The following is a 140090-nucleotide window of genomic DNA, read 5'->3' as shown; positions in this document are numbered from 1 at the left end:
TGGCTTTTCATTTAAGGGGATGTATAGAAACTGTGTAATGGAGACTATCATATCCAGATGTGAGGATACGATGCAGTATGCATCTCTACTTCCAGATCAAAGATGGACTCCCAATGAAACTATTAACTGTATCTTGACAATAGAATGCTGGGCTATCTGCCATTGTCCATGCCCACAGTGATGGACATATGACTGTGTATGAAGAACTATACTATAGTAATGATACAGGGAAACTCAATGAGGGGGAAGGCAATCAGGGAGGGGATAAGGGAAATCCCAGGGCCTAAGGATCTGTATCATAAAATAATAATGATAATAAGAAGAAAAGGCAAAAAAATTATTAATAAATAAATCCTTATATAGCGAAAAAAAAGGGGGGGAGGGCATACCCAAGGCCCTGCCCTGCCATTCCTTTCTCCAGCCCAGCCCTTTGTTCAGTGCATGTTTACCTTAATTAGGTTTGCTGTTTGCTCCCTCTGTAACCTAGACGGTACACTTTCCTTTCCCATTCTGAGTGGTTTGAAGTCTACCAATTGCACAGCCATGACATTCTGGAATGCAACCTGGAATTTTTGCCTAAATTCAGACATGGATGCTCAGAGGATCACAGCTGTCCTTAGCTCACTTTATTTATTTATTTATCTATTTATTTATTCATTCATTTATTTATTTTTGGTCATTTCTTGTTGCTTTTGTCCAGTACCAAAGGACCAAATTTTTTTTTGTTTGATTAACTCTATTTCATGATTAAGCATGACAGTCTCCCTTGTTCACTAGACTTTGGCAATACAAAAACAAGCAGTCTTGTATATACACACACACACACACACATCCCTTAGGGGGCTCTCATCTGTCTTTCGTTGAAGGGGCTTTTATGAAGTTCTGGGAGGGATGCCACACCTGGAAAGCCCTCCACCCAGCAGTATCCCAGGAAGGGTGCAGGAGGAAGAAAGTGTCCACACCCCACATCTGTAAAAACCCCAGTATGTGGGCAGACTGACCTCTGTTCACTGAGATGGCCACCTGATCTGTCAGGTATACACTCTTCTTTCTTTATCTACAATAAACGTTGCTGTGTGCTTTCTACTAAACAATCAAAACTAAAGAGACTGAGTATTCTGCTCCAGGAAGCAAGACTGAGGTTTTTACAAGCAAGGAATAGGTTGGAGACTGTGCACTTCAATGCCTCTGAAGATAAGCAAGTTTGAATGAGTCTGGAGGCGGCAAACTGCAAGTCTACATTGATTTATTTTCAGTTTCTTTTTTTTTTCTTTTTTAAGATTTATTTATTTTATTACAAAGTCAGATATACAGAGAGAAGGAGAGACAGAGAGGAAGATCTTCCGTCCGATGATTCACTCCCCAAGTGAGCCGCAACGGCCAGCGCGCGCCAATCCGATGCCAGGAACCAGGAACCTCTTTGGGGTCTCCATCACGGGTGCAGGGTCCCAAGGCTTTGGGCCGTCCTTGACTGCTTTCCCAGGCCACAAGCAGGGAGCTGGATGGGAAGTGGAGCTGCCGGGACTAGAACCGGCGCCCATATGGGATCCCCAGGGCATTCAAGGCGAGGACTTTAGCCGCTAGGCCACGCCGCCGGGCCCATGGTTTTTATTTTAGCCATTGAGAATGTTCTAACAGTCTTACAGAATATTCACCAAATACATGGATGAACATTATACCACAGCAGGTTAAGCCACCCCTGGAATTCCTACCTCCCATACTGAGAGTTCAAGTCTCAGCTTCTCACATACTTGCTAACACAATCCTGGAGGACAGTAGATGACGGTTCAGTTGGCTAAGTTCCTACAGGTCATTTGGAGGCCTGGATGTAGCCTGGCTCAGACCTGGTTGTATGGAGATTTGGGAACTAAACCGGTCCATGGCCAATTTTTTCTCTTTCTTTCTCCTCTCCGTCACTCTGTCTTTCAAACATTTCAAAATAAATAAATGTAAACGCTATCTTTTTTTAAAAGATTTATTTTATTTTCATCAGAAAGTCAGATATACAGAGAGGAGGAGAGAGAGAGGAAGATCTTCCATCCGATGATTCACTCCCCAAGTTGGCCGCAACAGTGCTGCGCCGATCCAAAGCCAGGAGCCAGGAACTTCTTCTAGGTCTCTCACGCGCATGCAGGGTCCCAAGGCTTTGGGCCATCCTTGGCTGCTTTCCCAGGCCACAAGCAGGGATCTGGATGGGAAGTGGAGCTGCCGGGATTAGAACCGGCACCCATATGGGATCCCGGTGCCATATTCAAGGCAAGAACTTTAGCTGCTAGGCCACACTGCCGGGCCCTAAAAGCTATCTTAAAACAAGAAAAATAAGCCGGCCCGTTGCGGCTCACGTGGGGAGTGAAAACATCGGATGGAAGATCTTCCTCTCTGTCTCTCCTCCTCTCTGTATATCCGGCTTTCCAATAATAATAATAAAATCTTTTAAAAAAAAAACAAGAAAAATAAGTACAGGTATTATACTTACTGCTTGAGCTATTAATGACGTACATTTATTTTATGCTTGATCTAGTTTTGTGAGTGTTCAATTATATTCATTTTAAGTGCATCCCTTTGATGGAAGACAGAGCTGACTGAGAAAATTGCTGTTTAGCATTCACAAAGCTAGGTAAGTGTAAGTTTTCTATCTATGCCAGCAGAAGGAAAAAAAAAAAAAAAACCCTGCAGATAAAATGGATTTCATGACAATGGTCCATCTCACAGAAAGTGCTGATTGTCCTGTGGAACACACCTGCCAGAAGGGTTTTTGGAGCTGCCCTGCCCAGAAAGAGGAGTTGCTTGTGTCCCTTGAGCTGGCAGGAGCGGTGGGAGCATAGGCAGCTGGGGGGGGGGGCAGGGGGATGTGCAACTACCTGGCCTTGTGAAATGGCTTTGGAGATGTCTGAATGGGTGGTTCTGCAGAGAAGGCCCCAGGCACAGTGCCTAGCTAGACGCCAATTACCCACTTTGAGTCCCTTTATTGTGGAGTCTGTTCATTACCAACAGAGTGCTGTAAATCTATGCCTGGTGTTGCTAAATAGAGCCAAGTGTCAGGGAAGAATTTTCCAAATGAACTTGCAAAACTTACCATAGAAAATCCACCCAAACAACAAGATGGAATCACTGAGGGTTAAGGAACCAGGGGAGGAAGGGAAGAAAAAGCAAAAGAGGTAGAAGGGGTCAGATAAAGCAAAAAACAAGACAGTACTTTTGTACTTTTGTAAAAGGTGATGAGAGCTAAAATTTCCATAGCAAAGAAGAAATATGTGATAAGAATATGTGGTCTTGCAACTTTTGAAATTAACCTTAAGGAAGTACGACGTTTTTTATTTGCACAAAAATTGTCCAGTGGCACGTCAGTAACAGGGGAGGATGTGCTAACATGCAGGAAGATTTTATAGATAACATTACTGATGTCACTCAGGAAATATGGCCAGAGATGGACGATGACAGTCTCTGTTTAATGATTTCAACTGAGAATTGGACATGACCATTAGGAAAAAGCCTGCTTACATATATACATATATGACTTAGCTACCTTCAGGGAGAGGGCTGGCAGTCAGCCAACCAGGGCATTGAACAACAGCAGGACTTTTGATCTGTCATTGCCAGTTTGCTTCCTTGTTTCATCACTCAGAAATTCCCATTTTTCTTCAGACTTTCAAACACATATGGGCTCATGTCTACCTATCTACCTTCTCTTTCTCACCTCAAGAGAAGTAGTCCATAATCTCATGGTGGTAACATGGATTAAATGTCCACTTCCGTATCTTCTTCAAAGCTGATATATGGGCATGAGCAGCTTATGAGTATTCTTCTCTTCCTCTCTGTCCTTTGGTGTTCAGAAATGATTTTTTTTCCCACTGTCCAGAGGACTGGTCATATCATTGGAAGGGATAGCCTGGAAACCCTGCCTGCCAACCAACCAACTGGAGCCGAATGCTTTTTATTCTATTAGAGGGGAAAAAATGGATCAGAACATCAAAGACATAGGATCCAAAGAGAAGTAGCAAGAACAAGAAAGCTACAGAGACAAGGAGGGAAAAATAGTCAGATTTCCATGACCAGGTATTAGGGGAAAACCTCCAGCTTTGTTCATTCTGGTCGTGGGGATTTCTGACCTCAACCAAGAAATGGTGAACATGGCTTATACATGTTTGATCTGACCAAACTCCACCCTACCCCTGGCCAAAAAATATCCTTTTCTGGAATGTGACATGGATGAGTCCTGTGGAGCTGTTAGCATCTCTAACTGCCTGCCTGTTTTTAAGGGCTGGATTTGCAGCTCCAGTACAGGGGCCCTAGTCATAGCAGCCTGTCACTGCATGAAGGCTGTATTGTGTGTTCTCTGTAAGCAGATGGTTCTACTCTGGCTTGCTGTTGAGACGCTGGCACTGAGCCTGATACAGGACCTTTGCAATTTTCTTGTACCTAAGGATCGGTAACCTATTAGCCAGAACTGTCTTAAGGCTGTAGGAATCTGTTACATGGATTACATTATCTCTGAGGGCTGTTTCTGTTCCCCAGTGAGGCTGAGCCCCAAATCCACTAGTTATGGTCTTTCTTGGATATGCCTAGCAGTAACCATGTTGTGCTAGGCAGTTAAGACTGCTAGTCAGATGCCGAAAACTGGAGTCTCTGGTAATCAGGCTAGCAAACCATCTGCATTTTACATCCACAAAGGGCCTGTCCAAATACATGGAAGCTGCCCATGAGTCCTATCCAGGTGAGCTGTTACTTTATGGAAAGATAAACAGAAACTAACAGCAGAATTTTTTAAGATTTATTTGATTTATTTTAAAGAGTTTTGGAAAGAGAGGGAGAGACAGAGAGTGGAAGAGAGATTTCCCATCTGCTCGCTTGCTCCCCAAATAGCTCCAATGGCCAGAACTCAACCAGGTCAAAGCCAGGAACTTCTTTTGAGTCTCCCACATGAATGCACTTGGGCCATTTTTCAGTTTTCCCAGGCACATTACAGGGAGCTCGATTGGACATGGAGCAGCCAGGACTTCAACTGGCACCCACATGAGACACCAGCTTTGCAGGCAGCAACTTTACCAGCTACGCCACAGTACCACCCTCAGAAGGTAGGATTTAGCCTCAGTAAGAATAAGGTGGGCGTTAAAGCCCTACCAGATGTGTGTGTGAGGCCCAGACTTATCTGTGTCATCCCTTTGGAAGACACCCTATTGATGCCCGTTATCTGGCTGGAAAGGAAGAGAGCTGGCCTGAAAATGTTAGCATAGACTAGGCAGTGTCTAAAAGGACATTTACAATGCTAGCTGCACCACCACTGATTTTGAGCCATCCCCCTCAATAGCAATGGTTGCATGGGTGGCAGGAGCCCAAGCACTTGGGTCATCTTCCACTCTTTTGCATCAGCAGCAAGCTGAACTACAAGGTGACTAGGAAATCAACAGAGGATAGTCCCTGCACTCACATGGGAGACCCAGAAGAAACTCCTGGCTCCTGGCTAACAGTTCTTCCTGTCTCCGTTGGCTTCAGAGCTATGCTGGCAGAAAAATACTGTGTGATAATGTGCTGGGTTATGCGATTCTAGCAAGCCATTAAAGTCTTTTATTTATTTTTTCATGATTTATTTATTTTTACTGGAAAAGCAAATTTACACAAAGAAGGAGAGACAAAGATCTTCTGTCTGCTAGTTCACTCCCCAAGTGACCACAACAGCTGGAGCTGAGCCGATCCGAAGCCAGGAGCCAGGAACTTCTGAGTCTCCCATCTGAGTACAGGATTCAAAGGCTTTGGGCCGTCCTCCACTGCTTTCCCGGGCCACAAGCAGGGAGCCAGGAGAGATGGATGGGAAGCGGAGCAGCCAGAATAAACTGATGCCCCTATGTGTCCCAGAGCATGCAAGGCAAGGACTTTAGCCACTAGGCTACCTGGCCGAGGCCTTCTTTCTTTTTTGCAAAGTACTTTATTTTTGAAGACACACAGCTACATAAGTGTTGTTTACATATTCAGGAGACATAATGTGATTTTTCAATGCAGGTCTATGCTGGGTAATGATCAAACTGGGGACAGTGACATACTCATCAATGTTTGATGAAGGAAGGGAGATGGCAGGATCTGGGTGGATTTTTGTAAGCTATTTGTATACAAAGTTCAATCCAAGGTGGGAGTTGGTGTTAGCTCTTTGTGAAAGTGCCCTTGCAGGACAAGTGTTCTGTAAAGAACATCTTACCTGACTTGCTACAGGCATGAAGAAGGCTTTAGACCCGGGACATCCACATCAGAATGCCTGGGTTTATGAGTGTTGGGTCTACACTTGATTCCAGTTTCCTACCAAGGCCAACTACAGAAAGCAGCACGTGATGGCTCAGACATTTGAATCCCTGCAACCCATAGGGGAGGTTCTTATTGAGTTCCAGACTCCTAGCCTAACCCTGGACGTGGTGGGCATCTGGGGAGTCAATCAACAGTTCTCTCTCTCTCTCTCTCTCTCTCTCTCTCACCTTAACTTTCTTAACTTTCACATACACTTTTTAAAATTAATATTTGAAATAATGTTACCAAAAAAGTGGTTACAAAGAAAGAATCTCAAGAACACAGAAACAGTAAAATGCAGTTTAAAAAAATAGGCAGTTATAGTAGCTATTAATTTTGCAGTATCAATGAGCTTTTTAATATAATGGTAAGTTTCCATAAGCGATAATAACCATGTTTAAGAACTTTCTAGTCACATTCTCAAAATTTTAGCAATCCTTCTCTCACAAGGCCCACAAGCTAGCTCCACTGCACGACTGGCCTGGGCACACGTCCTTTGAAAGAGTAGGTACTAGCAATAGAAAAACTCCATATGTATGCCTTTTAGTGGTCTCAACGATAAGATGAAAGGGGGCTGGGAGCGACTGAGCCTGTACAGGATGTTAACAAATGGTGGAGAAGGCAGACGGTTGGTCTCAGGTGTAACAGCTAAGCTAGGGGTGCATCCTCAAGTATCAGTCAACCACTGCATCCTGCAAATGGTCCTAGGAGTTCTATTTGGAAAAACCCGACTAACGGACTTTTTGCTCGGTTAAGGGCCAAAAGAATCCTCTCTCTAATTCATGGGCACGCATGGGCGCTGAGGCAAACAGGGACAGCGGCCTTTTACTTGGATAAATGCCCTTTGCGCCCAGCAGGCTCTTGCATCAGTCAACACTAGCAAGAAAATCCTTCATCCAACCTATCTGCCCCAGGCACCTTTCTTCGGGAGGAAGATCCACCCCCGAGCGCCGAAGCACCGGATTCGGCCGGCGTCAGGCGGGAACGATGACCGCTAACTCCCAATTCACCAAGATCGAGGGGTAAAGCGAGACCTGACCGGTCCACGGCGGCGACCCAGGGTGTCCCTGTCGCCCTACCCAGCCGGCTTTTCAGCCAGCCAGGGCGCAGAGCCTCCCGGAATTGAGGGGCTGTGAGGCCACAAGGCGAACGGAAGACGCTCGGCGAGGCCCCGCCTGCCGCAAGCCCGGGAGGCCAGGCTCCGCCCTGCGCCCTGGCCGGGCAGACGGTGTGTCCGGCAGCGCCAGGACTTGGCGGTCGCGGGAGCCGGGGGTCGGAGCCATGCTGAGGAGCTGCGCCGCGCGCCTGCGCATCCTGAGCGCCCTGCCGGGAGGCGCCCACTGGCCTGCGAGCCCGCCGGGCCCCGCGCTGGTGAGTGGAGGGAGAGGGCAGCGCGGGCCCGGGGCGCACGGCGGGACTGACCCCCACCAGCCTGGGGTGGCTCCGGCCTGGACAAGCCCAAGTGCCGCTTTCTGAAAGCGAACGGCGGCGCCCGCCACAAGGACTGGGAGAGGCTTGAGGGCGAGGCGGGAGAAATGTGAATGCCAATGGGACTGAGTCTGGAAGCATCTCGCGGGCCGCGGGACGAGGGTCTGTCCGGGTGTGCCGGGGTAGAGAAGGACAGGTCACCCGGGAAAGCCAGGCAGAGCTGGAACCTCGGCCATCCGCATGGCCGGCGGGTCCCGCGTGTCTTGTTTCTGAGGATGATGGCAATCAGCTCGGGAGATGGGTAGAAGGCTTCTGCTTCCCCCGGAATCAAACTCTCTCAGCCATTTTCCTCACCTTTCCTGCTGTGTTATAAGATAGAGATAAGGCAAGGGAAGTGATGATCTTAATGTCTGGAAACCTAGCATTACATGACTATTACCCCTTCTGTCTCTGGTTTGCTTCCTTGATTCATATTAGTTAAGTCCATCGGTACTGGGAGCTATCATGGGCTACTGATGACAGACAGGTGAAAACAACCCCATCCCCCAAGGAGTTCGCAATCCAGTTTGCCAAGACAAGACAGGTTGTAAAATTAAAGTTAGGTGTGGACCACGTGCTGTAATAAAACACTAAGGAAGCAGGCAAAAAAAAAAAAAAAACAGCAGCAACTGGAAAGGGCTTTGTTAGTGTGATGGCTCCAAGCTAGTGCAGCTTTTCTTTGAAAATACTCAACACATGTAATCATGTACCATCTCGCCCATTGGAAAAGAGACCGCCTTAAAGTTAATCTTGTAAACACACAGATGGCTTCATTTCTTTTTAATTACATGATGTGCCTTGTGATCTGTGTTGGCTGCTTAACTGTTAGTATTTACCGTCTTTATAAACCGTGCTGTTTTGCTTAGTAACTTAATTTTTAAAGAGGAGATGTGTGAAAACAAAAATTCATAAAGCTTCTTAATGAGTCCTGCTTTATAAATGTATAAAGATCAAGCAAGAAAAAAAAAAAAGATTAAGCAAGACCTTTCATTTATTCCAAACAACAAAAGATAATGAAGGGTATGCCAACAAGTATCCCTCATGGTATACAGTCTTCGCTTCGAATTCACAAGAGCATTTACTTTTTAAGCATCTCTTAATTCTCACCTCCTTGAAGTGAAACTTTTTTCTTTTTTTCTAATTTTTATTTTTCATGATACAGTTTCTTATTCTCAAAAATTTCCCCTCCTACTCCCCCATTGCTCCCATTTTAACCCTATATTATAATAGTACAGTCCTTCAAGAGCAGTCACAGGTCCATCTTTCTGCTGTTTAAGTATATCATGGAATTGTAGGTATAGACAGTGGTAGAAAGTCCAGCATCCTATCATCAGGAGCTATCGAACAGTTTCATTGGGAGTCCATCTTTTATTCGGGAGTATATCTTGTTGAAGTGAAACTTTCTTAATTTTAATTTTAATCTTAATTTTAATTTTCCACAGTTACCACCTAGGGTAATGAACTCAGTATGCTCCAAATTTTAAAAAACTAGATGTATATATATTTATTGGAAAGGCAGGTCAGATTTACGGACAGAAAGATCTTATATCCTCTGGTTCACTTCCCAAATGGCTGCAACAGCCGGAGCTGAACTGAGCCGATCCAAAGCCAGAAGCTGCTTCCGGGCCTTCCATGTGGGTGCAGGATCCCGAGGCTTTGGGCTGTCCTGCACTACTTTCCCAGGCCACAAGCAGTGAAGTGGAGCAGCCAGGACACTAACCAGAGCCCAAATGGGATCCCAGCACTTGTAAGGTGAGGATTTAGCCATTGAGCCATCACGCTAGGCCGGACCCACTCCAAACTAAAATTAAAGCCTCTCTTCTTCTTCCTCACCCACACACTCCTACAACAAAAATCTTTCCATCTGTCCACTTCAATCTTTGAGGCCACTACTTGACAATCACTCAAGAACCTCTGCTTCCTCTTCCCCCAGAGTCAGTGGCTCTCCACATGCCTTGGTCCTGATGTCTAAAACGTCTCTTAAACCTTGTTGTCTTTTTTTTTTAAAGATTTATTTTATTTTCATCACAAAGTCAGATATACTGAGAGGAGGAGAGATAGAGAGGAAGTGGAGCTGCCGGGACCAGAACCAGCAGCCATATGGGATCAAGGAAAGGACCTTAGCCACTAGGCCACACTGCCGAGCCAAACCTTGTTGTCTTCTCTGTGAGTCTGCTTCACATTCTCAGTGTACCTGACTTGGACCTTTGCAATCATCTTTCAGCTTACTTTACCATCGCTTCTTGCCGCCTTGTTTACACTAGATATTTCTGAATCTTAGGTTCGTGTTACTCCCTTTCTCCAGACTGCTTAAGGCTCCCCACCATGGAAAAAGGCATTTTATCATTCAGTTCCACCTTCGTGATTCTTTTAAGACTCCCTTTCTTCCATTAGCTTCATCCTGAAGAATAACATTTGTAAAATCACAGATATGTATGTGGGACATGTAATATTATGTAAAATATTTCAGATTATGTATGTCTTTGTCCTTCTGCTGTGTTAAACCTAGTCTTTCCTACTGGTCTTTGGAAGCATTGCCATTGAGGAGGAAATCTGAAATCCTGCCTTAGAACCAGAGTCTACTCCAGCGTGCAAACCTTGCTGCTTCTGCTGTTTGCTCCTATAGGTCTGAAAGCTGTGGTCCAGGCAGCTCCCATGTTTCATTCCTCTGGGCATCACCTCCCCCTCAGCATTTTTTGTCCTTAAGTAATCACACTGTCTTTTTGAGGCTTTCCTTAAGTCACTGCTTCTGTATCTGTTTCCATTTCTATTGTGTGTTTTCACATCTGAGACTATGAACACTTAAAGGCAGGAGTAGGTCTTCTGTCTTTGTCTCATCTGTCCCTGGCATAGATCCAAGGCATAGAGTCGAGCTCAAAAGGGTTTATTAGATTTAGCTGAGTTGCACACTTTAAAAGTTAAAATCAGGTAGAAGAGCCCAGAGGTAAAGCAATGATTCTAATTTCTGCAAGTCTCCAATGAGCTGTGTTTTAGTAGTCCATAAAAGGATACTAGAACTAATCGTGTCACTTCCCAGACCAAAATGCCTTAGAGAGCTCTGCTGTTTAAGTTTTCACTTTGTTATAACTTAAACCAGTTAGCTTAGTATTGGGTTTGGCCTGCCTCTCCGCAGTGTGACAGTGCCTAGCTTTAAGACCTCAACTTCATCCTCTGTATCAAATTGTAATAAGGGCCACCCAAACGGTTTCATACTGCTTATACAGAGCAACCCTTTGCCCACAATGTTCTTTGCAGCTAGCTAATTTCTCCCTATCTAATCAGTATTCAAGCAAAGAACCTCTCTCAGAACATCAAGTCTGAAATGAATAGCCCTCCCTTGTCCTCCAGCATCCTGGCATACCCCTCCAGGAGCACTTTTACATTGAGGATAACGTCCATCCTTCCTCTGTCCTGATTGCCAGTGCCTGATGGCACCTGTGCTTGATTCAAACTGGTGAAAAAGCAGAGGGGGGCTTAAGGCTGGCTCTGCTAATAGATGGCTGGGAGAGAGTGGCAAATCATTCACCCTCTATGTCCGGTTTCTCCCTAAAAAGGTAGACCAAGTGATCCCTGAAATTCCCTTCTGTTGAACAATAACTATCTTCTGGAAAGAAGAAAGGCAACAAGATAGCTGTTGGAAACTGGGAGAATACCTTACCAACCGGGACTGCATCTCCCACTGCTCTACCTTTTCTTCTGTCTTGTAGAGGTTATTTTCTTCTGAGAAGGACACTCTGAGGGACTATTCTCTCCCCAACCCCAGCTGGAACAAGGACCTAAGACTCCTCTTTGACCAGTTCATGAAGAAATGTGAAGATGGCTCCTGGAAACGTTTGCCTTCCTATAGATGTAAGTCTACGCCAAGGATTCAAAACTGCAAGAATCTTTTTCTTGGTAGAAACAATCACATTCCATAAAAAATAATGGAATATCAACTGTCAGAGTAGACCGAAGCACTCGCTGCTGCTTTAAGAGGAAAGGAATCCAAACGTGGGACCTCTCTAGTCCCCGGTTTTTAGGCCAGGAGTCTCAGTTAGTTTTAGAGAGTGTGAGAGAACATAAAGCCCATTGTTAAGAATAAGACTGTTTTCACGGGCCAGGCACAATGCAAGTGCCAGGATCCCGTATGGGGGTCAACTTGCAAGTTGACCTCAACTTGCAAGTGCCAGGATCCCGTATGGGGGTCATTTCATGTCCTGGCTGCTCCACTTCCTATACAGCTCCCTGCTTGTGATCTGGGAAAGCAGTAGAGAATGACCCAAGTCCTTGGACCCAGCACCTAGGTGGGAGACCTGGAAGAAGCTCCTAGCTCCTAGATTCAAATCGGCTCAGTTCAGCTGTGGTTGTTATGGCCACTTGGTGAATGAACAAGCAGATAAAAGATTGTTCTTTCTGTCTCTTCTTCTCTCTGTAAATCTACCTTTCCAATAAAAATAAATAAATCTTTTAAAAAAAAGAATGCCAGAATTAGAATGCAGTTTTGTTTTGTTTTGTTTCCTAAAGCTTTGTATTTATTGAAAAGGCAGATTTAGAAAGAAGAAGAGACAGAGAAAGTTCTTCCATCTGCTGATTCACTCCCCAAATGGCTGCAATGGCTGGAGCTAAGCTGATCTGTTCTGGAGCCAGGAGCACCCTCTGGGTCCCCAACACAAGTGCAGGGTCCCAAGGCTTTGGGCTGTCCTCTGCTGCTTTCCCAGGCCACAAGCAGGGATCTGGATGGGAAATGGAGCAACCAGGACGCAAACCAGTGCCCATATGAGATCCTGGCACATGCAAGGCTAGGATTTAGCCACTGAGCCATTGTGTTGGACCACCATGGCATTCTTAACCACCATCAGCAAGAATGAAGAGTTCCCAGAGTGCATCTACCCTCCCACCACCTCATCACCTCCCTGCCTTGCTCATGTCATTCCTAATCTCATTTTTCTTTATCCGATATTTGGGTCAGTCATTGAGAAGCTTAAGACACCTGCACCACCCTCTCGTCTGAGCCCTGAAGGCTACCCTGCTCCACAACACACACATGCAGTACACACATATACACAGTACATACACATGTCAGTCTTAGCTCTCTGGGGATTTTTTTTTTTTAATTTTTGGTCTTAATACACTTTTTGTTTTCAGCAGTTTTAAGTTCATAGAAAAATAAACAAAATACAGAATTCCAGTGTTTATATTAGAATGCACTCTATGGCATATGTACATTTTCCATGGGTTTTAACAAGTATATGATTCCTTGTATCATTTATTATAATATCATACTGTTTCACTACCCTAAAAATCCTATATTGTACCCGCTTTTCCCTCCCTGTTCTCTTTACTATCTCCAACTTTACCTGATCCAGAATGTTATAGGATTATAACTAAAATCGTTCAATATGGAGCCTTTTTAAGTTAGCTTCTTTGACCTGATAATATCCATGTGAGATATATTTAATTTTTCCCATAGCACTTAATCACCCATCTGATACTTCAATGTTTTATCTATGTAATGGCTTATCTCTCATCTTGAGTTCAATGAGGGCAGAGGTTTCTCTGTTTTAGTTTCTCTGTTTCTCTGTTTTGTGAATAGTACCTGCAAATAGTAAACATCTTCCAAAAGCTGAGAGTTAATAATGCCTGCCCTCACCTACCATCCTAGAAGATGCTATAATGCAGGCTAGTGCCATGGTATAGCAGGCTAAGTTTCTGCCTGTGACACTAGCATCCCATATGGGCCCCGGTTCATGTCCCGCTGCTCCACTTCCCATCCAGCTCCCTGCTTGTGGCCTGAGAAAGCAGCAGAGAGCAACTCAAATCCTTGCCCGCTACACCCACATGGGAGACCCAGAAGAAGCTCCTAGCTTTGGATTGGCTCAGCTCCAGCCATTGCAGTCATTTGGGGAGTGAAGCAGAGCTTTCTCTCTCTCTCTCTACCTGTGTCTGCCCTTCCCTGTGTAACTCCGCCTTTCAAATAAAATCTTTAAAAAAAAAAAAGCAAAAGATGTGGTTAATGACTAATTGGGATTCTTGCCAGGAGTTAGGTTCTCCCACATGAGTGGCAGGACACAAATGCTTGTGTTATCCTCAGCTGTTTTCCCAGGCCATTAGCAGGGAGCTGGATTAGTAGTGGAGGAGCTGAGATGTGAACTGGTGCCCATATGGGATGCCAGAATTGCACCTGACACCTTTATCCACTACTCCGCAGTGCCAGCTCAGGACCTACTGATTTAAAGCACTTGATAAGTGTGGGTAATAATTGAAACAAATAGACTAAATAAATCGAATCAGAATAAACAGAAACAGATTCTGAGGATAGCAAGGGACCATCAGAATGAGTCTCACACTCCAATACTTGTTCCTCTTTCTCCTTTGGAATCATCATCAGCCTCTTTTCTAAATGTTTGCCAAGCACATTTTCAGTCAGGGGCATGGTAATATGAGTGCTGATAGGTTCCCTCAGGCCTGGTGGGGCCCATACATCACTTCCGGTCCAGGCAGGGGCTTCTGGGTATTGTATTCTCCTGGCATGATTACATCAACCATTCCCCACACCTTCCATCTGCCTTCCTCCTGTGAGCCACCCTTCCCAACCCTTGGTGGGTCTTACAGACCTGCTAGAACAATATCTTACTGTTGTGAGTTGCAACCCAGTTTCATGAGAGACATTCATCCTTGTTAATGCCCTAGTCACCTGTTAAAGGCTCCATCTTCCAATACCGCCACAACGGTGATCAAATTTGTGTGTGTGTTTGAGGGGAGGAACATCCTAATCAAAGCATAGCAACCATTCATGGAGCTCTGCTGTCCAGGAACACACAGGATAAGCATAACCTTTCTGTTTCCCATTCCTTTTGCGTGGAAAACTCAATATTCACCCCTCTTTCCTCTGCATCTGCCAGCTCTTTTCTTTGCAGGGCCAAACTGCTCTGTTCTTTTTGAGCTTTTCTTCCATGGAGATTTCAGTCTCACGTTCTCAGTTGCTTTTCTCGGGGCATGTGCTAATCTGCTAGAATCCTTCTTAGTGAATATTTCCCAGAATTAAGTTTGGAACTCAAATGAAGATTTGTCCAGGGAGAGTAGGATCCACGTCACACTGTCCACTCAAAATCAGCTAGCATCCTGTGACTCCCACGTGGACTATTTGTCTCAGTGTGGCTGGTTTATTGAGCCTTAAGATGAGTTTTGTATTTATCTAATCCATTCTTCATTTTTAGAGTCAGCCTATAAAAGCGTTTGTGGTTTCCTATACAGCATGTAATATTTATATATTCAACAAACAGCTATAGTTACTTTGTTACTTAGAATCTATTTTTTAATTAACATGAAGCTAATTTATCATACTGATTCCATTCTAAGTGTTACCACATCACACAATTGTCCTCCTCCAGTGCTGTCTGGCTCTCCCTGATGGCTCTATGCTGTACTTACGTCTCATTCTTGAAATCATCTTCTCTTGGCTTTCATAAACCTCTTTAACCCATGTACCTACTCTCCTTCTGCCTGTTCCTTAAACGTCAGTATGTTTCAGAGTTTTCATTCTCATGTCATTTGGCCTTTCCCCCATGTAGCCCCCCACTTCTCTCTTAACTGAAACCCTGTCAGAATCAAGAAGGAGTTTGAATTCCTCTTTGCTACCACTCTCTGCTTTCCAACAATGGCTTCTTCCTCGTCTCAGAAAACCACCTGTTCCTTTAAGGCTTAGTGTTTCAGCAGCTCCCTTCACCATTGTCAGCAACTCCAGCATCCACTTGGTGGCCCCTCCTTGCCTGTGACCTTTCGCCCAGGCCCAGCCACACACTTCTGTAGCGTGTTGAGCCTTATCATCACAAATGGCACAACCTCCACATCTACACATTTAGGTGGCCTGTTTTTCAACCACCTTCTTTTCTTTCCTGCTTACTTGTTTAGAGACCCCCCAAAAACTCTCATCTTTCAGAATTTTCTAGTTCACTTACCTTTCTAGTTCCCGTGGATGGCAGGGACCCAAGCCCTTTGGGCCATCTTCCACTGCTTTCCCAGGTGCATTAGCAGGAAGCTGGATTGGAAATGGAGCAGCAGGGACCCAAGTCAGCACACCCTTACGGTGTGTTCTACTAGCTATGTTTCAAGGCCAGCCCCTCCTGTTTATTTTTAAAGTTTGGTTAAAACCCACTAATTCAATTTCATGAATCCTGATGAATCTCTCTCTGTTTAGGTAACAATCACATGGAATATTGGGCTGAACTGGGCATGTCTCTGATTCAGTGTAATGAATAGGTAAAATTCATGTTTGCCAGGAAAACATTTTCCTTGTTATTATGTTATTCATTTTCTTTAATTCCCTTTATTCCAAGAAGAATTTCTATCACTTTATTATGTCAGCATTATAAATGTGTGGAGAAGGACTTTGTTTTGATTCCGTATGTGTGTATCCCTTACGGGGTTAGTAATTGTCCAAGGGCAAAGCCGCTGCACACTGTTCCTTTGAGGCACCGCCGTTCCATTTCGTGCCTTTGACATTTTCAGCAGTGATCCAGGGATGTGTCATTTGTGCAGAGTGCACGTGTTTCACTCTGTCAACGTGTTTCTCACACCATGCACTTCTCCTCCTCATTTCCCTGCAGATTCAATTTTTGAGAAAGAGAGAGAGCCAAAGGCCCAGAACTTCACAAGAAGCTTTGAGGAGGGCATGGGCTTCGAATATGCATTGTTCCACAATGACGCGGAGAAAAGGACGGTTTGCGTGTTACAAGCAGGTCCTCACCTGCAGGGAAACCATGGGTAAGACTCAGAGCCTGCTGCCATGACCGTCAAACACCCCTACACAGCCATGGACCACAGGGAGGGCACCTGCAAGGTGATAGAGATGGATGTGTGACAGAGAAAAATGCTTCTAATGTTTTCTGAAAGGACATGGGGCAAGGAGGTATAATTTGAAGGAGTATCAATTTTGTATTAGTAGTGGTTTGTCGTTGATGAGGTATAATGGGTCTTTCTGGTTTCTTTCTTTTATATATATATATATAAAAGATTTTTTTATCAGTGAATATGTATGGTTTATTTAATAAAAAACATACTAAGGGTGGGCTCTGTGGCACAGCAAATTAAACTAGTACTTGGAACATCCATAGTCTATTGTGGAATGCTGGTTCAAGTCCCAGCTATACTACTTCCAGTCCGGCTTATGGCTAATGCTCTTGAGAAGGCAACAGATGATGTCACGAGTACTTGGGTCAGAAACCTGGATGGAGTTCTGAGCTCCTGGCTGTGGTGTCCTGCAGCCCTGAGTGCTGTGGGCACTGGGGAGTGAACCAGGGGATGAAGGATGCTCTAATTCTGCTTTCAAATAAATCATTTAATCTTTTTAAAATGACAAACATGATGAACTTTTTCTAGATTTGCATGCTTATGATCTGATGATTAAGTTCAGGTTTTATTATACAAGCTTAAAACAGTACTGTTTTTGCTATGAAGAAAATGAAGTTGGGACTTATGGGTATTATTTGACATGAAATTCTCTGAAAATGAAGTGACCTTCCCATAAGTAAGTCGTGTGAAGCTATTTGAGTAACTTCTCCATCTTAGGCTGGATGGTGTGTGTTTTCAGAACTACTCTGTTTCTCTTGTTATAACCAGGTATGTTCATGGAGGTGCCATTGCCACCATGATCGATTTGACTACCGGCTCATGTGTATTTGTAACCGGAGGATTTGTCATGACTGCCAATATGAACATCGATTTTAGAAGGTAAACTCATTCATTTTGTACTTTTCATTAGGGATCATGTCAGATTCCTCAGTAGCAAATCTAGAAACAACAGATTTGAGGAGTCTTTGCCCTGGAGAATGCAATACATGAAAAAAACATGCTTGGATTTCAGATTTTTTTCTTGCATACCAAAATAAATATATCTTTTGATTTTGATTTTCTGCACACTTTTTTAAGTGCCCTCAGTTCTATGCAGGTGACTATTATGGAAGTAATCCCAAAAGAAACTGGCAAGAGAGTACAAGAACGATGAGGACAGCTTGGAAGCCAGCTTGAGCTTCCAAAGTCCCAGAGTAGCTGGAAAAAAGGGATTCAGGACATTTGGGTAGAGCGTGGACATACACTGGGTAACAAAATGTGCAAGTTTTGTATAACTTGACTCAGAGAAATAAAAGAACAGTAAGATGATTTTGATATTGGGCCCGGCATGATGGCTCAGTGGTTAAATCCTTGCTTTGCAAGCGTCAGGATCTCCTGTGGATGCTGGTTCATGTCCTGGCTACTCTACTTCCTGCTTATTCCAGGTCTCCCATGTGGATGCAGGGTCCCAAGGCTTTGGGCCGTCCTCAACTGCTTTCCCAGGCCTCAGGCAGGGAGTTGGATGGGAAGTGGAGCTGCCAGGAACAGACCAGCACTCATATGGGGTGCTGGCACTGACAAGCAGAGGATTAGTCAGTTGTGCCATCACACCAGCCCCTCCCTACCAGCTTTAATACGGCTGGTTTCATCCTTGGCTTTTGTCTGGAGTCTCTTAACTGAATTCTGGATTTCTCACAAAATTATACAATAAATAAATAAATAAAAATTATACAGTACAGTTTTTTTTAAAGGGTTTATTTATTTTTATTGGAAAGTCAAATATACAGAGAGGAGGAGACACAGAGAGGAAGATCTTCCATCCAATGATTCACTCCCCAAGTGACCGCAATGGCTGGAGCTGACCCGATCCAAAGCCAGGAGCCAGGAGCCTCTTCCAGGTGTCCCATGCAGGTGCAGGGTCCCAAGGCTTTGGGTCATTCTTGACTGCTTTCCCAGGCTACAGCAGGGAGATGGATGGGAAGCAGGGCTGCAGGGATGTGAACTGGCGCCCATATGGGATCCCGGTGCGTAAGGCGACGACTTTAGCCGCTAGGCTATGGCACCAGGCCCAATTATACGCTACAGATGTTTTAAATACTAAAGGACTAACTAAAACCATAACCAAGTTTTACTACTACAATAAATTGGATCAAAAGCCTCAATAAATTACAATAAATAGGATAACTTCCAAGTGCCTCAAATGCAGGATTAGCTCAGTAATTACAGAAGTTATTTTTATCTATACTTTGTCTTTTTAAATCTGGGTTTGATGAATATCTTCAGAATGCCAACATTAATCTTTCCGTGCGGTTGATACACTTACTCTTGCAACTTCCCTAGGATTCCAGGGGTTGTGTCAGACCCAAAAGGAACCATCTCAGTTTGGCCAGATTGGTAGGTTCTGGGCTGTCAAGCTGGGTTAGCCTATTTTTTTTTCCCAAAGGTGTATTTATTTTTATTGGAAAATCAGATTTACAGAGAGAAGGAAGAGAAAGATCTTCCATCCGCTGGTTCACTCCCCAAGTGGCCACAACGGCCAGAGCTGAGCCGATCCACAGCCAGGAGCCAGGAGCCTCTTCCTCTAGGTCTCCCATGTAGGTGCAGGGTCCCAAGGCTGTACTGCTTTCCCAGGCCACAAGCAGGGAGCTGGAAGGGAAGTGGAACAGCCCAGATGCAAACCGGGCCCCCCGGTTTATTCTTGATGAGACACAATTTTGCCTGTGAAGGCGATTTGCTCAAAAGTCTGAATTTATGTAGCTAATCCTCTGCTATGGTCAAGATTTCCTTCCTGTGTCAGAGGGACTTTGTAAGCCACCATCTTTCCTGATAAGCTGGTGTCTCCCTTTGGTTAGCATCAGTCACATGTTTTCTGCTTTAGCTTTCCACTTACCTGTCAGACACGTCTCATTTGATTGTCATGGGCATCTTGAGGTCCCATCTCCCAGAAAAGAAGCCATGTAGTTGTCATTCAGAGAGATCCCGTGAGCGGAGCCATCTGTCTTACCACGTACAATGAAGCTGCTTCCTGTTTTCTGGAATCCTTTCTGTCTAGGGTATAGTGCCTATATTTCTTGGAATTGTTGAATCTCCTGTGAGTTCTCCGGTTGGCTAGTGGAGGTCAAATGGAGATCGTGCAGGACTCTCAATCCCTAGATGGTGTTTTATCCGTGGGTGTAAATCAGGTGAACGCCCACAGATGTGCTTACCCCGACACTCCACCTGCTCCTCAGGCACTTTGGGGTAGTCACAGCAGTAATAGACTTGATTAGGATGCGAAAGGTTGCCCAGGTCTTTGTCTCCTATGAGTTTGTGGAGATTCTCAAGCCCCTTAGATTCAAACATGGAAGACTTCTTGCCGAGTCTACCCGCACCTTACAGCTCAGAGTCCTCGTGCTTTGCTGATGTGTGGCAAGTGCAGCCTCACAACACCTGAGCCCTACACATCCCCAACTCTGTGTCTACCTCGAATGGTTTCCAGAGAGTGAGATACCTGGAGGATAGACACCTAACTTCCTCAGAAACGCTTGCTTGCCAACACTGTTCTGGTATGTTTAAACTGCTTAAAAAGCTAAACTTATTCAAAGCGTGCTTTCTGCTGCTGCCGCTGTTATCGCTGTAGAGCAGTTTCACTTTCTGTGGTGTCAGGTATCAGTAGAAAACTGCACAGTCAGAGGCGAGCCGAGGGCTGCGGGAGAGGACGTCTAGCTCGGATCCCGAACCCAGTCCGCCATGTGCCCATGGCTCATGGCGGGCTGGGCCAGGGCGGCCAGTGCGCCATTTGGCGCCAGGCTGTGCCTACTGGCCGCCCGGCCGGGGAGCTCTGGGGTATTGGACATCTGAATCGCTGCTGAGATAGCTCTAGAGTGACCCCACTGTTTCTGGGATCTGAGTCAATCCTAAAGATTCCCAATGCCAGTAACTCTTCCTTTGAAGAACTTCCAATCCCTTAATAATGCTGAGCTTTGAACACCTATCAAGTAAAAGATAAGCTCCGGCTTGTGTAGCAGGCTGGCACCTAATGGTCCTCGGAGCAACCACGTGCAGGTGCGTGATTTACAGCTAGGAACGGTCCCAATCTGGGATGCCACAGCTGGGATGAGGTTCCCACCAAGGGGTGTATGTGCTGGAATGGGGGCTGCGTTCTATCTAGGAAACAGTTGCAGTCACCCGAGGCACTAGTGTGGGCTGGGATTGGATGCACCAGGCCGGTTCAGATCCCAGCACCATCTGGTGTTATGGAGAAACAGGGTAGATGTGGGACTGACTAGGCTGGGTCTCAATCCCCTTCTGAGCCATGTGTGAGCTGTATGTGGGTATGGATGAGCCATGGCTGGGCTGAAACACCCAACAACAAGAGTCAGAATGGGGTGAAAGCCAGCCAGGAAAAGCCACTGTTCCTGCTAGGACAGGAGGTGAACTGAGTAGGGTTGGCTCAAGAACCCCCTGGCAAGCGCAAAATCTGGCATTGGGAGGGGTTCTGATGGAGGAGCCTGGGCAACTCCTCTGGCAGGACACAGTCCCTGCAGGTAAGCGCGAGAAGCATGATTGGAAACAGCCCAGAATAGGCCATGGAAAGTTTCCCACTGGCATGCATTTGGCATGGGTCAGGAGCAGGCCAGGCTGAATCAGTTCATGTCATCCTCTGGCAAATCCGATCACCAGAACAGAGTGTGGAATGGGCCGGGTTTGGTTGCGACAAAACCAGTACACATTCTGGAACGCCAGGGCGTGGTTGCCTGTACTGGATATGAATGCAGCACCCATCCAGCACACGTGAGATCCAGGAAGGGAGGGGCAGAGCTGGCGGGGGGGTTAAGGGGCTGGTCCCCTCGCTGGACAACCACTCCCACTGGAGAGTGTTGGCTGGGATAGAGACAGACACGACTAAGCAAGGCTACAACACCTGTGCGCTGCATGTGGACAAGATCAGGGCCACAGCATCAGCTGGCAGAAGCTGGCACTGGGGACTAATTCTGTCGAGTCAAATCACAGGACCACCCAAAGAGTGCATAAACCGGGACAGAGAGACCTGGGAGGGAAAAAGTGGGTTCCCCCTTCTTGGGTCACTAGTCCCGTGGGAGGGCATGAAAACTAGGACGGGGGCTGGGATGGCTAGACAGAGGCACTCAACAACATCTGTGAGGGCTGGATGGTTGAGTCGATTAGATAGAACTAAGCTTTAATACCCATTGACAAGTACCAGAGCCAAATGGGATGGGGGACAGACTGGTCTTCTGCTACACAAATTGGCAAACCAGGGTAGGGGGCAGGCTTGGTGGGGGTTATTGTGGGTCGCCCCGACTAGGCTGCAGCTCCCACTGGTTGATGTAAGGGCCGAACCAGACTGGACTGCAACACCCATTGGTTCCAGTGCAACTCGGGACTGAAAACAGAACCAACACAGCAATTGCAACCACCAGCTGATCAGGGTGATGGACTGTGCCGGGCCCTATGCTTGCTAGAACATACAAGAATCTGGTCTGGGAATACCTCAAAGTATCTTTGGAGATCTCCCCACTTGAACTGCTGGACTCAGAATTCTAACCAAGAAAAGACAGAAGACAGAATAGGACAATCATTCATCTCAGCTACATGTTGGCAGCGAAATATGGGACAAATGGAGACTTCATGATGGACCATATCAATCAGTGGACCACCTCATCGAGCGAAACTGGCAGTGACTCATAACTGGAGAACTATTAACTCCACTTGAGCACATATCTCAGAGCATGCCCCACATACGGGACTTGGGGTGGGCGGGAAACCGGGTGGGGCTTCTCCCTCAATATCCCCTTTTACCTCGGATACATGATGGAAACAATATGGACATAGTGACGTTGCCCGCCTCCCTATCCCCCTGAACCTTTTTTTTTTTTTTTTTTCCTTCTCTTTCTTGATTTTCCTTCAACTATAGTTAACTATGTAAGGATTGTCAACAACAATACAATAAAATGGATTATATATAAAAAAAAAAAAAAAAAAAGAAAACTGCACAGTCTAAAAAAAATATTCAGTGGAAATGATGACCGTGTGCTCCGTGGCATGGCATTCTGAGCAACGCAGTGAACTCCAGTGGAGGCCACTCCTTCCCTCCAAAAGCACAGCCATCCCTGCGCCCACATCTCAGTGCGGTGGACATTACTCACCTGTTAGTCATCGGGAGGTCACCTGGGTTCTTGGACCAGCTGTCATGGTGTTACAGTACTGGTGTTCAAGTTACCCTGATTCTACTTTGTAATGACCCCAAAGTACGAGGTAGTGATGTTGGCAATTCGCGAATGTCAGAGAGAAGTCATAAAGTGCTTCCTTTAAGTGAAAAGATGAAAGGATGCCATAGGTATGCCTGCACAAGAGAAAACCGTGACAGTATCGGATCCAGTACCATGCATGGTTTCAGGCGTCCACTCAGAGTCTTGTGAAATACCCCCGAGGGATAAAGGAGAAGAGGGGACTGTAGTTTTGCATTTCTTGTGCTGACTTTTCCTGTTTTGAGAATTATTAGGAATTGGTGGCTTTCCATAAAGTAGTTAACTGTGATCACCACCCTTTGTAAGGCTTATGTCTTCATTCTTTCAATTCTATCCAAGTGTCTTTTAGATGCTTTTGTTTCATACAATTACACAGATAGATTCAGAGCAAGTTGGAATCCGCGCTTGCCACATGCTGTGTGACTTTTGTTTTATTTTAATGTTGATTACTTAGGTGAAGGGGTTGCAGACCCTTGTGGACTTCCAGTGAGCGTGGAGAGAGACAGGATGTGGGGGGAAGGTGGGGAAGACAAATGTCTGCATCTTTTCTCCTTTTGGAGTGGGGCGGGAGTGCAGGGTGAGTGCAATGATGCCTGCTGCCAAACTACATCAGCACCCCAGGCAGAGACTATCATTTGATGTTGCCTTGGAGACCCCAATTTGGGAAGGAATGTTTCGAGGGTGATACTTGAGTGGTGGTGATTGTTCTGAGTTGTTCTTCATTAAACCAGAAATATGAAATCCTTGAAGGTCGGCTCTCTGGTCATGTCTACCTCAGTGCATCCATCCACAGACATAGGAGCTTGCTGCAAGCCTGGCCAGGAGTGTTCAACGTGTCCTGCTTGCCATCTTTTGAGGAGATTCTTGAGCCGTCTGTTGTCAGATGAGCTAGCTATCTTGTCTTTCCTGTGCGTCTGAGTATGCACAGAAGTCAGCAACCAACGTGGCCCAGTCCTGCATCAGGTGCTCAGGGGTCAGACCTCACATACCTGTGACTTTCACTGAGGATGGGGTTCAAGCACAGTGGTCCAGTTGGGGAGACTTCTAAGAAACCCTGTCTAAGGGGTCCTCAAACCTGGCTCCCATGTGCACCAGTCGGTGCAGGGTCAAGTTCGGCCCGTCCCCTACACCAGCCAGTATACATATCGTAGGGTGCAGCTACCAGGCAGTCCCAGCCCCAGCCCTCTCATACTATGCCCCAGTCCGGCACAGCCCATTTCCAGGACCCGCTGTGCTACAGCCTAGTGGAGCAACCCCAAAGAAGCCATACCTTACCAGTGGGCTGACTTTCACCCAGTCCTGACTGTCACGGCTGCCTGTGGATGCTGTGGCTAACCTGGCCTGGCCCACCCCCATCCCAGTTATGCACACCAGCAGGTGCTGTGGTCTGGTTAGGGCTACCCTACAACCTGGATTACTCCCAAGCCCAATTCTCACATATGCTGACGGGTGCTGTGACCCAGCTGGCCCGGCCAGCCCTGGTCTGCCCCCGACTTTCTTAGCTGTGTGATTTTTTTTTTAAATAAGATGTATTTATATTGAAAAGGAAAATCAGATATATAGCCAGAGCTGAGCCAATCCAAAGCCAGGAGCTTTTTTCTAGTCTCTCTCATGAGTGCAGGGTCCCAAGTCTTTGGGCTGTCCTCGACTGCCTTCCCAGGCAACAAGCAGGGAGCTGGATGGGAAGTGGAACAGCTGGGACACTAACCGGAGCCCATTTGGGATCCTGGCACTTGCAAGATGAGGATTTAGCCATTGAGCCATCACTCTGGGCCCAGCTTCTTAAAGAAGTCCGTTACCTCTGTGCTTCAATTGCCTAATCTTGTAAAAGAGGATGGTAGCAATACCTGCACTCAGGGTCCTTGAGAACAGTGAATGAATTAACCCATGGAAAGAACAACAGAATCTGGCCACGTAACAAGGAGTCAATAAGCATTAGCTGCTTGGTGTTGATACACTTGCTTTTGTTGCTAGCACAACTGTGCCCAGACATGAAATAGCTGCTGTACAAAGACCTCTGGTTTGTTGTAATGGAAGATCGTGCTGAGGACCAGAGCGGTGTTAGGATAACGTCACGTGTGTTCTCACGTTGAGCAGCTTGACCTCGCGCCAAGTCATTTCCATGTCAGAGCTGGAAAGTTCCCCATGTTTCCTGAGGTCGTGAGGTCACACTGATGCCTCCTTCTCACATGCCTGTGTCTTGTATTTACACACAGTTACTTCGCACGGGTTGCATCATCCCATCTTTGGTTTTTATAGCTGCTTTATTTCACTTGGATGATGTCCTCAAGGTTTAACCCTGTGCCCAAATTGCCTTCCTTTTTTTTTTTTTTTTTTTAACAGCAGAATAGTGTTCTATTTGTATGGAGGGGAATGCTGTGGAGGTTTTGAATTACCTTGCATCTAGATTGCTTTTTAAGCACTGTGGACCCTTTAACTGTATTATCTTCTAATCCGTCCTCGTGGCATGTCTTGCTATCTTTACCTGCTTCCGTTTTTGACCAGTGCTCAGCGTACCAGACTTTCACATCTTTATTTTTTTATTCTAAGTATCTTATCCTTTCTAATGCTATTGTAAATGGAATTGTTTCCCAAACATCCTTTTTGGATTGTTCTTTATTAGTGTACAGCAGTGAAACTGAGTTTTTGTGTGCTGATTTATATCCCTAACTTGGTTGAGTTCATTTATTCTATTGATTTTTGTGGCCCCATTGCGTTTTCTATATGTAAGCTGTCATCTAGAAACAGAGCGTTTCTTTTCCTTCTTTCCAATCTGGTTACCTTTTGTTTCTTTTTCTTGGGCAATTTCCCTGGCTGTCACTTCCTGTTAAAGACAACAAAGCAGGCATCTTTGTCTTGTTTCTGATCTTTCCGGAGAATTCAGTCTTCCCCCATTGCGGGTGAAGTTAGCTGGAGGACTGTCACAAGTGGTCTCGGTGATGTTGATGTTATTCTCCCAATCTGCACTTGAGCCTTAGGTTTTTAACTTCTTGGACAGACTGTCATTGCACTGATTGTCTCATCAGTCACCTTTATGTATCACTTGAATGAACCAGGTGAATGTTAGAGTCTGAAAGAAAAGTTTGATTTTGATAGCAGTTCAGTTGAGTTTAGGGTTAGTTGGAGTCAGGCTCGGCAGTGTTGCCGTGGGGTGAGCTGCTGCCTGTGGTGCCCTCATCCCGTGTCAGAGCACCAGTTCATAGTCCAGCTACCCTGCTTTCCATGCGGCTGCCTGCCAGTATGCCTGGCAGCAGGCCGTGGCTCGGGCCTTTATTCCTGGGTCTGGCTTTGGCCCGGCCAAACCCCAGCTGTTGTGGCCGTTTGGGAAGTGAACCAGCAGATGAGCAGCTCTCTCTCTTTCTGGCTCTCTCATGTGCTCGCTGTCACTCTTTCACATAAATCCTTTTTTTAAAAAATTAGGCAAACTTGTCATCTTTGCCTATGTCTGATATTTTACTTGGCTTACACTGACGCCTCGCTAGTAGTGCTGAGCCGGCTGAAGGCTCAGGTCTCTGTGACCAGGTGGGAAGCTCTGGAATAGATCTCTCCATGCAGGAAATGCTGCAAGACATGGCTCCTTCCAAGGCAGATCCTACAGCGTGTGCACACACACACACACACACACACACACGAAAATCAGTCATAAGTGAGAGCAGAAACAATGAGATTTAGATCTCTAGGAAATCAATATACTATGATAATCTAATTGAAATTCGCGACGAAACAGTGAAGTATGAAATGTTTAAAGAAGTAAAAGTTTGGATGTGAGGGCGATCTGGCCGCGACATCCGTCTCCCCACGGATCGCCAGGGTCGATTCGGCTGATCTGGCAGGCTAGGCAAGTGTCCCCCTCCTCCCTCACCACTCCGTGTGCTCCCTCCCAAAGCTGCATGCTCAGAGAGGATGACCTTCCCCGCTAGAGGAGGACCAGACTTCAGTCAAGGGTATAGAACCTCCAAACAAACTCTCAAAAAATAAAACATGAAGTCACAAAAGAAAAAGCAACAAGTTTGCCATGGACCCTAATATCATAACTTTTAAAAATCCAAGTGCAATTGTTTAAAAGTAAAAGCATCTCAGTAAGTAAATTCAAGGTCTGTTTAAACAGAAAAATGCAGAACTGAAGAAATTATCCACCTAGGAGCCCCGAACTTTTCCTGGCTGGAAACAAGCAAGCTGCAAAATGAGTGCTTCCTCTCATTTTCCTGCTGCAATTGCGCCATCTTGTGGATGAGGGAAGGTTTTACCACTGCCAGAATGGTGCCGGCCTGAGAGTCAAGTGAGTTCTTGCAGGTAGATGGGGTGGGAAACACAGAAGTTACATTCCAAATGTTACTCTACTGCACAGATTCAAAGCAAAGCTTTAAGAACTACACTCACTAGTTTTCTTCAGGAGAAAAGGATGAATGAGGCAATCCTTAGGCTATTTTTTTGTTTGATTTTGAGAGCTTAGGTTGCTTTTTATTCTGTTTCGCTGTTCTAGAAACGCAATTCACTTAACAGTCCAGTAGCACGGAATCCGCTTGTTAGCCAATGGTTTCCACATTCTGAAAGCTTTCCCACCTAAAATGTGCAATTAAATCCTATCTTGCATTTTTTTTTTACTAAAAGTTCAGTTAGATTCTTCAGAGTTCTCATTATTTTCATCATCTCACAGCAAAATCAATCCTCAAATTGCATCTATAAGATAGTTCCTGGCATTCCATGGTGCCTCCATCCCGTCCGTCTCCTCTATGCCGGTGATGATAGTGAAAACACTTAAATCCGTCCCTGGCGCCCTTGTTGCAGTGTGCATTGAGACCCATCTCCTGGGATTCCACGAGGCCCAACTCACTGAAGTCACTGGGCTGACACAACAAGATCAAATGCAAAATGAGGAGAAGAGCTTCCAGACGGTTTATGTGGATTAGAACCCACCTGTGCAGCACCGCAGAGCCGTGGCCTGGGCGGTGTTTCTCGCCCTCTGTAGGTCTCAGCTTTCTCATTTGCTAATCACGGAAGATAAAACTTTTCTTAGAGATGTGTTGCCAAGGCCATAGTTAATTAACTGTTAAATGGGAATTTTTTTTAATGATTATCTTCAGATCAAGTCTTAACAGTGAAAGGAAGGAGAGGAATAAGTAGCCCTGATCCACTGCACGCAGAAAAGGAAAGGAGAGTGGAGGATGTGTAAAAGAAAGCTCAAGCGACAGAGGACAAGGGAGAGATTCTAACATGCTCTGGTCAAAACCCTAGAAAAGAGGAAAAAAATGAAAGTGATCCAGTATTTGAAGAAGTAATGATTGAGCATCTTCTAGAATTAAAGAAAATCCACAAATGCGTAAACCACAAAATGTCATACAAAGATAAGTGCAAATAAGCCACACCTAGAGAAATTGTGGGGTGCTGACAACAGAGATTTTATTGTATTTATTTTTTAAACATTTTTGATTGGAAAGTCAGATATACAGAAAGGAGGAGAGGCAGAGAGGAAGATCTTCCGTCCGAAGATTCACTCCCCAAGTAACTGCAATGGCTGGGGCTGAGCCGATCCGAAGCCAGGAGCCTCCTCCGGGTCTCCCACGCGGGTGCAGGGTCCCAAACCTTAGGGCCATCCTCAACTACCTTCCCAGGCCACAAGCAGGGAGCTAGAAGGGATGTGGAGCTGCCAGGATATGAACTGGTGCCCAGTTCCTGGCTGGCACGTTCAAGGTGAGGACTTTAACTGCTACGCTATCACGCTGGGCCCAACAAAAAAATTTTAAAGGCAGACAAAGGGCAAGATAGTCCTGCTTTTTTTTTTGTTTTTTGTTTTTTAGCTCTAGGCCTGTGGTCCTGACCTTGCTATTTTATTTATTCACAACCAATTATGGGGGCATCTATTGTGTTGTGGGTATTGTGTTGTTGTTGTTGTTTACATTTTATTATTATTATTATTATTATCATTTTATGATAGAGTTCAATAGGCTCCTGGCATTTCCCTTATCCCCTCCCCAATTCCCTCCCTCCCACCTAGTTCCTCTATATCATTACTAACATATAGTTCTTCATACACAGTCATATGTCCATCATTGCGGGCATGGACAGTGGCAGAGTCCAGCATCCTATTGTCAAGATATAGTGAAAATTACAAATAACATTTCATTGTAAGTCCATCTTTGTCTGGAAGTAGAAATGCATACCACATTGTATTCTCACATCTGAATGTTAGTCTCCATTTCACAGCTACTGTACATCCCCTTAAATAAAAAGTCATAATACAAAATCAACAATAGAAAGAAAAATAGAAATTTATAATGCCATGAAGTTAAATAGCATTACACAGCTACTACACCATTGCACGGCTACTATACATCCTCTTAAATGAAAAGCCACAAAACAAAATCAACATCAGAAAGAAAAAAGAAATTAACAACACCAAGAAGTTAAATAACAGCTACTAAATGCCTAACATGTAGCTGAAGAAATGAAAATCAAGAACCTTCTTGAAGAAAATGATGCTACTGTATGATCTACAAGTCATTGAATGATTTAATCAGAAGAAAGTGTTTTGAAGAGATGAAACTAACAGAAAACAACAAAACCCATGCGATATAGTTTTCGCTGATTTTTGTTAGCTAAGTGTGTCTGTTTTAGACAATAAATAGATAGGTTTTGTTTTTTAATCCAGTCTACTAATCTATGATGTTTGATTGAGCTTAAGCCATTTACATTCAGAGTTTAATATGTATGGGTGGTACTTTGGTCCTGTCATTTTAGGAATGGGTTGTTCATTGGTTTAGTCTTCTGTTGTCACTGGGATGTTCTTCCCATTTGCCTTTGGTTTTGTTTGGTGCTATTCCTCTTCTCTGTCAAGAGAACATCTTTAAGTATCATTTGTAGGGCAGGTTTGGAAGAGGCATATCCTTTTAACTTTTCTTGACTGTGGAAGAATTTTATTTCATTTTCAAAGACAAAGGAAAGCTTTTCTGGGCCAACAATTTTTTTCTTTTAGAATCTGGAATGTGTCGCTCTATTCTCTTCTTGCCTGTAGAGTTTCCTGTGAGAGATCTCCTGTGAGTTTAATTGGCATTTCTTTATATGTCAATTGATTTTTTTCACGTGCACATTTAAGGATCTTTTCCTTATGTTCAACTGAAGAGAGCTTGAAAATCATGTGTCTTGGTGAAGATTGCTTTTGATCAAGCCTGTTGGGAGTTCTGTGCCCCTCCTGGATGTTGTTTCCCAATTCTTTCTCCACATTAGGGAAATTTTCCTTTATTATTTCATTAAATACATTTGCAAACTCAGCTTCTCTTTCTGTACCTTCTGGGATGCCCATAACTCATATTTGGCCTCTTAATAGTGTCTTTCAATTCTTGACTACTTTTCTTGGCCTGATCCAGTTCTGCTTCCAGCTTTTTGTTTGCTTCCCCCTGGTGACAGGAAATATCTTCCAATTTTGAGATTCTTTCTTCTGCTTGCTTCATTCTATTTTGGAGACTCTCCACTGTACTTTTAATTTGCTGCACTGTATTCTTCATTTCTGATATATCAGCCTTGATTTGCTTTATTGCTTCCTTAAATTCTTTGAACTCTTGCATGAGCTTCTCATTTCTGATCAGAAGCTTTAAAATGAGTTTTATGGATTCTGTGTCCCCCATTTTCTCGATGTCTTCCTCAGTTAACTCTGAGGTTGGCATAGGGTTTTGCTCCTTTGCAGGGGAGTTTTCAGTAATATTCATTGTACCTGTCTCTTCTTTTGCTATTGGTCATTGTACTTCTGGTTAGCAGAGTCTTCTCCTTGGGGCAGATTTCTAAGCTTTGTCACCCACAGGTCTACAATGCGATTTTACTTATTGCAGTTGGTACACAACTTTTTGCTTGCGGCCACTTGTGCCACAACCTCCAACGAGTTCCAAGTCTGGGTTCTTATGTTAGATTTCCACCGTGGTCTCCACAGCCCCAACTCTTGGCTCACCACTCTCTACCTCCTGTGATACTGTGCTGAGGCTGCACCTTTGTCTCTGCAACCTTTCTCCCACTTCCGGTTGGAGCAGGTCCCAGGATTAGAGAGGCACTAGGTGTCCTAAATAGTTAGGTTGTTGGTGGCACTGATCTTCTCGGAACCTGTTGGATGTTAGGTCTGGGTGCTACATGGACCTATTTGACCCATACGTTGCCACAGTCGGTATTATTTTCCTGCGAGACCAGTACAATCCACGGACCTCAGTGAGTTCTCATGAGCTCAGCACATGCTCAGTTCACTGTTGTCCCTGCAGTCCTAAAGCTATTGCCACAGTGCGCTAAATGTCACCTGACGTACCACTACTACAGTTCTTGATTTGCTGACCGTCAGATCCGAGGGCTACCCAGACCTGCCCCAGGTGGAACCTGTAGAATGCCACGTCATTGCAGTTCACCAAATCAGAAATGGACTCACTCCCAGCTCAGCGTATGCTCAGTCCTTTCCCTTGCCTTTGCCTCCTTACGCAGAATGGCTCCCAATTCAGCTCTAGGGGGCTGACTGGGCTGTGAAATCCACCCTGTTCTCGCACTGTCCATCTGGGATCTGCTGCTCTGTCTCTGCTCCTGGTCAAATCAAAGGGACCAGCAGGACGGACAGTTCTTTGGGCTCACCTCCCAAGCTCCCAGTGAAAGTCCCTTCCCACCTGGTTGCTGGTGGAGTTCAGATCGCCATTAGCTGAATGCCACTGGAGTATCAGTCACTGCAACACCACACCGTTGTGTCCGCTGCTTTACTGTGTCTGTCAGTCTCCAGGTACCCCTCTGTTGTTGTTGTGTCCTTTCCTATTTCCTGAAATATATCCTCTCTGCTTCATCCTGATTAAGTGTTTTTCTGTCCGTTTAAACGTGTACTTACCCTATGCCGCCATCTTCATTCTCCAGTCCTGCTTCTTAGATGCAAGAGAGCGTCATAGTATTAGCAATAAACCTCATAATAGCAGTAGTGGAATGTAGAAAACAGTAAAATATATTTAGAATACTCAAAGAAACCTGTCATCCTGGGATCTGCTCTCGGTAAAACTAGAGTTCAAAATGTGGGCAAAATACCGTGTTTTATTGTCAATACCATGGAGAAAGTTTACAGGCCAGCACTCAGGGAATTTACTGAAGAGTGTGCTTGGGGGTGGCGGCCCAGTGCCATTGCAGACTAATCCTCTACTTGTGGAACCCCATACATGGTTCAGCTGCTCCGGTTCTGATGGAGCTCTCTGTTGAAGGCCTGAGAGAACAGCAGAGCATGACCCAAGCTGGGCCTCTGCGCCCGCATGGCAGACTTAGAAGGAGCTCCTGGCCCCTGGCTCCTGGCTCAGACCAGCCCCGCTCAGGCTATCATGGCCATTTGGGGAGTAAACTGTAGATGGAATATGTCTCACTCACTCTTTCTCATTCTGTAATTCCAACTTTCAAGTAAAATAAATCTTGGGGAAAAAAATGTACTTCAGCTTGAAGGAAAGTAGGCCCAACGGGAAGGAGGGTGAGAGACGAGATAGTGAGCAAATAAATTGATAAACATGGAGCCCAGCACAAGGGCCTAGCGGCTAAAGTCCTCGCCTTACACGTGCCAGGATCCCATATGTTCTAATCCTGGTGGCCTCACTTCCCATCCAGCTCCCTGCTTGTGGCCTGGGAAAGCAGTTGAGGACGGCCCAAAGCCTTGGGACTCTGCACCCGCGTGGGAGACCTGGAGGAAGCTCCTTGCTCCTGGCTTCAGGTTGGCTCAGCTCCGGCCATTGTGAGGAAGAGCAACAGGACAGCTGACTCACTGACCACAGGAGCATGTTGGGGAAAGGGTGAACAGAGTTAGCCGTCAGTGCTCAAGCAGCCTCACAGCTTCCTGCAGCAAGTGAGTGTGATTAGGAGGCAAGGAAGATATAACTAATGCCCAAAACACTAAAAGATTAAAGACCAAATGAATAAGTAAATGGGAAAAGCACAGATTTTTAACAAGTATGGGAGAGGGGGAGGAGAGTATGGATTGGAAAAAGTGAATGAAATAGCTAAAGCAAGGTAACACGGGCAAGTCTAAGTAAGTCATTAGTAACACTCAGTACAGATGGACCCGATCGGCTGTTCAAAGGAAGATGACAGAAGTACATTTTAACATGTGAAAAATTAGAAATGATTTGTATGAAAGATTTAAAACACAACCACAGAAAAATGTAAAGGGAAAGAAAAGTACTTTAGGCAAAAACTAATTATTAGCTAAAGGGACCAATGTTGTGGCCTAGCAGGTAAAACTGCCATCTGTGAAGTTGGATCCCATATGGGTGCTGGTTCATGTCCCAGCTGCTCCACTTTCCATCCAGCTCCCTATTCCTGGCCTGGAAAAAGCAGTAGCTAATGGCTCCAGTGTTTAGGTCCCTGCCACCCACGTGGAAGACCAGGAGGAAGCTCCTGGCTCCTGCCAGGTGCAGCACTGGCTGTTGTAGCCATCTGAGGAATGAACTAGCACATGGAAGATCTCTGCAATTCTGACTCTCCAAAAAATAAATGCTTTAAAAATGAAAAAGTTGAGATAACAGAATAGTCAAAAAATGATGTTAGTGATAGAGAAACCTTTGTGATAATCGAATGTTCTGTAATCATTTTTTCTTATTTTTTTCTGATTTATTTACTTATTTGCAAGGCAAAGTTACAAGGTTGGTTCACTCCCAAATGGCTGGAACAGCCAGACACTAAACCCACTCCAAGATGTCGGCCCCCTTCACCCTGGATCTGCACAGACTCAGCTGTTCTGTCACAGAGCCAGAGTCCCTGCTGATGTCTTTACAGCAAGCCCGGAAGGGCCTCGGCCGGGGTGCCTGAGAGCACCAAGGCTGGGGGGAGGGGGCCGCGAGAGACCGTGAGACGGAGCACCCGAGGCAGTGACACCAGATAAAGACTTCCACCCCAGTCACGTACATTGTCATTTCTCAACGTTCCGGTAGCCCTGACTAGACCATCGTTTTTTGGTTTTTATTTTTCTTTCTACAGACCCATCCCCCTTTATTCTGTTGTTGTGATAAACTGCCAAATTGATAAAATTGAAGGGAGAAAATATTTCATTTCCTGCGATATTCGGAGTGTTGACAACAAGACCCTCTACTCAGAAGCGACACGTAAGGAGCCGCCACGACCCCTCTTTGGGATTGGGGTTGGGGTTGGTGAGGGCTTTGTTTTTATTTGGTTCAGAGCTTTTTATTTCAGTTTGGTTTGATTTATAACCTACGTGTGCCCAGAAATTGCCAATTCCCTGTCGCACAAATTAAAGCTATTTTTTTGTGCAAGGGTGCTTCAGAAAGTTCATGTTTTTAAAATAAGTTTATTTTCGGGCAAAAAAAATTTTGAAACTATATATAGTTTTTTCATGAACTTTTTGAAGACCTCTCATATATTGCTGACAAATGTTTACTGGACAGTGTCTGATACAATTGCAAAGTTATATACCCATTAGCCCATTTCCAGGACCTTACGCTATAGGACCACTAACAGGTACAGGATTACAGTGTGTTAGATTCCTATAGCATTTCAGTGATATGAATTGCAATATTGTTTGCAATAGCAGAAGATTGACAAAATACAGGTATTCATCAGTAAGAGACTGGTTAAAGAACACCGTCTAGGGATACACTGGGTGGGGTATGATGTCATGAACAATACACTGGGTGGGGTATGATGTCATGAACAATGTTGTGGTGCCATGAGTAAGAACAGGGAACCTTGATGTGGAGGTTTCTCATTAAGATGGGAATGAAATACAGGATGCAAGACTATTATCACTGCTGTAGAAGAAGGTCACCCTGTTCTCTCCCCATTGTCTTCCTCTTTTCCTTTCATCCTTGATTTCTTCCCGCCTAGTTATTTCGAAAGGCCATTATGTGGAAGAACTGAGTGAGCTAGGCCCAGGAATGAGCAGAGTGACTCAGCAGTCAGAGCCTGAGTGGCGTGAGGAAGGTCTTCACACGGAGAAGTGGCCATTCGCAGGGCATCCCACAAAGAGTGGCCCGGGTGTCAGAGCCCTGCTAGATTGAGGGTGAAGTATCCTGGGGCTGGCAGAAATGACAGCCCACCGATTAACACTGTTAGAAGAGGGGAGTCGGGCGTCTTCCAGATTTGCTGGGATTCTTGGTTGACTGCCCTCTTTTGGGCCGGGAGGGTGGGTCCTAGGGTCCTGAGAAGCTGATCTGGATGTCCCCAGCGAGCCACGCGGAGGCAGCTGGAGGAGGAGCCGGGGGGTGGGGCTGAGATCTGAGCTGCCCGGGGGCTTGGGTTCACCCCATCTCCAGCACAGCACACCCAGGTACATGGGCTGAGCGACTCCCGGGCGGCCAGTGCTCCTTTTGGCGCCAGGCTATACCTGCTGGCCGCTCGGCCAGGGAGTTCTGGAGTTTGGATTCTTTGATATACTGCATGAATGGCTCCAGGCTGAACCCACAGTGCTCTGGGGACGTGTATCAATCCTATAGATTCTCAATGGCAGTAAATCTTCCTCTGATGATCCTGTACTCACTTTATAGTGCAGATTGCCAATCACCAGTTCATTTAAAAGCAAAATTACGGGCTTGTCCAGCAGGATGTCCCCATTGCCTAATAGGATGATGTATTAGCAGAGGGGTCACAGTAGGCAAGACCATGACATTGACTGGCATTCGAGAACCATCCCCTGGGTTAGAATGTGTCAGGCTGTGTGGACCAATCCCTGTGGAAATTCTGACCCCACTGGATGGTTTAGGAGGGCCTGTGGAGACAATGCAGGAGGTATGACAGTCTATGGGGCGCGCTGAGCTGATGCAGAGCAACCAGTGGCATACTTAATACTGGCTGGGAACAGGCCTGGTTGGGGAGCTTGGGGGAGGCCTTGGCTGGGTGAAGTCTACCACTAAGGAACGCAGGAACTGGAAGGGGGCTGAGTTCTGGTCGGGTCACAGTTGTAATCCCTTGGCATAAATTTGGATTTGGACTTGACACACCGTGCCAGGTTAGACCGCAGCACAGTTTGGTGCTCCGGAGGACCAGGGTAGACGTGGGACGGACTCGGCTAGGTTTCAACCCCAACTGAGCCATATAAGAGCTATATGTGGGTATGAACGAGCCGTGGCTGGGCTGAAACTTCCAACAGCAGGAACCAGAATGGGTCGAAGAGCGGTGCTGGCCCAAGGAACTGCTGGTATGCGTGAAGCCTGACACCAGGAAGGGGTCTGATGGAGGAATCTGAACAGTTCCTCTGACAGGACACTGACCCTACAAATAAACGCAGGAAGCAAGGAGGTAAACAACCCAGAAGAGGCGTTGGAAAGTAACCCACTTGCATACATTGGCTCAGGTTGGGGGCGGACCAGGCTGAGTTAGCTCGCATTATCCACTGGCAAGTCTGTGCACTGGAGCTGTGCAGGGGTCTGGCCAGGTTCGGTTGCGATAATAAAAAAAAAAAGTATACAATACAAAATGCCAAGGCAAGGCTGCCTGTGCCGGTTAGGAATGCAGCACCCAACCAGCACACCTCCCACTGGTTTAAGTGAAGGATGAGTGTGTGATGGCCAGAACCAGGATGGGCTGCAGTACTCATTGGTTCCAGTGGAGGTCAGGGCTGAGAATAGAACCAATCCAGCAGTTGCAGCCACCAGCTGATGGCGTGATGGATTGTGGCGGGCACTGTGCTTACTAGTACATGTAGGAACCTGGTCTGGGAACACCTCAAAGTTTCTCTGGGAACTCCCTTAATCATAATGGAGGAATCAGAACATTAACCAAGAAAAGACGGAAGATGGAATAGATCAATCAACCACCTCAGTTATATGTTGGCAGCGAAATACTGGACAAGGGGAGACGCTATGATGGTCTAAATCAGTCAGTGGACTCTGCACCAGCCTCATCACACCTGGATTGTTGCTGATGATATGTTGGAGCTTCTGGTTGATCGGGATGACACTCTGCTGGCTCTGCCTTCGGACCTGAGAGGGCCTCCCTAAGAGGTCGTTGAAATTTGGACAATGGGATGCTGGACTCTATGTATGGTATATGCTTGCAATGAAGGAATCCCAGCAGAACTTGAGCTGTGGCTATGTATCAGGATGGAGGAATCCACTGGGGGGGAGGGTTTGGGGTGAAGGGGGGAGAATCCCAGTACCTATGAAATTGTGTCGCGTAATACATTGTAATTAATGGGAAAAAATAATAAAATTAAAAAATAAAAAAAATAAAAGAAGAGGGGAGTCATAGAAGTGGGGAGGGGGAATAGAATGAATTGATATTAAGTGGGAACTGGATACATTGGACATACATGTTTTGTTCAAGGTTTATTCATTTGAAAGCCAAAGTTGAGCCTGGTATCGTAGCCTAGTGGTTAAAGTCCTCACCTTGAATATGCCGGGATTCTATATGGGTGTCAGTTCTAATCCCAGCAGCCCCGCTTCCCATCCAGCTCCTTGCTTGTGGCCTGGGAAAGCAGTCGAGGACGGCCCAAAGATTTGGGACCCTGCACCCGCGTGGGAGACCTGGAAGAGCTCCTGGCTTCTGCTTTCGGGTCAGCATAGCTCTGGCCATTGCAGCAGCTTGAGGAGTGAATCATCGGACGGAAGATCTTCCTCTCTGTCTCTCCTCCTCTCTGTATATCTGACTTTGCAATGAAAATACATAAATCTTTTTTTTGAAAAATTCTTTAAATCATAGTCCTGGATCAGAAGTAGAGATGTGACACAAACCAGGGCCAAGGGGGGTGCAGACTGCAGATTAACCCTGCAAGCCTCAATGCTGGCCCCTACATTAATCATAATCCTAAAATAGTAATATAGTCACTATACATAACTGATAATATGTATTTGTTCACTTATATATATTTTTTTTAAAGATTTATTCATTTTTTTTATTACAGCCAGATATACAGAGAGGAGGAGAGACAGAGAGAAAGATCTTCCGTCCGATGATTCACTCCCCAAGTGAGCCGCAACGGGCCAATGCGCGCCGATCTGAAGCCGGGAACCTGGAACCTCTTCCGGGTCTCCCATGCGGGTGCAGTGTCCCAATGCATTGGGCCGTCCTCAACTGCTTTCCCAGGCCACAAGCAGGGAGCTGGATGGGAAATGGAGCTGCCGGGATTAGAACCAGCGCCCATACGGGATCCCGGGGCCTTCAAGGCGAGGACCTCAGCCGCCAGGCCACACCGCCGGGCCCTATATATTTGTTTTAAGAGGCAGAGAGACAGATGGGGCTTCCATCCGCTGGTTAACTCCCCAAATGCCCACCTTATGTGGGCTGGGCCAGGCTGAAGCCAGGAGCCAGTAACTTAATCCAGGTCCCCCACAAGGGTGAAAGGGATCCAGCTACCTCTTTTTATTGCTTATTTAATTATTTGGAGGTCTGGATTATGAAGAGAGAGGGAAAGCAAGAGAAATCTTCCATCTGCCGGTTCACTCACCAGATAGCTACAGTGGCCAAGACTGGGCTGGCCAAACCCCGGAGCCAGGAGCCTCACCCAGGGTAGCAGAGGCCTAGACATTGGCCCCATTTCTCTGCTTTCCCCAGGCTGTTAGCAGGGAGCTAGATAGGAAGTGGAGCAGCTGGAACACTAACCAGTGCCCGTATGCCAGAATCATAAGCAGCAGCCTTACCCACTACGCCACAACACCAACCCGCCACGACTGAACTACTTGAGCCATTACTTCCACCTGCCAGGATTTGCATGATCAAGAAGTTGGAGTCAAAAGCGAGAGCCAGGAATTGAACCCAGGCACTCTGATGTAAGATGAGGTACCCACCTATCTCACCATTGAATGATGGCTCTAGTATGTTTATCTTTACAATTCTGTAACAAGCAAATGCCCTGGGACCTACCATCGAATTAAAAACTCAAGAATCTTAAGTGTATTTTATCCCTGCCTAATTATGATTTGCATCCAAGCTATCTGCTTATAGGTAACTGTGACCTAGGGTTTTGTGAAGAGAGTTTTTAGATTTATTTATTTGAAAAGCAGAGTGACGGAGGAGACACGGAAATGATTAGTGTATTCCTTGTGAATTTGTCAAGAGAAAAAAATGGAAAGAATGAAAAAATGAAAAACAGGTGCCAGAGTTTTGATGCTGTGAGTTAAGCTGCCACTTGGGACACTGGCATCCCACGCTGAAATGTCGCATCCAGTCCAGCTTCCTGCTAAAACAGCAGAAGGTGTCCCAGCCCTGGGGCCCTGCTGCCCTCATGGGAGACCCAGTGGAGGTTCAGGCTTCCGGTTCTGGCCTGACCCCGCCCTGGCCATTTGGGAAGGGAGGCAGCAAAGACCTGTCTGTGAGTAACTGCCTTTCCAAGAAATCTGTCTTTTTAAATGGATAAGCATAGTAGCATTTATTTAAATTGTTCCCTTTGTGAGGTTTTTGTTTTGTTTTGTTTTGTTTTGTTTGTCTTTGAGAAAATCACTTTCCCCTGGAATAACAGCTGTTTGCAGGAATGAATAAAAGGAACAAGAAGGAGAGTGTGAATGAGTTGAATAAGTTGAGTCCGTAGCCAGTACACTACATTTCTGACTATAGTTGTTTTAATTCCCGTCTCACTAAACATTTCAGTATCACACAGGTACCAGATGGTTCGGGTGTGAGCGTGGAGGTAGTCATGAACCATGACGTAGACAAGTAGTTGAGGATCTAGTTCCCCAGTCCTGGTTCTCCTCCCTTAATGAAGGTAGTACTGTGCTGTGGTAGTCAGACATTAATTCTTAATTTGGCTAAAATTAATTCTTAATTTGGCTAAAAATAAGAGTGGGCAGATAGACGGAAGGTACAAACTGAATGTTTCAAAAACCCATTTTGTGTGTTTGGAATCATCCCACCAGATGGAAGCCAGCTGACTTACACTCATCTCCTGTTTTGTATTTTAGTCTTATTTGTAAAACCTGATCCCAACAAAAGTTCAAAATAAACCTCCTGGCGATATCCACACTGCATCGGACCCTCCCAGTTCCTGATGAAGCAACTGCTGACTTCGGACCACGACACCAGGGGTTCACCTCCCACCTTCTGAACTTTTAACCCAGTCAGACTCCTGAGATGTATGTGGGCTCCTCGCAGTTGTGTCCAGCTGCAGGCAGAAGACAAGATTTGTGTTGAGGGCCCGGCGGCATGGCCTAGCGGCTAAAGTCCTCACCTTGAAAGCCCCAGGATCCCATATGGGCGCCGGTTCTAATCCCGGCAGCTCCACTTCCCATCCAGCTCCCTGCTTGTGGCCTGGGAAAGCAGTCAAAGATGGTCCAAAGCTTTGGGACCCTGCACCCGCGTGGGAGACCCAGAAAAGGTTCCAGGTTCCCAGCTTCGATCGGCGCGCACCAACCGTTGCGCTCACTTGGGGAGTGAATCATTGGATGGAAGATTTTTCTCCTTGTCTCTCCTTCTCTATGTATATCTGACTTTGCAATAAAAATAAATAAATCTTAAAAAAAAGATTTGTGTTGAAACTTTTACTGAAAATTTAGAAATGATAGAAAATGAAGCAAAGGCATGGACACATGGGGTGTGTGGAGATGTGCACACATGCATGGGTGCCCATTGAGAGCTACGAAGCTAGCTGTGCTGAACCTGAACAAACACATCTTTTTTGGCCAGGGTAGGAAACTTGCTGTACTTGTTCCTATAGGGATGAATACCTCAACTCTATCATCTGGGTTTCTAAGAAATAAACACTGCCATTGTTAACAGGCTGTGCCATCGTAGCTTGCCATCCTCATGTTTCATCACCAGAAGAGCTCTGTACGCAGGTCCACACCCGGGATGGCTTCAGCCAGTGAAAACTGATTGTCCACAGTTGTGGAGGTCAGAAGCTTGAAATCAAGATATTAACAAGGTCGTGTTCTGGTTCATTCTCCCCTGTCTCTCACAGCCCCAGGCATGCCTTGGTTTATAGATAATGCCGCTGCAACCTTCTGTCTTCTCTTCGACATTTTGTGCGACTTCACCTTGTCTTTTCCTTGTGTATCTGTCTCTGTGTCCAAATTTCCCCTTCTTACGTTTTAGCTTGATTACCTCTGCAAAGACCCTGTTTCCAGGTAAGGTCCCCTTATGAGATCCTGAGATCAAGGCTTTATCCACAAGGCAGCCTCAAACAAAACTAAAAGTTGGGAGATGAATGTTCTGGAAGGCATTGTACTCACTAATATAAGCCATAGATTCTCTAGGTATTGTTTTCTTGCCTTTCTTTCCCCTGATGAAAAGTTAGGCCGAACCAGTTTTGAAGGGCAGGATAAGTAGACAGTTTTCTGTTTCAGCCTAACCACTTAAGGCCAGCCTCTGACACCTTACCAGACTTCCTTCCACAGGCAAAAGATCAGGAGGATTCCACAGCCAGAACCAAACCTTCCCTACAATGACCAAGTCCTGGAAACGCCCTCTGTAGCGCCCCCTGCAGCTCCCAAGCCACCAGAAAAAGGTGCAGCTGATGGGAGTGGGAGAAATGCCATGGAGGTGAAGCTGGCACATACATCCTTCTCCCTGGGAACTCTGCTAGAGCTTGGGAAAGTTGCCCAGCAGGTTACTGGACTGTCACGTCTGGCATTAACCACCCTTTGATCCCATGGCCCTCCTGGATCACCCTGAAGCTTCAGAGCCAGCAGGTTCAGCCGGCCATGTTAAGAAATAGGAACTGGGCCAGGTGGCGTGGCCTAGCAGCTAAAGTCCTCGCCTTGAATGCCCCGAGATCCCATATGGACGCCGGTTCTAATCCTGGCTGCTCCACTTCCTGTCCAGCTCCCTGCTTGTGGCCTGGGAAAGCAGTCGAGGTCGGCCCAAAGCCTTGGAACCCTGCACCCGCGTGGGAGACCCGGAAGAGGTTCCTGGTTCCCAGCTTCGATTGGTGCAGCACCAATCGTTGCGCTCACTTGGGGAGTGAATCATTGGATGGACGATCTTCCTCTCTGTCTCTCCTCCTCTATGTATATCTGACTTTGTAATAAAATAAATAAATCTTAAAAAAAAAAAGAAATAGGAACTGAAGCAATGAGGCAGCACTGCTGTTTGGTCTAAAGAAAAAGCAGCTCAGGGAGTGAGGGAACTCGCCCCTCCCTGTTTGCCTTGCCCTCCCAGTGGGCTCTAGCACAACGACCTCACCCACTTCAGAGAACCTAACCTGTCAGGAGCCATGTACTATAGCCACACTGAAGCCATTTGAATATAGACCTATGGGACAGTGGAGAACCCCTGGTTGACTAGATGCTTGGGAAAGAGGTTATGAAACTAATCACACGCTTAGCTTCAATTATTTCTAGCAACTGTTTCAGAATGTGATTTATGCTGTACATCTTGTTACTGATTACCTATGCTATTGTTGATATGGTGGTTGCTCAAGAACAACTGATCTTGAGACCATGGCCTGCGTCCCAGTTTCTCCTTCCGTGCCTGAGCCTTAGTTACTGAAGAATATTAAAACCCTCAGTTGAAATCAATAAAATGACAGCTTGATCAGACCTACTGTCTTGCTGTCCATTCTTTGTGTCTCTTGTCCCTTTGTTCTCTCCTAGGTTGGTTGTGACCCCCGTTGACTGTCCTGCTGGACGGGACACTAACCAAAAAAATGCCAAGTGAGGGGCCCAGCGTGATAGCATAGTGTTTAAAGTCCTCGCCTTATACACGCTGGGATCCCATATGGGTGCCGGTTCTAATCCCAGCAGCTCCACTTCCCATCCAACTCCCTGCTTGTGGCCTGGGAAAGCAGTCGAGGATGGCCCAAAGCCTTGTGACCCTGCACCTGCGTGGGAAACCCCAAAGAACTCCTGGTTCCTGGTTCCTGGTTCCTGGCTTCGGATTGGCTCAGCTCCAGCCATTGCAGTCACTTGGGGAGTGAATGATTAGGCAGAAGATCTTCCTCTCTGTCTCTCCTCCTCTCTGTATATCTGACTTTGTAATAAAAATAAAATACATCTTTTAAAAAAAAGGAAAGAAAAAAACGAAAACAGAGTCACTGCACTGGTGCGGAGGAAGCAGGTGGCACCACCGCCCATCTCCTCCCCCTGCAGGGCACTGCTGTCCCGCTGGCCGCTGCCCTCAATCCCCCTGTGCCGCCTCCCACCCCCCAAAAATGAAAGCAATCCATGGGAAAAGTTTGATCTCTTCAACAAATGCAGTTGGGAGAATTGGATAGCAGCCTGTCAGAAGTAAGCAAGACCCCCACCTGTCACCATCTACAAAAATCAACTCTGAATGGATCAAGGACATAAGTCGCACCCAGAAACCCTCAGACTACTAGAGGAAAACAGAAGAAGCACTCGCCAAGACAGAGGAATTTTTAGTTATTTTAGTTATAGTTATTTTTTAATTCAAAAGCTAAATATCTCAGAGACATTGAGAACAAGACTTGAAAAAGACATCTGCACAAATTAGCGCATGTCTGAATCATGAAAGAAATTACTTGATTTGTGGTAAGCAAGAGTCAAATGAAGCTGAATGCCAACCAAGGTAGGCAGCAATTTAAAAGTAAAAATCTCAAAATTTCAGCTTCTGGCTAGAAACGTTATCCTAAGTAAGGCATCAAACGGTGAAAATGTATTGAACTAATCTGTTTTATTCATCTTCTTAAAAAAAATGGCTGTTTCTTGTTGCATTTTGTAGTTTTTGTGTTTTTTTAAGAATTATTTATTTTTATTTCAAAGTCAGAGAGGCTTTGAAATTTTATTTCAAAGATATACAGAGAGAGGAGGAGAGACAGAGAGAAATATCTTCCGTCCAATGATTCACTCCCCAAGTGAGCACAAGGGCCAGTGCTGTGCCGATCCGAAGCCAGGAGTCAGGAACTTCCTCCAGGTCTCCCACACAGGTGCAGGGCCCCAAGGTTTTGGGCCATCCTGGACTGCTTTCCCAGGCCACAAGCAGGGAGCTGGATGGGAAACAGGGCCACCGGGATTAGAACCGGCGCCCATATGGGATCCCGGGGCTTTCAAGGCGAGGACTTTAGCCGCTAGGCCACACCGCCGGGCCTAGTTTTTTTAGTTTTAATTCTATTTGTTTTTGCTATGATTTTTATTATTTCTTGCTTCTTGTTCATTTTTTCTTTTTCAGTAAGCCCTTGAGATGTGTTATTAGGTCATTTAGTTGTTATGAATGTCCCTCTCAATACTGTTTCTGCTAATCTCATAAGTATTGACACTTTTGTTTTTATTTTCATTTCTTCAAAAATGTTTTTTTCTTATTAAATTTTTCATTGACTCATGGATCCTACAGTAGTATCATTTCCTCCAAGAAGGCTTTTTTGCTCTCTTTTTTATTTCTTCATCATCAACACATTGGTTTTTCAGTAGCATGTTGTAAAATTTTTCAAACTCTATTCATGTTATTAATTTTGTTTTGTGATTTTTCATTTAAGAGAATGTATCATAACTGTGTAATAAGAGACTATCATATCCAGATGTGAAGATACAATGCAGAATGCATCTGTACTTCCAAATCAAAGGTGGACTCCCAATGAAACTGTTGGACAATAGGATGCTGGACTCTGTGCCATTGTTCATACCCCATGGAAAATTCTTGAAGTGGGTCCAACCTCCCTTTTAATAACAAAGCGTAAGGAACAGAGCTCAGTCCAAGAGGCTCAGGGAGTACATTTTGCAAACCTGTAACCCCACTGTCTCTGGCTTTCTGCTGCCAAAGCACAGGTAGTCAAAGCCAAAATAAACAAATGGGACTACGTTAAGCTAAAAAGATTCTGTACAGCAAAGAAAATAATCCACAAAGTGAAGAAGTAACCCACAGAATGGGAGAAAATCTTGGCACATCACACGATCAGTAGGGGACTAATATCCAGGATTTATAGAGAGCCTCAGAAACCCAGTGACAGCAAAACCAACAACCCTGTGAAGAAATGTGCGAAGGAAATGAACAGACATTTTTCAAAAGAAGAAATTTGAATGGCTAATTGACATATGAAAAGATGCTCAGGCTCCCTAGCTGTTAGGGAGATGAAAATTTTAAAAAATTTTTAAGATTTATTTACTTTTATTGAAAGGCAGATTCTATAGAGAGGAGGAATAGAGAAGGCCTTCCATCTGCTGATTTACTCCCCAAGAGCTGCGAAAGCCAGAGCTGAGTTGTTCAGAAGCTAAAAACCAGTAGCTTCTTCCAGAATTTTCATGTGGATACAGGGCCCCGAATACCTTGAGCCTTCCTATACTGCATTTCCAAGCTATAAACAGAGCACTGGACCGGAAGTGGAGTAGCGAGGACAGAAATCGGTGCCCATGTGGGACGCTGGTGCCTCAAGGTGAAGGATTAGACTGTTGTTCCACTGCACCAACCCCTAAGATATTTTGATAGTATTCTTAGTTTAGAAATACAGAATTTTCTTATTTCTCATCTTAATTATAGATTTGAAATCAAGTATGGGGTCTGGCATTGCAACCTAGTGGCTAAAGTCCTCACCTTGCACACATCAGGGATCCCATATGGGCACTGATTTGTGTCCCGACAGCCCTGCTTCCCATCCAGCTCCCTGTGGCCTGGGAAAGCAATCAAGGACAGTCTAAAGCCTTGGGAGCCTGCGCCCGTGTGGGAGACGCAAAAGAGGCTCCTGGCTCCTGGCTTTGGATTAGCTCAGCTCCAGCCATTACAGCCACTTAGGAAATGAATCAGCAGATGGAAGATCTTCCTCTCTGTCTCTCCTCCTCTCTGTATATGTGACTTTCCAATAAAAATAAAATAGATCTTTTCTAACAATTAAATATGTTGGGCCCGGTGGCGTGGCATGGCAGCTAAAGTCCTCACCTTGAACACGCCAGGATCCCATATGGGTGCCGGTTCTAATCCCGGCAGCCCCACTTCCCATTTAGCTCCCTGCTTGTGGCCTGGGAAAGCAGTCCAGGATGGCCCAAAGCCTTGGGAGCCTGCACCCACGTGGGAGACCTAGAAGAGCTCCTGGCTTCAGATTGGCACAGCACTGGCCGTTGCGGTCACTTGGGGAGTAAATCATTGGACGGAAGATATTTCTCTCTGTCTTTCCTCCTCTCTCTATATATATCTGACTTTGCAATAAAAATAAATAAATCTTTTTTTAAAAGTAAATGTTTCAGATTTTTTTAAAAAAAAGGATAATGGGTTAGAACAACCACTGGTACATGCAAGAGCTGGGGCTGGGAACAGGTCTGGTTGGGGAGCTAAGGGGATGCCCTGGTTGGTTGTGGTTCCCACTGGTGTTCGCAAGAGCCAGAATGGGGGCGGCAGTCCGGGCTGGACATGGCTGCAGTATCCCTTGATGTGGGTGTGAAATGGGTTTGGGTCATGCCAGACTGGGTTAGACTGCAGCACCCACTGGTGCTCATGAAAGCCAAAGTGGGTAAAAAACGGGTTGGGCTAGGTCTCGCCACCCACTGAACCATGTGAGTGCTATGTCAGAGTGTGGAACAGGTGTGGCTGGGTTGTAACACCCAACAGTAAGAACCAGACTGAATGTGGGCTGGTTGGTCAAGGTCACTGTTCCTGCCTGTACATGAGGTGGACTCAGACAGCCTAGGCCAAGGACCCACTGGTGTGCGTGAGATCTGCCACTGAGAAGAGACCTGATAGAGGAGCTTGGGTAACTCCTTTGTCAGGACTCAGTATCTGAAGATAACCACAAGAACCAAGGCAAGGAGCAGCCCAGACCAGGCCAGGTTACAGTACCCACCAAAATACATGTGGCTCAAGTCTGGGGGCAGGCCAGGATGGGACAGTTCGTAACACCCAGCAACAAATCTGAGAACCAGGATGGGGTGCAGGACAGGCCAGGACAAGCTGCAGCCCCAGCCAGTTCACATTAGGGCTGGGACTGGGGGTTGGCTGGGCCTGGTTGGGAGGCAGCACCCACCAACATGAGCTGGAAATGGGGGCAGACTAGGCCTGGCAAGGCTATAGCATCCACCTGTAGATGCTGAGGTGAGACGAGCCAAGCCAGACTGGAGAGCAGCACCCACCAGCACACACAAGACGGTCCAAGTCCTAGGCACCCTGCACTTACATGGGAGACCCAGAAAAAGCTACTGGCTCCTAGCTTCAGACGAGATCGGGTGTGTTCAGGGTGGCATGGCCGTAGACAGCTCCCAGCTTCAGACTGGTCTAGTTCCAGCCATTGCACATAGCACCCACAGCAGCAGCACTCTGCTATGGTTGGAGATGGTGTGAGTGTGTCTCCCACCCTGTAGGTACGGAAGATTGTTCTCCACAGAGGGCATGGTAGACCCTTTAAGAGGTTGAGCCTGGTGGGAGATAGCCAGGCCATGGGCAGCATCACCCTCCCAAGGATGGAAGCTGATCTCTGGAGTGGTTCCCTGCACACTATTAAAAAGAGCAAGATGCAGGCCCGGCGTGATAGCTCAGTGGTTAAAGTCCTCACCTTGCACGCACCAGGATCCCATATGGGCGCCGGTTCTAACCCCGGCGGCCCCACTTCCCATCCAGCTCCCTGCCTGTGGCCTGGGAAAGCAGTCGAGGATGGCCCAAAGCCTTGGGAGCCTGCACCTGTGTGGGAGACCCAGAAAAGCTCCTGGTTCCTGGCCTCAGATTGGCTCAGCTCCAGCCGTTGCGGTCACTTGGGGAGTGAATCATCGGACGGAAGATCTTCCTCTCTGTCTCTCCTCCTCTCTGTATATCCACCTTTCCCATAAAAATAAATAAATCTTAAAAAAAGAGAGAGAGAGAGATTCTTAGCTCCCAGCTGTGCATGATCTCACTTTGATTTAGGGTTCTACCCACAACAAAGCACTCTGCAAGCCTTTCTTAGATAAGCTATGGAACATTTATTGAGCAGGGATAATAAAATGAGCAAAGATAAAAGAACCCAAAGTAAGAGGAAAAGGGGGAGATTAGGTAAAGGAGGACAATTCATTTGCTTTAGTATTTACTGCCTTGGAGGCCTCCTCCACAACCCAACCCTCAGCACCAGACAGGGAACAGCACCTCACCGGGTATCATGGGCAATTCAACACCAGACCAGCAACCGCATGTCCCTGGGCATCACGGGCAACTCAATAGGGCGTGCTTCTTCTTTTTCTTCTCTGGCTAGTAGCTGTATATATAATCCTTCACACAAAAGTGGCACTGGACCAGCTACTCTGGCCCGGTACCTTCTCTCTGACCCATACATACATTCTTTACCAGCCCCGGGCGAGGGCCTACACAGAACATGTGCAGGTAGGGGAACCTTATCTTGCATAAATAATCTTGCAAGCCTGCACCCCCTTCAGCCCTGAGCAGAAGCGTAAAGGGAATGTGTGCAGCAGATGTTTGCATCTTAAATAAAACAACCTTCCTTGTCCCGGTTCTGCCCAGGGTCGGCCTACACAGGAGCTGAACCTGGAGAGGAAGTTCTTAACTATTTAGCAGCCAAGCCTCACGCAGCACTAATTTTCCCCACACTGAGCTCCAAACGCCCTGCATTGGAGGAAGTAGCTGCAGCTGAAGAACTGAGACCCACTCGTGGGGTACACACAGAGGGAAGCCGAACTTCCTGTTCTCACACCATCCCAAGGCTGTGGCAGTGACCCTCAGCCTGGAAGTAAGGTAGGTCTTGGGCAGCCACAGTGTGGAACAAAGGCTCCATGGTTGGGGGGTGTACCTCCATTAGCACAGGGACAGCGGAGGTGACAATAGCACCTGAGTCCAGCCCGCTCAGACACCCTCCTTTCCATGTTGGGACTGGGGGCTATACCATGGGGTCCCCAGCCGCTTGGACTCCAAACAGGAGCAGCAGCCCTGGGCAGGGTGAGCTGTGACTCCTCTGCCTGCCTGCCTGCCTGAACAGGTTGGGGGCTGTTAAACAAGTCATATATCAAACTTGGGACACCATCCATAGTCCTATCCTGAATAGGGTGTGCACAGTCACAAACCCAGGGGTTGAAAGAGCAAGTACCTGCTGGCACCCCAGAACACAACAAACAAGGACAGAGGGTACAGGCCAAGGAACATCAGCTTCTAGGAGGCAGTCATTGATCCTGCCCTTAAAGAACCTTTCCAAAAACAGACTTTTCCCCAGCTATAGGCAACAGTCTATGTTGCCTTGTACCTAGGCAAGTGTTAACATTGCCAATAGCTGCTGGGCATTCTGAGCCTGGTTTAAGCTATACCAGTGTGCCAGCATAGTTGCCTATTCTTTATTATTATTATTATTATTATTATTACTATTTTTGCTATTACTATTGCTATTATAATTATTATGTCTTAAAGATAAGTGGGGAAGGCAGAGACCACCAGGCCAGGACATACCACATTGGCCCCAGGTTGGGGGGCTGGAGATTGCCCCAGAAAGGGGGTCTGTGAACATGTTGGAGTGAAGTCCATTGAGGACATGTTTGACAGGTATAGAATAACTTCTGGAGGGTTCTATGGACCAGACTACTGCACTCACAGATAGGCACGAAAACTGAGACAGGCTGGTTTACTGGGGGGAAACCAGAGGGCATATCCGAGTCAAGCCAAGGCATTCACCCATATGGGAGACCTGGGCTGAGCTAAGTAGCATTGCCCACTGCACGCTGGCACACTCAAAAACTGGGGCTGAAGGGCATGCCTTGCTATACTGAAACACAGTACCCACCCATGTGTGTCACAGTAGGGGTGGGCCATGTCGGGCCGGGTGGAATTACCCACCAGAATCACCCACCAGCCCTTGAGAAGACCAGATCTGGGGTAGGTTCTATAGGAAACTTGTGGGCTCACCTCTGGAAGTGTAGCACCCACAGGTTGAGAGCTGGGGCTGGTGATGGACCAAGCTTGGTTGGACCACAGAATTCATCGGATACCATGGGAGCTGTGACTGGGAGGAAGCCAGGCAGAGCCAGGCTGCAACACCGGGGGAAGGGCCATCTCAGACTGGGCCACAGCACCCGCTGGCACACGCAAGACCCAGGAGTGGTAGCAGGCCTGGCATGAGAACCTCAGGGACTCCCCTGTTGGGCTACTATTTCCACTATTGAGTGTGAGAACTAGGTCTGGAGGCTGGCTGGTCCAAGCAGGGCTGCAGCACGCATCAGCTGGATCTGGGGCCAGGCTAGGATAAGCTGCTGCACCCACTGGCATAAGAGAGAGCCAGAATGGGTGCAGACCATCTGGATTAGTCTGCAGCACTGGCTGGCAAGTGCCAGAACTGGGTGCAAATCATGCCAGGCTGGACCACAGTTCCCCATAGTAAGCACAAAATCCAGGGCTGAGAATGGACGTGGGAGGGGAATTGTGGGCACTCCACTGCTGTGCCTCCTGTCTGTGAACACGAAAACTAGGGCTGGGGCGAGCCAGAATGTAAATAGGGCAGCACTTGTTAGCATGTGTGTGGGCTGAGTCTGGGGGTGGTTGGGCTAAGCTACACCACAGCACCCATGTGTGTGCATGAGAGCCAGATAGGATGCAGGAGGAGTAGGCTAGGCCACAGCAACGCCAGCACATGCAAAACCCAGGGCTGGGGGCAAGCCAGGTGAATGTTATCAGGGGTGGTCCCAACTAATCTGCAGTACCCACTGGTGAGCGTGAAGGCCGGGTGGCAGACTGGGTTGGGCTAGGTTGCAGAGAGAAGGAGAGGCAAAGAGAAAGATCTTCCATTCGGAAGTTCACTCTGCAGGTGGCCACAACAGCCAGAGCTGAGCCGATCTGAAGCCAGGAGCTTCTTCCAGGTCTCCCACACGGGTGCAGGGTCCCAAGGCTTTGGGCTGTCCTTGACTGCTTTCCCAGGCCACAAGCAGGGAGCTAGAAGGGGGAAGCGGGGTTGCCAGGATTAGAACTGGCGCCCATATGGGATCCCGGCACGTTCAAGGCGAGGACCTTAGCCCACCCTTCTTTACTTCTTAGATTCTGTGTGAGATGTATTTGAAAGACTGAGTTACAGAGGGAGAGAAATCTTCCACCTCCTGCTTCACTCCCCACATGGCTGGAGCCTGGAACTGGAGCCTGGCCTCCCGAGATGGTAGCAGAGATCCAAGCACTTGAGCCCTCACCTGCAACCTCCCGGGAAGTGCATCAGCAGACACTGGATCAGAGGTGGAGGTGGGGTGCACACTCAGGCAACCCGATATGGACGGAGCATCCCAAGCTGCACATTCACTGCTGTGCCAAACACCTGCCCTGTCTAGCTGTACTTTAACCAAGTCATGAATACAAATGAAGTGCATTTTTTAATCTATTTTATTGTATTGTTGTTGACAATCTTTACATAGTTAATTACAGTTAAAGGAAAAAGAAGAAAAAAAGAAAAAAAAGGTTCAGGGGGATAGGGAAGTGGGTAATGCTATTATGTCCATATTGTTTCCATCATGTATCTGAGGTAAAGGGGGATATTGAGGGAGAAGCCCCACCCGGTTTCCCGCCCACCCCAAGTCCCAGATGTGGGGCATGCTCTGAGATATGTGCTCAAGTGGTGTTAATAGTTCTCCAGTTATGAATCGCTGCCAGTTTCGCTCGATGAGGTCGTCCACTGATTGATATGGTCCATCATAAAATCTCCGTTTGCCCCATATTTCGCTGCTAACATGTAGCTGAGATGAATGATTGTCCTGTTCTGTCTTCCGTCTTTTCTTGGTTAGAGTTCTGAGTCCAGCAGTTCGATTGGGGAGATCTCCAAAGATACTTTGAGGTATTCCCAGATTAGTTTCTTGTATGTTCTAGCAAGCACAGGGCCCGGCACAGTCCATCTCCCCGATCAGCTGGTGGTTGCAATTGCTGTGTTGGTTCTGTTTTCGGTCCCGAGTGAAGTGCATTTTTTTTAAATATTTATTTATTTTTATGTGGAAGGCAGAGTTAGAGAGAAGAGATGGAGATGTCTACTGGCTCACTCCCCAAATGGCCACAACAACCAGCGCTAGGCTAATCCTAAACTAGGATTCAGGAACAACTTCTTCCTCCTCCTCTTCTTTTTCTTCTCCTTCTCTTCTTTCTCCTACTCCTCTTTATCCTTCTATATCTCGTTTTTTGTAAAGATTTTTTTCCATTGTGTTGCATTCCCTACTGGCACATTGGAAAGGCAGATTTATAGAAAAAAGGAAGCAGAAAGATCTCCCATCTGCTGGCTCACTCCCCAAGTGACTGCTTCAACAGCCAGAGCTGAAACAATCCAAAGCCAGGAGCCAGGAGCTTCTTCCAGGTCTCCCATGCGGGTGCAGACCATAAGCAGGGAACTGGATCAGAAATGGAGCAGCCAGGACTCGAACTGGTGCCCATACAGGATGCTGGCACCACACGAAGAAGCTCAACCCATGAAATACACCACTGGAAATGTTGATTCCCCCTGAAGTGCCTTATTACTCTTCAGAAAAACAAATGAATCACTCCAAGTGAAGACGAAAAGTGACAAGAGAAAAAGTATGTGACTTGGGACAAGAACCAGCAATAATACCCACCTCATCTGAACTTAACATGCTATGCTGTGCGAGCGAGTTCACGCCAGACATGTCTAAGGTTTATTAAGGAGTGTTTATTAACCAAGCTTGGTGATAATAGAGTATACTAGAAATAGCAAATCAGAAGTCCATATGGCAATCCAACCAATCATAATCCAACCAAACATAATCCAAAGAGGAACAAATGGTCACTACCCTTAAGTCCAGCCATTAAGCTGAAGACCTATGTCCCAGCTTCCCCAACAATGTAAGTTATCCTAAGAGACATGCAACAAATAACAGGTTGAGCACACTTACAAAGCTGCAGACATTCACCGTTCCCTGGATTCTCTGCCCAGATTACACTGCTGCTAGGTCTCACCTCTCCTGGAACTCCTGATAGTACACAAACTAGAAACAACATTACTATATCCATTGTCCCATCTAAACAGTACACAGGGACCATGCTCAGGGGATTAACTGTCCTGGGCCAACTAAGAATCAAGGTGCGGGCCCAGCGGCGTGGCCTAGCGGCTAAAGTCCTTGCCTTGAACGCCCCGGGATCCCAAATGGACACCGGTTCTAATCCCGGCAGCTCCACTTCCCATCCAGCTCCCTGCTTGTGGCCTGGGAAAGCAGTCGAGGACGGCCCAAAGATTTGGGACCCTGCACCTGCGTGGGAGACCCGGAAGAGGTTCCTGGTTCCCGGCGTCGGATCGGCGCGCGCCAGCCCGTTGCGGGGATTCACTTGGGGATTGAATCATCAGACGGAAGATCTTCCTCTCTGTCTCTCCTCCTCTCTGTATATCTGACTTTGTAATAAAAATAAATCTTTAAAAAAAAAAAAAAAAAGAATCAAGGTGCCAGAGTAACAGAAGCTCCTGGCCAGAAAGAGAAAGAGCCCCCGCTTCACAGGTCCTTTAAAGGGGCTTGTGAGGGCAATGGTTACACTACAATGCAATACTGTCCCCTCAATTGATAAGTGAGTCACAGGTGGGCAGGAGCAAATACCTAGGTGGTGGGGGGAGTGGCTGAGGATGGAATTAACATTCCATTGCTGTAAGGACCCCCCTTCAGGGCAGAGGGTGTGTGACACAGCCACATTTCATTTGCCCGCTGTCAATGGGTGCTGGCTATCACTGGCTGCACCCCATAACAAACACCTGGGGCAGATGTTCCTATAAACTCACCCATGTCCTCAGCCCACACACAAAATGCTCCCACAGCCTAGCATCCAAAATCTCTGAAGTAGCTCCAAAATAAGCTTTTGCAAAGTAGGCAACCTTGTTTATATATATATATATATATATATATATATTTTTGGAGAGTCAGATTTACAGAGAGAGGAGAGAAGGAGAGACAAAGAGAAAGATCTTCTATCTGCTGACTCATTCCCCAAGTGGCTACAACAGCCAGAGCTGAGCTGATCTGAATCCATGAGCTTCTTCTAGGTCTGATATATGGGTGCAGGGTCCCAAACTTTGCGCCGTCCTTGACTGCTTTCCCAGGCCAGAAGCAGGGAGCTGAAAGGGAAGTGGAACAGTAGGGATACAAACCGGCGCCCGTATGGGATCCCGGCGCATGCAAGGCAAGGACTTGAGCCACTTAGGTTACCACACTGGGCCCAAGAAGGCAACTTTTAATCCTCTTCCTCTGACTTTGTCTCCATTCTATCTCTTTCCTCCCATAACATAGCCTTCACCCTGGGAGCAGCCTCCATAGCCAGCCCCTCCCGTCTTGACTGGCTCCTCTGTTCGTCCTTTTGTCTCGGGGACAGAAGTAGATATCCGTGTCCTTTCGTCCATCCATCTGCCTGCCCTTCCCAGGCTGCTGATGACAGAGCTATGCTGACTCAGAAAACACTTCCAGCTCTCCTTCCATTCTACCACAGGGAAAGGACTGTCAGCCACACTGCTCCCGCTGGCACAGGCTCCTGACCCACCTTTATCAATCACAGCTCTCTACCCTGGAACATAGGCGTTGATCCAAGGAAAAAGCCCATGCCTGACAGTAGAGTGTTTCCCTGGAATTTCATTTGGGAACGATACAAGAAGGAACTGGGTAGACCTAGACCTGGTGTATGACCAGGCAAGTCACTTGACTTCAACGAACTTGAATTTCCTCCTCCTTGCAATGAGGGTCTTGAACTTGGGACCCTGCACCCGTGCGGGAGACCCTTAAGATGATCTGGGCTCCTGGCTTCATATTGGTGCAACACCAGCCATTGCAGTCACTTAGGGAGTGAATCATTGAACAGAAGATCTTCCTCTCTGCCTCTCTTCCTCTCTGTATATCTTTATTTCCAATAAAAATAAATAAATCTTTTTTATTTTTTTTTAAAGATTTATTTTTTTATTTTTATTACGAAGTCAGATATACTGAGAGGAGGAGAGATAGAGAGGAAGTGGAGCTGCTGGGATTAGAACCAGCGGCCATATGGGATCAAGGAGAGGACCTTAGCCACTAGGCCACACTGCCGAGCCCCTAGATTTTTTTAAAAAAAGAATAACATGCACATGCTATGAGCATGTGCATGTTTCTAAGATGCACTTCACATCTGTATATGTGCCCGTGTGTATGAGTACACGTATTTGTGCATCTATGTGTACATGTGCATGGGTTTGCATAGAACATTTGCATGTGCCCATGTATTTGCATGTACATGCACATATCTTAAAGAGCTGGTAATAGGGCCCAACACGGTAGCCTAGTGGCTAAAGTCCTTGTCTTGCATGAGCCAGGATCCCATATAGGCGACAGTTCATATCCCAGCTGCTCCACTTCCCTTCCAACCCTCTGCTAGTAACCTGGGAAAGGATGGCCCAAAACTTGGGGACCCTGCACCCTCATGGGATATTTGGAAGAAGTTCCTGGCCCCTGTCTTCAGATCAGCTCAGCTCCAGCTGTTACAGTCACTTGGGGAGTGAACAAGCAGATGAAAGATCTTTCTCTCTGTTTCTCCTCTCTATGTAAATCTGACTTTCTAATAAAAATAAATAAATCTCTATATAACAAATAAAAGAGCTTGCAACACCAGAACTGTAGTTGCTGAAGGTGGAGCTGGGATTAGAACCACTGTCAGACCAGTTCAGCCTAACAGGGTTCTAGGGAAGGAGCAAAGTTTCTCTGGCATTCTGGCACCAAGATACCCTATGCCAGAGCAGCTACGGCATTCTCTTTGGCTGACAAGGCCACCAAAGCACAGTAGTGCTGTCCAGTCACCCCCAAGGAATCTACATCTCCCACATTCGCCTGCCCCACTGAAGGCAAGGCGTTACAGCTAAAGGAAGGAAGGGCGCTAGACGCAGGGTAAAGTCCCAGAGCCACACTTTACTCTTATAAACAGCCATGCACATATTTATTTTCCTCTTTATTTGAAAGGCAAACAGAGGCATCCACTGATTCATTCCCCAAATACCTTGCAACAGCCAGGATCCCAGAACTTAATCCAGGGCTTCTCCCACATGAGTGACAGGGATACAAATACTTGAGCCATCATCCTCTGCCTCCCAGCATGCCCATCAGCAGGAAGTTGAATTGGAGGCAGAAGAGCCGAGGCTCAAACCAGGTACTCTGGGAGTGGGGTGCAGGAATCCCAAGGGGTAACTGAACCCAGTACCTGATGCCCATGCTTAAGACCTGGATTTTATGGGCTCTGGGGGCTCTTGTGAAAGATGGAAAGAATCCTGAGAAGAAAGGAAGCCTCTTCACCCTGAATAAAAAGGGCTCTGCAGACTAGCTGGGGAAAAGAGAAGTAGAAAAGGGTGATTTAACAGGAGAAGTTGCCCCAAAAGAGAGAGGCCTCTTTGTTTTGGGAGCACAGAAGTGGGGTAGCAGAGAGGAGCCCTTGATTTGAGTCACCACATCAAGAGGAAGACCTGGGGGCCCAATGCGGTGGCCTAGAGGCTGAAGTCCTCACCTTGAACGCGCCAGAATCCCATATAGCCACCAGTTCTAATCCCGGCAGACCCACTTCCCATCCAGCTCCCTGCTTATGGCCTGAGAAAGCAGTCAAGGATTGTGGGCAATTGCCCCAAGCCCCTGTCCTGCTTCCTGAAGGGAGTGGCTTAAGCTTAACCTTCCGTAAGCTGTGCATAATAAAGCAGACTTTCCTCACCAGCTTGTCTCCAGTGGTTCTTGCAGCCAAAGGCCACCGTCTGCCTCAACTCAGTGACCTCAGGACCTGCTGGCAGGCCTAAATGCCGAGAGAGGATGGCCCAAAGCCTTGGGACCCTGCACGCACTTGGGAGACCCCCAAGAAGCTCCTGGATCTTGGCCTCGGATCGGCGCAGCACCGGCCGTTGCGGCCACTTGGGGAGTGAATCATCAGATGGAAGATCTTCCTCTCTGTCTCTCCTCTTCTCTGTATATCTGAGTTTCCAATACAAATAAATAAATCTTTAAAAAAAAAAAAAAAAGAGGAAGACATGCTGCCTGGACCTCCACCCAGCCCCAATCCCCTATTGGGACTATTAGCAGGGCCAGAGCCTAGCAGGGCCAATGCATGTGGCTCCCTTCTACACACCTGCCAGTCCTTCAGGAGTCTACTCTGTCCCTAGGATGCCCAGACCTTGAGGGAAGGAGGCGGGCCCTGATCATGAATACTTGGAGGGCTTAGCAGCTTGACACAAAAGCTGGTCTCCCAGGAAGTAACAGGAGCTCCAGCTATCCTAGGGTACAAGGTGTCTCCTATTTCATCAGGAAGATGACTATTTTCCCCCAAATTGCAGGTGTGCCAACGGTACTGTGTGGCCATCCCATTAGCTGGAAGGCAGCCCCTCACACATTATAGTCTGTATTCAAGAAGGAGGTGATCTCAGGTATACACAGTTGGCCAGGGCCTGTGCGCCTCACCCTGAGTGTGCACACACACCCCTTCAGGAACTGTCCCTGCAGCTGTTTGAGCTCAGTGCACTTGCCCAGTAAGCTTCACTAGCAGAGAGGCAGTCCCAGCTGAGCAGCACTTGGAGCTCGTACTAATGCAATGGCCACGGGAGCCTGGGTCTCACCGGTAATTTTTTTATTTTAGTTTTAGTTTAGTTTAGATTAGTTTTGATGATGTTTACATAATTAATTAGAGTGAGAAGTGTTGAAGATTAGGGAAAAGTGGGTGAGACCACTGTTTTCCAAATTTTCTTTTTCTTCTTTCAGTAGCTGGGGGAAGAGAGGAGACAAGGGTAGAAGCCACACCCAGCCTCCCAGCCACCTCAGTACCCAAGGGAACAGCCAGGGTCCCCAAAGTGGAGCATGTTCCAAGGGTTCTGCTCAAGTGGTTTCAATAGTTCTGACATGCTATTGATATCACTGCTTCAAGGATGAGGAAATCCTTCTGAGGTCCATTGGCTGACACAGTTCACCTTAGAGTCTCCATTTGCCAGAAATTTGCCGTCAAGCTTCGCTGGGAAAATTGACCAATTTGTTCTGCCATCCTTCCTCTGCAGTGGGACCAGATGTTCTCTGCAGGCCTCAATGGATTGCCATATTCTCCTTGTGCATCTGGTCATGCCATCCACTGCTCTGTCTTAGCCACTGAGGAAGCCCAGTTCTGACATATGTATAACACAGTCAGACACAGATCCTGCAATTCTCCCCATGACTGGAGTTCTGAGTCGAAGTGGTTCATTTGGGGGATACCCAAAGAAACCTCAACTGATGTGTTCCCAGAACTGACTCTTCTGTGTGCTTGCCAGTACAGGATCCAGATCAGTCCATCACCCACGTCAACCTATACACACGCTGATAGTAGCAATTGCTGGGTCAGTTCTCAAGCCCCATCTCATATAAACTGATGGATGCTGCAGTCCAGCCCAATCCTGCCCACCACACACTCAGCCCTCATATATACAGTGGGAACTGCAGCTTAGTCGGAGTGCCCCCTAGTAACTCCCACCAGGCCCACCCCCAGCCCTGGTCCCTGTGCCTGCCAGAATATGCAGCAGACTAGTCCAATCTGTCCCACATCCCATTCAGCTCTCATACACATCATTGGGCATTGAAGCCTAGCTCAACCCAACTGACCCCACTACTTGGTCCATACTCATGCTGGCAGGTGCCACCACCTGTCTAGCCAGGTCCACCTCCAGTCCTGGTTCTCATGCTCACCAGTGGGAGCTGCAGCCCATCAGAGAGGTGCCCACAGTTTGCCTACTGGGCCCACTCCCAATCCCAGATCTTGCACTCTCTACATGGTTCTACAGTCTAGCTTGACAGGGCTTGCCCTCCCAATCCCAGCACTTGCCAGCTAATACTGTGGCAAAGCCCAACCAGCCTGCACTTATCCTGGCCTGTACATATACCAGCAGATACAATCGGCTAGCCCAGCCTGGCTCTCCCCCAACCTAGTTAACATTCCCAACATCTGCCAGGAGCTCATACAGGCTCCTCCACTGTCCCGGCCGCGCTGTGCCCAGCCCTGGGGGAGTGTCAAAGGCTGCCCACGCCACAGCTTGCAGAAACTATTTTTGCCAGTTCCCAATCCAGTTTTTTTGCCCCTGGTCTTCTACCAGTCCTGGACTGCCTGAACCTCAGCTGCCACCCATGGCAAAGGCAAAAACTTAGAAGACGGCATCAAGCAAAACCCCCATGGTGGCACAGAGCCCTCTACCAGACAGATCCCAACAGGTGAGGACTAAGTTCTTGCCAAAGAGCCCACAGTGGGTGGCTGGGAAGGAAGGTCGGCAAGGTCTCTGTAAGAACAAGAGAAGACAGCTCAGTGGGGAGACCGGATGGAGGCAGGCAGGCAGCCTGTTTCTGGAAAGATAAAGTTGTTGGGAGGGTATCCTGAGGGGAAGGGCTCAGGAAGCAGCTCAGAACCAGGTGGCATGACCGGCAGCCCACAGAACAAGAACCAATCAGAAACTTGGGTTTGGCACATGCAGTAGTTCTATCAGTCAGTTGCAACATCCAAAGGTTACCAGGTACACAAGAAAGTTTAGATGTGCAGCTAGTTTTGTTTGAATGATGAAAGAACTAGGGTATAGGCCCACACTCCATCACAGCAGCTGCCTCCCAAGTAGAACAGGGCCAGGGTCGCCCCACTAAGCACACCTGGGGTTTTTTTTGTTGTTTTTGTTGTTTTTTTTTTTTTTTTTGCTCTACTCCTGTCCAGCTGACCTCTGCTCCAGGCTCAAAATCATAAAGAGTCCAGCCTCCCAGCAGGTGCACACTGAAAGGGACCCGAGCACTCTGGGAGCCCCCTGGAAACTTCCCAGGATAAACCCACTGGGCCGGGTCTTCAGTAGAACGGACAGAGGGAGGAGGTTTACCAACAGCATTCACGGACATCCCATCCTCACCCCAAAAGGCCACCTGGGCCAGCTCAGCAGAGCTGCTCCAAAGCACCGGGGACCCCACGGTCACTGCAGGGGAGCTAGGGAGGACCTGGGTGGGGGGGCACTTCCAGGACCACCAAGACGTGGAGTTCTCTGCCATTCGTGATGAAGAGTAAAATACTTCTCAAAAAACTTATCCTGGGGGGTTGGCACAGTGGCTCAGCAAACTATCCCTTCACTTGCAGCGCCAGCATCTGAAATGGGTGCCAGTTTGAGTTCAGGCTGCTCCACTCCCTGCTTATGGCTTATGAAGGCAACAGAGGATGGCCCCTGGACCCATGTGGAAGACATGGAAGAAGCTCCTGTCTCCTGGCTACAGATCAGCTCAGCTCTGGCTGCTGCAGTCATTTAGAGAATAAACCGGCAGATAGAAGATATTCTCTGTGTTTCTCTCTCTCTCTCTCTCTGTGTGTGTGTGTGTGTGTGTGTGTTTTCTCTCTGTAAATCTACCTCTCAAATAAAAATAAATCCTTTTACAAAGCTGTTGTCCTTGGAACTTGGAGAGCAGCCAGGAAGTCTGCTCCATGGTCAGCCTTCCAAGGGAACTCCAAACAGAGAAGTGAGTCAAGGTCTGGGATTGATCTGCCAAGCCTCCCTTGGCCCTGATCTCCTTCAGGAAGCAGCCAGTGAGGTTCCGGTGCAGGGTGTGCTGGCTTGCAAAAGCTGATTGTGCGCATGTCTTCCGGACTTCACATCAGGGTCAGGGGCCTCCTATGGGTAGCTCAAAGTCAGCCACAGTGGAGATGTTTATGCCACAGACACTGGCAAATGCTGCCAATCAGAACTCCCCCCAGCTTATCTCCCCACCCTACCACTGCCGCCCCCAAACTGCCTACCCCAGCACCTCATTGCTGCTCCTCCTATATACCATCCATGCCAAGACCAGAGCTCTCTTAGCAAGAGAATCCTCCAGATTCGACAGTCACCCATGAGTTCCAAGTTAGCTGGTAACAGACCCAGCCAGAATCCAACAGGAGGGATGGGCATTGGGCACAGCAGTTAAGACACCCACTTGAGAAGCCCATACCCCATTCCTCGGGGCTAGGATCAAGTCCCAGCTCCTTCCAGTTCCACCTTCTTACTGATGTGAGTCATGAAAAGCATCAGGTATTGGCTCAAGTGCTGGGTTGCTACCATCTACCTGGGGACCAGAATTGAGTGTCAGGCTCCTGCCTTTTGCCTAACCCAGTTTCAACCTTGCAGGCAGTTGAGGGGAGTAAACCAGCAGATTCTGTATGTGTGTGTTAAATAAATTTAAAAATTTAAAAAAAAAGATTTTAAGAGGCATTTTTCTGCTCCCTTCCCCATTTTTCCTAATTATGCTTCCAGAGAGTCCAGATCTGGGAGACGTGTGCTTTCTCTGAGCTAATGTTTTCTCCGAAACATTCTAGTTCAATAGAAGAAGCAACAGCACCACCAAAATAAGGCCCATGGCTTCACAGAAGTGGGCTGAGTGACCCCTGCAGGCCCACCCAGAGCGTTCAGGTTTTCCTCCCTCCCAGCACCATCTGTCCTTCCCAAGGCTCCCAAAGCTTCAAGTTCCCCTTGCCAGCTGCTTCCTCCCAGACCACTTTCTGTTTCACCTTGCAAGCCCTTCGTCGCCTTTAATTCCCCTGCACAACCAAGGACCTACTGGCTGAGACCGCCCAGTGCTGTTCCTTGTCTAGGACACAAGAACAAGTTGTCTGGGGCCTGCACTGCACTGTGGCTTAACAAGTAATGCCACTGCTTGTGGTGCTGGCACCCCATTGGGGTACCAGTTTGAGTCCTGGCTGCTCCTCTTCCAATCCAGCTCCCTGCTAATGTTCTTGAGAAAACAGCAGAGGATGCCTCAAGTTCCATGGTGATCACCTAGAGAGAGTGAGCCAGGAGATGGAGGATTTCTTTCATTTTGTGCTTCTCCCTCTCCCTTGGTCATTCTGTCTTTCAAATAAAGCAAGATGAATCTCTAGACCAGAATGGTATGTCTAAGGTCTGTTAGCTGGTTTGCTGAGCCCCCCAAATCACATTCCAGCTTACAAAGCCTTCCCTTCAACTTCCTGCCACCCTCCAATCCATGGGGGAAAGATCATCTTTCTGAAAATGTTCTGGGGTTATCCCTTACCCCCACTATCACACCTGGCAGAAATCCAGGGGAAGGGACAGCTTTCTCAGGCTCCAAGTACCTCATTCATTCCCCAGCAGTGTCAGCCTCTCCCAGAGCCAACATGTGCTGGGTGGAGCTCTGGCCCCAAGCACCTGGGAGTGCCAACCCAGGCTGACTCCACCCAGGCAGCCTTCAGCAGCGGGAGACCAGAACGCCTGCATCTGACAGAGAGGAGAGGCTTGGAGAAGGCGGCAGCAGGCACAGCCCGGAGGTGCAGTCCAGCATCGTCCACTTCCCTTGCTGCCGCCTCCCACACACCTGTGATCCAGGCAGGGGCAGGAGACTAGCCCTCAGCCATGATCAGGAGAGGTTTGCAAGTGATCGCAAGGCTTGGCCACACCAGTGCCCTCCCAGGGCCCTCCTGTGTCCCGCCCAGACTTGATGTCGCCTCTGCGTACAGCTCCTCCACAGATGCCTTGGTAAGTGGTCCCCACCTCAGCCAGGTGGAAGATCAGCTTTTCCCCAAGGAGACATGGCCTTGAGGAGCACCCAGGATCTCAGACGCATCTCATGGCGGGGCAGGTGGAAGTGCTTGGGGGCAGTGCTGGTGGGAGGAGGTGGTATTTGGTCGGCCGCAAGTAAGTGCTCTAGGACACCAAGTAGCCCAGATCTCAAAAGTAAACTCCTAGGACATCTGCATCCTGGTCTGAATCTGCACAGCCACAAGGCTGATCAACAAAGCCCTGTCCTCCCGTAGGACTCCACCTGGGGCATGTACCTGGGGGAGAGGTCCGGACAGACAGCTCCTTTACTGGCCATGACTGAGCTGGATGTGCAAGCAGCCAGTCCCTGTGTCCCCATGCAATCACTGCTACTCCATGAGCAGAGCTGGAGCAGCAGCCCAGCAGAGGCAGATGTTTAAGCAGCCCTCAGCTATGGTAGCCGAACTCCCACACTTCCCAACCTGTCAGCCTTAGCCATGCTTCCTCAGTTTCCTCACCCATAGGTAGAGGCTAAATCTAGCAGTTCTCAGCCTCACGAAGCTGCTTGAACAGCCGACACAATGGCTTACTAGGCGAATCTCTCACCTTGCAACGCTGGCATGCTGTATGCGTGCCGGTTTGGGGCCTAGATGCTCTGCTTCCCATCCAGTTTCCTGCTTGTGGTCTGGCAAAGCAGCAGAGGATGGGTCAAAGCCTTGGGACTTTGTGCCCACATGGGAAACCTGGAAGAGGCTCCTGGCTCCTGGTTCTGGATCGACTCAGCTCTAGCTGTTGTGGCCATTTGGGGAATGAAACAGTGGATGGAAAAATCTTTCTGTCTGTCTCTCCTTCTCTCTGTGGATCTGCCTTTCAAACAAAAATAAACGAATCTTTAAAAAGAAAAGAGAGCAGCAGGACCCAGACAGTCTGCCCCCAACTCCTCAGGCCTCCCTTCCTGAGTCCCTAGTTCTGATACCCACGGGATCCTCAAGCCCTCTGCCAGGAAGAGTGGTCCTTTCTCACACATTCACTCTCTGGCAGAAGGGCTGGCAGGGCCCACAAGCCCAGGAACGCCCGGTCTGGAGCTCCCGCAGCAGCTCCCCCCCAAGCTTCCCCCTGCAGCAGTCCCCGCCCTCCAGCGTACCAGCTACTCCCCCTGATTTTACCTGCCTAGGTCTCCCGATTCTGTCTGGAAAAGGAAGGCCTGAAGGACTACGCCCTGCCCAATGCCAGCTGGTGTCCGGACATGCTGAGCCTGTACCATGAGTTTCTGGAGAAGACCAAGTCAGACGGCTGGTTCAAACTGCCCTCCTTCAAGTCCAACCAAGAACACATCCTGGGATTCAAGCTCCCGTCTGCATTCAAAGGGACCTCAGGTAAAGTCCCAGACCCCAGGCCCCTACTCCCACCCTCTCGGTGAGGGGTTGCTTTTGCCTGTGTTCAGAGACTTCGGGAAGGAATTCCACAGGCTCTCCTCCTGGGCTCAGTCCAGCCTGCTGTCCAACCACACCCCTGGTGCTACAGCTCCAGGCAGGTGGATGTAAGGAAAGCACACCCTAGCAGACGGCCTCTGCCCCCAGTCCAGGGTATCCCTGCTGCAGAATGCCCAGCTCAACATCCACCTTTCTGACTTTGGAGCAGCTCCTTCCTTACTGTTAAGCCTTCTCATCCTCAACCCCATAAAAACCCTTGGGCTCCCCTCGCCCATGGCTCATTTCAGTACCTACCCCCTCGGGGCCAGAGACAGCCTCTAGATCCAACTGAGGAAGCCATCCCCTTCATTTTCGTGTGTGTGTGTGTGTGCATGTGCGTGTCTGTCCGTGGGTGTTTCCTTGTCTCTGTCACTCACACGGGGGGGTGGGGTTCCCACCCAGTGGTGGGCAGGTGGTACAATAAACAGACCACCTTGAGTTACACAGCATAAACAAGGCACTGGCTCCAAAACAGATTTACTTTGAAGAACTTGGTATTTCCAAAAAAGGCATGTAGTTATTAGAGTTGTCCTGGGACAAAAAAGAAAAAAGAAGACGAAGAAGAAGAATGTAGGTGGACTTTACTGTGCAGAACTACTTTGAGTCATGTAGGAACTGCACATTGAATTTTCAGTGCTACAATCCTCCTGAACTCCTGAGCTGGCCCGGATCCCAGCTCCACCCACCCTCAGCTGGGTGTTTCCTCCCTGCCCTCTCCTCTGCACCTCCAACAGAGGCCCTCTGAGAACAGGGGCTGTGTCTGCTGTGCCCCGACTGGCTCCTGTTCCTCCACACTTCTGCTCCCACTGCAACATTACTTCTCTCTCCCCAGACAAAAAGGACGGGCGCATCTGCACCAGGAGCATCCCAGCGGAAGGTCAAGGTTACGAGTATGTCATCTTCTTCCACCCCACTGAGAAGAAGTCTGTTTGTCTTTTCCAACCAGGCCCCTTCCTGCAGGGGCCCCCAGGGTAAGACCGCAGACAAAGAGGGAGTGGACATCCCAGCTGCCTGCTGGACTTGGCTCAATATGTCCTGGAGCTGGACTGGGGCTGCAAGGCACTGGATTTCAGCTTATCAAGGCCAAGCCAGCCAGACCAGAACAAGGTTATCCAGTCAGTTCTCATTGTACAGATAAGGCCTTGGCGGTTTCTTTCTTTTCTTTCTTTTTAATTATTATTTTATTTTGATAATCTTTACATAGTTGATCTGGGCACAGAGGGTCAAGGGCTACAAGAAAGTGGGTAAGACTATTGTTTCCACATTTTTTTTTTTGTATCTGGAGTAAGGAGGGAGATAAAGGGAGAAGCCCTACCCAGCCTCCTACCCATCCCAGGGTCCCCGATTTGGGGCATGCACCAAGGGCACTGCTCAAATGCTTTTGATAGTTCAACAGTTCTGAATTGCTGCCAATCTCGCCATTCCAAGCACGATGAAATCTCTCCAGAATTCACTTCCTGACACAGTCTATCTTAGAGTCTCCGTTTGCCCAGATTTTCACTACCAACACATGGCTGAGGTAGACATTGATTTGTTCTGTCCTCCGTCCTGTTGTGAAACCAAGTGTCCTCTGCAGGTGCCAATGGACTGCCATATCCTCCATGTGCACCTGGATATGCTGTTCACTGCTCCGTCTGAGCCTCTGAGGAGGCTCAGCTTTGACACATGCGCTCCATGGTCAGACCATGGAACCTGCACTTCTCTTCATGGTTGGGGTTCTGAGATCAGCAATTCATTTGGGGGGAATCCTCAAAGAAACTTCATCTGAGGTGATCTCAGACCTGATTCTTGTGTGTGCTTGCCAGTAAAAGGTCCAGCAGTCCGTCACCCCAATCTGCTTATGCATATGCTGGTGGTTGCAATTGTTGTGTCAATTCTGTTTCCAGCCCTGTCTTCCACACAAACCAATGGGTGTTGCAGTCCAGCCTGATTCTGCCCGCCACACACTCGGCCCTCACACAAACCAGTGGGACCTGCAGCCTAGTCAGGGCAACTCCCCATAATCCCCACCAGGCCTGCCCCTGCCCTGGTTCCCATGCTTGCCAGTATGTACAGCAGACGTGTCCAGTCTGTCCCACAACCCATTCAGCTCTCCTACATGTCAATGGGCATTGAAGACTAGTTCAACCCAACCAGCCCCACTATCCAGTCCACACACATGCTGGTGGGTGCCATCTGTCCAGCAGTGTCTACCCCAGTCCTGGTTTTCATGCTCTCTTGTGGGACTGGTAACTCTAGAGGGAGTTGCCCACTATTTCCCTACTGGGCCCACTCCCACACCCAAATCATGCACTCTCCAGGTAATTCTGCAGTTTAAAGCGACCAAATTAGCCCCCAGTGCCAGCATCTGCTGGCTGATGCTGCAGCAAAACCCAACCAACCCTCACTCACTCTGATTTATGCTTGCACTAGTAGGAACAGTCAGCCCAGCCTGGCTCTTCCCTGATCTAGCTCACATGAGGCCCACAGGTGTTGTACTCTTGCCTGGTCTGGTCTGCCCCACCCCAACTCATGCTCTCCAGTGGGAGTGGCAGTTCAGCCATTTCCCCTACCAGCTTTGTCCCCTCCCCTGCTGGTTCTCACATGTGCTGGTTGGGTGCTGTGGCCCTGTCTGGCATGGCCCACCTCGCCTCGGCATTTGCCAGTGGGTGCTATAGCCTGGCTCTGCCCTGCCTGGCCCACCCCCAGTTCCAGCTGACACTGGTGGGGGTTATAGCCTAGCCCAGCCCAGCAGACACTCAGTCCCAGCCGTAATGTGTACTGGTATGTGTTGTGACCGAGCCTGGCATGACCGACACTCTGTCCTGGCACCTAGATGCGCCAGAGAGTGAGGTGATCTGGTTCAGCTTGGTCTGCCCCCAACCTATGCTAAATGTATGCCAGTAGCTACCTTTCCCTGGCCTGGTCTGGGCTGCTCCCTATCGTGGTTCTTGCACTCACCTGCATGCACTATGTGCCGACAGAGGAATTTCTCAAGCTCCTCCAGCAGAACCTCTCCCAATGCCAGATCTCACGTATACCGGCGGGTCCATGGGCGTTTCCTTCTTTCTTTTTCTTTAACTGTGGGCTTTTGGGGGGAAGGGGCGGGGCCGTGACCTAGTGGCTAAACCTTGCCTTTAATACATATGGGTGCCAGTTCTAAACCCGGCAGCCCTGCTTCCCATCCAGCTCCCTGTTTGTGGCCTGGGAAGGCAGTCGAGGACGGCCCAAACCCGTGGGAGGAAGTTCCTGGCTCCTGGCTTTAGATCGGCACAGCACTGGCCGTTGCAGTCATTTGGGGAGTAAACCATTGGACGCATCTTCCTCTCTGTCTCTCCTCCTATCTGTATATCTGACTTTGCAATAAAATATTAGACATATATATATAGATATATAATAGATATATAGGATCCCAGCGCGTTCAAGGTGAGGACTTCAGCCACTAGGCCATGGCGCCGGGCCCAGTAGTATCTCTCTTCCAGGGTGTCTGAGGTGTGTATTATAGCCCCATGTGTGTGCTTTTGAATCACACCTCACCAATAATCATCAGACACCATCTACTCCATTACCTGTGGGGAAACAGACACCCAAAGAGGTCAGACAACTTGCCTAAAGCAACACAAGCAATCAAAATCAGCTGGAGTACTCTCAGGTAGAAGTCAGAACTCCAAGCCCTCCACTATACTTTTCTCTAAACTTAGAATAGGCCAAAGAAGGAAATCCACTGGCTAACACATCCATGAGGAAATAAGCCTGCATCTCTCTGCCTAAGGTCCCTGAGCCACCAAATCCATGGTTGTCTATCTCTGCCCTATTCTTCTTCTATGGCCCAGGGTTGGTAGAGCTGAAGTTCCTTCAAGGGTAAAAGAGACTGGGAAAGGGCTGGAGCAGCTTTAGGGTCCCAGCGCCAGGGAGAAGCAGGGTTAGGGTTAGCAGAATGCAGACTTGATGTCAGCGCCCCCAGAGACCATGAATGCAGGTGCACCTTAGCCAGGGCAGTGCAAACACTTCAAACCAGTACTTGCGCACACCATAGCAGGGATCAGACACACCCTCCACTCTGAAGAGGAAAAGCTCAGGGCGGTAGAGGCGGGGCTGAGGGTGCTCAACTGTGACTTGATGTAGCAGCTCTAGGAGCTGAGGCCCAAGAGCCAGGAGGACGAGCCTCCACCGTGGACAGGCAGGCAGTGAACGGGGAAAGGGCATGGTCCGAGCGCAGAGAGCGCTAGCTCCCTCCACCAGAGGTCCACTGTGGCACAGCGAGGACAGCTGAGCTGGGTAGGGACCTAGAGCGGCGGGGCTGTGCTTTTGAGAACCAGGAATTCGAATCGGTTAGGTGTGATTTGCAGTTTCAAACGGAGTGCCTCTTGGTGTGTCCCAAGCCGAGGGACAATGAGGCTACTAGGACGTGAAGGTCAGACTCCGAGGATTCAACAAACGTGGTCAGCACCTCGCTGACGCAGCTCCTCTTTTCCGTGGTCAGCGGCGTGGAGCGCCCCTTTGGGCAGCACTCTCACCGGATCCTCAGGTTTCACGCCTAGACCTGAGCTCAAGCCTCAGGCTTCCCGCTTCCCAAGGGTGGCAGCCACTGCCACCAGCAAGGTGACCAACCCGAAGCATGTCTGCCGGTGACTCCAAGGTTGTTGTTTTTTAAGATGTATGTATTTTTATTTAAAAGGCAGAGTTACAAAGAGAGAGAGACAGAAAGATTTTCCGTCGAAAGAGAGAGAAAAAGAAAGAGAGAAAGAAAAAAAGAAAGGAAGGAAGGAAGGAAGGAAGGAAGGAAGGAAGGAAGAAAGGAAGGAAGGAAGGAAGGAAGGAAGGAAGGAAGGAAGGAAGGAAGGAAGGAAGGAAGGAAGAAAGAAAGAAAGAAAGAAAGAAAGAAAGAAAGAAAGAAAGAAAGAAAGAAAGAAAGGAAGGAAGGGAAGGGAAGGGAAGGGAAGGAAAGGAAGGAAGAATTTCCGTCTGCCTAAATAGCTGCAACAGTTGAACCAATTCAAAGTCAGGAGCCAAGAATTTCTTCTGGGTTTCCCACATGCGTGCAGAGGCCCAGGCACTTGGGCCATCTTCTGCTGCTTTCCCAGGCCACATGCAAGGAGCTAGATTAGAAGTGGAGCCACCAGGACTTGAACCGGTGCCCATATGGAATGCTGCCCTGCTGGTGGAGGCTTAGTGTGCTACTCTGTGACACTGGCCCCCAAAACAATTTTTCTTGATAAAAAGCAAGAATTGTTATTGGTGGTTACCAACACCTGCAGACTGGCTTGTTCTGGCAGCATACTTACCTTGCTGACTGACCCATCTGCCTCTGAAGGGCCCCGGGAAAAGGGCACAGTGGGAGGGGCAGAAGAGGGTGGAGGAAAAGCCACAGAAGGAGGTCTGCCTGACAGCTCCTGCTCCCTACCCTCAACCCCCAGGTTTGCTCATGGAGGGTCCCTGGCAGCCATGATGGACGAGACCTATTCCAAAACGGCCTACCTGGCTGGGGAGGGGCTGTTCACACTGACCCTCAACATCAGGTTCAAGAAGTAAGTACAGAGTCTGGAGGCGTGGGCCCAAGTCACTGCCCTTTCCACCCCTGGGGGCTCGACAACTGAACCACTGTCCTTCTCCAGCCCTCTCCCAAGCAATGCCCGCATCCTTGGACAGAACACAAGCTATGGTGTCCCACAAGCAGGCCCTGAGCCCAAATCTCTCCCAGGGCCACCAGGGAGTCCTTGAGGCAAGGTGTGATGATAAGAATGAGGGGGCGCACGGACATGAGGAGAGGGGGCCAGAGTTCACGTGATGGCTGGACTCAGCTGCCTCCTCTTCCAGCTTGATCCCCGTGGGCTCCCTGGCTGTTCTGAATGTGAAAGTGGACAAGATCGAGGACCAGAAGCTTTACATGTCCTGTGTCACCCAGAGCCGAGACCAGCAGACACTCTACGCCAAGTCCTCGGGTAAGGAAGTCCTCGGCCTCCATCCTCTCCATGAGCAAAAGCCAGGGAGCGCCTGGTTAGGCTCAGCCTTGCCAAGGGTGGAGCAGCACCTGCTGGAGATGCGGGTGAAGCAGGGGGAGCCTCCAACATTTGTTTCTGCTAGGTAAGAGTTACACGATGGCACTAAGGTGGGCCCAGGTAAGCAGAAATTCAGAGCAACATGCTTAGAGCGGCTCATCTGACTCCCATCACCTCAGGCCTGATACCTGCCACTCACTTCACCTTCTCCTGCAGGTGTTTTCTTTCGACTGCCACTGGAGGAAGAGTCACCCCAGTGAGGGTCACTGTACCATCAGGAGAGCCTTCCGCAAGCCTGCCAGGACCCAATCACCAAGCAGGGAACTCGTGCTAGGAAGGGGCTGGTAACTTGGAGGGGAGGCACTTTCCTGGGAGTCAAATAAAGTCTTGCAACCCCACTTGCTGGTGCTGGAATGGAAATCCTTCCTGGGCCTCCCACATCCCCTACCTCTCCTTCAGCCGAGCCAAAAGACACTTGTCAAGCACCTGCCAGGCAGAGAACCAGAGGCACTAGACACATGCAGGTGATGGAGACGCAGCTCCTGGCTCCAGGATGCACACCTGAGAGACCTGTATTGGTGCCATCACCAGTGCAGCAAGGGCCCACTTTCACTCTCTGAAAGTCATCAGAGAAAGCTTAGCTAGAGGAAGCTGCTCCTGAACCGAGTGCCTGAGAGCTGAGTAGTACTCCCCAGGCAGGCAGGGTGGGAAAGACAGGCCAGGCAGAAGGAAGGAGTAGAACAGGCATATGGGAATGAAGAAACAGAGGACTTTAGAGTCCAGCAGGTCAAAGAGGCTTCAAAAACCCTCCTGTGCACGGAGCTTGTTGGCAGGTGCGAGTTTGTAGAGTGCACTGAAAAGTAGCAAAGGTTTATTTTTTTATTTTGGCTTAAGATTTTATTTATTTATTTAAGAGGCAGAGTTACAGAGGAAAGAGGAAGGAAGAGGAAGGGAGGGAGAGAAAGAAGGAAGAAAAAAAGAAGAAACAAAAGTGTTTCATCCACTGGTTCACTCCCCAAATGGATACAGCAACCTGAGTTACGGAATTCTGAAGCCTGGAGCTTCTTCCGGGTCTCCCACATGGGTACAGGGGCCAAGGACTTGGACCATCCTCTGCTGCCTTCCTAGGCACATTAGCAGAGAGCTGGTTTAGAAGTGGCATATGGGGGCCCGGCGGCATGGCCTAGCGGCTAAAGTCCTCGCCTTGAATGTACCGGGATCCCATATGGGCGCCGGCTCTAATCCCGGCAGCTCCACTTCCCAGCCAGCTCCCTGCTTGTGGCCTGGGAAATCAGTTGAGGATGGCTCAAGGCTTTTAGACCCTGTACCCATGTGGGAGACCCCAAAGAGGTTCCTGGTTCCCGGCTTCGGATCGGCACAGAACCGGCTGTTGCAGTCACTTGGGGAGTGAGTCATTGGACGGAAGATCTTCCTCTCTGTCTCTCCTCCTCTCTGTATATCTGACTTTCCAACAAAAATAAATAAATCTTAAAAAAAAAAAAAAAGGAAGAAAGTTACAGAGGGAGGAGAAGGGACCCAGAGATCTTTTTATCTGCTGGTTCACTCTCCAAGTGGTAGCAATGGCCAGGAATGGGCCAGTCTGAAGCTGGGAGCCAGGATCCTCTTCCAGGTCTCCCTTATGGGTACAAGAGCCCAAGGCTTGGGCCATGCTCTGCTGTTTTCTTAGGCCACAAGCAGGGAGCTGGATCAGAAGTGGAGCAGCCAGGACTTGAATCAGGGCCCATAGGAAATACCAGCACTGCAAACAGAGGATTAGCCTATTACACCACCACATCAGCCCACACTACACACACCCTTGGAGGAGCTCCACCTTCCCAGGACATGCCCCCACTGACCTAAGGACCTCCCACTAGAGTCATCTCCTAAATGATCAAACCAAAGATCCACCCTCTCGTTAACAATATCACCTCAGAGCCAAGCCCTTAACACGTGGCCTGCGGGGAGATCAAAATTAGTAACTACCCAAACTGTGGCAATGGCTATTGTCTGTTTCTACCCTTGGAAAGTTCCCCATGGTATGAACACACACACACACATACCCCTAGCATGGTGCCTGAAACACTGTAGACACTGGGTGAATGGATGAACAAGTTGATTCAAGTGTAATCCTGCTTAGTAACATTAATTCACTCAGGAGGTCTTGACTCAGTGCTAAGCCCTATCCTCAAGACACTTATAGTTTTATGAGGGAGACATGAATAATAATCACACAAACAGGGGAAAATTACAAGTTTGGATACATGTTGCAAATGCAAGTGTGGGGTGCTGAGAGGGGTGCAACCCTTACTGTATGTAGGAGGGCTTCCTGGAGCAGGGGAGGGAAGAACAGCAGGGAGAGGAGAGCCCACGGCAAGGTTGTTGTTTTTTTTTTTTAAGTTTTATTCATTTATTTTTATTGGAAAGGCAGCTTTACAGAGAGAAGGAGAGTCAGAGAGAAGATCTTCTTTCCACTGGTTCACTCCCCAAATGCCTACAACGGTCCGAGTTGAGCTGGTCCAAAGCCAGGAGCCTTTCCCGGGTCTTCTACGCAGGTACAGGGTCCAAAAGCTCTGGGCCGTCCTCTACTGCTTTCCCAGGCCACAAGCAAGGAGTTGGATGGCAAGAGGAGCAGCCGGGACACGAACCAGCACCCATAGGGGATGCCAGCACTTGCAGGTGGATTAGCTAGCTGGGCCATTGTGCTAACCATGGCAAGGAGGCAATGAGAACCTGAAGGGCAGTGGGTGTGCCTGGGGTGCAGCTGACATGGCCTGCACTTTCCCAGGATCTTCCAGGCTGGAGGGCATGGCCCTGTCAGCCTCACAATACTGGACACCAGCTCTGCCCCGGTTGTCTTCACTCCCACAAATCCCCAGACAGGACACTTTCAATTCAGAGAGCTGATCATTGCTTGTCTAGAAGCTACTGTGGATGGTTCCAGAATAGGGCAACTGGGGCAGGATTCCAACAAAGGGGCCTTGTGTACATGCTGACACTCATCAGGCCCAGCTAGGGGCTTCACCTGGGAGTATGTGAGGCTCAGTGGAGGGGTGGCCACTGCCCACCGACTGACCTCTCTCTTCCCAGAAATCCTCCTTAACCCCCAAATAGGTCCCACAGGCTGCAGCTAGAAATTTGGCTCAGGATGGAGGAAAAGTCTAGAAGGCCAGTTGATGTTCAGAGACATAGAGCTGTGTTTATCCAGGAAAAGAAGTCAGACGTAAGCAGCCCAGGGCAGCTCCTCCCAGAAAGACAAGACTCGGGGAGCCAGCTGGAGAGGAAGCGGCTCCCCTAGGGCGCCAACTGCCTCGTGGCCAGGGGCCAGATTCCACCAGCCGCCCACAGGTAAGGCCTGCACCAGGGGCTGGCCACCTGGAGCCCAGCGTGGGCCCCGAGTGAGCACCAGGGCGCAACACATCACACTCTTAGTGGCCTGGCGCTGGGGTCCAGCGGGCACGCTGCGGGGGAGCCTTCCGGAGCCGGCTCTGGGGTTGGCGGGGTATCAATGCGGCCTTTGTGCCCTGCGGTTTCCATGGGCGAAAAAGGAGTGGACGAAAGGAGGGGCGGACCAGCCCCGCCCTCCAGACCCAAGATGCGGCAGGGCCGTAGGGCGCTGGCGGCTCCCGGCTCCCGGGGGCCTGGAGGGGTGGGATCTGTGTCCCTGAAAGGTGCGCCCCCTTGAACTGGCCCTGGGCGTCCTCCAATCCGCAGCCAGGTTGGCTACCAGGAACAGAAAGTGAGTGCCCTTCTGGCCCAGAAAGAGGAGGGAGGAGCCGGAGGAGCCAGAGGTGCCAAATGGGGTTTGTGGGGCACAGAAGCCCTGGCAGGGGAGAGACTGGCCACGAGTGGTGGGGTCCCATGCTGAGGCGGTGTAGAGGAGGGCAGATGCCCCATTTCAGGGGAGCATGCATGCCAGTGGGGTTCGGATTCTGGGTCTGCGTTGGTAACTACAAACCTTTTGTTCTGGTCCTCCCAAACAGTATTCCAGGACGTGCTGGCTCTTTTAACTGTGACGGGTGCCAGAGGTGGAGTCTGAGACAAGCATCCGTGACCACCTGGCCCTGGATCCCTGCCACCTCCCACCACCCCTAGTCCCATGGACTGGGCCGTCCTTTCTGCTGCTCACACAGCGGCCCCTGGGTGTGGGCACTAGGCCTAGGGCGTGCAACAGCATTGCCCACAGCTGGCTTCTCCCCTAGCAGCACTTCCACCTGACTCGCTAGGAGTGGGGCCCTCTGTGCGCTGCGGAGTACGGAGTTTCTAAATCCACCCACCCGGTCAGTCCCATCACATCCTCTCCGTGTCTCTCACCCCACTCCCAGCATGTGGCTCTTGGAGAAAGCCGGCTACAAGGCGGGGACCGCAGAGCCACGTACCCGGTGGGCGCCTTCCAGCCTGCTCTGCAACCGCCACGGTGCAGCCCCGGCGATGCGCGCCTGTCCCAATGTCCTCACACCTGATCGTATCCCGCAGTTCTTCATCCCGCCTCGACTTCCAGACCCCAGTGACGCAGAGCCCCCAGCAGGGCGCGACGCATGCGTCCGTGGCTTCCTCGCAGCCTGCTCGCTGCCGCACTTGGCTGGCCGCGAAGGCCTCGCCTTTCTACCCGAGAGCCCGCACACACGACGGCGCGAGTCCCTGTTCCACTCGCCGCCGCCACCGCCGGCCGCGGGGCTGTCCCCGGTACAGGCCCGGCTGCACGCGTCCGCCCCGGACCTGCGCCTCTGCCAGACCCCGGAAGACAGCGATACACCCTCGTCACCCGACTCGTCGCCCTTGGGCTCCCCACGGCCCGAGACCGGCCGACGGCGGCGGCAGCAGCAGCGGAGGACCGCGCGCTCCCCGGGGCCGAGCTCGGCCGCCCGCAGCCCGCCCGCACCGCGCCGCGCCGGGCCGCCCACCCCGCCGCTTTTCCACCTGGACTTCCTGTGCTGCCAGCTGCGGCCCACCAAGGAGAGCGTGCTGCGCCTGGCACCGCGCGGCGGCCAGCTGCGCCTCTCAGCCGAGTACCTGGCCGGGCCCGCGCGCCTGCGCCTGCGCCTGGTCAGCGCCGAGGGCCTGTCGCGGCCTCGGGCCGGCCCCGGGAGCGGCGGCGGCGGCTGCTGTGTGGTGCTCAGGTTGTGCCCCCAAGTCCGGCCGAGGGCCCAGCGGAGCCGCGTGGTCAAGTGCAGCGCCAACCCCATCTTCAATGAGGACTTTTTCTTCGACGGGCTGGGCCCGCCGGACCTGGCCACCCGCACTCTGCGGGCCAAGGTGCTGGACAGGGGCGCGGGGCTGCGCAGGGATGTGCTGCTAGGGGAATGTGAGATGCCCCTGATGGTCCTGCTGCCCCCTATGGGTGGGGGACTGGGGCCGGGGTCTTCGCTGGCGCCCACCCATCTTAGCCTGTAGACTGGGGGCGATGTGGGAGTAGTGGGGGCAGGGGCGCTGGAGGAGGAGGCTTCTTCCGAAGGCCTCCATAAGCGCCCACAACTCTTACTCCATGCCCTCGGCATCCATGTGTATTTATTTTTGCTAATAAAATGCCCGTTTGTCGCCAGCCGCATCTCGGATCTCACTGAACAGTGCTTCACGTCTCAAGAGCATGTTGAGTAGACACAATCCTGGCTGGGCAGGGCCTGGTAAGGTCCCTGTCACACCCTATGGAAGCCCTACTTCCACTCCTAGAAAGAGCCCGTCCATCCCTGAGTCACTCCCGCCCCCCAAACATACAGCCCGGGGCCTTCTCAGGCTGTGCAGATGAAATTAGACCCCCCACACACACACACACATACACACACACACACACACATACACACACACATATATTTTCTGAAGATACACACACGTTTCTAGAAGAGAGGAAATTTCTGGGTCAGGGGGTATGTCAGGGGAGGTCTCCCAGCCTCCCTCTCGCCTTGCCAACTCACACCTGTGCAACCCTGGAGGGGAGGGAGGGCAAGGATGGAATAGCACCAGGAAGACCCTGCAAGAGCTGCCCTCAGGGATGCCAGCAAAGGCTACCTCAAACAGGAGGAGGAGCTGGCGCGTAGAAGGGGGGGGGGGGGAAATGTAGGTCAGATTCTATTTACCTCCTACCTGAACGTCCCTGACGTCAGCAGTGACCTTCTTGTCCCTCCCTCCACCTTCCCTGGCTGTTCTTGGCTCAGGTCCGGTTTGGAGGAGGGAGGGAGGACGGGCTGCTGGCACTGGGCCGGTCCTGCCTCTTTCTCCCTCCCTTTCAGGGCCCTCTTGTGTCCTGTGGTGTCAGCTCCTCCCCCCCAGCCACACCTGCCCTCAGGCAAAGCCTTCTGGTTGCCCACGGACCCATGGTACTGTGGCACAGAAACCTCCAACCACGGGCCAACTCACATCCTTCCATGCACAAGGTTCCCCACTTTCCTTCCTTGCCTGATAAAGCTCCCTCCCACCTAGCTCTATGCACGGGGTGCATGGTATTACTCTAGGTGTCCACCAGATGGTAGCATTAGCCAAGTAATTCAAAGTGCCACCTGCCACACACAGGTTGGTTATCTTCACAGGAGGAACTCAAATCATTTATTCCTCCAAGGGACTCCCATAGGACTGATACAATGTGATCTTGGGCCTTGGGGAGGGCCTGTACCCTGAGAAGAATCTGGCTCCAGAGTGTGGGCTTTTAATCACCTCCTCCTAATATGTCCAGCTCCCCACCGAGTCCTCCCCCAACCCCCAACCCCTTACACTCCCTTCACCTGCGCCTTCAAAAGTAAACCTTCCTAGAACAATGGCTTCACTCACCTCACACCCTGCAGGTTTGAATTCACACCTTTGGCTTCCAGAAAACCCACCCATAAGCCTAGTTTGCCCTTAGTCCTGGGCTGTGTTTCTTCAGCTTCCAAGTCCTCCCCTAACAGCCCTCAGTGGGCAACGGGATCTGAAGCTCTCTGGAAAGACACTTCTTGCTAGTGGAAGTCCACAGAGAGGATCCTGGCTTTGCCAGCCTCTGGGTGACAGTGGGGGGCTGAAGCAGTGATGGGGATCAAACTGGATTCAAAATGAGCAGGTGAAATGTAGACACTGCTGGGTAGTGATAGGTCAGTGAGAAATGAAGCAGAAAAGGAAGTGAAGCTAGGAGACTAAGGGACGCCCTTCAGGTTTCAGCCGCAGTGCTTTGTACCCGGTCTCGTGCCTTACCTGTTATTAGTGTTAATCATCACTAATGCCTGCTCAGTTGCTGGCTGAGGGGCATGATACCATTTCAATTTTACGAAGGAGGCACTGGGACAGAAAAATTGAGTGGAATGTGCCTGTGGAGCAGCCCTCACTGCAAACCTGAAGATGTGTGGGAGGCTCAGGCTGCGGAGGAGTAAGTCCCTGGAACCCCTCTTGCAGGGGTCCCAAGACATACACACAAGCCAGAAGAGTTCTCACTGCCCACCCCCTTATTATCCCTTTATTCCACTGACATGCCAACTGAGAACTGGGATTTGCACAGAGACCCCCGCCCCTAGCTCATAAAAAAGCCCCAAACTTGAAGTTCTTGCTGAGTGAGCTCAAGTGACCATAAATGTAAAAGTACGAGCCCAGCCAGCTCCTGAGGAGAGTCAAAGGCCAGAAGCCAGGGTCAAACTCCCTCTGTTCCCTCCACCCACTACACGGCCTTTGAGACAGGAAGGGGGAGGGGTAGAAGCTGGGCCACAGGGAGGCTACAGCCAAGGTTGTCCTCTTTCTGCTTCTACCATGGCAGCACAGCACCCCTATGATTCATGCCAGTGCCTCCTCGGTGCCCCTGAGGCATATAGCATCCCCTCACCCCCTCACCCTCCCACCCCTCCCTACCCAGAACCCAGGGTGAGGTTTGCATCAGGGACGCCTCCCAGGGACAACGGCACTGGGGCCCAGCAGGGCTCTGCAGTGGGGGGCCCAGGCCCTCCGGGAGTTTCCCCTTTGCCCCCCATGCCCTCCTTGGAAGAGCAGGTTTGAGCTAAGCTTTATGTGGTTTCTGTGGTTTAGGGGTGGGGAGGAAGGGAAAGAGAAGTTGGTGGCTGCTCTTCAGGTCCAAACCACCTCCCCTGCCTCCCACCTCTCCCCCCAGCAAGTTGTTTGCCCCCTGCTTTGAGATCCTCCTGCCTGATAAGGGTACTGGGCACGTGGTGAGGGGGGGTGATTCTCTGATCCCTATCAGCCGCCTGCTTGCACAAGAATGTATTAGAAGAGGAAATCGCCACTGCCCTGCTCTGAGAAGACACATTCTCCCAGAGAGGAGGCTGTGATTGGAGCAGGAGGGAGGGAGGTTAGGCAAGAGGGAGGACTTCCCAAAAGCATTATCCAGGTGCCTTCCTCCCGCTCTGGGGAGAAAGAAGCCAAGCCAGCCCTGCTCAGGGCAGGCGAATGCCCTGGAGTGTGTGACTCCCGCCAATCTCCAGGCCTGCCCTCCTTCACTGTGTCCTCCCCACTCCACACTTCCGGGGTGCAAGCACCCTACATCAGCTCCATGCCAAGCCAGCAGGAGACTCAGGAGAGGAAGGGGGACAGAGGACAGAGGACAGAGCAGTCCCTGACAGGTGGGGGGACCAGCAGGGAAGAGGCAAAGAACAGGTGCCCAAGCTCTGGCGGACACTGCTCTGCACTCCCTGCTGCTACTTGCCAGAGGAGCCTGCACATGGGGTCAAGGGGTCAAAGGCAGCTGACAGGCAGAGCCCCCACACCATACAGAGCCACAGAGAAGGGCTCCTGTATGCCTGACTCCCCAGGATAAGAAGGTCCCTCAAAGCTTCCCCTCTCTCTTCCTCACTCCTCAGCCCCTTCCCAATCACCTCAGGGGCTGGAAAGTCCCTCTCCACTTCTAACCTTTGTCCCCCAGGCTGCAGCTGTGGGGAAACTCTGGGAGCTACCCAGGAACAGGGGGTGGCCTCCAGGGTGGGTGGGAGCGGGGCCTGGAGAGCTGGGAAGGCACAGCGTCCTGCCTTCTCCACGCCTGCTGCCACGTGCACCAGCTCAGGGGGAGTGGGCGAGTCACGAGGCAGTGGCGTGGCTGGCTCTGCTGCCTGTTCCACTGTTTACCAGCTGGGCGCAGAGCAGGAGGAGGTGCCAGGGAGCGTCCTGCTGCAGCCTGGCACCTGGCCAGCCTCTTGTTGGGTAACCGGGAGAGCCAGGCGCAGCTAATCAAACCCTGGGCTGAGGCCTTGCAGGAGAAACAGGGGCCCCCAGAATGCGCCGAAGCCTGCTCTCAGGGCTTCCCTGTAGAACCCCTCAGTGCAGGCCATACTCCCCTCCTCCATGCCAGTTCCGAGTGACTCCCTCCCCACCTGGGTAAATGCACCCTTCCCCCCAGTAGAGCAGGAGCCCGTGGGAGCATCAGGGGTATCAGGGAGGGTCAGGGAGGGGAGCATGAAGTTGGCCCAAGAACCCAAGTAGCTCCTGCAATGAGCAACTCCCCAAACCTGTCCTCCTTCCCCATTTCTTCCCTTCCCACTTCCCCTGGCCCTGTAATCTATCCCAGCTCAATTAACACCACAAGGTTCTCAAGTTCTCAAGACATGGGTTCGACAAAAAGCACAGCTGCCTTCTGTCCCCAGCGCAGGGCACTAGCAGGGTACTAGCTAGTAAATCTCTAAGCAGTAAATGTGGGACAACCACGTGGCAGCCCCATGGTGGGTGCTGTGAGAATGTATGTAATGCTAATTCGTGGATTTACACATGCAGTGCTGGTACACAGCAGTGATCAGGTGCGAGCTGCCTTCTTTGCACTACCTGGTTTCTCCTCCAGGCTCCAAGATCCTACACTGCTCTCTTTCCATGTCCCTCCCTTGTGCCAGGACGCTCTGCCAGCCACTCCTTTCCCCTGCCTGCTGACGGGCCAGGTGCTTCCTCCCTCCCCCACCACCCTCCCCTGGGCCCTGCTCCCTGCCCTCCTGGGCAGCCAGGGCAGCAAGGACAGCACAAGGGAGCTGCCCATGGACAGGGCCCCACAGAGACACCTCCAAGCCTCGCGGGGGAAGAGACCCCACGGCCCTGCAGGCAGGTGCAAGGGACTTCCCTGGGGGGCAGGCGGGCTCAGAAGAGGGGAGATGGGAAAAGAAGAGACTGGGCAAGAAGAGGGGGTGGGGGAGAGGGAGACATGGGTTGACAGGAGCAGAAGAGAGGACCACCTGGATGGAAAGGAGGAGGGGCTGCAGAACTGACAGAGAAATGGGAAATGCATCAGGAGCAGAGAAGGGGAGAAGGGGTGAATAAGGAGACTGTAGGCTTACAGGCTCAGGGATCTGAGCGATGTCAGATCCAGGAAGGCACCTGGACGCAGGCAGCCCCCTGCAGAACCGAGCCAGCCTCTGAGACAAGTTGGGAACCCTGCTCCGGGGCCCTGGGCTTGGCCAAGAACCTTGGGCAGCAGTGGCTGGGGGTGCCTGGCCACTGCACCTGCTCATCCACCGTGGAGGAACCTGTCCTGCCTTTAGGGAAGCTTTGGGGAGGAAGGGGGATTAGCACTCTGACAGCTGCCCATGCCTACCAGCTTGGCACCTTCCTTCCCGCTGGCCTGGGGTGTGGAGTTTCACTTCCGCAGAAAATGTAGGGCACCGGGCCAGAGGCAGGGAGGCAGAGGGCCAGGTACTCCTAGGCCTCCCTGATGGTCCAAACTCAGGAATCCCTCAAAGCAGGCGCCCACCGCTACAGGCATGCTCGGGTGTGAGCGCCAGAACTGCCAAGTTCCAGGGCCACCTAGTGGAGGAAGAGCTCAGCAACCTGGGTCAGCGACCTGAACACCTCCAGGACAGCACTGCTGTGAGGTGCAGGGCGGTCGGCAGGAGGCAGGGGTGCCACGTCAGAGAGGAAACTGGGCCGGACTAGGCAGGATCAGCAGGGGAGGTGGGCGGGCTGAGTGGAGCCACACCCCTCCGGACAGCCATTCCCCTCTTCCACCGAAGCACAGCCCACACCCACCCTGCCATCCAGTGGGCTGTGTGGCAAGGGACAGGGGCGGAGGATAGTGTGCCGTAGCCTCAGACAATAGCAGGAAAAAAGTGGCAGGAGAACTGAGTCCGAGGCTAAGAAAGCTAGAGGGGGAGAAGGCAGGTCCCTGTGTTCTGGGAGAAGCTGCGGATGTAGGAATTGGCCTGAAGTTTGGCAGGGGAAGTGTCCCATGCCCTGGGACTTCCCGATGGTGCACCCCTAAGCACGCTCTGACTCCGGGTCTGCCCTCAGCAGGTGCTCCTGCAGAGTTCCAGGCACACTCGCCACCCTGCCAGCCAACCCCTCTGGTGCGTTCGAGGCAGAAATGAGCACCCAAGAGCTTTCTCTCTACGGGGACTTAGCTCTGGCTGCAAGATGCTTCCTGAGCCCCTGTCAGGCGCTGGAGGGCTCTGTGAGTGGAAAGACTCACCAGACAGACAAGGCCCTGCCCCCACGGGGTGTGCAATCCCACAGGAAAACCCCCTCTGGTAGCTGACTACACAGTTGTGACAGTTCCATGATGTCGTGAGGGCCAGGAAATCAAGTGCAAGGTGCTAGGCATGGAAACACAAGGACAAAGGATGAGCCGTGGACAGCAGGTGTCCCCAAGGACCTGGGGGAATGGGGAGGTGCTGCCTCATGAAGGGGTGTGGCCAAGCCGGGCATTCCAGGCAGAGGGAGGGGCTTGGGGAAGTCCCAGAGGTGATTGAGGCGCCTGGCACTGTGAGGACCTGGCTGAGGGCCAGCGAGGGTGAAGGAACGAGTTTGGCCCTCTTCTCCTCAAATGCCAGCCAGCCAGGCACTGCTGGGAAGGAAGGAAAGAATGGGGTGGGAGGGCGGGACCCTGTAAATGGGAGGAGGAGACACCCCGGCCCCCAAGATCTGCCACATCTGCCCCTGACCTCTCTTCTCTTTGCAGAACTGCTGGTGGCGAAGAAGACCCACACCTGTGAGTATGGGGTTGGGGGCAAGAACTGGTGCCTGAACGTGGCGTGACGGAGAAGCATTCAGCAAAGACTCTGGGAGGTTTGCATAAAAGAAAGGCGCAGGGCTTGGCAGAGCTGGGGGAAGGCAGGCAGAGAGGCAGGGGCCTGCGAGAGTGGCACAGCCTGGGGAGAGAGGGGAGAAACCGTGGGTGACAGTAATAGAGAAGATAACGGAGGAAAGGGACGGGAACCTTGTGGAAAAACTGGGAAAGAACAAGTGAAAAAGGAACCAAGAAAGGAGAGCAGGTACTGGACAGAGGCACAGGAGCCGGGAGGGGACCCAGGACAGAAACAGGAGGAGATGGAGAGTATAGGAGGCAGTGGTGGTAGCTGTGGGAGGCCCGGGAGTCTGCCCACGGCTTTGTGACAACAACTCTAGGTTTGGTGTGGTTAACACATCCTGATGTGTGAATGAACCAGGAGCCAGGCTGCACAGGATCGGAGAATAGGAAAGCCTTGGTCTTTCATAGCAAATCCCACACCCTGGAGCCCTGCATGATGGAGACTACATGAGAAGGGGGCTAGAGCTAGGGAGGGACTTCCTTATGGATACTAATGAGCTAGCACCCTCTTGAGGAACTCCCCAGCACCCGGCTGGTGGGAGAAGCTGATCCTGTTAGGAGAAGCTGGAACCTGTTAGGTTCCCAAACTGTTGCCCTTTTGGGGGTCATGTCTGCCCTCAACAGCCTCTAGCCCCCTGTGAGCATGTATGAGTGGGGATCGCTGTGGGGTCTCTGTCCTCCATGACCTCCAGTCTAAGGAGAGAGCTCACCACTTCCTCCCGGTTGCTTACCACCTATCCCTGCCCAGTCCAGAGTCACCTGGAACCTCTCCCGCTCCCAGAGAGGCACCTCAGCAGTCAAGCACTGCCCACTGCCCAAGCACCACCCATTTGCTCAAGTTGCACACTCTGGGGCTGGGGGCCATCAAGGATGCTGCACCTTCCTGGCAGGGGGTGGGGGGTTGCTTTACTCAGCACAATCCTGACTGTGCCTCACCTACCCCAGCCACAGGGCCCCACGGAAATGCTGAGCAGGGCCCTGGGAGGAAAACGGGTCAGGGAGTGACGTGGCTGAACTTGGGTCGGGAGGGACGGTCAAGGAGCATATGTGGGTGGGGGGATTAGGGGGACTTTTGGAGCAATGGGAACAAGGAGAGGCCAAACCCCAATCCTACCCTTAATGCCTCACCACAGGAACTTGGCCCAAGACCTACCTTCCTCATGCCATTCCTAGCCCTTCATTAGTCCTTGGTCAGCTACTGGCCCCAGGACATAAATGTCCTCCATCATACCGCCCAGCTCCTACAATCCCAGCAAGGAAAGGTCTGGACCCAGCCTTGGATGGAGCTGTTAGAAACCTCATAGGGACCACAACTGTCTTAAGAGGCCTGGCCCAGAGGACCGAGAAGATGTTAAGGCCACTCCCAGACCAGGTCCCAAAGCTGAGACAACCCCAAGAAGGATCCAAGACAAGGAGGCCAGAGAGAACCCCCAAACTAAGAGGGGGCCCAAGGACTGAGGGGCCTTAAAGGGGGACCCCCAAGGCTGAGGGATCCCAGGAAATACATAGCAGAAATCAAGTGACCTCAGAACGACCCTGAGACTAAAAAACTCAGAGTCACAAGCAAAAAGGGCTCCTAAGCTGTGACACCCCCCAAAGCACTTAAACCAAGAGAAACCTTGCCATCCCCCAAGTGGGATCCTCAGCCAGTCTGCCCAGGTTTGAATCCTGACTCTACCATGTCATGGCTGTGTGGCACTGGGTGCATTACTTAACTTCTCTGTGCCTCACTGCCCTCATCTTTTTTTCTTTTTTTCTTCTTTTTTTTAAACATATACTTATTTGAAAGGAAGAGTTAGAAAGAGGGAGAGAGACATGTTCTGTTCACTCATTCACATCCCAGATAGTCACAAGCAGGATTGGTCCAGGCCAAAGCCAGGAGCCTGGATTTCCATTCAGGTGTCCCACAGGAGGAACAGGAACCCAAGTGCTTAGATCATCTTCTTTTCCCAGGAAAATCAGTAGGGAGCTGGATCGGAAGCGAGGCAGCCAGGACCTGAACCGGTGCCCATGTGACACACAGCTATACCATCGATACCAGTCCCTGGCTTTCTTCGCCTTGAAGAGGGGTCCCTCATGAAGTGTTTTGTGAGGATTAGCTAATCCACATGAACCATTCATAACTACAGCCAGGCACTTTTATTAGTGAGAATGATGATGTTTCTTTCCCTCCTGCACTCCAGTTCTAGCAGCTCTGATCCTGAGGCAGTCTGTTCTGCAGGCTGAAGGCACCTGCCTGGTGACTATTGTTGCTACTACTGATGTCCTGGTCCTCCACCATGGGGGCACATTGTGTCTGTAGGGAGAACGTAGGCATGGTGGGGCTTCCTGGACTACGCTACGTGGGGCATGGCTGTGCACTGTCTACAGGGTCTCAGGCAGCAGGTGCCACCACCCTTGGGCAACTGTCCTGCAGCTCTCCTTCCTGTCCCTGGAGTCCCCTGTGAGGATAAGGAGAAAGGCTCCTCAGTGGGAGGGGAGCAGGGGTATGGTCCCGGGCGTGTGTGAGCTCCATCCCAGCTCCGCAGCCAGAGCTACTGTGGTGGGTGGAAACAGCTTTTACCGCGTGTGGCTGTCACATGTGGTTTTGGAATTTTCCAACGCCCCCTATGATTGGCTGCCCCGCCCCTTGCACCCTGCCCCAGGCCCAGATTGGCCACATGGGGCGCCTGTCATCTTACCCACGGCACCCCTGGGGGGGGCGGGGTAGGGGGGTTGTCACTTGGCCACCTGTGTGGTGCGGAGCATAAACCCTTGGCCCAGAAGCACTGGGGAGACCTGGGTGCAGGGCTGCGGGCTGAGGCACCACAGCAGCGAGGGCCTCACCCCCACCTCCACTGCCAGCTGTGTGTGCCCTGTCCCTGGAGCACCCCAGCTGAGGAAGACAGGGAGCCCAGGCCGGGGAAGCTCCGGCTCAGTCATGAGAAGTAAGTGAAGGGGGCGGGCCACCTGGGAGCTGGGAAGGATGGATCCGTCACCATCCCTGAGCCCGTGGGGAAAGTTGGGTGGCTGGGACACAGTGTGAGGAAGCTGAGGCCTCCCTGGAGAGGTGGTGTGTTCATGTCAAGGTCAAGGCCGCGGCTGGGCGCTTGAGAAGCTGTTAGTCAATCACGGAGTCTTGGGGTGCTTCAGTGGGGGAAAATCTTCAAGAAGGTTAGAAGTATCCAGCCCCATCCCTGACCTGGACTGGGGCACAGGGAGGTGGGGCGCTTTGCTAGGGATTCCATACTGGCAGCTGATGGACTACCAGTAGCTCCCAGGGCTGAAGGAAAAGACGGGAAAGTCTTACTGCGGCCTATTGCTCCAGGCCTCCACCCTGCTTGTAAGGGGAGAAACCAGGGCCCGCGGAGGTGCTATGCTCTGCAGCAGCAAGACGATCCTGCCTACACCAAGGTCAGCACAGCAGGCCGCAGGACTCAGACCCCAGCAGCCAGCACTCGGAGCCACCACACTTTGCCTTGCCAGGGACATGAGGACCGAGCGGAGGGCAGCCAGAGAGATGTGTGAGAGAGAGACAGAAAAAGAGAAAGACCGATTCTAGTCTTTTTGGTGATGGGGACCAAAGCAGAGGAGATGGCAGCAGAAGACCCCTTGTGCTCACCTTCATGGTCCCTGGGCCATCCGCTGGGGCAAGGGTGGGCAAATCCCACAGTACCCCAAGGCTCCGGTGAGAGCAGCTCTCAGAACGTGGGGTATAGAAGGAAAAGGGAAGCTCCATGCCCCGAGCCAGCCGCAGCTTCACCCCAGGGTCTTCCCGCACTAGGGAAGGAAGGTCAGCCCTGCTAAGTTCTGGAAAGACCCCTCTGGCCCCAGGCGAGTTACTGGGCACTGGTGTCCCCTGCCTCCCCGACACACACACTGTGTCAAGCAAGGGAGTTGGTCTCAACATCAGCTCCCTCTGGAGAGCCTCCCAAAGCCCGGATCCCTAGGGAAGGTACCCCTACAGGGAGGAGAGAGCCTCAGTCACCCACCCCTCAAGATCAAAGGCAAGGTTAGGCCAAGGAGTTGATGAGGCTCTGCTTCTGCAGCAGGGGTGTGAAGCTGAACTGGCCAAACACAACGTGGGGGGGTCCCTCGGAGCTGAGGTCCCTTTTACCTTCTGCCCATTAGCATAAAAAAGGTTGCTAGACTGGTCTTCCTAGCATAGCCTCCAAATTGGCAAAGCAACTTCAGGCAGGGATCAGGAGCCCAGCAGGGGGTCGGGGGTAGAGGTGGGGACCAGGGAGGCAGTTAGGCAGCTCCAGGGCATGTTGGGTCTATCCCTGGCTGAAGGACAGGAGAGGAGTCTCCTCCTAGGTGGGGTAAGTGTTTCCCGTCCTTCTCACTTGGACACCAATGTCTATCTCACAGTCCTAAGTCATCGGGCCGTTCACCCAATTGAGTGTCACCTGCCACCCGTCCATCCGGTCACTGCCAGGAGAGTAGAGACCTTGGGCGGAACTGTGACCTAGCGCAAACTCAGGGTCAGGAAGCAAAGGAGTGCAGCGGCCCATCTCAAACAACAGAGTTGTGAATTGTGCTAGTAGTAGGAGGGTGAGGTCCAAACGGTGGACACAGGGGTGGAGAAATACTGAGAAAGACAAAAGCAAGAATGCCCGGAGCCGAGAGGTGTACCCAAGGCACTCAGAGGCTGGGAGAGGTGAGACAGAGAGCAGGAGTGGGAAGACTGGGTGGCCTGAGTGCTAAAGGCCCTCTTCTGGGTTGCTGAAGGCCCCCTTCTGAGGTGACCTGCTGCTCTCCCATAAAGAATAAATGTTCCTTATTCAAACAGATTGCCAGCCAGCTGCAGGGAGAGTGGCCCATCCAGGTCATCCTCAGGAGCCTGGCCACTAGAGGCCTGGCACTGGGTCTGGGGCCAGAGGCCAGGAGTAAGGTCCATGACAGTCTCGACCATGCCCTAATCTTATTATTTCTTAAGTCTGGAGGAGCTGTGGGTCAGGGAGAGCTGTGAGCTCACCCCAGGAGGCCAGGGGCTCCTCCTTCCTTCATGGCGACCCCCTCTTTGTCTTTGCCCCCACCTTCCCTAATTGAACACTCCAACCGTGCCAGCCCAAAGCACTAACATTTGGAGAGTCCCAGCTTGTCCCATCACGGAGAACATGGCCGCCCAGTCCCCTCCCCTGCCCAAGCCAATGACGCAAACTAACTGGGAGCAGGGACTTTCCCTAGCTACAGCTCTCCAGGGAAGCCAGCCCTGGGGTCTTGCTCCCATGCCTGTCTGTAACTGGTCCTTCCTGAAGTCTAGCCTGCAATGCTGCTGCTGCAGGCTGCAGCACAGGGCCCTCCCTGGAACTTAGGAGCTTGGGACGGATGAAGATGTCTGCCTGGGTGGAGGCAGAGAGACAGGGCAGCTACTGGGGACTACAGCCAGGGTATGCCTGGGTCTGCCACCCCCAGCTCTAGGAAGAAGGCGCACCTGTGCCCGAAGGCCAGGATGGCTGCCGGGTGACGTTCGGACTCCCCCTCCTCAGAGCTTCCTCCTGGTGATTCATGCCCTCCCTCCCTTCCCCCCAACCCCGGGCTTTCACCGGTTGTTTTGTTTCCCCTCCTTTCTTGGTGTCCCAGACTGCGGGGGTGGTGGGGGCCGCAGGAGGGTGGGTTTCGGGTGGCTGGCTCTTTTATGGCTTTTCAGAAGCCCAGACACTCCCTCGCCCACCCGGGTTTTAGCTTCACTGTTTTCTCAGCCCTCGGACCCGGGTGTATCAGCAGAAAATTCTCACCAGGGGCTCTTGGGGTGAGGTGGGGCGGAGTGGGGTTGGGGCGATCTGGCCTGGGCTGGGGGTAGTGCTGGCTAGGTAGAACCGCTTCCCTCACCCCAGACCCCTCCTCTCCTGCTCAGCTGTGGGGGTACCCACCACCTTGGTTTCCAGCTTTGCAGAAGCTGAGGGAACTGAGAGCTGAGAAAGAGGGAGTCTGGTGATGGGTTAGGGGTGCACATGGGACCCTCGGCCAAAGCTGTGGTTTCAGTGGGGAGAGGGACTGGGAGTTTCGGCTGTGGGGAGAGGAGGGAGCCAAGCTAAGAAAAGAGATGTGTTCCCCTTTCTTATTCATTCATTCATTCATTTCTGCAAGAGAGATCCAGCAAGATGCAGGAATGCAGTCCGCACATTAACGTGACTGTGTCTTCTGCAGCAGTCCTGAGTCAGGACAGGCACAAATGGTCCCACCTGAGCCTTGGCAAAGTGGCTAAGGCAGGCGGAGGCTGGGGCCAGCCAGCGAGGGTTGAGACAGCAGGAACCCTGTTCTCGTGGGTCTTTATTCTAGATGTGAGTCCCCCTTTTGCCTTCTGTGGGTTCACCCCTGCAAGATCCCACGCCTGGCCCAGCCCCTCCACTCCACATTCTTCCTCCTGCCAGTCACCTGCTCCATTCCGCATGCTCCTTGGTGCTCATTCACCCTCCTAAGTCATCAGTGCACTGGTACCAGAGTCGCAGGATCCCGGTCTCACACGCCAGGTGTGCCCCCTGAGTCTCTCAGTTCCACCATTTGCACAATGAAAAGGCGACTAGCAGTATTGGCCTCCTAGCATCATTGGGATCAGTCAGCTTGCATGTCAATTGACACAGAGAGTCCTGTCCGGCTTTTCCACCCCTTCATCAGCAGCCACTGGTGAGAAGGGAAGGAGAAGAGAGGATCCAACTCTGAGCTGACAGGTGTCAGGAGGAGAAGAGAAAGACTGGGCTTCTCCATCTGACTGCATCCTCCATCATGGCTGAGAGAGGTTCTGGAGTTCCAGGGGAGAGATCCCCCGAGCTGCACCCCTTCTCTGCCTCATACTACTTCCTCTCTGTGGCACAGGGCACCTGGACAGGACCCAGGGTTGGCACAGGACCAGGCTTTTGGATGCACTCAAAGAGCACTATCAATGAATCTCACAGCTGTGAGAAGAGTGAGATTAGAGGAGCTTTGAGGCAAAGGAAGATGACTTTGCTGTACCGTATTCCTCCTCATAGGGGGAAGAAATACACCGTTGGAGCAATCCAGGGAGATGCGTTCACTTTTCCTAGTGCTGTATCAAAATGAAACTTTACAAGTCATGCTGGGATCTGGCGTTGTGACATGGTGAGCAAAAACGCCACCACTTATAACACCAGTATCCCATATGGCCACCAGTTTGAGTCCCCGCTGCTCCACTTCTGATCCAGCTTCCTGCTCGTGTACCTGGGAAAGCAGCAGAAGATGGCCCAAGTACTTGGATCTCTGCTACCCAGGAGGGAGCTCTGGATGGAGCACAGACCTGGTCATTGAAGCCATCCAGAGAGAGAACCAGTCTCTCTCCTCTTTCTGTATAACTCTCTGTAACTTCAAATAAATAAGGGGAAAAAAATTCAAAACAAGGTCATACTGGAGGGCAGAGTAGGTACAAAAAGGTACTCAGAGAGGGATCACAACTGCCTAGCTGAGCTTGGGACACAGCAGGAAGCAGGACTCAATTTTTGCCTCTGAAAACATAGGCTGGAGACCGCCACACCTGGGCACCAGCTGGGAGCTTACTAAAATGCACTCTTTTTAAAAAGTATTTATTTACTTTTGTATTTGGAACAATGGAGTTACAAAGAGGAGAGATAGGTATCTTCCACTGCTCCCCGCATGGTCCCAAAAGCCAGAACTGGACCATGCTGAAGCCAAGAGCTTTATTAACATCTCCTACATGCGTAACAGCGGCCCAAACCTTTGGGTCATCTTCTGCTGCTTTTCCCTGGGTACATTGGCAGAGGGCTAGAACAGAATTGGAGCAGCCAGGATGCAAACTGGTCATGGAATTCTGCTGTCACAGACGTGAGTTTTTACCCATCACACCACAGCACCAGCCCCTATAATACAAAAATCTGAAACCTCACTGTAGCTCTCTTGAATAGGGGACTACAGATGAATTAGATCTTCAGGTGAGCTTGTGTAAGAGACAAAAGGCTGGAGTGATTCATCTATAGATAATATCCTTTAAAGCAGTATTTGACATTTTTCTCTCCTTTTCTTTTTAAAATATTTTTATTTTATTTATTTGAAAGAGTGACAGAGAGAGAGAGAGAGAGAGAGGGAAAAAGGGATCTTCCATCCGCTATTTCACTGACCAAATGATTAAAGGACTAAGACTGGGCCAGACAGAAACCAAGGAGCTAGAAGGTTCTTCCAGGTCTCACACATGGGTCGCAGGAACCCAAGCACTTGGACCATACTCCACTTCTTTCCTAGGCACATTAGCAGAGAGCTGGATCAGAGACAGAGCAACTAAAACCGATACTCCAGTATGGGATATTGATGTTGCAGGAAGGGGTTTAACGCCAGCCCCTATAGGGGATTAAAGAGGCTGTTTGGGGTGTGGGGAAGAGGGCATTTCTCTGTCCTCTGGGAGCAAGTGGAATTGGGAGCTTTTCTTTTGGCAAGTCTCAGAAAAGAGCAGCCGGTTAGACACAGAACTGTTGCCAAGGCTCAGGCTAGGGTGCGGATACAGTTCCGCTGCAGTGGGAGCCCAGTGAGGCAGAGGCTGGTCCGGAGGTTCCTGACCTTTGCTTGGCTCGAGTTCCTGGCACCATAGGCCCTTAGATGGTAAGTTCCTGGCAGACCCGACTCCCGGGCAACAGTTTGAGTAATCCTGCGATTACTCAGCTCCCTCTCCCCAGTCTGGGTTCCCACCACCTGCGTCTTCAGGAGTGTGGCTCACAGGGGTAGGTCTCGAAGGTGACTTTCCAGAGGTGTTTTTCAGCGACTCTCCCTCCCCCCAGTCTACTTCCCTTCTCTTCTTTCTCTCTCTCTCTTTTACACACACACACACACACACACACACACACACACACGTACTTTATCTTTGAGGTCCAAGGTACATGACATTGAAGGAGGTACAGGTGGCAGTGGAAGAAGGGAGGTGGGAGGAGTAGACAAGAGAGATGATGGGGCTGAAGGAGCTGCAGGTCAGGCACAGGACCAGAACACCAGGATGGAATTCTCTGAGTTTCATTGGCTGTCTCCCTCCATCCCTACATCTCTAACTTTCTTCAGCACAGAGAGGCCAGGGTTCTGCCTCCATGTCTCCATCTTCCTACATACCTGTGTCTTGGCCTGTGGTTGCAAGGATGGGGAAGGGGATCGCCTAGTGGTTGGGACCCAAGGCTCCAACCTACTCCAAACATAGGGCATCTGTGATGGGGGTCCTTGGCCAGCTTCCCCTCCCAGGGCAGGGTCTCAGTGATATGGTTGTAATGTCCCTGGGGCCATAGCAAGCAGTGGGTCAGGCGTGGGTCAAGGAGATGTGTCTGGGGTCACCTGTGTGGTCAGCGTACACACGCACGCGGATGTGGTTCTTGGAGAAGGGAAGAGGCAGGGAGGCCTGTGGTTGCCTGCTGGCCCGGAGCCTGAGTTCCCACTGTGGCTTGGCCTAATCTCCCTCCCGCTTACTTTTTTGGGTGACCCATGTTGGTTTCCCCCCCAACTCTGGTCTGAGAGCCACCAAGGAAAGAGATACCACAGGGCTGGAGGGGGAGGGGCCGGAGCAAGCTCTTGGGGGGCCCCAGACCGGCACACACTGGGGCTCTTCATTGATGACATTCAGTAATTGCCACTCTGTCCTACCTCCCGCCTGCTTTCAACATCGTCTTCTTACCGGCAAGGGAACTGAGGCCCAGAGAGAGGATCTAAGTGACTAGAAGTGCAAGTGCCCCCACATTTTTTCCACTCCTCTTCCAGGCACTCAATCCCCCCTTATTCGCTCCTCCCCTCCAGGCATTAAAAAAAAATCTACTGTACTTCCTGGAAAGAATCTGAGACGCTCACTTGTGCTTTGGTCCCGAGGTGACCACAGCTTAGTGTGGGGGAGTCAGACAGGCTGGGGGAAAGGGCAGGAATGCAGCACCAAGGGAGGAACCTCAGGTGTCCTAGCTCCCTGGGGCTCAGGAGGAGGGGCCAGCCATGCTCTCCCTCCCCACCTCTCAGCAGGCATCACCCTAGGTGGTCAGAGACAGGCCTAGAGCTGGAAGTGAACTCAATAGGAATATGACTTTGTCTTCTGGAAAGGCTGCCACCTCCCTTGTCCCTTGGGTGGGAGATATGGCACAGATGGGAAGGGGCTCTGCACCACCTAGGCCTCCAAGCTCGGAGGGGAACCAGCAGGTCAGAGATGGTGAAAGAGACTAAAGCTCCCTCACCAACAGTAGCCAGAGACCCCAAGTTCTGTGCATGTGCCTTGCAAGGACCAGGCTGGGATAAGGTCTCCTGCTTGTTCCTACAGACACAGTGAGGAGAGCCGAAAGCAATGAATGCTATTGGGCAGCGAGGAACCTGGACCAGCAGCAGGCAGCAAGAAGGGAACCAGCACACACACACACACACACACACCTTTAAACGTGTCCACTGACATGTGTATCCCCAAAGCCATGCCCACAGAATAGCACAGGGAGAGGTAGGACACGAGACAACACCCAATCTAGCTGGCTCGTAGGTTGAAGAAGTCAAATGAAATGGCTTTATCAAAGCTTGTGCATGTGTCCACACAGTTGACACAGGTGCCCTAGTATAACACTGGTACATCTAAGGTCTCCCTGCCTCCACTGGGGGCCGAAAACCCAGAGCTCTTGTGCATCTCCCCCTGAGCTCTCTGGCCTCTTATCTTCCCACCTCCCTGCACTCCCAGTCTGTGAACACTGTTCCCCTGGGTCCTGGTCTTTTTCCTTGTTCGGCTGAGAATGGCCGGCTTTCTGGTTGCCTCTTGCCTGGGGCACCCCATCTTCCTACTGTGCCCCACATTCTGCCCCAGGGTGGGGGTGGGGTGGGGGAGAGGAGCCCCAGTGGGGGAGGGAGACACAAAGGAAGCCCCTTGGGCGGGAAGCAGGTGTCATGAGGCAATGCAGGCTCCCTAGTCCTGAGACCAGAGTGAGGCAACGGGAACTTGTCAACTTGAAGGGCAGAGCAGGTGGCCTCTGCAGCTGTCTCCTCCCCTCCGTACCCCCTCCTCCAGAAAACACAAAGCAGCCTGGGGAAAAGCATTTGGCACTTCACTTCCCCTCCACTTTGCAGGGAGGGAGGCAGCAATGGGGGGGGGGTACAGGACACCTGTGTCTGCAGCCCAGGTAACGTGATGGTAGAAGGCACAAATGGCTCTCAGGCTGAGCTCCTCCTCCTCTCTCTTCCAGCGCAAATTGAAGTGATCCCCTGCAAAATCTGTGGGGACAAGTCGTCTGGGATCCATTACGGGGTTATCACCTGTGAAGGTTGCAAGGTGAGTTGCGTGTGCGGACACACATGCACACTTGACACACAGCTCTTTTCTCCCAGAATGAGGTCTTTGCTCTTCTTCCAGAAGATTCCCTCGGAAGCCAGTGGGGAGTTGCCTGGATGGTGACCTTCCTGGAGGGATTGAGCACAGAAAAGGTGTTTATTTAGGCTGAGGAAGAACTGCTTGTGGGACAATCTACAAAGAAATGGAGGGAGGAGATCTCACAAGGCATAGGAAGGCAGGTGCTGAGTGTTCTCAAATGTGAAAGTTTGAAAAAGTTCTCATAGAAGCACAGAGCCCAGTAGTGGTCACTAGAGGGAAGGCAGGGTAAGGAGACAGGGCATAGAGGGAGATCAGAGGACCCTGAGATAGGAGGAGCAAGTTCCAGTGTTGCAGCCCCATAGGTGACTGTAGTTGACAAACACTTCCATATTTCAAAAAGGACAAGAGCTGGTAAGTTTAGGAGCTCTACATATCCAGTGGCAAGTGTTTAAGGAGTTGGACATGGTAACCACCTTGATTTGATCAAAATTGTATGCAAGCATCAAGGTATCCCACAGTAGGTACAATTCTCAGGTGTCAGTTAAGAGTAAACACAGATTGAGAGAGGAAGGCCCTCCAGATGGAGCCCGGACTGGCTGGAGCTGGCAGCCCTGCTATCCACCTGCCTTCCCCAGGGTTTCTTCCGCCGGAGCCAGCAATGCCACGTGGCCTACGCCTGCACCCGTCAGCAAAACTGCCCCATCGACCGCACGAGCCGCAATCGATGCCAGCACTGCCGCCTGCAGAAATGCCTGGCACTGGGCATGTCCCGCGACGGTGAGGCGGAGGGTGCGGCCCCTTTGGGGTTTGGGGTTTCCCTGCTGTCCTCGGAGGGGCAGCCTGACCTGCGTCTCCAGTGGGACTTAACGGGCAGGCACGCCTTCTCTCCATTCCTCCTCCGGCAGCTTGGCGTCCTCCACGTCCTCCACGTGGGAGATGGGCAGATCGCCTCCCTCCCTCCTTCCTCCCCTACCTTCTTCCCTCAGAGATTATTCAGCTCCCTGCTTGTAGGTCCCACTAGAACCAAGTCCCAGACTTCCCCAGCTCTCCTTTCTGGGGCCCAACTCCATCGAGTTTCCACAAACATCCCTCCTGCCTCATGCATCTAATCCTAGAGCTATCTCCCTTCCTGTCCAGCCTCTACCCCTCACCCCTGCACCACCATTCCCATCCAGGGACACATGACAGAACCAGAGCCAGCCTAAGAGCAAGTGCAAGCGCGCGTAGGGGCGGGCCTGGCCGGTGTTTCGGCTGCCTGATCCACCCTCCTCCGCACCTCCCCAACCCTGACCAGCATTCCCCCCACACCACCTCCCCTGCTGCCTCCGATAAAGGAGTCAAGGGCGGGGCTAGGGGGAGGCACGGCCGGGTAAGGAGCCAGAAGGAGCCTGTCAGCACTTTTCAATGCCCAAAATAACAAAGCGAAAGGAAACACGCAGGGGTGCATGGGGGGCAGGCGGGGCGAGGGGCTGTGCCCCCACACCTGGGAGGGGTGGGGGGATTGGGAGGGGTGGGGAGTGGCAAGGCAGGAAAGAGAGAGCAGAAGAGGATGTTCAGAAACAACCCGCGGAGGCCGGGTTGGGCTGTGGTGAGTATCTAGGTCACCAGGCAGCAGGAGGCCTGACCACAGGGAGACCTGTGTTCTCAGCTCTCCTCTTCCTCCGACCCTCCCAGAAGGCGAGGTGACCCCAATACCGCTTGATGCACCCCCACCCATCCAGCCATCCCCCGCCCAGCTTCACTCTCCGAGGCCAGAATTCCCAAGTCGGTCTTCTTGCTTGTGTCCTGCCACTGTTAGCAGCTGGCTTAGAACTCAGACGGGCTCGCTCACTCCGCGGGGCAGAGAGGGCAAGCTGGACAGAGCCCCAGAGGCAGCCAGTGGTCCTAGTGGTAGCAGGAAGTGTGAGTCCGTGTTCTGCAAAATGAGGCTCTTGGGCCTACTGGAGAAGCCGGGAGTTCAGGGAGCAGCAGGTTAACCCTGTCCCTACCCACGTGCCCTTTGGCCCTGATCCTTACCGTGTCCTCTTGCCTCCTCAACTCGCGATCCTTGCACCTTCAGCTGTCAAGTTCGGCCGCATGTCCAAGAAGCAGAGGGACAGCCTGCATGCGGAAGTGCAGAAACAATTGCAGCAGCAGCAGCAGCAGCAACAAGAACAAGCAGCCAAGACCCCGCCCGAAGGGGGCCAAGGAGCCGACGGCCTCCCCTACACCTTAGGGCTCCCAGATGGGCAGCTGCCCCTGGGAGCTTCGCCTGACCTGCCTGAGGCTTCTGCCTGCCCCCCAGGTCTCCTGAGGGCCTCCGGCACCAGGCCCTCGTATGCCAATCACCTGGTCAAGCCAGAGGTGGGCGAGGCCTCCTACCACCTTGAATACAGCCCCGAGCGGGGCAAGGATGAGGGCAGAGAGAGCTTCTTTGGCCCAGGCAGCCAGCTGACCCCTGCCAGATGTGGACTGCACTTTGAGCAACCCAGGCATCCTGGGCTTGGGGAACCAGGCCAGGGCTCGGACAACTACGGCAGCCCCACTTTCCGCAGCACCCCAGAGGCACCTTATGCTTCCCTGACGGAGATAGGTGAGCTGCAGGGAGGCAAAGAGGGTGATAAGCAGAAGGGAGAGGCTTCTGCCAGCAGTCCCTAAGTAACCCACAGTAACCCTGAGGGAGGGAGGTACAAGCTCCAGGACAAGGGGCGGAAGAAGGAGGCCAAGCCAGGGAGGCAGGTAGAGAGGTGCCCTTGCGCAGGTGGGACAGGAGCTGGCTGCGATCAAGCTGTGCCTTTCTCATTCCGCGCAGAGCACCTGGTACAGAATGTCTGCAAGTCCTACCGAGAGACATGCCAGCTGCGACTGGAGGACCTGCTCCGGCAGCGCTCCAACGTCTTCTCCCGGGAGGAGGTGACTGGCTACCAGAGGCAGGTGAGGCCAAGAATGGTCCAGGGGTGGGACAACACCTCCCAAGGACCAGCAGAGTCCAGAGATGGTTCCAGAGTTGGGTGGGGCATCATCACAAGTGTCTGGTCCACATGTAACATCTTTTTTTCATATATATATTTATTTTTATTAGAAAGGTAGATTTACAGAGAGAAGAAGAGACAGAAAGATCTTCCATCTGCTGGCTCACTCCCCAAATGGCCACAATGGCCAGGGTGAACTGATTGGAAGCCAGGAGCTTTTGCCCAGTCTTCCACACAGGTGCAGCTGTTTTGGGTCATTCTCTGCTGCTTTCCCAAGCCATAAGCAAGGCACTAGATAGGAGTGGAACAGTGGGGACACAAACCATGTTCATATGAGCTGCTGGCACTGCAAGGCAGAGAATTTGCCAGTGGAGCCATTGCACCGGCCCTCTGGTCCATTTTTCAGTGTAGCTGTGTGCCTATCCACATCTTAGCACATGGATGAGACCTCTCCCTTAGGCTCTGCCTGCTGAAATCAAACCCAACCTTCAGCCCAACTTCTCTTCACCCACCCTGCCCCACCCGGTGCAGGGTGGGGGACTGTCATACTCTCTTTCCTCCTACTTGCATACTAAGAACCCTCATCACCACTTGTTAAACACCTTTTCTCTGCCAGTCATTGTGCCACATGCTGGATGGAGATCTGCCACAGCCCTTATAACAGGCAACCTGTGAGGGTGGCCCTTATTCCTATTTTAAAATTTTTATTTGAAGGGCAGAATTACAGAGAGTGAAGAAGAGACAGAATATTGCTTCCATTTGCTCACTCTCAAATAGCTGGAGGCCAAAGCCAGGAGCCAGGAGCTTCTTCTGGGTCTCCCATATGGGTACAGGGGCCCAAGCACTCGGGTTGTCATATGCTACTTTCCCAGGTATATTAACAGAGAGTTAAATCAGAAGTGGAGCAGTTGAAACTCAAACTGGCACCCATCTGGAATGCCAGTTTTGCAGGTGGAAGCTTAGCCTGTTCTGCCACAGAGCCAACCCCCACCTTTATTCCTATTTTTACAGGACTGGGAATTTGAGCTCCCCGGGGTGAAAGGACTTACTCTAGATTGCAGTGTGGTGGGAGCCAAGGCTACCATTCAGTTCCAAGGTTTACACTGTTGCCTCTATGGGATTCTGCCCTGACTGCTTGCTCTGAAAACCTTCATATAGCATTCTGCATTTGTTTCTTTATGTGATTACAACCTTGGGTCTGTCCTCTTGGGGAGCAGGCAAGGGAGGAGGTGGCTCCTTTCCACCTTCACCAGATGCAGGGGACTGGAGGGCAAAGCTGTGTCTCATACCGCGGCGGCTCCCTCAGTGTCGGCAGCCGGGGGGCACAGGCACGCAACGCAGTGGACTGACAGGAAGTGTGACCCTGTGCACATCTGTGCTGAGACTAGGCTTCCTCACATGCCAATGTAGAGACTGTGGCAGTTCGTTAGGTGGGGCTGAGGGGAGGGGCTCAGAGAGGCTGCGGGGTCCTGACGGAGGGCACAGCAGACTTCCCCTCTGCACCCCCTGCAGTCCGTGTGGGAGATGTGGGAGCGCTGTGCCCACCACCTCACTGAAGCCATCCAGTACGTGGTGGAGTTCGCCAAGAGGCTCTCAGGCTTTATGGAGCTCTGCCAGAATGACCAGATCGTGCTGCTCAAAGCAGGTGCCCAGGGGCATGTGGGCGGGTGGGCAGGGCACAGAGCGGGGCATAGTGCTCCATGCGCCTAGGACCCACGCCTTCTGCCTGACGCCACCCTGTGTCTCCTCTCCCGTCTCCCAGGAGCCATGGAAGTGGTGCTGGTGAGGATGTGCCGGGCCTACAATGCCGACAACCACACCGTCTTCTTTGAAGGCAAATACGGAGGCATGGAGCTGTTCCGAGCCTTGGGTGAGGGGCAGGGGGGAACGGGAGAGAGGATTCCGAGGCCCACTCCATGCACAGCCTGGCGGCCAGGATGCCCCATTCTGGGGTGCCCCACCCCAGTACAGCCCTGTGCCTGGCTCACTCTCCTCCCTCTGTCCCCTCAGGCTGCAGTGAGCTCATCAGCTCCATCTTTGACTTCTCCCGCTCCCTGAGCGCCTTGCGTTTTTCTGAAGATGAGATTGCCCTCTACACAGCCCTCGTTCTCATCAATGCCAGTGAGTGTTGCAGGGCTTGGGAGAGGGTGTCCAAGCCATGCCACAGGCCCTGCAGCGGGGTTCAGTCTGCAAACTGCTCGGAAAGCAGAGTGAGGCCCCCACCCAGTACTGCTGAGAAATACCAGGGAAGGGACCAGAACAATACAAGCAGGGGCATGGAAGTGGGGGCGATGGGGTTAAGAGGAAGTGAGTTCCTTCTGTGATAGAAGTTAGCTTGCACCAGCAGTCGCTGGGAGCACACATTGTAGTCACCTGAGTCCCACCTCCAAAGTTCTCTGGGATGCACTTAAATGTTTACCAGCCTCCTGCAAGCCACCAAGATTGGGAGTTACTTCTCTGTGTAAATTAATTGTGTTTTTTTAAGATTTATTTATTTTTATTACAAAGTCAGATATGCAGAGAGGAGGAGAGATAGAGAGGAAGATCTTCCGTCTGATGATTCGTTCCCAAAGTGAGCGCAATGGCCAGTGTTGTGCCTATCCGGAGCCAGAAGCCAGGAACTTCTTCCAGGTCTCCCACATGGGTGGAGGATCCCAAAGCATTGGGCTGCCCACGACTGCTTTCCCAGGCCACAAGCAGGGAGCTGGATGGGAAGTGGAGCTGCTGGGACTAGAACTGGCACCCATATGGGATCCCGGCGCATTCAAGGGAAGGATTTTAGCTACTAGGCCACGCCGCCAGGCCCTCTGTGTAAATTAATTTTTTGAAGATTAATTTTTTGTTTATTTGAAAGTCAGTTACAGAGAGAGAAGGGGAAACAGATTTTCATCCACTGGTTCACTCCTCAAATGGCCACTACAGTCAGGATTGGGCTGATCTGAAGCCAGGAGCTAGAAGCTTCTTCCAGGTTTCCCACGTGGGTGCAGGGTCCCAAGGCTTTGGGCCGGACTCGACTGCTTTTCCAGGCCACAAGCAGGGAGCTGGAAGGAAAATGGAGCAGCCGGGACTAGAACTGGCATCCCTTGGGATTCTGGCAACGCAGGTGGAGGCTTAGCCTGCTTTGTGTCACAACACAGGCCCCTGAGTGAACTAACTTTGAGGCCTTGGACATCCACTCCTCTGGAAAGGAGGCAACTAGGCTGAGTCAGCTGAATGTCAAGTGTTCAGAGAAGCTGGGGCAGGGGATGAGCTTCCAGTCAAGAGTAGCAGCCTCCAGCCGTGCCAGGGAGCTGAGACCTACACAGCCCCCTCAGACCGGAAACGAACATTGTGAAGATGACTTCTGGGGACTTCAGGGAAGCAGGGCCACGGGTAGTTTGTGTGTTGAAGTTGACAGCAGACTGCTGCAGAGGCCCTGCTGCTCCTGGCCAGTCTGGCTTCAGAAAGGCCACCTCCTAACTGCAGCTACTCCAGGGAGGGGTAAAGGGCTTTCTCTTCCAGCCCCTTGTCAGAATCCTGTTAGCCAGCACTGAAAGCTCTGTGAGAAATGTCAACCTATCAGGGAAAAGGTAGCTCAAAGTTCCAAGGTTAGAATTCCCATCCTTATCAGCTCTCCTCCTTTTCCTTTGCAATAAGTCAAATCAAAGGTCTTCAAGCTTACCATTACTGACTCACGATACACATGCCCTTACAGTCTCTCTCTCTCTCTCTCTCTCTCTCTCTCTCTCTCTCACTCTCTCTCTCCTCCCCCCCCCCCCCAACCACACGCACACACAGTTAGGAAGTCTATGCTACACCAATGTCCAAAGAGACGCACCCTTTAGTTGGAAGTTACCATCCCCCTTCATTTCTGTTCTTACTCTGGTCCCATCCCCTTCTGCAGGCCGGCCAGGTCTCCAAGAGAAAAGGAAAGTGGAACAGCTGCAGAGCAATCTGGAGCTGGCCTTTCACCATCATCTCTGCAGGACTCATCGTCAGGGCATTCTGGCAAAGGTAGGGGCGGGCCTGGTGCCAGAGGTGTGACGTCAGGGCTGGGGAGGGCCAGGGGCTGCGGTGTAGGGGAGGGGCCTGCAGAGGGCCACATGATAGCAGGGAGCTTGCAACAGCAGTGGGAACTGAGGACTGCCAGCAGCTGCTTCCATGGGCATCAAGTCGGGAAGTTAGAGAGCCTGAAATTGGAAGGGCTCTCCAGGGAACAATTCAGTTTAATATAGCCAACGCTAACCCAGCACCTGCTTGTACAGACACTGTGGAAAGATACAGAGTCCTGGCCCCACTAAGAGAGTCTAACCTGGTATAAAAAAGAGACTGGTACCAGCAGCTCCATGCTGGAGAAAGATGTGCTGTGTATTTCGGTAATGCTCTAGATCATTCTCACGGCACATCTGTCAATAGGTTAAGGGTTAAAATGTCCCTGTGGTAGGGAAGAGACCTCAGTGACTTGTTTCTTTAACTCATTAAGTGATCTAAAAAGCTTGACTCCCAGTACTCTTTCCTGCTATCCCTTGGCTACTGTCCTTCCACCCCTGTCTGTTACTGTAATAAGACATATTGGGAAAATGGTGTGAGAGAATAAAATGGGGACTAAAGGCAAGCTGGGAACAAAAGGGATGGATCATAAACACTTCCTAGAGAAGGTGTCATTCAAACCAGGCCCCCAAACCTGACATCTTTTCAATTTTATTGGGGATGGGACAGACATTCCTGGCTCAGGGAACCACGTGATCAAAAATGAGGTGGCAAGATAGTGCCTATATAGAGAAAAGTTATGGCACATCTTTTTTTTAAAAAAAGGTCTATTTTACTTTTATTAGAAAGTCAGATATATAGAGAGGAGGAGAGACAGAAAGGATGATTCACTCCCCAAGAGACCAAAATGGCCAGAGCTGCGCTGATCCAGAGCCAGGAGCCAGGAACTTCCTCCACGTCTCCCACGCAGATGCAGGATCCCAAGGCTTTGGGCCGTCCTCAACTGCTTTTCCAGGCCACAAGCAGGGAGCTGGATGGGAAGCGGGGCTAGCAGGATTAGAACCGGCGCCCATATGGGATCCTGGCGCATGCAAGACAAGGACTTTAGCTGCTAGGCTACCATGCCAGGCCCAAGTTATGGCACATCTTTACCAAAGATCTCCCACACAGGTGCAGGGTCCCAAGGCTTTGGGCCATCCTCCACTGTTTTCCCAGGCCATAACCAGGGAACTGAATGGAAAGTGGAGCGGTCAAGACACAAACTGGCACCTATATGGAATCCCGGTGCTTAAAGGGAAATGGTTAGCCAGTCAAGCCATCACGTCAGGTCCAGAGTTATTTATTTTTATTTGAAAGGCAGATTTACAAAGAGGAGAGAGAGAGAGAGAGATCTGTCATCCACTGGTTTACTCCCCAAATGGCCATGACAGCCAGAGCTAAACCAATCTGAAACCAGGATCTTCTTCTGGTTCTCCCACATGGGTACAGGACCCCAAGTACTTGAGCCGTCTTCCGCTGCTTTCCCAAGCCATAGGCAGGGAGCTGGAGTGGAAGTGGAACAGCCAGAAGTAGAACCGGCACCCATATGGGATGATAGCACTTGCTGGTGCAGGATTAGCCTGTTGAGTCACCATGCAGGCTGCAGCCCTGAAGATCTTGAATTTTACTACCGGATAGATTACAAGGAGGAACAGTGGGAGTGGAACCTAGGAAAGCAATTGGAAAGCTCATCTGGTTGGATCTACATTTGAAATACATCGTGCTCTCCACTGTCACCCACAACTGTCAACTCTCCTAATGGTACAAAGGCCTTGTAATCTCACCCTGATCCACTGTTGTCCACCCTATAGCACCCACCATGGCAATCCCATTAGTTCCAGTCTTGTTCCCAAACCTCCTGATAACCCTTGTGCTGAAAATCACATCAAGAATGTGTGCCCTGGCCAACTGGCCTCACACTGTGGGGCCTCCCCAATGCCTGCTTCCCCTCACCCCAACCATGCACTGCCCCATCTCAACACCCCACCCCACTCACACTGGCCTCCTTGCTCTTCCTGGAACATACGAGGCCTTCTGTCATCTCATGGCTTTTGTTCTCCACGGCTGAAATTACCAGAAGAGTTCTCCCCCCAAGTTTTCCAAATGCCTTGTTCCATCCCTTCATATTTTTTATGAATAAGAAAACCTATACTAGGTTTTTTACTTGATTAGTTATGGAACATTCTCCACTCTCACCTTGTTGTAGTGGCTACAGTGGTTAAGTCATCACTTGGGGTGCCCATCTCCTGTGTCAGAATACCTGGGTTCAAGTGTTCAAGCTGCTCCTGACCCCAGTTTCTTGCTAATGCACATCCCAGAAGGCAATAGGTGATGGGTTAAGTATTTGGGTCCCTATCACCCATGTGGAAGAGTTCTGAGCTCCGGGCTTCAGCCTGACCCAGCCTCGGCTATTGCGAGCATTTGGGGAGCTGGACCGGAGATGGAAGACTTGTCTCTCTCTCTCTCTCTACCTTAGAAAAAGTATTTTAACAAAATTTTTGTATCAGATGAAGTCACACATGATTTAGTGACAAGGTGTTCTGAGACACGCACCCTTAGGTGGTTTCACTTTTGTGCAAGCGTCCTACAATGACTTACCCAACTGTCGCATTCACTGTCACAGTGGCCTCCACCGGAGCTATGCCATCTCTGCGAGATGCGATCTTAGGAGACCCCTGCAGCATCCATGGGCCATTTCCCAAATCATCCACATGTGGCACATAGCGGTCTTTGCTTATTTTCTTCTTCCAGTTCTAGGCTGTAAACTTCATACAGGCAAAGATTTTATCTCATTCACGGGCAGTTGTATCACCTGGCCCAGATTCCTGTACATTCTCAAAGCAAAGATGTGTTGAATGAATGAATGAATGAAACGATCGCAGCAGCCCAGACAAATGCAGAGTATAAAGAGGTTGACATGAAAAGATGGTGAACTGGGGAGACATGAAGGGCTTGCCGTGCTGGCTGATCTTCCCCGACTGTCGCTTTCCTAGCAGACTAAGCCCGAGGGAGGGAGGTCATAGCTACTGAGAGGTATTTTTAAACTCACTCCAGTACCACGGTCTCCCTGCTTCTGACTCCTCACGGGTTTCTATGCCTTTTGCATGCCCCTTGGCCCAGTGCCAGCTGTGTGGACTGATGCCCATCTGTGCAGTTTGCTGTTACATGCTCAAGAGCATTCGCCGTGTGTCACACATTTTGATAGGTGCAGAGGGTGGAATGCAGGGTGTGGAGATAGGGCATGCTCAGCTGAGGAGCTTAAGCCTTAGGCTGGAGAAACAAATTGGGTCATTTTCTTACGGTGTGGGAGTTGCCATACCAAGGGAGGAATCCTCAATCCAGACAGGGAACAGTGAGGGAAATACTCACGTTAGAGGTGACATTGAAAGTTGAATGGAAATTAGCTGGTGGTGGCGGGGGACAGGCGACAAGAGATGCAAAGGCCAAGAGCCATGCAGGCTGTGGCCTGGGGAGCCACAAGGGCATGCGTGTGAGCTGGAGTCTCTAACAAGGTTTGTTACAGGAGTCACATTGAGGTGACATGGCGCTTCCCCTGAAGACACCTGCCTGGCTCACCTTAGCACCCGCTCACTTTCGGTTTTCCTAAAACACTCATGTGATTTTACTCACGGTGGGGGCTGCTACTCTGGGTACCCTGGTTTGTTGGGGGGAGCAAGGCAGGGTCATCATGGCCTGGGAAGGCTGCTCGGGGTGGGGGAAAGCCCGGCACTGACTGTCCTCTTCACTGACTCCTCTGCAGCTGCCGCCCAAGGGGAGGCTCCGGAGCCTGTGCAGCCAGCATGTGGAAAAGCTGCAGCTCTTCCAGCACCTCCACCCCATCGTGGTCCAAGCTGCCTTCCCCCCACTCTATAAGGAACTCTTCAGCACTGAGTTGGAACCCCCAGAGGGGCTGTCCAAGTGACCTGCCTGACAGACGGCTCGCCGGCTCACCTCCCTAGAACCCCGTCCCATTCTTAGCTCCCTTCCTGGCCTGTCCAACATCCTCTGGAGGGATGCCCCATGCCTGTTCTTTGGGAACAAACATGAACACCCAGTTTGGTTTCCTGCCCAGAGACTGGCACCTGACCGCAGAATGCCGACAGAGGGTGCGCATGAAGTGCTGTCTCCAGCCTTGGTGTGGTCCTCTCATAATGGCATACCCTTCACCTCCAGCTTCCAGGAGGTGTGGTGTGGTCTGGGATACAGGGACCTCCAAAAGGACCAAGGCTCCCTGGGTGACCAGAACTGAAGCCTGGGCGTGGAAGCTACCAGTAGCCTTTGAAATACCTCATTGTTTCCCATGGGCTGCAGCTGGGGGGAAAAGGCTGGTGCTCAGAGACGGACAGCCATGGCCCAGAAGCACCTGTACAGGATCTGAATCTGGATTCTTCAATCACCTGCCTTCCTCCTCTCTCCCAGCTCAGCATCAAAGTGGTTGGACAACCTGCCCCTTCCCTGGGAGTCTAAACAAACCAGCAAATATGGAGAGTAAACACCATGGAGGGTTAGAGGTTGGGGTAATTGTTTCATGGGACTCAGGATGCAGGAGGGGGAGGTCCAATGAAGGCCAAGAGCATCCCAGACCGATGCAGAATTAGAACTCAGACCTCGTCAGTGCACTTTACAGACATATGTCAGGGTTAGCACAGATCTGATCAGAGGCGGACATCCACGCACAGGTGAAACACACAGACGCTCTTATGATCCTTCAAAATCTCTTCGCTCCTGGAGGGCTCGGCTCTCAGGCAGCCTGGTGGCCCTGGGGCAGGAGGCAGAGAAAGGAGAAAGTCCCAGTCCGCAGCGCCCCCAGAACATTTTCAGCCTACCAGTCTTGAGACCTGGCGTGGTCATACGGCCATCCCTGCTGGGGCATCTCCTGCCGAAAGCAGGGGTGGCTGGACTTTCCAGGCCCTGGCCTCCAGCCTGGCTTTCATCAGGGAAGCAAAGGTGGTGCCAGCATTCTGGGAGCGGGACCCCCAGACCCTGGTGGCAGTGAGACAGCAGATCCGTGGGCACAGGGCTGAGATGGGTTTCTCCAGCTGCCAAGTTGCTTCTCTCATCCTTCTCTGAGGGATAAGCTGCAGATGATGGGGGATATGGGGGAGGGGGGATGGTTTCTCCCCTCGGGGAGGCGGGCTTTAGCTGAGTAAACATAAACCCCACCTTGCGCCATTCTTTATAAAATGATTCTGAAGGCAAGAGCTCTGTGTGTGTGTGAGAGAGAGGTGGGGTGGAGGGAACCTTCAATGACATTACCCACCGCCCTGTTCTCCTGCCTCCTGCGCGGGGGGCCCAGGTTTCTGGCTCAGCAATCGTTCAGTGCCCTAAGTGATCATAGCTCCCTAGGGGGCCTAGCCCTCTCCCCAGTGGCTGTCCAGACAGACCAGCCTCCCCAGTGGCTGGTGGATCTTCAGGAACCCCCTTCCCCCTCTCAACCCCCCACCCTCACCGCCTCAGAAGGAACAGCGAATGAAGCTCCGCAGGGGGAGGTCCTGACCCAAAACTTGCCCGTAAATGACACCCACAACGGACTCACAAGATTTAGAGGTGGCACAGAAGCACCCTGCTGCCAGGACACCTAAAGACAGTCCTCTGGAAAAAAGTGCTTTGCCCTTGCGTTCCCAGGGAGTGGGGGTGGGGGATGACTGAGGGAGTGAGACCCCGTGGAGCCTCCCGGCTGCCATCCACTGCAGACCCTCCCCAGCACCACAGCCTCCCCACCCTCTCATCCCTTCTTCGCCCTCCCTCACCAACCTGAGTGGCGCTTGCTGCAGCCCTCGCTGGCTGCTTTATTTATTTATTTTGCACCAACAGGGTTGCTGCAGACTCATTCTCGCCTGGTTTAAAGAGAGAGAGGGAGAAGAGAGAACTGCTTTCTGGCTCTTTTCTCTAACTCGGTCTTGGCAGCAGCGGTGGCAGTGAGTGGCAGTCGTGGCAGTCGCAGTAGCGGCCGGCCGGCAGGCGGGCGGGCAGGCAGGCACGCAGGGAGCCGGGAAGTGGGAAGGTGCAGGGGCCTGAGGTGCAGCTCGAATGGGCCAGCGGCCCCAGCCCTGGACAGATGCGGTGCCCAACTTGATGCTACCCTCCGGCTTCTCGGGTAAGTGCCCCTACTCTCTGTCCTGCCACCACAGCTGCCCTTTCCAATAACAGAGACCTGTATGCCTGCCAAAGCAAGAGGCTTTGCACTCCTGCCCCCACCCCACTCTGGCCAACCATTCCTCCTGGTTCCACAGGATTTCCATGGGTAAAGACAATGTCCCAGGTTCCCCTGGGGAGAGCATGTTCCAAAAAGACTTCCTCTTTATCCTTCCCTCCAAAGTTCCCTTATCCCCAGGAAGGATATTTCCCCAACAGTCAGTGTAGAGGTTCCAGAAATCTCCACAGGACCCCCACATCCCCATAATACAGGTCCCTGTGCCTCTGTCCACTGTGCTGTAAAGAGAAGGGCCTTGTTCATTGGGGTCTCTGCACCACCATGTAGAGCAGCACAAATGCTCCTCATCTTAGCGGGCGCAAGGGGGTGATGCCCCAGACCCCACCCCACTAACAGAAAGAAACAAGAGGTTCCCACACCTGTGTCTTCCTGCAAAGTGGCCGGAAGCCAGTCCTATAGCCATGGGATGGAGGGCAAGCGGGAGGAGGTTTGCTTGGCAAGAGAAGTTTGTGATGACGAAATGAGCCACCTTGTCAATAAGAGTGGTTGGTCCCCAGCCCCTGGCCCAACCGGCTTGGGGATCACAGGAGCAGGGAGGAAGAGGGGCTGATTTCATGCCTCACTGCTCTTTTTGCTGAATGCAGAGCGGCAAGTAGAAGCAGGGACCGCAGCAGCAGTGATGGAGAGCTGGATGTCAGGTGGACTTCCCAGAAGAGAGGCACAGAGAGGGGGAGGGAAGTTGGGACAGTACTGTCCCTGGAGAGCTTCCGGCAGGCTGGTCAGTGCATGCCAGGGGAGTACCTGTTAGGTCTGTGCAGCAGCCCTAGCTGTTCCTTCTCAGCCTTGAGCCCCAGCAGGTTGCCCCGCATATCTCTGCACTTCTGGCCATTAGTTTGCCAGCAGCCACAGTCCTCTGAGGTGCCTACAGGACGTCCAGCAGGCAGCCCTTCTAGAGGAGTGGATAGAGAGTGGAAGAAGCTCTTCAACTGCCTCGCCTTATTTCTACCAGGGGTGTAGCCTCAGGGTCTAGAGAGTCTGAAGCCCCAACAATGAGCAGGGCCAGCAGCCAGTGAGAAGCCCAGATGTGCAACCCCATTGCCTGGGTGCAGGTAGAGGGGTGTCCCTGTTGGTGATGAACAGGGTGAGTCAAGGAATTCTTACCACCTCCATCCCTTCTCCAGCCCACCTGCCACCTTCACGCTCCTGCCCGGGCACCCAGTTTCTAGGACCCCCTGTAACTGGGCAGTTTCTGCCCAGTGTCTGTGTCTGTGTCCAGATACCCACTGTGCCAGCCTAGGCCCCTTTCCCCACTACGCCACCACATCTGGGCCAATGCTGTTCCACCTCACTCAGCCATGATTCCCTGGCTCACACTCTGTCTCCTACATCATGGAGGAAGCTCAGGCCAAGGGGGCGAGGAGTGTGCTATCCAACTCACACACTGAGCCACAGTCAGAGAGGCGATGGACTCACAACTCCAAGCACATGCATCCTTTGGGTCCCTCACACATCCCAATTTGGGCTTGCCTCTGGGGGTTCTTGTGAAGAATCCCAGCTTTCACATCCAAAGATCCCTGCATCCCGGGCCGTGGGCTAACGTGCAGTTTGGTTGCCTGCCACATGGGCATTCTTGGGGGAGACTGGCTCTGCCAGTCCGGGTTCAGGCTCAAACAGGGCCTGGGGGTGGGAATACAGCAGACACCTGCATGGTTCCCAGCCTGGGGTGACTTAGACAAGGTGAGGACCTCTGTCTTCAACAGGGCATAAGGGCTCTGGGCCAAGTACTCGAACTCCCAGAGCCTTAGCCAAAGCCATGGGCACACAATATGGTGGGTGGAGCCGCAGTAGGGTCCAGGGCTGGGGAGGATACATCAGGGAACAGATAACAGAGTCTGGACCTGTGGGCACACCTGGATCTCTCAGGCTTAGGAGAAAATCCATTCCTGGGAGACACAGCTACCTACCCTGCTGCTCCCAGTCTCCCATTCCACACAACTTTGCACACCCGAGGCAAGCTCCCCTAGGGTTCCACGAGCTGGTGAGCTAGCTACCACTTTGCCAGGGATCCAGGGCTGAGTGGGGGAGAAAAAGAGATTCCTCAAAGAGGAGCCCCAGAAAGCCCCAGGGATGCAGCGCCCCAGAATTCTTCCTGGTTCTGTGTCCTATTTGCCTTTGCTGTCAGCAGTGCTGAGCTGGATAAATGGCCTTCTGCCCCCCTCGAATGAGGAGGGAGTCAGGGAAGTCCAGGGGGTGCTGGCGTCTCAGGTCCTGTTCCAATAAGGCCTGTGTCCTCCTGTGTTCCAGGACTGAGGAGGGCATGGATGCAGCCACTGAGACACCAAAACCAGCCTTGCCCCTCTGGCCCCGTCTCCTGCTCCTGCTCCTGCTGCCTTGGGGGAGCAGTGGCAGCTGCCCTGCCCCATGCGACTGCACCTCCCAGCCCAGGGCTGTACTCTGCGGCCACAGGCGACTGGAGGCTGTGCCTGGTGGCCTCCCGCTGGACGCTGAACTCCTAGACCTGAGTGGGAACCGCCTGTGGGGGCTACAGCGGGGCATGCTTTCCCGCCTAGGCCTGCTCAGGGAACTAGACCTCAGCCACAACCAGCTGTCCACCTTGGAGCCTGGGGCGTTCCAGGGCCTGCAGCACCTGCTTACCCTGAGGCTGCAGGGCAATCGTCTACGTATCGTGGGGCCAGGGGTCTTCTCAGGCCTGTTTGCGCTCACGCTGCTGGACCTGCGCCTCAACCAGATCGTTCTCTTCCTCGATGGGACGTTTGCAGAGCTGGGCAACCTTCAGCAGCTGGAGGTTGGGGACAACCACTTGGTGTTTGTGGCACCGGGGGCCTTCACGGGGCTGACCAAGCTGAGCACCCTCACCCTGGAGCGCTGCAACCTCAGCACTGTGCCCGGCCTTGCACTGGCCCGCCTCCCAACCCTGCTGGTCTTGAGGCTCCGGGAATTGGATATTGAGAGGTTGCCGGCGGGGGCCCTCCAGGGGCTGGGGCAGCTTAAAGAGTTGGAGATCCATCACTGGCCATCCTTGGAAGCCCTGGACCCTGGCAGTCTGGCCGGGCTCAACCTTAGCAGCCTGGCCATTACCCGTTGCAATCTGAGCTCGGTGCCTTTCCAGGCGCTATACCACCTGAGCTTCCTCAGGGTCCTGGACCTGTCTCAGAACCCCATCTCGGCCATCCCAGCCCGACGCCTCAGCCCCTTGGCACGGCTGCAGGAGCTCCGGCTGTCAGGGGCATGCCTCACCTCCATCGCCGCCCATGCCTTCCACGGCCTGACCGCCTTTCACCTCCTGGACGTGGCCAACAATGCCCTTCAGACGTTAGAGGAGACGGCCTTCCCTTCTCCGAATAAGCTGGTCACCCTGAGGCTGTCCGGCAACCCCCTGACCTGCGACTGCCGCCTGCTGTGGCTGCTGCGGCTGCGTCGCCGCCTGGACTTCGGCACCTCCCCACCTGCCTGTGCCGGCCCCCAGCACGTCCAGGGCAAGAGCCTAAGGGACTTCTCGGACATCCTGCCCCCAGGGCACTTCACCTGCCAGCCAGCCCTGATCCGGAAATCCGGGCCTCGGTGGGTCATCGCTGAGGAGGGGGGACATGCCATGTTCTCCTGCTCCGGAGATGGTGACCCAGCCCCCACAGTCTCCTGGAGGAGGCCCCAAGGGGCATGGCTGGGAAGGACTGGGAGAATCAGGGTCCTGGCCGATGGGACGCTAGATATCCGCTCGGTGCAGCTACGGGACAGAGGGGCCTATGTCTGTGTGGTCAGCAACGTAGCCGGGAATGACTCCCTGAGGACCTGGCTGGAGGTGATCCACGTGCAAACGCCCAACGGCACTCTCTCAGACCCCAACATCACCATGCCTGGGATCCCCCGGCCTTTCTTCCTGGATGGCAGAGGTGTGGCCATGGTGCTGGCCGTCGGCTTCCTCCCCTTCCTCACCTCAGTGACTCTCTGCTTTGGCCTGATTGCCCTCTGGAGCAAGGGCAAGGGCCGGGTCAAGCACCACGTGACCTTTGACTTCGTGGCCCCTCGGCCTTCTGGGGATAAGAACTCTGGGGGTAACCGCGTCACTGCCAAGCTCTTCTGACCTTTTCTTTCCCTATGCTGGGTGGGGGCTTCAGATGCTGCAGGGAGGAGGAGGAAGGAAGGCACTTGAACCAGAACCTGGTACCAAGCAGCCCCTACTTCCCCACCCCCCCAATCCTGACTGCACTGTGCCAGCAACTAGCGCTGCCTTGAGAGAGGGTCTGTGCCCTTCATCTCTCCTCTAGGGTCCCAGGAGCTGCGGATCCGGGCTCTGTGGTCACTCTAGGCTTTTCTCACACACCCAGATAGACAGACATGCACACACATACACACACATACACACACAGGGGAATCAAGGCACCTAGCCTGACCACTGAGCTTTCTGTACTCACACACTTTCATAAGCAATGCTAGCTGCCAGCCACAGCTGTATTTGCTTCAGGGGGGAGAGGGAACAGGCAGCAAAGAGCCTCCGGGAGCCCATCCCCAGGCCACTGCAGTCCCTGGATGCAAGCAGCGAGAGTCCAGAGCCCCTCAGCTGTAACCGAGATGGGTGTCCACGCCAGCATGGGAAGACACAAGATGCACTTAGTGCTGTGTCTGCATGAGCCTCCACCACCTCCCTCTCTGTTACGTCATTAAACGGGCTGCCAAACGGGCCGTGACAGCAGCAGCCGGCACTCAGCGCCATTTCTGGGATTTTCTTTCCTTCGGTCTGTTTCTGCCCTTTGCTGCACCTTCCATATCCTTCCATATCCTGCCTCTCCACGGCCTCTGCTCTAGCCAACCCAGCATGACAAACAGGGTAAGGAGGCCTGGAGTACCTGGATAGCTCAGTACTCTCAACCTCACAGCTGTTCATAGTCCATGGAAGACAGATGAATCCTCGCTAGGACCTCCCTCCCATTCCTGGGACATAGATCTCTGATGCCCTGTAGGGGGCAAGGGGCCAGGATACAGCAGGGGCAGCCTGCCCATTCATTTGCACCACTCCTCTGCAGCTCTCATCACCTCTAGGCTGTGTTCAACCCCGCCCACTGGGAAGCTGTGTGGGGACTCAGGACTGGAAGGCAGGGCAGGGGCTGCCACGGCAGGCTCCCCTCCCAGGACTGTGTGCCTCTATGAGAGGACAAAACAGAGCTCCCACAAAGCAGTGCTGAGGACGGGGAGAGATGGGGGCCACAGGCTCAGCATCATCTGCAGGGAGGGCGGACGGTGGAGAGGAGGAGCCGCCGAGAAGTGAAGAGTCACGAGGCGCCCGGGAGCCCTTTTCTCCGCAGCAGCATCTGCCCCGTGTCCTCAGCTCCCCTCCGCCTTCTGCGGCTCCCATCCACCCCGAGGCCGAAGCGCTCAGGCGCGTGCGCAAAAGCGCCGCGCTGATTCCTGAGGCCGCTATCCTGGCTAGGAAGGGTCTCAGCTCCAAGTGTCCCTGCCAGGAGCCAAGAGCCGGCGCATATGAGGCAGCGCAGCCCACTTCCGCGAAAGGACAGGCAATCTCGTTAGCTAGGAGCCAGAGTGAATCTGAGAAGCCCAAAGTGTTCCTGGAAAGGGGATATCATTGAGCCCCTAGCATACCCCAGCCCAGCGCACACAAAATGCTTCCTGCAACCTTCTCCCATCTGCAGCTTATCCTGTTCCAGCCCCGCCCTTCCCGCCACCAGCAGCGGATGCGGCTGGGACCCGGTCTCAAATGTTCTAGCTGCCCTCATAGCACTGCACAGCAGTGGCCAAGCCCCGCGGTGGTTTGGGGGCACCTCTAGGAAGCTCCCGAGGAGGTCTGGAATGGGAGAAAGCTGCTGCCCAAAGCCCCCAGAACTCCTCAGTGCTCTCAGCAGCACTGCCCAGTAGAAACCAGATTCAGTAACATGTAATTTACATTTTCTGGGAGCCACATGAAAGAAATGAAAAAGAGGAACAGGCATTTGGCCCAGTGATGAGCACTGCACACCATGGGAAGCAGCAGGTGATGGCTCACAGACTGGGGTCTCTACCATCCTGGTGGGAAACTCAGATGAAATTCAACCTTGGCCAGCCCCAGCTGCTGTGGGCATTTCTGGGGGCAGGGGATAAACCAGCAAATGGAAGATATTGTCGCTCTTACAAACATGTTTTGGTTTTTTGTTTGTTTGTTTGTTCGTTTGTTAAAAAATCAAAATGAGGGGCCCAGCGCAGTAGCCTAGCGGCCAAAGTCCTCACCTTGCATGTGCCTGGGATCCCATATGGGTGCCCGTTCATGTCCTGGCAGCCCAACTTTCCTTCCAGCTCCCTGTTTCTGGCCTGGGAAAGCAATGCCTTGGGACCCTGTGCCCACGTGGGAAACCCGGAAGAAGCTCCTGGCTCCTGACTTCGGATTGGCTCAGCTCTGGCCATTATGGCTACTTGGAGAGTGAACCAGCAGATGGAAGAGCTCCTCTCTGTCTCATCTCTGTAAATATGACTTTCTAATAAAAACAAGTAAGTCTTTTAAAAAATCAAAATAAAATGGATAAAATTGATTTTACTACCATATTTTATTTAATCCAACATACCCAAACTATTATCATTTTGATAACTTATCAAGCATATAGAAATTAGTTTTTAAATACTCAACGTTTTTCACACTGGTGTATATTTTATACTTATCACAATCTTAATTCAGTTACTAATTTTTTTTTAAATATCTATTTATTTATTGGGAAGGCAGATTTACAGAGAGAAGGAGAGACAGAAAAAGATCTTCACCCCTGGTTCACTCCTCAAGTGACTGCAACGGCCAGAGCTGAGCCAATCCAAAGCCAGGAGTCAGGAGCTTCTTCTGGATCTCCCACGTGGGTGCAGGATCCCAAGGCTTCTGACCGTCCTTGACTGCTTTGTCAGGCCACAAGCAGGGAGCTGGATGGGAAGTGGAGCAGCCGGTATATGAACGGTGCCCATATGGGAACCTCGCACATGGAAGGTAAGAACTTTAGCCGTTAGGCTACCACGCCAGGCCCCAATCACTAAATTTTTTAGAATTTGTTTATTTTTATTGGAAAGGGAGATTTTTACAGAGAGAGAAGGACAGAGAGGTACTCCATCTGCTGGTTCACTCCCCAGATGGCCGCAATGGCTGGAACTGAGCAGATCTGAAGCCAGGAGCCAGGAGCTTCTTTCGGGTCTCTCACACAGGTACAGGGGTCCAAGGATTAAGCCATCCTATGCTGTTTCCCACACCATTTTACAGGGAACTAGATTGAAAGTAGAGAAGCTGGGACATGAACAATGCCCATATCAGATGCAGGTGCTTATAGGTGGAAGAGTATCTTGTTGAGCCAACATGTCAGTCCCTCAGTCACTAAATTTTTAATCAGAAATATTTTATCCGTATTTAGATTTCCTAAAAGCAACTTGGAAAAATAGAGTCACACATTCTGCTTGCTCCTAACATGTACAAAAGGTTTCCATTCTTCTCAAATGTTCAGTTAGTTCATTTGCAAGTGCTCAATAGCCCCATGTAACCACTTGGAGACTATACTGGATGGTGCAGCTCTGGAGACTGCGTGCCCTTGGTGTAGGTTAAGTTCTGGTTGGTGCACAAAGCATCCCCCAAGGAACACAATCAGTTACTCCTTGCTCCCACCGCTTACACCCTTTTCTAGGCTTTTCCAGAATACTTCAAGGAGAGAAGCCTCTCTACTGTAACAAGGTTACCAGGATGAGAATTTTTGCAGCTTGTCCAATCATCTCCACAGCTGTTCTTCCCTTTCCTGCCTGGGGAAGACTGCTGTTAGCTCAGCTGTGTCTATACAGGCTGCTGAATGGATGTCGCTGAGACCGGAGTAGGTGGGTCATGCTCCATGCTTGGTCAGGGATGTTAACGTACCACTTCCCGGGGAAAATCTACTCAAGGCTCTGCCCAGAGTGGAACAGTAGTACCAAGAGAGGAGGAGTACTGAAACCTTTTATTATTGTTAGCAGTAAGCCAGCTAGCCAGGCTTAATGAGGAGAATATGCCAGGAGAATACACCTGGCAAGCCAGGGGAGGATCTCAGGAATTAGAACCTAGTCTACATTAGACAGAAGTTCTTTTTGTTTTCTTTTGCATTGTTTACATAGTTGCAAGGGATGCATGCCCAGGGGGTCTTCGATTAGGGTAGGAATGGCCAAGATGTGCAGAAAGGTGGATAGGACAAGTGTTTTAGTTGTTTTTTTCTCCTGTGTCCACAGTGGGGGATGGAAACAGGACAGAGCTGCTCCTTGCTGTCAAACTACATCAGCACCCAAGGATAAGGAATGGTCCTTTAATGCCTTAGAGACCCTAATATGCGGGAAAATGTTCCAAGGGTGTTGTTGTTTGAGTGGCCCTGATAGTTCTGACATGTCATCATTGATTTCATTGCATCAGGGTTGAAAATATCTTTCTAAGATCTATTTGCTGACCAAGTCCACCTTTGTGCATCCATGGGCCCCGGAACGTGTTACAAAGCTTGGCTAGGAAGAAGTTCCAACATGTTCTGCTTTCCATCCTTTGATGGGGTACTTGACATCCTCTGCTGAGCTGGCTGTCATGTCCTCATGAGTATCTGAGCGTGCTGTTCAATGCACCAGCATCAACAGCTGAGGAGGCCCAGTCTTGATACGCTATGATCAGACCACATATAATGTGGATGGGGTCTGAGTCCAGTGATCTGGTTGTGGAGTCCCCCAAGAAACCTCACCTAGGATGACTTTAGATTTGAATCTTGCGTGTGCCAGCCAGGGTCAGGTTCAGTCTGTCACCTGCCACAGCAGTGTTTATACTGCTAGATGCAGCTGCCTGGTCAGTTCTATTCCAATCCCATCTCTCACGCATGCTGTTGGGTGCTGTGGCCTAGCCCAGCCCACATGGGAGTTTTGATGGATGTAGGTATAGACACCCCAACTTCTCCTCTCCTTCCTTTCTGGATTATTGGGTGGAGGGCTTCCTGGGTGTGGACTTCCCAAAATTACCTCCCCAAAATTTCAACAGCACAGTGTCCATCATTGAACCTAAAATGCAGGGTAGGGTAGATTCCTCTAAGCTTCCCCTAGGAGGGGACAGGGACCCACCCAAACAAGGCTATCAAGCAAGGACCAGACTAAATGCCTATCCCTTGTCAATAGATCTCTGTGAGGTTTTTTTTTTTTTTTTTTGTAAGATTTATTTACTTTTATTGGAAAGGCAGATATAGAGAGAAGGAGAGACAGAGAGGAAGATCTTCCGTCCGATGGTTCACTCCCCAAGTGGCTACAACGACTAGAGCTGAGCTGATCAGAAACCAGGAGTCCGGAGCCTTTTCCGGGTCTCCCACGCAGGTGCAGGGTCCCAAGGTTTTGGGCTGTCTTCGACTGCTTTCCCAGGCCAGGAACAGGGTGCTGTATGGGAAGTAGAGTTGCCAGGACACGAACTGGCACCCATGTGGGATCCCGGCAAGGTGAGGGCTTTAGTCACTAGGCTAAAGATTTTAGATTTAATCCTCAGGTCAATCCTCTAGCTAGGTGTTTATCTCAGTGGATGGAACTAAAGGTCAAGTAGGTTAAGCTACTCAAGTGTACAGGGCTAGTTAGTGAGGGAGCTGCAGTTTAAATTTAGGGTTGTCTAATTCAAAATCTATACACTTTTCCACTACATTGCCATACATCTCTGCCTCCCAGCGCCTCTCAGCGCCAGGACTAACCTTTGCCTTGCTTCTAACACACCTGACTCAGGCAGCTGAGGGCTGTGTGGGCTTTGGTTTTGGTATTTTCATTCTTAATCCCAATGTCCTGACCGGCTCTGCCTCAGGGACCCACAGAAATGAGCAGAAATTCCAGGACTCAAAAAGGTAAAAATGCAATGACTGGGTCCCAACAAAGGATCTTCTTCTGGTCCCAGCCTTCTCAAATTCATAGTGTTGTGAGGAGTTTCATGTGAAAAGGTGAAGGCGACCTCAGTTCTTGTTTCACACGAAAGAATTTTCATGCAAACAATGTTAGTCAGCAAAGATGCTAAAGATACTACAGATGGAGGGCCCAGCACAATGGCTCAGTGGCTAAGTCCTCACCTTGCATGTGCTGGGATCCCATATGGGCGCCAGTTCTAATCCCAGCAGCCCACTTCCCATGCAGCTCTATGCTTGTGGGCTGGGAAAGCAGTGGAGGACGGCCCAAAGCCTTGGGACTCTGCAAACACCTGGGTGACCCAGAAGAAGCTCCTGGTTCCTGGTTTTGGATCGACTCAGCTCCGGCCGTTGCAGCCACTTGGGGAGTGAATCATTGGACAGAAAATCTTCCTCTCTCTCTCTCTCTCTTCTCTCTGTATATCTACCTTTCCAATAAAAATAAATAAATCTTAAAAAAAAAAAGAAATGGGGAGAAGCAAGTTTTTACATTTTGTAAAAATAACTTCACCAGGAACAAGTCCCAATACACAATGATCAGCGTGAGTTTGGAATCATCTCACCTAAAGTTCTTCTGCTTCTCACCCTTCCTACCCAGGCAGCAGCTGATTCTCTTTAAAAGTCTCCAGGAAAAACCATTTCACCTGGCTTTTCACTGCTATGAGTAAGAAATCCCTCCTGTGTCTCAATTTTTATTAATCTCTCTTTTTGGACTTGTATCCAGTTTTCTCATTTTTGCCCACTCTCCTCCCAACTAAAGCCAGAAGATGATGTGGGTCCATAATATAGGTTTGTGCTTTTTATAGCAACATGGGATAAGCTTCCCTGTATTTGAGCTACTCCTCAACTTTAAAAATATATATATCACAATTCAGGGCTGGAGCAGTGAAGTATAGGCTAATCCTCAGCCCTATGGCATCGGTATCCCAAATGGGTGCTGATTCATATTCCAGTTGCTCCACTTCCCATCCAGCTCCCTGCTTGTGGCCTGGGAAAGCAGTCGAGAATGGCCCAAAACCTTGGGACCCTGTAATCACATGGGAGAGCCAGAAGAAGTTGTGCCCATTTGGGGAGTGAATCAGCAGATGGAAGATCTTTGTCTCTTCTTCTCTTTGTAAAATCTGCCTTTCCAACAAAAATAAAATCTTTACAGAACAAAACAAAAATGCAAGTGTTTATGCATGAAGGCATTCCAGGCCTGATTGAAACAAAAAAACAAAGCCTGGCTATTTATCTTTCTCATTTACTGTCATTATTTTTGGTTCTTTTTTTTTAAAGATTTATTTTATTTTTATTGGAAAGGCAGATATACAGAGAAGAGACAGAGAGAAGATCTTCCATCCGATGTTTCACTCCCCAGGTGACCGCAACGGCTGAAACTAAGCAAATCTGAAGCCAGGAGCCAGGAGCTCTTCCAGGTCTCCCACGCGGGTGCAGGGTCCCAAGGCTTTGGGCTGTCCTCCACTGCTTTCCCAGGTCACAAGCAGGGAGATAGATGGGAAGCGGGCCACTGGGATTAGAACCGGTGACCATATAGGATCCCGGCACGTGCAAGGCAAGGACTTTAGCCACTAAGCCATCGTGCCGGGCCCTGTTTTTGCTTCTTGTTTAATCAACAGATGTGATTCTTTCCCATCTGCTTCTTCACCCAAACAGCTTCTCAGACATCACCCTATGTGATAAGCACAAAGTCCCATCTCACTTCTCTCTGCTGCAGCAGCTGCGTGGCAGCCCTTCCTCCAGGCACTCTTGGCCTCTGTGCTTTCTCCTATAGTGTCGGAGTCCCAGGCATATCCAACTATGCCCTCCATTCACTGCTAAAGTCACTTAGTTGGGCTTTGGGCTGTAGCTCACAGTGGTTAAAGTCCTCACCAGGGCACTGGTTCGTGTCCTAGCTGTTCCACTTCCCACCCAGCTCCCTGCTTGTGGCCTGGGAAAGCAGTCAAGGACTGCCCAAAGCCTTGGGATCCTACACCCATGTAGGAGCTTTGGATCAGCTCAGCTCTGGCTGTTGTGGCCACTTGTGGAGCGAACCAGCAGACAGATCTTATAAATAAATAATGTCACTTAGTTCTCTTTAGGCAATCTCACCCACACTTGCAGCTTCAATTACTACCTATGTGCTAGGGACTCAACGACACAGGACCTTGCCCAAGCAGCTCATTAGGTTCCATTTAAACCATTGCTATGTGTTCCCTCTTAGCACTATACAAGTATCTTCCTGTTGCTGACAAGTAACTCTTAACATGTGCCTCTCTGTATTAATTCCCATGTTAAGTAGGAAGGTAAGACCTAACATAAGTTATGACAAACTGGTATACATTAGCCTGTGGGCAGAAAAACAGAGGCTTTGCTTGGAAGGAGATCAGTATCTTCACTTCAAAAGTTTAGACCCAATAACTTCATTAGGTGGGCTGCATTTTAGGGAACTCTACCCCCACTCTGTGTAGAGGGGATGATAGGGTCAGTGAGATTTGCAGATTAAAGTCTCTGGAGCAGTAACACTAATTCCCCTCCCTGAAGTCCTCAACTCATCAATATGCCAAAAGAAGGGGAAAGAAGAAATAGTGGACCACATAATTCAAAAAAAATATATATATATATATATTTTTAAGATTTTATTATTATTGGAAAGCCGGATATACAGAGGAGGAGAGACAGAGAGGAAGATCTTCCATCCGATGATTCACTCCCCAAGTGAGCCGCAATGGGCCGGTACGTGCCAATTCGATGCCGGGAACCAGGAACCTCTTCCGGGTCTCCCATGCGGGTGCAGTATCCCAAAGCTTTGGGCCGGCCTCGACTGCTTTCCCAGGCCACAAGCAGGGAGCTGGATGGGAAGTGGAGCTGCCGGGATTAGAACCGGCGCCCATATGGGATCCCAGGGCTTTCAAGGCGAGGACTTTAGCCGCTAGGCCACGCCGCCGGGCCCCATAAAAATATATTTAAAAAAGAAGAAGAAGAAATAGTGGGCCCATAGCTGTAGTTTTTCTAGATAGGAACCCTACCTCTTATTCAGGGGATACTGCTGGGTGGAGTATGACTGTGGAAACATAAGACCCAAATCCAGATATTGCAATCACTGGGGAGTGAACAAGCAAGTAGAAATTAATTATCTTGGGTCCAGCGCGGCAATCTAGTGCCTAAAGTCCTCACCTAATGCGCGCCAGGATCCATATGATTGTCAGTTCTAATCCTGGCAGCCCCGCTTCCAGTCCAGCTCCCCGCTTGTGGCCTGGGGAAACAGTTCGAGCACGGTGTGAGGACCCTGCACCCCCGTGGGAGACCTAGAAGAGGCTCCAGGCACTAGCTTCAGATCGGTGCAGCTCCAAGCCATTGCAGCCGCTTGGGGAGTGAGTCACAGATGGAAAATCTTCTTCACCATCTCTCCTCTTCTCTGTATATCTGACTTTCCAATACAAATAAATAAAGCTTTAAAAAAAAAAGAAATTTATTATCTTTCTCCATTTTTCTTGGCCTCTCAAATAAGTAGTTATTTTTTTTAAAGTTATATCTCCTTCTTAAACTTTGGATGAATCCGACATTTATTCACAAACACAAAGATCACTACAAAAGTATTTAAAGAAAACACAGGCATTTTAAAAAGTATCTTAAGCAGTGGGGGATTTTCTAAATGTGATATGAAACACAGAAGTTCTAAAAGACAACATTGATAAGCTCAACTACATATATTTTTAGGAAAACTTTAAACCATTTGTCTGATTTTAAGCCACCAGACAAAATAAAAGACATAAGACAAATGAAAATATGAAAACATTTTTAACTTTTCACAATCCAAAAAGCTAATAGAACAATAAATAAAATACAGCATATATAAACAGATGTTTTATAGAAAAAAACTGATGAAGATTTAGAATGTTTGTGAGGGAATGGGAATGTGCAAGATTATATCTTTCCAAACTAAAAAATACGTATTTAATATTTGCATTTTAATTATTTTTAAAATATGTATTTTTATTGAAAAGGCAACTCAGATTTATGGAGAGGAGGAGAGACAGATCTTCCACCCATTATTATTATTCCCAAATGGCCACAACTGTCTGAGCTGATTTGAATCCAGAAGCCTACGTGGTGCGGGGTCCCAAGGATTTGGGCCATCCTGAACTGTTTTCCCAGGCCACAAGCAGGGAGCTTGAATGGAAAGTAGAGCAGCCAGGACTAAAACCAGCGCCCATATGGGATACGAAGTGCTTGCAGGTGGAGGATTAGCCAGAATGAGCTATCATGTCACCCCAAGCATTTTAATTATTAACCATACAAATACACAAGGACAAGATGAAGTATGGTTGCATATCTAGATCATGTGAAAGGACTTGCTTAATATAACTCATGAAGCAGATTACCATCTGCTGTTATGCAGAGCTCTAATTACCAAAAGAGAAATTGCAAATTAGTATAGATGCTAACTAGGTAGGAATTATACACTCGCATAAATGTCTGTTAGGTGTACAGTATCTGTGGGAAACCTCACAAATTGGCAGCAATGTCTGTCTCCGAAGGAGAGACACATCTCGCAGTAAGCTTTTTTTCTCTTTAGTGCTACAGAATATGCATGTATGGTTGACCAAAACACCGATTTTTTTTTTTAAATGAAGAGGAAAATCTGAAGCCCAAACACATCTCCTTCGTTGAATAAAGATAAAAAGCTTGCATTCACTCATTGATGCCCATCGTGTGCGAGGTAGCATGGTGACTGCGGTCCGTGCAGAGGCTGTCCCACTGCAGGGCGGGTGCGGGGCTCTGAGGGCGCAGGCGGGGCTCGCCAGCTCCTTACCACACTCGGGCGAGAGCCGAATCCAACCGTTCCTAACGGTCCGGGGCCCAGGGCGCGAGAGCTGAAATTCAATCTTCCAAAGCAAACCGCCGCCTGAAGAAACCCACAGAAAAGACCCCCTTATTTGGGCTAGTGGCGCGGAGCTGTGGTCCCTGACACCCCGGAGAGGGCGGGCCCCGCACGTCCGCACCGCTGCTGCAGTGTGCCTCGTGCACTCGTGTCCCGATATTAGAGACCCACCGAGGCTAAAAGATCCCATTAGAAACCAGGGGCAGAGCACCATCCATCGTGATGCTGTCCCCTCAAAGGTCACTGGTCACACCCGCCCCTACAAAGCCTTCAGTGTTCCTGTTTGTGACACGCAGGAGTGGCTCAGATCTCTCGCACCAGGGTCCCAGCCTCGACAGCGGAGCGCCCACCTCTCCTGGGAGATTTTGGGTGGTCAGATTTAGAGGGGCGGAAACCTCTGGAAGTTTAGCGGCGCCGGGAGCGTCGGGCAGCTCCTAATTGGATGCCTAATTCTCGGCAGGTGCACGCTCAATTCCCCGCATCTGCTTTCCCGGGATCTGATTGGCTGGCGCTGTGTGGGCCGGCTTTGGGTTCCATCCGGGTCATTGGGCATCCGCACGCAGCGGGACCGCTCGGTTCAGGACAGCTCCGCCGAACGATTGGCTGACGGCGGGGGGCGGGGATTGGCGGGCCTGCGAGCTGGGCGCTGATTGGTGTGGGCGGGCCGCGGGGGCGGGGAAGCGCGGGATGAAGCGCGAGCGGCGTCGGAGCTCCGAGTAGTCGTGCCCAGAGGCGGAGGCGGCGGGCCTAGGTGCGAGGCGGAGGGCGCGACGACTTGACGGCGGAGAAGCGGTGGGGACCGGGTCCCGGGGATCGGGAGCGGAGGCCGGCGCCGTGGGGGAGGACAATGGCCGCCGCCGCTTGTCGCGTCTCTGGGCCCTGGGGGGCGAGGACAACACCCTGCCCGGGACGCGCTGTGCGCTGGCGGCTTTAGCCCGGTGTAGACAGGCGAGGGTGCCAGGGGAAAGCCGCGACCCTCAGTCCGCGTGGGTCCTTCTCCACTGGCTCTGGAGGTTGGGGGGGGATGAGAACCTTCGACAGTTGAGTTCGTTTGTCATTTACATTTCCGCCTTTTTGTGTGAAGTCTACCATGCTGGCGGTTCGTGGTCCTTAGGGAACAGCACGTGGTCCGGGGTCGGGAAGGGAGTTGCCGTTCTTACAGCAGCCGATAAGCCAGTGAGAACCAATACGTTTGTATGTGTCCGGAGAAGAAGTAGTGAAATTTTAAGTTTGTTCCAAATAGAAGTTTCCCAACGGATCCCTATATCCGTTGCTGGGTCTGGTGTGTTGTTATTGAAACTCTCTAGTCGGCTGCTCTCCAGCACTGGTACCTGGAGTAGCCTTGGCTTACTCTCCACCTGACTGGGGCCTTGGATCCATTCACCTCACTGCCAGCACAGCCAATCAAGAGTTACAAGCGTGGCTTGTGCTACGGAGGGCTCTTTAGGGTCAGCTCATGCACGCCTAAAGACTTTGGAAGCTGTCCATCTGAAGATACTTTTGTGTCTGCCTCCCACACCCTCACCTCCATCTGTCCCTCTAACTCTGCGTTTCAAATAATCATTTTTAAACTAATATTTTTTAGAATTTATTTATTTTTATTGGAAAGGCAGATATACAGAGAGGAGGAGAGACAGAGAAGATCTTCGCTCCGCAACGGCTGGGGCTGAGCCGATCCAAAGCCAGGAGCCAGGAGCTTCCCGAATCTCCCACACCGAAGCAGGGTCCCAAGGCCTTGAGTGGTCCGCAGTCAGCAGGGAGCTGGATGGGAAGCAGGACTGCCCGTATGGGATCCCGGTGCTTCAAGGCAAGGACTTTAGCATAGCTGCTAGGCCACTGCCCCAGGGAAGCAGAATCTGTATCTTTGGTCTGATCAGGGGTGACTCCATGAATACCACCTGCGTTTTCACCACCTGCGTTTTCACAGTCTAGGGGGTTGTATTTTGCATCTCCTTCAGAATAGAAGTTGCTTTATATCCATTGAACAAAGCCTTAAATGGAAGGAGAGCCCCTCAAGTCCGTGCTGAAAGTAGCCTTTCACCAGGTGATAGGTGGCTTTATCTTTTTGCCTCAGGGTAGGAGTCTTGGAATACCCTTAACCATTATCTAAAAAAAAAGGACTTGGTAAATTTCTGGTCCCTTCGGGAAAAAATTTATTCACTAAAGCTTTCTGAGTTTGGAAGTAATTAAAACTTTTTTTTTTAGTGGATGTAACTTTGATGATCTTTACATAGTTGATTAAGGCACAAAGGGTCAAGGGTTGCAGGAAAGTGGGTTAGACCATTGTTTCCACATTTTTTCTGTATCTGGGGGGAAGGGGAGAGACTTGGGGAGAAGCCCCACCCAGCCTGCCAACCACTGCAGGATCCCCCGCTGTGGGGCATGCTCCCAGGGTTCTGATAGTTCAGCAGTTCTGGATTGCTGCCAGTCATGCCATTCCAAGCACGATGAAATCTCTCTAGAATCTTGGCTGACACAGAATGGATGTAATTTAATGAGTATTTTAGCCTGAACAGAATAAGACCAATTTTTTCAAGGTGAAAGACACTTTTGCAAATCTTTTGGATTTATATTTTGTACCTAGAAGTACAAATCAGCAGTATTTCAGAACTATCCAAACCACTTGGAGAGAATCCTCGGAATATGCACACATCGAGACTCTGGGTGGATATGATATGGCGGTTGCTCATCCCTTGGTACTGAGACATGTGGAAAGTCATGAATGGTTTCCCCCTTTGTCTCTTCCTCTTCCCCCAGAAACAGGAAGAAATAGCAATTTTGGAAGCAATGAGTTCACCCAATTTTCCCTAAACCTCGATCCTTCCCACCCTGATGGACCACGTAATCATTCTAAAAATTAAAATATATTTTTTCAAAAAGCAATAACATGGATTACATTTAGTAATTCTTTGAAGGCAAACCTCGTCAAAAGCCAAATAGTGTTTTGGTTTAGATTGTAGTATGTGGAAACAATGTCCTTAGATTAGTTCAAAAGATTTTTGCTTATTTATACAGAGATAGAGGTATCTTGGCATTCATTGGTGCATTGCCTAAACAGCTGTTAAGAACAGTGCTGGCTCGGGCCCGGCACCGTGGCCTAGCGGCTAAAGTCCTCGCCTTGAATGCCCCGGGATCCCATATGGGCGCCGGTTCTGATCCCGGCAGCTCCACTTCCCATCCAGCTCCCTGCTTGTGGCCTGGGAAAGCAGTCGAGGCCGGCCCAATGCATTGGGACACTGCACCCGCGTGGGAGACCCAGAGGAGGTTCCTGGTTCCCGGCATCGGATCGGCGCGCACCGGCCCATTGCGGCTCACTTGGGGAGTGAAAACATCGGATGGAAGATCTTCCTCTCTGTCTCTCCTCCTCTCTGTATATCCGGCTTTCCAATAATAATAAATCTTAAAAAAAAAAAAAAAAAAAAAAAGAACAGTGCTGGCTCTTTTATACACAGGTAGAACAAGAACCAACAACTGGATCATGCCAGGACAAAGCCCATCGGGGATGGGGATCGTCTGTGTGCTAGCCTGTACTCTTGGACTAGCCTCTGGAAAGAGACCCACATTTTGTTCAGTGAAGGACTGCCCCTTTTTCTCATTCTGACTGGAACCTGACCTAACTGCCTATTGGCTCATCTAACTCTCCTGCCATGTTTGAATCCTGGCTCCTTTTTAAGACAGAAGGGAGAAACAAATCTTCCATCCACTGGTTCCTTCACTCCCTAATGAGGTTGGCCCAGGCTGAAGTCACGAACTTCTTCGAAGTGTCCCACATGTCCTGCCATAATCACATCCAGCATGAGTGTCACAGTTCCACTACCGGCTTCTCTGCTTTGGATCCAGCTCTTTGATGGCCTGGGAAAAGCAGCAAACCACTCCACTAGTGCTTGGGATGCTGTCATCCCCATGGAAGACTCCAAAGAAGCCGTTGGCTTCAGAATGGCCCAGCCCTGCCACCTTGCAGAGAGGGGAACTAACAGATGGCAGATCTCTCCCTCTCTCTAACTCAGCCTTAAAAAAAAAATGAAAGAATAAATGAATGTGAGGCCAGGGAAGGACATTGCTATGGTCCGGATGAGCTCTGAGAAGCTTCTGAATTGGTCAGGGTTGCGGGTTGAGTCCCTAGCATGTAGGTAGGAATTGAAGCTGCAAGTGCGGGTGAGATTGCCCAAAAAGAACTAAGCAACTCTAGCAGTGAATGGAGGGCATAGACAAGCTCCAGGAGAAAGCACAGAAGCCAAGAGTGCCTAGAGGGAGGGCAGCCTCACTGCTGCAGCAAAGAGAAGTGAGAAGGGACTTCCATGCTTGTTGTCATCTGTGATAGTAATCTAGAAGACAGTAAAGATGGCAAAAGAGTACTTCCAAGAAAGGTAGCCAGTCTTAATTTTTTCTCTTAAGTATTTATTTATTTGGAAAGGCAGAGGAGAATCAGAGGAGAGACAGAGAGAAAGATCTTCCATCTGCTGGTTCGGTTCATTCTCCAAATGGCCACAACAGCAGGAGCTTCTAGCTCTTCCATGTGGGTACAGGGCTCAACGACTTGGTGTATTAGCAAGAAGATAGATTGGAAGCTTAACCTGTGGTGGCATAGGAGATTGAGCTGCTGCCTGTGGTGCAGGGAGCCCGTATGGGCACCAGTTCGTACCTGCTTCCAGCCCAGCTTTGTTACCATTCCAGGAATAAACCAGCAGATGGGAAAAAAAATTTTCTCCTCTCTTTCTAGTAAAATTTTAGTAGTTTGTTATAAAACTACAATATGAAGTCCAAAGATAGAATTTTAAATATTTGATTAATTTTAATCATTCCTTTGTCTCAACTGATGAGTGAATTAATCTTGTGGTCTGAAGATTCATATCTTTGAACTGGCTGTATGGGTGTTCATGAAGGTCTTTTCCTTGTTCAGGATCTAATCCACCAAAGCAGAAAATGTATACTGGACGAACTTCTTGGACAAACCTGTCCACAATTCAAAAAATAGCACTGGGTCTCGGGATCCCAGCCAGTGCCACCATTGCCTATATCCTGTACCGCAGGTACAGAGAGAGCCGAGGTATGTGAACCCTAGCTTCATCTGTGAGGGCGTCCAGGCTGGAGGCCAGCTTTGCTGAGTTGTCACTGGGTATTGGTTGAAATACATAATGGACTTTTTAATGACTTCCTTCAGCAATTCAGTGGAATGTGAAGTTTTTTGTTTGTTTTTAATATACTGCTAATTTCTAAATTAGTCCTTGGGGTAAGGCAGTTTCCCTGTCAGGCTGGGCCAGATTAAGATCCAGAGAAATCATTTCTAAGAATGTCAGGAGTTCTGCACCTGGTGTATGCCTTGGCAACTGCTGACCTGCGTTCCTCGCAGAAGTAATGACTAGGCGATGCTTGGCTCCAGACGCAGTACCACACCTTTGCAGAGTCAGCATCTCTCAAGTGTCTGACAGCTGATTTGTGGTGGGCTTTTGTTCACATTGGGCATATTTGCATCCCATCTGACGCACTATGATTTGTGCAGAAGAGCGACTGACATTTGTTGGGGAGGATGACATCGAGATAGAGATGCGGGTTCCGCAGGAGGCTGTGAAGCTCATCATTGGGCGGCAAGGAGCCAACATTAAACAGGTAAGGCATCAGGCAGTGAGCTTTCCAGAGTTAAGTTCACTTTTAGTTTCCTTCCTTTGGCTCCAAATCGTAAAGCATGCCTGCATCTTTGTTCTTTAAAGATTTGTTTTTATTGGAAAGGCAGATCAGATTACAGAGAGGCAGAGAGAAAGATTTTCATCCACTAGTGCACTCCCTAAATAGCAGGTGCATGGTCCCAAGAGTTTAGGCCATCCTCTACTGCTTTTCCCAGAGTGCAAGCAGTGAGCTGGATGGGAAGTAGCCAAGACATGAACTGGCGCCCATATGGGATCCCAGCAGTTGCAAAGTGAGGACTTCAACCAATAGGCTACCATGCCAGGCCCTGTGCAAGTGTCTTACATGGAAAAAAGATTCTTTTAAGCATAGATGTAAGAGCAGGAGCCTGGGTCAGAAGTGGAGGAGATGATTTATAGAGAGGAGAGAAAGACGTTCCATCTACTGGCTCACTCCCCAAATGACTGCAGTGGCGAGCTGAGCTAATCAAGCTAGGGACCAGGAGCATCTGAAATGTAGCTGCAGGGTCCCAACAACTTGAGCCATCCTCAAGTGTTTTCCAAGTGCACAGTCAAGGAGTTGGATGAGAACTGATGCCTAGATGGGATGCTGGCACTTGAAGGAAAAATTAGACAATTGAGCCATAGCAGTATTCCAGCTGATCCAGAACACCTATCACTTGAAGTAATTTATTTGGAAAGCAGAATTGGAGACCAACAGGTCTTCACATTCACTGGTTAATTCCCAAAGTTACTGGACAGTTTATGATCTCCCATGTGCGTTCAGAGCTCAAGCATTTGTGCCTTGATCTACTGTTTTCCCAGGTATGTTATCAGGGAGCTGGATTGAAAGTGGAGCAATCTGGGCCCAGCACTGTAGCTTAGAGGCTAAAGTCCTTGCCTTGCATGTGCCAGGATCCCATACGGGCGCCGGTTCATATCCTGGCTGCCCCACTTCCCATCCAGTTCAGTAGAGAACAGCCCAAAGTCTTGGGACCCTGCTTCCATGTGGGAGACACAAAAGAAGCTCCTGGTTTTGGATCAGCTTAGCTCCAGCTGTTGTGGCCACTTGGGGAGTGAACCAGCGGATGGAAGATCTTTCTTTCCTCCTGTAAATCTGGCTTTCTGATAAAAATAAATCTTTAAAAAGGTGGATCCACCAGGACTCAAACTAGCACCTCTGTGGGATTACAGCACTGTGGGCAGTGGCTTAACCAAAGACATCACAATACCTGCCCTTTGAAATAGTTTTTTTTTAAAGATGTATTTCTTTTTATTGGGAAGTCAGATATACAGAGAGGAGGAGAGACAGAGGAAGAACTTCCGTGCGATGATTCACTTCCCAAGCAGCCGCAACGGCTGGAGCTGAGCCAATTTGAAGCCAGGAGCTAGGAGCTTCTTCCAGGTCTCCCACACGGGTGCAGGGTCCCAAGACTTTGGGCCGTCCTTAACTGCTTTCCCAGGCCACAGGCAGGGAGCTGGATGGGAAGTGGAGCTGCCAGGATTAGTACCAGCACCCATATGAGATCCCGTCGCATTCAAGGCGAGGTCTTTAACCACTATGCTATCGTGCCGGGCCCCTGAAATTTTTGATTGGATAATTCTTTAGGTTTGACTGTGAAATTGATGAGCTCTCGTTGCTGTCAATTGGCCATGAATATTTCTCTGGGTTTTCATTTGTTCTTTGAAATGCCAATAATGGTCAAGACATACAAGACACCTGGATCCCATATTGTACCTGGTTTGACTTTCCAGCTTCATGTCGGTACAGACACTGGGACACAGCAGTGTTGACAGAAGTAATTGGGTTCCTACCCTCCATGTGAGCCACGAGGAAGGCACTGCTGCATTTGGCGCTGGCTGATTGTGCTAGCACTTACTCTCCAAAATTGTCTTAATATTTTTGTAAAGGGAACTTTGGCTCATTCAGATTATGTTTGGAGGAAGAGGGATTCAAAGCCTCAGCGGGAACTCAGCAGAATGTGTTGTCATGTATCGTTTTCTCTGTAGCTGCGGAAGCAGACAGGTGCTCGGATTGATGTGGACACAGAAGATGTGGGTGATGAACGAGTGCTGCTCATCAGTGGTTTCCCTGTTCAAGTGTGCAAGGCTAAAGCGGCAATCCATCAGATCCTGACAGAGAACACGCCAGTGTGTGAGCAGCTCTCTGTTCCCCAGAGATCCGTGGGCAGAATCATAGGTACTACTGGACAGCTGCCTCAGTTGCTTTTATTCTTTGTCTTTCTTTCACACTTCCCCGAGGATTTTCCTGGCCTCCTCTCTCTCCATCTTTTCTAGGAGGAAATACAAAGCGGGAGTATTGCCCAATGTGTATGTGCACACGTGTATGTTTGAAAGGCAGACTTGGAGAGGCACAGAGTTTCCACCTGCTGATTCAGTGTCTAAATGCCCGCAACAGCTAGGGCTGGCCAGACAAAGGAAAGAACTCCATCTGGGTGCAAGGGGCCAAGCATTTGCTCCATCCTCTGCTGCAGGCAGCTGGGTCAGAAGTGGAGCAGCCAGACACTGGGCTTGGGCCCATATGGGATACTGACTCGGCAGGAGATGGCTTAATCCACTATACCACAGTCCTAGCACCAAGACCAGAATTATATTTTTTTAGGATTTACAGAGAGGAGAGACAGAAAGATCCTCCATCCGCTGGTTCACTCCCCTAGTGGCCACAATGGCCAGAGCTAAGCCAGTCCGAAGCCAGGGGCCAGTAGCTTTCTCCAGGTCTCCCAGGTGGGCGCCGGTTCCCAAGGCCTTGGGCCGTCCTCGACTGCCTTCCTGGGCCACAAGCAGGGAGCTGGAAGGGAAGTGGAGCAGCTGGGATATGACCCAGCGCCACATGGGATCCCAGCATATGGAAAGCGAGGACTCCAGCCACTAGGCGACCACACCAGGCCCAGAATTTTACATTTTTCAGGACAAGTGATGAAACCATTTGCTCAACAAGTTGTGTGATCTAAACTTGGCAAGGAGGTTCCTGAGGGTTCTGGTTAATGCTTATCTCATAATAGATTTTTCAAGGAAAACTAAAGGAGATGCTGACACTGAAAGCAGAAGCATCTGCATATAAAGGCAGAATGCCTGTCCTGCACCCAGGCTTCCTTAAATTTTTTAAAATTTTATTTTAAAAATGATTTACATGGTTGAGAGGGATGCATTCCCATGTGGGCCTCTGACTAGGTTGGATGGGACACATGTTTCAGTCTTTTTTTTTCTCCTGTGTCCTTGAGAGGTATAGGGAGAGGGCTGCTCCTTGCTATCACACTGCATCAGCACCTAGGGATGGGGAATGGTCATTTGATGATGCCTTAGACCGTGATGTGGGGAGGAGTGCTCTGAGGATGTTACTCAATGGGTTTGATAGTTCTAAGAAGTTACTGGTTTTATTGCTCCACGGTTGAAAAACTCTCCAACATCTATTGGCCGACAAAGTTTACCCTAGTGCATCCACAGACACAGGAACACACTGCAAAGCTTGGCCAGGAGAATGGTCCAAACTGTTCTTTCCATCCTCTGAGGCAGTTGACATTCCATGTTGGCCTAGATTTGCTGGCTGTCATGCCCCCCATGTGCATCTGTCCCCCCATGCTGTCCACTGTACAGGTATCAGCAACTGAGGAGGCCCAGTGTCTGTATGCACTCCATGGTCAGATCATACATCCTGAGATTTTTCCCTGCAATCCAGTTGGGAGAGTTTCAGCGATGCGGGGTCAGGTACAATCTGTCACCCCCAGCTAATGAACTTACTGGTAGATACAGCTTTGTCAGTTCTGCTTCATCTCCATATTTCACATGTAGCCCAGCCCAGCCTGCCACAGGCCTGGTCTTCATACATACTAGTGCATGCTGCAGCCTAGTTGGGGTGACCCCCTCAATAAACCCCACCGAGTATACTCCCTAACCTTGGTTTTTGCACATACCAGGCTCTGCTACATGATATCCCATCCTGTTCTCATGCACAACCATGGGTGCTGCTGCTTGGCTCAACTCTCACATATGCCAACAAGTGCCACCACCTTGTCCAGCCTTGCCTTCCCCAGTCCTCATTCTTGTGCTTAGCCTACTAGGGTATTTCCCACTGTTTCCCTGTTATGCATGTTCATAGCCCCAAATCTTGAGCCTGCCAGTGGGTACTGTGGTACAGCCCAACATGACTCAACACCCAGTCCCAGCACTTTACCTACTGGGGCTATGGCCTAGTTCAGCTAGCCCACACCCATCCTGGCTCTCTTGCACGTTCAGGTGCAGCGGCCTAGGCCAGCCTGGCCCAACCCCAGTTCCGGCTGTCACAGTAATCAGTGGAAGCAACAAACCAGCAAGGGAGTTCCTAAAATTCCTCTACCAGGCTAACTCACAGCCCTGGGTTTTGGCGTTTGCCAGCAGGTGCTGCAGCCCAGTCCCAAATTGCCAACCCCCAAGCTCTGCTGACACCCCATACCTGCCAACAAGTGGAGCAGTGTTGTCTGATCTAGTCCATAAAGTTCCTCCACCATGCTGCCCTCAGACCCAGTTCTCGGATGTATTGGCAAGTGCTAGGACCCTCAGAAATGTAGTCCACCCCCACACCAGTCTCTGCTTTTATGAGTGCTAGTGAATGCTGCAGCCTGTGCCAGTCCATCCTACTTGCCATCCCAGTTCCCAAGAGTATTGGTGAGTTCCATGGTCACGACTAGCTTGGCCCAGTTCTCCGCAAACCAACTAGTATTGCCCACAAATTGCCCAAACAACCTGCCAGTTCTTTTGTGTGCTGGTCAGTGTCATGGCCCAGGTTAACAGGGCACCCCATGCCTCAACACTCACTCGTGGTACTGGATCTTAATTCTTCCAGACAGGTCTCCCAGTCCTAGCTTTGTTGTGTGCCATTGGGCTGTAATGGTTGCCAGCTAGCCCAGCCCAGGTATAACACATGTGGGTGGGTGTCCTGGTCTGACCAAGAAGCATCCTCCGGCTTCCTGCCCTCCAAACCACTCAGTGTCAACCACCTCATTTACCTGTAATTACGTGGTCCAGTCTGTGAAAGTCCCCAGAAATAATTCCTCACCTGTAATTTACTTCTCAGCGGTCCACCTTCCCACATCCCCAAATCCACTCCCCAGGGCAGTCCACAGACACCACGTCCATGGCTCTAGCGCAGCCCCAGGCCTGATCTCCTGGCATTATGGCATGACTGCCTTTTAGGTTCTGATGCAACCTGTGTCATAGCCTCCTTGGGCTAGATCCTTTGTGAATGAGGAAGTAAATTTTTACATAAAGAAGTTAGCCTAGTCAAGGTATGTTGGGTTTTATTTAGTGAAATGGAAGACTTTTTCATATTAATGAATATTAATTAATTTGTTCTTTTAAATTCATAATCCTATATTTCATTCAGTTTGAAATCATTGACTTGATACATACATACGATTTCTCTAGTGATTGGGAGGAAATGACAGGTGTCGATTGTTCACTGTAGGGAGAGGTGGCGAGACAATTCGTTCCATCTGTAAGGCCTCTGGAGCTAAGATTACCTGTGACAAAGAATCGGAGGGGACGTTACTGCTATCAAGACTCATAAAAATCTCAGGAACCCAAAAGGAAGTGGCAGCAGCCAAGGTAAGGAGATGGGTAGGATTGCACTGCTACCTAGGAAAGAGAATAATCCTTTACTCATCCGTAGGTGGTGCGTGACATCCTTTCCTTTATTTGCCACAGCATTTGATACTAGAGAAAGTGTCTGAAGACGAAGAGCTCCGAAAAAGAATTGCCCATTCTGCAGAAACCAGAGTCCCACGCAAGCAGCCAATCAGTGTGAAGAGAGAGGAAGTGGCAGAACCTGGAGGAGGGGGAGATTTGGCTTTATGGAAAAACACTGGTTCTAGCATGGGGGAGATGGCGCCCCTGGAGGTTGCTCCCTACAAAGGAGGTGTTGACATTGCTGATGTGGGGCCACAAGAGAATTCCTCGGAGAACCCCAGTGATGACAGCTTGAAGAACAGTGCAGACCAGGCCAGTCCAGAGACATCCATGTTTCAAAGTATGTAACCTAGAAGGACCCTTGTCAAACCATATGAGAGATAGGATTTCTGGCTCACGTGACAAAAGATAGGAAGCAAATATTTCTGTTTATGGCTGAACCTCTAATTGTATCTTCAAATATGCCTTTATGGTAATACTTGGAATCAACTAAATGGGCATACTAACAAATTTTTCTGAATACAGAGTGGTAATTGGTGATGATGGAAACTGAAATGGAGCTAGGCAGACACTGGAAACTGGTCTTCCATACATCCATTAAATTTTTTTCTTATTTGAACAGTAGAGCTAGAGGGAGAGAGAGATCTTTCAGCCACTGGTTCACAATCCAGGCCACACAGCCAGGCATCCATATACAGGGTGCAGGCTGGGACAGGGACTTGTCCAGGCTCCCATAATAACTCAGTGGTAGAATGGGATATGAGACCAGGCCCGGGTGAAGTAGATGAAGACTCTATCACTGATAGAAATACGTGGTGTTTGAGTGACAAAGTAAAATGTTTGTATGATTTGTCCAGTTGTCTTTCTAGACATTTCTAAAATGATTTCAACAGTCACTCGGTACTGTCGTCCCCAGTGCAACATCCCTGTCCCGTTGTAACTAGAGGGGATTGTAACGGAGCTGCTTCTTTCTCCCTGTATTCAGTTCCCAGTCCTGACTTCAGCTTCCATGCAGATGAGTACCTGGAAGTCTACGTCTCAGCCTCTGAACACCCAAACCATTTTTGGATCCAAATCCTTGGATCCAGGATGCTGATGTTAGATAAGCTTATCACTGAGATGACGCAGTATTATGAGAACAATACAGTAAGTTGCATCATGACGGGCTGTGTGTTGCTAAGAAATTTCATTGTTAGCTTGTTTTCCTATAGGACAACTACATGTGTTTTCTTCCTTCGCTAATTTTTTTGTATTATTTTTGTTTATTTTTTCCTTTGATATTTTATATATATAAATTTTTTTAAGACTTTTTTATTGGAAAGGCAGATTTACAGAGAGAGACAGGGAGATCTTTCATCTGTTCACTTCCCAAATGACACAACACCAGAGCTGAGCCAATCCATAGTCAGGAACTGGGAGCTGCTTCTGGGTCTCCAGTGTGGATGCAGGGTCCCAAGGCTTTGGGCCTGCTTTCCCAGGCCACAGGCAGGGAGCTGGATGGGAAGGGAAGTAGAGCAGCCAGGACACAATCCAGCACCTACATGGGGTCTTGGCAGTTGCAAGGCAAAGATTTAGCCACTAGGCAATCAAGCCAGGCTCTATAAATCTTCTGCTTCATAACAATCTCTCTTCCTCCTTATAGACCGGGGAGTTTACAGTGAAACTGGGGGACATCGTAGCAGCACCATTACATGCATGTCGCACCTGGTATCGAGCCCGGATCGATGGCATTTTGGAGAATGGGGAATATGACCTCTACTTTGTTGACTTTGGTGATAATGCAGATTTCCCACTGTCAGAACTCCGGCCTCTCAGGTCAGTGTGGGGGCCAGGGTGGAATAGACTTTTAACTTGGCTTTGGCCATTGAGTAGTGACCTGTTGAATGAGCATCTTCTCATGCTGGATAACACTGTTATGTCTGAAAGCTAAAATACAAGAAGGTCTTTCTGGCCCTATTGTCTTCTGTACTGGTGAGGCAGAGCTATCAACTGCTTCATTCCCTGAGTGTCTACAACATGCAGAGTTGAACCAGACTACCTAAACCAGCAGCCTAGGATTGAATCTGGTTTTCCCATGTTGGTGGCCAACACTTGAGCCAACACCTGCCTTCCAGCATGCATATGAGTAGGAAACTCCAATCTGGACCCCATCTACGATTTGGACTCAGAGGCTCCCGTAGAGGATGGGGGGGGGTCCCAAATGGCAGTGTCTTAACTGCTATGCCATGCCCCGCCCCTAGGATTCTAACTTAAGTCTCTTTCACTTTAGGAGTGATTTCCTGAGTCTACCATTCCAAGCAATAGAATGTAGTCTGGCAGGGATTGGCCCCGCAGGTAAGTCAATATTACTGCTTCTTAACCTTGTCTCTAAATGTAAGATTTGAACTTTTATACAGCATGTGGAAGTCTTTGTTCTTTTAAGATTGATTTGTTTGAAAGGGCCCGAAGTGATAGCCTAGTGGTTTAAGTCCTCACCCTCATGGAAGACCTGAAAGAAGGTCCTAGCTCCTGGCTTTGGATAGGCTCAGCTGCAGCTGTTGTAGCCGCTTGGAGTGAATCAGTGGATGGAAGATCTTCCTTTCTCTCCTTTCTCTCCTTCTCTCTGTTTATCTGCCTTTCCAATAAAAATAATTTTTTTAAAAAAGCATAGTTAAAGGATAACAGAGAAAGGGAAAATGGTCTTCCATCTGCTGGTCTGCTCCCCAAATGTCCACTGTGGGCAGGCCAAAGCCAAGAGCATGTTCTAGGTCTTCCATATGGGTGATAGGGACACAAGCACTTGGGCCATCCTCTGCTGCTTTCCTAGGCCATTAGCAGGGAGCTGGATCAGAAGTGGAGCAGCTGGGACTCAAACTGGCATCCATCTGAGATGCTGGTACTGCAAGCAGAGGCTTAAATTGCTATGCCACAGCACTGGTTACCCACGCATTGCAACTTTAGAAGGCAGACAGAAGTTTTTCAGGAAGTGGGTTCCAGCTCCCACCAGAGAAGCCAGTGCTGACTTCCTGAACAGAAGTGGTAGCTCCTTGGAGCATAGCCCCTACCCTTCTGAACCAGCCCTGCTTCAATCTGTCACCAGGTGAGGAATGGGAGGAAGAAGCTTTGGATGAGTTTGACAGACTTACCTACTGTGCTGAATGGAAGCCCCTGGTGGCCAAGATTTCTAGCTATGTCCAGTCTGGCACGGACACTTTGCCGAAGATCTACCTTTATGATACTAGCCTCGGCATGGTAAGATGGGAATTCACTCGCACTGTTCGCTATAGTTTATATTCACTGCCTTATCTTTCCCAGAAATCTTTGACTACTATTTCCCACCTAAGGAACATCTTTAAAGTATCCCAGCTTTTCTGTTTCTTCGAATTTTCTCCTATGAAAAGAACATTCCCCTTTCCATTTTTTTCTTTTCAGGATGTTGATATTGGGTACCAATTAGTTTGTAAAGGATATGCAGTTGAGCTTCCTGAAGACAGGGAAGAAGACAGGGATGGGGTAAGTGAGCCAACACAGACATTTTGGGTGCTTCTTGAAAAAGACATGCTCGGGCTCCGCGATGGCTCAGTTGGCTAAATCCTCACCTGGCACCGGGTTCCCATGGGTGCCAGATCATGACCCAGCGGCTCCATTCTGACTGTCATCCGTAAATCTGTCTTTTCAATAAAAAACAATCTTAAACGTGTTTGCATGCCACAGAGCTTGTAGTCATGATCTTGGTTAGCTATCCTGAATTCGTGGTTTTATTCCACTAACTGATCAAAACAGGCAGCCTGGCCCCTTTCAGCACCCAGTCAGCTGCCTTTCTCAATCCGTGAGCAAAACACGGAGTTACCACCTACTTGCCCAGTTACCAATGCATCTTCTGGTTTTTACCCCGGCAGGCCACAGAAACGTATGTCTCTGGGAGCGTGGTCACAGATACCAGGAAGAGCCCTGGTGAGATGGCACACACCCTCTCCTGCCTCAGCATTTCAGGTGCGGCAGCATCTTTCTAGCACATCATTGCTCTCGAAAGCTGCAGGCTCAGTCCTTGGGTGCCAGGAGAACCACTTTTTTTCCTGGGCCTTGCCAGCAGTGCCTGCTGGAGTAGGGTAACATCTTATTTCTGCCCAACAGAAGCTGCCTCTATGACTGGTGATGATAACCTGGAAGAGAACGACTTGCTGTGAAGTTCAGGCTTCAGCTGGCTCAACCATCTGCCAGCTGTACGAGTGGAGCTGTCCTCTAGCCACCGGAAGCAGGGGCCTTGCCTTATCTACCACCACCACTTCTCCTCTCAATTTGCATTAAGCTCTTTCAAGCCCCACGTCTCTTTCTGGCAGTCTGGTGTCTGGAGAAGGAGTCTGTGATGGAGAGATCTAGGCAGTCTGTCCTCCATTTCACAAGCGTTCTGGCTTGCTGTGGAGCATTTTCTGCTTCCTTTGGACTACAGAGGGAGGCAAAGCGTCCCCTCCCCTTATCCACCCCTCAGCGATGATGAACGTACTGCTTCCAGACCCTTCCCTGTTAGGCTCCATCCACCTGCCAGCTGTAATGTGCATTCCTGCAGGCTGAGAAACGGCCAGGTTTAGTCATTGCAAGTAATGCTTCTGCAGCCTTCTGACTCACCTTAGCAGGTGATTGGTCAGTGGCAAACCCAAAACCTGAGGGACTCAACCTGCGCTTGAGTCAGTTAAGGCCACAATCAGCATGAGCCTATGAAAAAGCTTCAGGAAGTAAAAATACCACCTCACAGCTTCAATTGCTGATGCTGAGAAAGATTTTGAAATAGTGTGTCAACTATTTCTCTGTAGAGTTTAGTTAGGAGAGAAGAAACTCAGGAAATAGTCAACGATTGTTAGCACAGTGCCTGTATGAATATTTGTACCCCCAGAGAACTTTATATACTTCTGTTAACATTATTTGGGGAATTCTTTATTGAATAAAGATTTCAGAAAACTCAGCTGAACCCAAGTGTTGATTTAATTACAAGATGGTGTTGTGGGTGCTTTGTATTGAGTGAATGTTCTTTGAAGAGAAAAACGTTGTGCTAAGTGTGATTGTGCTTGCAAAGGTAAGATTCGTTGGAAGGTGGAAGCAGGCCTGTGATATTTAATTTTAAAATATTTATTCATTTTTATCAGAAAGTCAAATATACAGAGAGGAGAGACGGGAGATCTTCCATCTGCTGATTCGCTCTCCAAGTGGTTACAATGGCCAGAGCCATGCTGACCAAGAGCTTGGAGCTTCTTTCGGGTCTCCCATGTGGGTGCAGGGTCCCAAGGCTTTGGGCCGTCCTCAGTGCTTTTCCAAGCCACAAGCAGGGAGCTGGTTGGGAAGCAATGTAACCTAGACATGAACTGGCTACTAGGCTATGACACCAGGCCCAATATATATCTTCTGAATCCCACCAACCATCTCATGATGGTGTTCATGGGTGTCCCTCCCATCCCTACATATCCCCTAAAGTCAATCTTTATATTTTTACTATTGTTTATATAGCTCAGAACAATGCAAATCCATGTGGGCCTCCGATTAGGGTGGGGAGGGTCAAGATACGAGGAAGGTAGGAGGGACAATTTTTTCATCAGCACCTGGGGATGAGGGGGTGATCCTTTGACATCTTAGAGACCCTGATATAAAGTGTTCCAAGGGTTTTACATAAGTGGTTTTCATAGTTCTGAGACATCACTGGGATAATTGTACCAAGGTTGAAAATATTTCCAAGGTCTATTGGAGTCCACCTGTGCATTCATAGACCAGACATTAGCTGCAGAGCTTTGCCAAGAGTTGTCCTGGTTTCTATCCTTTGGTGAGGCATTTGTCCTCTGCTGGTCTGGATGAGCTGCACAAATAGCAACTGAGGAGCCCCAGTTCTGGTACATGCATTTCAAGGTTGGGCCATATAGTGATTTTCCCCTGGGTAGGAGTTTGCATCTAACTGTCTAAATGAGGAGTCCCTCAAGAACCCTCACCTAGGGTGACCTGTGTGCCTACTGATGTGGGTTTAAGTTCAACCCGTCATCTGCAGCAGCCAACACACAATGCAGGTAGATGCAGCTGTCCCGGCAGTTCCGTGCTCTCGTATGAACCAGTGGATGCTATAGCTTTGCTCACCCCAGCCTGCCACAGGCATGATCTTGACACATGCCCAGGGAATGCTGTGGCCTAGTCAGAGCAACCTGAAATAGCTCCACCAGGCCAACCCCAAGCCCTGGGTTTTTGTACCAGCATGATCTGTGGCCTAGCCCAGTCTGTCCTGCGTCCCACCTGACTCAGGACCTGTAGCAGGACCTATAGACTAGCAGGGAGTTCCCAAGTTCCCCCATCAGGCCCACTTACAGCCTTAGGTCTTGGCCGTATTATCAGTCAGTGCCCAACCCGATGTGGCCTGTCCCAAGTCCTGGCATTCACCAGCAGGTACTGCAGCCTAGTCCAACTGGGCCACAGCCATTCCAACTCCACAAGCACCAGTGGGCGATGGAGCCTAACTCAGTCTGGCTGCTCCCAGAACCATCCCACACGCATGCTGACTGGTGCTGCAGCCTTGCCCAACCTACTCTGCCCCCAACCCCAGGTCTTGCACTCACCAGTGGGAGCTGCAGCCCAATAGGAGAGTCCCCAGAGTTTCCTTACCAGGCCCATTCCCAGCCCCAGATCTTATACAGGGCAGTGGTTTGATCCAGCCTGGCATGCCTGCTCCATCTCAGCTTTCGCTGATGGGTGTTCTAACCTAGCCTTACAGGGAATGGCTTACACCCCTATTGGCTCTTGCATGTGCCAGCAGGTACTGTGGCCTGGCCTGGCCTGTCCTGTCCCCAAACTCAGGCCATACAAGTGCCTAGGAGTACTGCAGCCTTGCCTGGACTGACCCACCTCTAGCCCTGGCTTTTGCACTCCCCAGTGAGAGCTGCAGTCTAGCAGAGCAGTTCTTCAAGTTCCCCTACCAGCCCCAGATCTCATATGCCAGTGGATGCTGTGGCCCTGCTTGGTCCCCCAGTCCCTGCGTTTGCATGTGATGGCAGGTGATACAGCCCAGCCTAGCCCAGCCTCCTCCCAGCCTAGCCTCCTATGAATGCTAGGTCCAACCTGGCTCAGTCCATCACCACATCTTAGCTCTCACAGAAACCATCTGGTATTACAGTCCCACATAGGTAAGCCCACAAATCTACATAATCTGCCCAGATAAGGTTCTATCACGTTTTGGTGGGTGTTGCGACCTAGCCTGACATGGCCCAACTCCCTGCTCTGCCACTTCTGGGTGGGTATTGCAACCTAACCCAGCCAGGCATGCCCACCAGCCTCAGTTTTCACATGAACTGGCAGACAGGCAGAAGGCAATGCTACTTCCCAGCCCAGGTTTGTGTGTGGGCCAGTACTTTGGTCTGACTTAGACATGACTTCCGGTTTCCCCTTCTAAATTATCCCATCTCAGCTCCCTCACCTACCTGAGAGTACAGAGGCCTGGTATGTGGAAGCCCACAAAAGTTTTTCTTCTTGTCAAATATGCCCCCAGCAGCCACCTCTCTAATACATCCATGGACCCCTTCCCTCTGCAGCCACCACCCCTTCGACCTGGAGCATGTGGTGGCATATCCCAGCCTGGTATCCCCCATCTTCCCTTGATAGCTTAAAAAAAGAAAAAAAGAAGGAAAAATAATAATAGGTCACTATGTTGGCTCATTGGTATAGTTATCAGAGATTTGGCATTACCCAGTCCCAGAGTGCCCGCCAGCTGTTGGCTGCTTTTCACCCAGCAGTGTAACACATAGCTACAAAGGAACCTAGGCAGTTGCCTACAGCTGCAATAAAGGCACTTTTTTTTAAGATTTTTTTTTTATTGGAAAGTCAGATTTCCAGAGAGAAAGAGAGAGATATAAAAAGATCTTCCATCCACTGGTCCACTTCTCAAGTGGACATAACAGCTGGAGCTAAGCTAGTCCAAAGCCAGGAGCCAGGAGCTTCTTCCAAGTCTCTCACACTGGTGCAGGGTCCCAAGACTTTGAGTCATCTTTGACAGCTATCTCAAGCCACAGGTAGGGAGCTGGAAGGAAAGTGGAGATGCCAGGATATGAACTGGCACCCATAATGGAATCCTGACGTGTGCAAGGGATTTACCACTAGGCTGCTGCGCCGGCCTTGGCACCTTTTTTTTTTTTTTTTCAGATTTACTCATGTTTATTGGAAAGGCAGATCAGAGTTATAGACAGAACAAAAGACAGAAAGATCTTCCATCTGCTGGTTCATTCCCCAAATGACCACAATGGCTGGAGCTGAGCTGATCCAAAGTCAGGATCCAAGAGTCAGCACCCTCTTCTGGGTCTCGCA

At 50.3% G+C, this 140090-nt stretch overlaps 6 protein-coding genes and 1 pseudogene across 12 annotated transcripts; all 7 read left to right on the top strand.

Moving 5' to 3' along the window:
* Nucleotides 1–2874: 2874 nt before the first annotated feature.
* Nucleotides 2875–3478, top strand: LOC101535856 (density-regulated protein-like; annotated as a pseudogene).
* Nucleotides 3479–7421: 3943 nt separating this feature from the next.
* On the top strand, nt 7422–39739 carry THEM4 (thioesterase superfamily member 4). The gene is made up of 6 exons (XM_058660285.1): nt 7422–7644; nt 11448–11589; nt 16326–16482; nt 17338–17448; nt 33756–33880; nt 39626–39739. Exons 1-6 carry the CDS (start codon nt 7555–7557, stop codon nt 39664–39666), a joined length of 666 nt encoding a protein of 221 aa, XP_058516268.1. The 5' UTR covers nt 7422–7554; the 3' UTR covers nt 39667–39739.
* A 22088-nt stretch (nt 39740–61827) lies between these two features.
* On the top strand, nt 61828–69663 carry THEM5 (thioesterase superfamily member 5). The gene is made up of 6 exons (XM_004588912.4): nt 61828–61950; nt 63128–63329; nt 64258–64396; nt 68822–68932; nt 69222–69346; nt 69620–69663. The coding sequence occupies exons 1-6, from the start codon at nt 61828–61830 to the stop codon at nt 69661–69663; spliced, it is 744 nt and encodes a 247-aa protein (XP_004588969.2).
* A 4037-nt stretch (nt 69664–73700) lies between these two features.
* C2CD4D (C2 calcium dependent domain containing 4D) lies at nt 73701–74800 on the top strand. Its single transcript, XM_058660919.1, has one exon. The coding sequence runs from the start codon at nt 73727–73729 to the stop codon at nt 74792–74794; it is 1068 nt and encodes a 355-aa protein (XP_058516902.1). The 5' UTR covers nt 73701–73726; the 3' UTR covers nt 74795–74800.
* Nucleotides 74801–79256: 4456 nt separating this feature from the next.
* RORC (RAR related orphan receptor C) lies at nt 79257–104755 on the top strand. 5 transcript variants are annotated; one of them, XM_058660283.1, is made up of 11 exons: nt 79257–79384; nt 81234–81263; nt 92486–92571; nt 93246–93399; nt 94670–95182; nt 95402–95523; nt 97074–97206; nt 97324–97407; nt 97572–97682; nt 99445–99554; nt 103330–104755. In XM_058660283.1, exons 1-11 carry the CDS (start codon nt 79321–79323, stop codon nt 103489–103491), a joined length of 1569 nt encoding a protein of 522 aa, XP_058516266.1. In that variant the 5' UTR covers nt 79257–79320; the 3' UTR covers nt 103492–104755. The 5 variants fall into 5 exon arrangements, with proteins under 5 accessions (XP_058516266.1, XP_058516264.1, XP_058516265.1 ...); XM_058660281.1 differs by having other exon boundaries at nt 79258–79384; nt 97324–97431; nt 103330–104753; XM_058660282.1 differs by having other exon boundaries at nt 79258–79384; nt 93246–93387; nt 97324–97431; nt 103330–104752.
* Nucleotides 104756–108034: 3279 nt separating this feature from the next.
* LINGO4 (leucine rich repeat and Ig domain containing 4) lies at nt 108035–109825 on the top strand. The gene has a single exon (XM_004588911.2). The coding sequence runs from the start codon at nt 108041–108043 to the stop codon at nt 109823–109825; it is 1785 nt and encodes a 594-aa protein (XP_004588968.2). The 5' UTR covers nt 108035–108040.
* An 11124-nt stretch (nt 109826–120949) lies between these two features.
* Nucleotides 120950–136725, top strand: TDRKH (tudor and KH domain containing). 3 transcript variants are annotated; one of them, XM_058660279.1, is made up of 13 exons: nt 120950–121275; nt 125384–125530; nt 125984–126090; nt 128115–128304; nt 131566–131705; nt 131805–132126; nt 132772–132932; nt 133429–133601; nt 134056–134120; nt 134866–135017; nt 135198–135278; nt 135665–135758; nt 135900–136725. In XM_058660279.1, the coding sequence occupies exons 2-13, from the start codon at nt 125407–125409 to the stop codon at nt 135950–135952; spliced, it is 1662 nt and encodes a 553-aa protein (XP_058516262.1). In that variant the 5' UTR covers nt 120950–121275; nt 125384–125406; the 3' UTR covers nt 135953–136725. The 3 variants fall into 3 exon arrangements, with proteins under 3 accessions (XP_058516262.1, XP_058516261.1, XP_058516263.1); XM_058660278.1 differs by having other exon boundaries at nt 135662–135758; XM_058660280.1 differs by lacking the exon at nt 135665–135758 and having other exon boundaries at nt 120955–121275.
* The last annotated feature ends 3365 nt before the right edge of the window (nt 136726–140090 follow it).

Source organism: Ochotona princeps, chromosome 2 (assembly GCF_030435755.1).
Source record: "Ochotona princeps isolate mOchPri1 chromosome 2, mOchPri1.hap1, whole genome shotgun sequence".
NCBI classification, from domain to species: Eukaryota; Metazoa; Chordata; class Mammalia; order Lagomorpha; family Ochotonidae; genus Ochotona; species Ochotona princeps.
The sequence above is the reverse complement of the archived record's forward strand: the minus strand, read 5'-3'. Positions and strand labels throughout refer to the sequence as shown.

What these genes read in the sequence shown, in the direction of transcription:
- THEM4 (XM_058660285.1), top strand. Translation starts at nt 7,555, where the DNA reads ATGCTGAGGAGCTGCGCCGCGCGCCTGCGCATCCTGAGCGCCCTGCCG. An exon ending in ACGTTTGCCTTCCTATAGAT is followed by an intron (nt 11,590 to 16,325) that starts GTAAGTCTACGC and finishes ATTTCCCTGCAG; the next exon opens with ATTCAATTTTTGAGAAAGAG. An exon ending in ATGAACATCGATTTTAGAAG is followed by an intron (nt 17,449 to 33,755) that starts GTAAACTCATTC and finishes TTCTTTCTACAG; the next exon opens with ACCCATCCCCCTTTATTCTG.
- THEM5 (XM_004588912.4), top strand. Translation starts at nt 61,828, where the DNA reads ATGATCAGGAGAGGTTTGCAAGTGATCGCAAGGCTTGGCCACACCAGT. An exon ending in TTCCTGCAGGGGCCCCCAGG is followed by an intron (nt 64,397 to 68,821) that starts GTAAGACCGCAG and finishes CTCAACCCCCAG; the next exon opens with GTTTGCTCATGGAGGGTCCC. An exon ending in CTCAACATCAGGTTCAAGAA is followed by an intron (nt 68,933 to 69,221) that starts GTAAGTACAGAG and finishes CTCCTCTTCCAG; the next exon opens with CTTGATCCCCGTGGGCTCCC.
- C2CD4D (XM_058660919.1), top strand. Translation starts at nt 73,727, where the DNA reads ATGTGGCTCTTGGAGAAAGCCGGCTACAAGGCGGGGACCGCAGAGCCA.
- RORC (XM_058660281.1), top strand. Translation starts at nt 79,321, where the DNA reads ATGGACAGGGCCCCACAGAGACACCTCCAAGCCTCGCGGGGGAAGAGA. An exon ending in GAGACCCCACGGCCCTGCAG is followed by an intron (nt 79,385 to 81,233) that starts GCAGGTGCAAGG and finishes TTCTCTTTGCAG; the next exon opens with AACTGCTGGTGGCGAAGAAG. An exon ending in TCACCTGTGAAGGTTGCAAG is followed by an intron (nt 92,572 to 93,245) that starts GTGAGTTGCGTG and finishes TGCCTTCCCCAG; the next exon opens with GGTTTCTTCCGCCGGAGCCA.
- LINGO4 (XM_004588911.2), top strand. Translation starts at nt 108,041, where the DNA reads ATGGATGCAGCCACTGAGACACCAAAACCAGCCTTGCCCCTCTGGCCC.
- TDRKH (XM_058660278.1), top strand. Translation starts at nt 125,407, where the DNA reads ATGTATACTGGACGAACTTCTTGGACAAACCTGTCCACAATTCAAAAA. An exon ending in AAGGAGCCAACATTAAACAG is followed by an intron (nt 126,091 to 128,114) that starts GTAAGGCATCAG and finishes TTTTCTCTGTAG; the next exon opens with CTGCGGAAGCAGACAGGTGC. An exon ending in ATGATACTAGCCTCGGCATG is followed by an intron (nt 135,018 to 135,197) that starts GTAAGATGGGAA and finishes TTTTCTTTTCAG; the next exon opens with GATGTTGATATTGGGTACCA.